This window comes from Callospermophilus lateralis, unplaced genomic scaffold (assembly GCF_048772815.1).
Source record: "Callospermophilus lateralis isolate mCalLat2 unplaced genomic scaffold, mCalLat2.hap1 Scaffold_147, whole genome shotgun sequence".
Taxonomy (NCBI): Eukaryota; Metazoa; Chordata; class Mammalia; order Rodentia; family Sciuridae; genus Callospermophilus; species Callospermophilus lateralis.
In genome coordinates, this window is record NW_027512606.1 from 2199907 (window position 1) to 2344085 (window position 144179).

A 144179-nucleotide genomic window follows, 5' to 3' on the forward strand; every position below is an offset into this window, starting at 1 on the left:
CACCTTCCATAATTCTTTTTAATCACTATTCTTCACTCAAATTTACATTTTTTAATATTCATATATGAGAGGAAACATGTGGCATTTATCTTTCTGGGTCTGCCCATTCATTTAATACAATGTCCTCTAGTTCCACCCATTTTGCTGCCAATGATAGGATTTTATTCTTTCTTTGGGTCTGAATAATATTTCATTGTTCATATATGAACACAATATATTTATCCATTCACATATGAACACAATTTATTTATCCATTCATCCACTGAGGGACATTCAGGTTGATTCCATTTCTTAGATATTGTGAATAGTACATGAATAATAAAATATAATCCAATGAAAAGCAGGGAAAATATTTGCAAAGACACTTCTCAAAAGAAATTCATAAGTCTACATCATTAACAATCAGGTAAAATGTAAACCAATACCACAATGAAATATCATCTCAGCCCAGGAAGAAGGGTTGCTTTCAAAAAACACAAATAATAACAATAATCATAAATGCTGGTTAGAATGTGAAAAAAAGTTGAATCATTGTACACTTTTTGAGAATGTAAATTAGTGAACATATTGTGAAGAAACATACATTGCCTCCAAAACTAAGGGAAAAAAATGATCTACTATATGATCCAGGTTTCTACTCCAAGGTATATGGCAAAAGGACATAGCAGCATATACAGGAGAAACCTGGACACCTACGCTTCCCAATAATCTTTGTCAGTTTTATTCTTTAATGTTTTCTCGGCTACTTAAGCTTTCTTCTATCACAATGTATTTCTAAGCCTTGTATTTATAAGCATATTTGTCCTGGAAGATGATCAGTGCCATCAGAACACATAAGAGCCTTCATATTAACATATTATTTCTTAAATCATTGTCATCTTGATCCTCCATGTATTATAACTTAACTCATTTCTATGATTCATTTTCCTCTACTTGGGATTTAATTTTGAATTATATTTTAATGCAGTAGTCTACTTTTCTTCCTAAATTGAAGTAGTATAAGGATAATCTTTTTTCATTTTTTTCCTCAAAGAAGACTTCTACTTGAAAATACAACTTCCCTATGAGATTTGTAACATGTTTTTAAGCTTGGGGGTTTCTTTTTTGATCATTTATTTTTACTGCTTTTCCCTTCATAGAAATTAGTAAAAAGAGCTTTTCTATTAAAAATGAGCAGAAATTTGATTTAATCTTAAATTCATATCCATATCCCAATTCACAAATGTGTTTTCTTGCTGCATATGAAGAAATTTATCAAACATAGTTGCCTAACATAAAGCACATATTTGTTTTTCTTCTGATATATTATTTTATTTTTAGGTTTCTGTTGCCTGGTGGCATGCATAGTTATTCTTAAATGGAAGATTAATATAGGTTTTTAGAAAATAAATGGAACATGCTTTAATCTGCTGAAAATAAAAACAAATCATACTAATTAATTAATTTGTCATGTATGTACCAAGAGGAAAGCAGTTTAGACCTATTGGTTGCAACTGAATTAAAGCAAATTTTTAAATAAAAACTTTTAGAAATTCAGATCACCTGTCCACTTAACATATATTTGCATTTAAATATCTTTTAACATGGTTTCTGAATTATTTGTTATTCAGTGAACAAAACTAATGGTTATTGCATTGAAGTTTTAATGAACAAAGGTTGGGAATATTTAATATAATTTCATGATAATAACTATGAGAGTAGATTAATAATGAAAAATTAAAAATGCAATCTTTCATTATAGCTGGAAGGTTAAGGAATTAATTTTACAGACCATAAAATGGAAATAACTTCTCAACTATTTTATTAACCAGTACTTAGATCGGTATAATCAACTCTTTTATTCAGAGCATGTCTATTCTTTTATTTCATGGCACTAGATCAGCACTTTCATCATTATATTAAGTTAATATAATTTAATAAATAACATCCAAGTGAGACCAAGATCATATTACATGATTATTTCTTGATAAGATTCTGTATTTCATTAAGCAAATATAGCAACATTTCTGAAACTAAAACAGAGTGAATCTGCTAGCTACATTTTTAACAAGTTGGGCAGTGTACTAGCATTTTGCCATAAATACAGAAAATGACATTTGCCATGAAAATTGAATACTGAGACTACTCTAAGCTTTCTAAATAGACCTTTCACATTGAATGGTGACTTATAATTCAAAAATTTTTTGTATGAAAATTAAAATGTGAATATACAAACATACACAATTAATATGTTTGAATAACTCAAGCCTTATTCAAAATATATGTTATTGTTGGATCACAGTTGTCTTGATTTAATTGAATATAATTTCAAGAAAAAAAGCAAAAACAAAAAAAAAAAGACACAACATTGTGTTCATTGGGAAAAGGAAAAGTTGGCAATGCTCATTCCTCCATTCTTTCATCTGCATTCTAATATAATATCCTCTGCTGCTTCATTGTCTTCTGTAATGAGTGTAGCTCAACACAGGTGTGATGTTCAATGTTCTTGCTTGGAATTAGCTTTAATTGATGCTAAGCTCCACCTTCATTTCATTGGCCCACAGAAAAATTCCAATGTGGTTTTTCAAAACTGCAAAGCATCACATAGAAATTCAAGATCTATATTCTTACTTCTGAATTGAGAATTTTGCATTTTAAAGTGCGTTCTCTTCTCCATGACATGAAAGAATTCAAACCAAACTTCCCAATGTTACCTATCTTCACGGTGTGAATACAAAATTAGCTATTTAATTTTATTTACATAATACTAAATTTAAATATGTCTTAGCTTTAAAAAATGTAGACTTATATCTAGGCTGACCAACTAACTCCATATGACTTATTTTCCAAGGCAAAATAATTTTATAGAAATTTTATGGGAATTTCTAAAATTATGAGTTCATTTTTCCATCTAAGGGTCATACTTGACAGAAATCCTCTATCATACAGCATTGTAGTTTTACACTTAAGTTATTTTGGGGACTTATTGACTAACATTTTGCCAAGTTTATTAAAATTATTAAAAGTAAATTGTTAAAGCACCATATTCTTTCCACATAGTATAAATGGTTTAAGTTCATTTTTTTTGCTATAATAATATACCTCACTAGATAATATAAAAAGGAAGATTTATTAGGGTCACAGTTGTGGAGTCTGAAATTTGGATATTGGTTAGCATCATAGGTTCAGCATCTGGTAAAGTCCTATTGATGGATGGAATCACAGTGACAGAAACACCTGTGAAAGAGAGGGATGAAATGGCATGACAGAAAACCAGAGAGAGGAGAGTGACCATTCTTGTTATTTAAAGTCAATGCTCTCGTGAGAACTAACTGGGATTCTATGAGAAACCTATGGTTCTATGAAAGCCTAATGGTCTTCTTACAGGTTCCACCACATCTTAACATTGCACCTTTGGGACCAAACCAACCCCAACACATGAACTCCTGGGAGGAAAACAACATCCAAACCATAGCAAGAGATTAAATATGTTGTTCTTTAGTATGCACTTTGAAAATGTTACCATTGTTCTACTCAGTGTATTTTTCACCTTCAAGCTATTCAAAGATGGTAATGAAATATTCATTCAGTTTTTTTTCAATGTAAGTTCATGACTGGTTTTTGTTTTACATAGTATATTAAGCTGATAGCTTTATAATACTGCAGAGTCATATTCTGCAGTTTTAAGTTATCTTTGGCTATTTATAATTAGGTAATAAATAACTGTAGATTCATGTTTTATCCTTATCTAGAAGTGATTATCGTTCTTTGTATATCAAACTTGTTTTTGTTTCATAAACAAAAGGAATAACCTATAATAGATTTCATCTCACTCCAGTAAGAAAGGCAGCTATTATGAAGACAACAATAAATGTTGGTGAGGATGTGGGGAAAAAGGTACACTCATACACTGCTGGTGGAACTGCAAATTGCTGCAGCCAATATGGAAAGCAGTAGGGAGATTTCTTGAAAAACTGAGAATGGAACCACCATTTGACCCAGCTATCCTACTCCTCGGTCTATACCTAAAGGACTTAAAAACAGCATACTACAGGGACACAGCCACATCAATTTTTATAGCAGCACAATTCACAATAGCTAAATTATGGAACGAACTAGATGTCTTTCAATAGATGAATGAATAAAAAATGTGTCATATATACACAATGGAATATCACTCAGCAATACAAGAGAATAAAATCATTGCATTTGCAGGTAAATGGATGGAGTTCGAGAAGATAATGCTAACTGAGGTTAGCCAATTCCCAAAACCAAATGCCAAATGTTTTCTTTGATATAAGGAGGCTGATTCATAATGGGATAGGAATAGGAGAATGGAAAGAATAGAAGAACTCTAGATAGGGCAGAGAGGTTGGAAGGGAAGGAAGGGGGCATGGGGTAATTAATGATGGTGGAATTATTATCCAAAGTACATGTCTGAAGATACAAATTGTTGTGAATATACTATATACACAACCAGAGATATGAAAAATTGAGCTCTATATATGTAATAAAAATGGTAATGCATACTGCTGTTATATATATAGTACTAGAGGTTATTTATTTTCACCAATCAAGGAATTAAATCCTTGAGATATGTAATAAATCTATGAAGGGTCACACTAATGAAATGATTAAATCAGATATTTTTTCCTCTTAATATAGTGTTTATTATGATCAAGTAGGCTTTTTCTGCAATAACAATTATACCTTTTCAGAACAATGGATATTCAAAAAATGTTGACTAGATGATTCAGTGAGCTTAGAATTAAATAAAAACTAACTCAAGCAAAATTCATATAGAATTAACATAAAATTTACATAAAGTTAATAAATTGAGTTAGTAGGATAGCATTCTCTAAACAAATTTAAGCTATTTTATCAAAAGATGAAAACCAAATTTTAATTAATTGTTCTGTTATTTCTGTCAATTAAGGTCCAATAAAATAAATATCTTATTTATGGATATTAAAAGTCAATAAAATATATATTTTTTTACTTTGAAAAAAAAGTAACTGGAGATATGTCCTGGTAGAAGAGTACTTGCCTAACATTTATAAGGGGTCCAATTCCCATTCCCTCAATGAAAAAAATGAGCAACTTAAAGGTCCAATGTTTTCCCTCATATGCAGAAGCTAGAGTAAAATTAAGGATAGAGGAAGGGAAGGATAGAATAACATAAAGAATCCATCAAATATAAATAAATAGACAGGTGAAAGGAAGTAGAGGAAGGATAAATAGAGTAGAGGAAGGAGAAATAGAGTAGAGGAAGGAGAAGTGGGGAGAAGGGGACAGAAAAAGGGGAGGAAAAATTAAATTGAACTGAAATTGATTTCCACTTTTGTATGAGTTTTTCAGAAGGAACTCAACTACTATGTATAAATGTAAAGTTCTAATCAAATTAGCAAAAGAAAGTAAAACATGAATCACAGTTTCTGTGCTAATGTATTTAGCAATTTATACATTATGACATTAGATTTTGATCAATTTTATGATTAAGAAAATCATTAAGAGACATTAACTCTTAAGTGTTATGAAGATAGGGATAAAAAACAATGAAGAATATATATTTTATGTTTTTATAAGAGTTACAGAAATATTAAAATTGCATTTAGCCTTATCATATTATCATTTTGAGAAATCAAAATTTGACTGTAATCTAAGTTTTATGATCTTCTGCTGGGTCAGTGGGTTCCTTATCCAAAGTGTGACTTGGATATGTAGACTAAGGACACTATATTCATACCCAAAGAGCATGAATAGGTTTTAAGATCTCAGGGAGAACCCAGCAGTCTTCCCAAGCTGGTCCCAGCTGGACAGAGAGAGCAAGGCAAAGGGAAGGACCTGGGCTTTTTTCCTGCCTAAAGCAGGTCTGGGGAGATTTTGTTCTTCTGGTAGGACTTGTGTGGTTTCAATTCCCTGCTTGCCCATGATGAGAGAAATTCCAGGCTTTCTTACCAACTTGCTCAGAAATAGCTTCAAAGTCTAGAGTGACAGTGTCACTTAAATATTATCAGCAATTGAATGTCAAAAAATGCAGTCAGATCCTTCAGTACATTGTGACATTGTTATAGTATTAAAATTAACAAAGAATTCAACCCAAAAAGTTTAACCAGTTTAAATTTTCTTTTTTGTTAAAGAGAGAGAGAGAGAGAGAGAGAGAGAGAATTTTATTTATTTATTTATTTATTTTAGTTTTCGGCGGACACAACATCTTTGTTTGTATGTGGTGCTAAGGATCCAACCCGGGCCTCACGCATGCCAGGTGAGCATGCTACCACTTGAGCCACATCCCCAGCCCTTAAATTTTCTTATCATATTTTTTTAATTCAAAAATGTCTCAGATTTTTACAAATATAGTAACCTACAACCAATTATATTTTAAATATATAACATAATAATGAAAGATATGTGAAGCAAAAAATACTTTTTGTTGGTTAATCTTCATATCTTTTCTAAGCCCTAATTACTATACACACATATATATGTGTGTGTGTATACACATAAAATATAACTTTAATTTTAGCTAATTGTGTTTATTTGTTTTGCTGAATTTAACTCTAATTCTCACATCATTTTTTTATAATACTAGCACTTAATAAAGATTTATAAAATTATTGAATATTGGTCTAGAGGTGTTGCTCAGTGGTAGAGCACTTGCCTAGCATGTGTGATGCACTGGGTTTGATTCTCAGCAACACCTACCAAAAAATAAATAAAACTTAAAAATTCATCAACAATTAATAAAAATATTTTTTTAAAAAATTATTAAATAAATTACTCATTCACTTGTTAAGACTCTATCAATGAAATTTCATGTTTGGGACAAAGGATTTTGAAATGTTGACTACTGAAAAGTAGTATTATATTAATATGATAAAAATAAATAGGAGAAAAACAAATCTGAATATTTACATTTCTCTCCCAAGTATATTTACATGTAAATATATTTCCTTATAATTTCTACATATGAGGGTTTTTAATAAGAATAATGTATTGTATTGAAAATAATTAAAATATTGAGATTTTTATTGGTAATAGCTTTCATTACATTTTTAAAAATTCTTGTTAATTTTATGTAATAGACGTTACAAAGTTAAATGCCTAGTACTTACCAAGAGCAAGCAAATAACAAATTATGAAATAGTGTGTGTAAATAATATCAAAGAAATTTCTAGTCATCAAAGAATTAAAATAAATTCTTTACAATTGAAACTTCAGGGTAGCCAATATAGTCAGAGCAAAAAGATCCAATAACTGTCAAGGAATTATTCAGTTAAAATGTGATGGAATTTCTACAGAAAAAAATAAGCAATAACATCATCTTAAATATGTGAAGTGTGAATTATATTACTCAAGTTGAAAATCTGAAATCTCCAACATTTTTGAGTGTTGAAAATTTCATATTCATAGCATTTTGGATTTAAAATTTTTGGATTAGGGACACTTAAACAGCAAAATTTATGTAGATATTGCAAAATTGGAAAAACTTCAAAATCTTAAAAACTTTTTGCTTCAACTATTTTCAACTATTTTAAGGAATACCCCACCTATATTAAGTCAAGAGGAGAAACAAAGAAAGGAAACAGAAACTGCTGGTATGGGAGTTGGGGCTCAGGATTCCAGCCCTGAAGAAGAGATAGATGATGGGAGTCCCCAAGCTGATGGTGGGAATTGATAGCAGGATGAAAACAGCATCAGCATGAAAAACCACTGTCCTGCTCAGATTGGAGTAGGTAGGTCAACTAAGGATATGTACTTCAAGAATGTGTATACTTCTTTGTACCTGAAATGCTAGAGAGGAGGTAAAATAAATGACATAGGATTTGGTATGGAATTAGTACTAAGAACACACAGAAAACAAAATGAACTACAACAGAGAAACCATAAATTTTAGCATAGATAATTATAGTTCACTGAAATTTATTATCATGAAGAAACAAGTTTCTTATTTATGAAAAATAATTTATTTGTTAGAAATAATGAGAAAATAACGTATCTAAAGAAAAGTTTCAGAGAAATTAACTAGAAATTTATAGTTCCTTGTGTGGGACATGCATATAGAAAAAGTATTTCCAAGTATTTCCAAGGTGCTATTTTACCACATAGATTTTAAATTTCAACAGCTGATGTTTCTACTTCATATAAGTGATTGCCCCAAAATGTTTTTTAAAAAATAAAATACGTATTTTCCTTTGGACTTATTCATTTTCCAGAACCCATATTCTATTACCCATGTACAAGACAATAGCCAGGACAGTCTAATGACAAATGACAAGCCCATTGTAACAGTAATTACATTTGCTGAAAAGAAGAAAAGAAGACTATTTATTTAATCCTTTCTTTGCATTGGCTGGTGTTTGGATTCAGCAAGTGGGATAGATTGTCTGAAACCCTGTAAAATTCCATTACTATATTATTTTAGAAGGTAAAACTATTGAAGGAAATATTAAATGAGTGAAGCTGTTTTTGAAAAAATATACGTTTCTGATTTAACAATTTAGGTTATTATGAACATTGTGTGGTCTTGTTCAGTTGTTTTATTTTATGTCTCCTATTTGCAGTATCTTATCCAATAAAAAATTGGAGTTTTGTATTAAACATTTTACAAATATTTGCTGCATTTCAATAAGATAGGAGACACTAATTTAGACATTTTTGAGGTTTTTAATGTATAAATTTTATGAAATTGTTGCCCCAGAGGACTAAGTTTTCTGATAGATATAGACAAACCAAAAATTTAAATGAAAAACATATGTTATGTTAAATCATGATATGTCCTTTTCATAATATTTACTTTTAAAAATGAGAAAGGGGTAATGGGGTATGAGTTTGCAATTTTAAATAGACTGTCTCACATAGTCCTCTTTAAAAACCTGTAACTTGAAAATGAATTTAAAATAACTAGAAAGTTAATTTCAGAGATAGCTTCAGAAAGATTGTTCCAAGGAGAATGATCAAACTGTGCAATAGCATTTGTCCTTTGGCATTTTTGAGGAGCTCAGAATATCTGAGATGAAACGAGTTAATGAAATAGAAGTAAGATCAGAGAGGTAATGCAAACCTAATCTGATAGGTCCTTAGAGATTATTGTGAAGACTTACACTGCAAATGAACAACTTACAAGTTTTTATAGAGAAATGAGATGCTCAGACTTTCCTAATTAAATAAAAAGAAAAATAAAAAAAATATATGTATGTATACATATGTGTAAACTAAAATAGATGGTAGGGGCACAGCTGGTAAGAATGAGTTCTTAATATTGCAATAAGCTAGATAATAGTATTAGCTTTCTGGTAGCAGATGTGATCAAAAGTACTGTAGGTGAGAACAGAATGCAAGAAAAAGATAACCCAATTCCTTTGCTCTGGGTAATTATCATAGAATTCTCATCAGGTGAGCTGCCATCCACTAGACATGTATAATTGTTGTGGGTCAGGGTGATGGTACAGAAAATATAGATGTGATGATTAGAAGCTAAAATCTGGACACATTAATTTTGAAATGTTTATTTGAAATGTGGAATAGCTATTTGGATATATGCTTTACTAGAAGGAGATGAAGAAGGGAACTGTAAATTTGAGAGCTCCAAACTGAATGATATCTATCTCAGTTGAAATATAGATGTAAATGATAACTGGGAGACTGCATCTGATGACTAAGGGCCAGAATTGAAACACCAAAGAAAAAGACTAGGGTCAGAAACACTTCAAGATACTGAAAAAAAGAGAAGGAACCAGCTAAGAAGACCAAGTAAAATAAAAGAATCATCAAAATAATAAAGGATCCTGAAAAGTGAGTTTTACTTAAAACAAGGGAGGAGTGGTCAACATCCACCTTAGTGCTTAGGAGTCACTGTCACTCTTTATTTTCTTATTTGTTTGCTTGCTTTTTAATTGTTATGCCATTTTATTTACTTATATAAGGGTGATAAGATAAGGAATAAATATGCTTCAATTTAACAAATACACAGTCCATGGAAATCCAGTGATAATAAACTCATATTACTGGATATATTGCGTGCATTTAGTGACATAAAATTATTTATACCATGCATAGTGAATCTTATTATGTGTATTTTCTGGAGAAATTTAATAATTTCTCTTTAGTTTATCAGCATGAAAATACTAAAACCTTGTCCTTCTGTCTCTTAAATTCATCTTTCTTGCTTAAGAAATTTTGAACATCTTTGAAAAATTCTAGGAAATGCTAGAGTTATATCTAGTAATTTATTTAATTAAATTAGATTCTGATTAGAGCATCTGCTAAGAATATTAAATATAAAATCTGTTAGGTACTTTCTTTTTATAAATGGTATATTGGTAATTTCATAATCAAGGAAAGAGAAAACTCTGATACTAACTCATAAGTTAATTGACACAAAAAATGGTAGTGAAATTAACATTGCTGAAATATCAAGTTTAAAATTTGCTCTGTCTTATTCTATCTGGTATCAGTGTGACTATTTCACAGCAATTTAAGTCTACAACTTGAAGGTACCCTGGTTTATTGTGGTGCTCGTAATAATTTAAACATTAAGTTGACTGTTTAGTGTGTAGTAGCTGTTGCTAATGAAGTTATTGAGTTAGTCTTCAGAAATTTTCCAAAAAAGTTACATAATAACACATACCTATCTGCTTGCAATTGGTGAAATATTTACTATTTTCAGTCTTGACAACAGAAGAGTCAATTGTCAATTTCTCCCTTATTAATTCCACCTGTGAATCACCATTGTCATGCATTTGCTCCTTAAAAGATGAATAATTAAAGAAAACAAATAATATTTGCCAGAGAAAATAGATAGCATGTAGTCTCCCTGTGACGATTTTGATTTAGGTTTCACATGCTGATAAAGTCAGTACATTGATCAAAAGCAGATAATACAAGGTCAAGTTTTCTGCATGGCAGTCTTTCAAAGATTTGCAAATGATCTTCATGCAGGAACCTTTTTCCTTCTTCTTGCCTATGTCTTAGTGTGCCTATATTTGGTTCTTTAGACAATCTTAACCTTTATTAAGCACCATAAGATCCTATTAGATTTTTTTCTACAAGTCCTTAGCTCTTTCAGTATTCCCTCAAATACATAACTCTTAGCCACAGTAAAATAATTAATTTGTAAACATCCTATAGTTTGTCAATATTCATTTTAAATTATTACCCCAGAGCCACCAAGTATTTCATGAATTATTCAATCAGAGCCCCCCCCCCCAAAAAAAAACAACAAAAACAAAGAAGAGAGATTAAGGTTTTTCTCTTCTACATAAGATAACTGACATTTCATTTACTATAAATACAATCCAATGGTTGATAAAGACTTGAAAAAAACAATTTATTTATTATCCACAACTATATATTTGTGTTTATATATATATATATATATATATATATATATATATATATATATAAAATTCTTTATATTTCAAAAGTATCTCATATTCTTCCATGCATAGACTTCAGTGGTTCAATAAGCATTTGTCAATATTTAAGTAATTGAAACAACAAACAACAATTCATACCAAAGTTCATTTATAATTCCACCACACTTTAGTACCAAATTCCAAGCAGTAACTTTTTAACTATTTTTTCCCTGAGTAAATCATACTTTGCACTTAAAGATGTAAAGCATTCATGTCTTAAGTGAGATCAGAACTGCCTCTATGGATTAAATAAAATGAAATTTATTTTTTATAAATACTAGTTTATTTCAAAAATACAAAAATATAAATATACATTTATAAAAATATGAATGAATTAACACAAAGACATTCTTCAACTAAATAAATATGGCAGTAGCAGTCATTCCTATTTCATCAGCGATATATAATTTCTATATTATTTTACAAAGCATTTGCACAATGTTTAATTTAATAGTAAAGGTGACTGAAAGTCAGTTAAGAAAGCATTTATAAAGTTTTCATACCTGAGAAAAGGCACAAAAAGCCTTTTAAATATTTTTATTGATTATTAATGTGATATAATTTCCTTCCAAGGTTATTAGGCAAAGAGGGTGAACTGGTTATTATTATTGCTTTATAATATATATCATTCATATTCATTCACGGAAACTTACTGGTTAAGCAAACCCTTACTAAGACAACACCTACGTATTGTTTGTAATTTCAATTTTTGAAAAAATTCCTCCAAGGAGGAGAATGCAGGCCACTCATTCTAGTAACGAAGACAGTTCCACTAATATTAAGTAATATGCTTAGTCTCGGTCACTTTCATCACCCCCATACATATCAGCCAGTTTTTTAAAACGAGGACCCCAGTCGCTGAGGTAATCATAATCCTGGTTACAATCAGCTGTGAGGGATTCTAAGGAACTGAGTGAATCCGCTATGGAATCATTCCCTTCATAGGCATACGTTGCTAGTGAATCATAAGGAGGTGCACTTGGGTCTGAGTCGTTTTCTTTCAATCTTCGATGGATAAAATCTTGTACATCAATATTTTCCCACAGGGGTACAGTCCTCCTTATCTGAAAAATAGTTTCAGGCATTACATCTCTTCTAAGTTTATTGTCTTCTCTTGCTTCTGGATTCCTTAACGTGCCAATATCTTCTTTCCCACCGCCTTCATCATTGTATGTCACAATATTGTCGCGGACATCACCCTTTGAAATTATGAGAGGTTCCTTTTTTCTTTGTCTCGTCAATGCAGCAAACAGCATGACTAAAACTATTTTAAAACATGAGAAAATAGTGAGGTTTTATGATGCGAGGTAAAACAGCATGCATACTTCAGCATGTGGAAGTTTGTGAGACTGATTGGCAGGAGGAGTATTCTGTACAAGCACAGAGTGCCTTGGGCCAATGAATGGATGCAGTAAATTGATAAAAAGCAGATAAGACAAGGTCAATTTATTTTTAAGTTCTGTGGGCCTCTGATATTGAAAAATATTGTTTAATTTGACACATCACTCCTTGAGAATGCACATATGATTCCAAATACAGACATGTTGAAGCACCAGGTCCTTTTATCTCAAGAGAATTTTTGCAACTATTGAATATTTTCTTAATGACCCAAGGCAATATATACAAATCATTTACTCATCTATAGATGAATATATGCTCATATTTGCATTATAGTCTTATATTATGTGTGTGTGTTTATAAGCACACATAAGAACATCAGTATGTATTAACTACTGATTTAATCCTATTCCAAATTTGGCCATTTTACTAAATCTTTAATTGATCTGGTTTTGAATGTCTGCTCAAAATTTGAAATAAATTCCAAATGCTACATTACAATAGTTAAGCTCAAGCATATCTTTAACTGGTACCTATCTTAAATATTATCATGACAGCTTAAATATTTTCTTGAGCAAGGACTTCCATGATTTAAAGAGTTGCATTCAAACTTTGAGACTAAATTGTTAATAGTATTCTCTCTACTTGTATGTTGTTATTATTTACATACTTTTGCTTTAAAGTTAACTGTGGACTTCACCATATAGTATACTGTATTATGTATAGCAAGAGAACTTGTACTTAAATTGTTATTTATTTGTTTGACAATGACTCTTTCTCAACAAATATATGCTATAGTCAATAAAATTCATTTTAAGAAAACAAAAAACTCCTTGTGATTTCCAAAATATATATCTTCATTGTTTTTTTTTTAAAGAAAGAGTGAGAGAGAGGAGAGAGAGAGAGAGAGAGAGAGAGAGAGAGAGAGAGAGAGAGAGAGAGAGAAAATTTTAATATTTATTCTTTAGTATTTGGCAGACACAACATCTTTGTCTGTATGTGGTGCTGAGGATCGAACCTGGGCCGCACACATGCCAGATGAGCGCGCTACCGCTTGAGCCACATCCCCAGCCCTATATCTTCTATTGTAAAGAGACCAACTTTGTAATTTTATGTATAAGTTACACAAGAACTAATGAATGAAAACTTCTCCAAAACATTTAAATATTACTTCAGATAAATAACAGCTACATTTACTTTAGTTGAGAGCAGTTAAATATATTGACAAAATTATTTGTTTCATTGTATAAGAAAATATTTTCTTAAAAATTACCATTCCTAGTTAATATAAAGACCTGTCCAATGTCATTTTTATATTGGCCAGCATGCTTTTCTTTGCTCTTCCTAATTAATAGACTTTTATAAAAATAATTAGAAGCATCTTAAGTTAACCTCATCAGAAAGAGCTTCAGGTGTTGAGTTCAGGATCATCTTGGAGACATTTTTTAAAAAATCATTATTTTGAAAAAATGAGATATATCTGTATTTGCTCCTATTAAAGGATAACATAAGATTAATTGAGTCCCACATAAATCTAACATCCATAAAATTGAGCCATAACTAGGAAAAAAACAGTTCTTTCTAATTTTAATATTTAAGGATAATTTTAAATTTCTTTAATTTTGGTAAATAGCATAATAATCATATAGTAAATTTATCTTAAAGTTTACCTATAAATGTTTACTGAAATTTGTAAGTAGATTTGAGAGACATTTTACAGTTTTCTTTTTCTCTTTTGGCAGAAAAAAAATTATTTTCTTCATTTCCTATATTAAAATTAATAATTAAGGATATGGAATTGGAATTCAGATAAGCTAGGATAAAGAAAGATGAAAAATGTTTGAACACTTTTAGTAACCTGAAACTATAATTTAGCATTTTTTCCTTTCTTGCCATAGTAAATAATATTCAAAATTATAGTAGCAGCTTTTGTGACTATTAAACCAATAGAAATCACAGATACTTTATCTTGCATTTCAAGTATGACAGCTATCCTCAAACTATATTTAAACTTTCTCTACAAAGGAATAATTCAATAAGCAAACAAATTCTGATTTTTGCTTTTTTCTTGAAATTAGTTAGACATCTTATTTTCTTCTGATTCCTTCTTATAAAGTTATATATTTATAGACTCACTTATTTGCAGTACTATGAATTGAACCCAGGGCCTCAAGCATGCCACGCAAGCACTCTACTACTGAGCTACATCCCAGAGCTCTCAACTATTTAAATTGTTCTGAAAAAATTAAAAAGATTCATCAGACTGTCAAAGTGGTACTGGGAATGAAAACTTTTATAAAGCTCTGCCCTAAAGTTTTAATCATGCCCCCACCAGCATAGAGAGAAACTAAGGACTGCATTTCTTCAAAATTATCAGCACAGATGTGAAATATTTCCCATTCTGTCTTTCAAAGTGCTAACTTTTAACTATAGAAATGCAGTAACTATGTCTGGTCATTACTATAAAGACTTGAAATAACAGCAAGAATGTTTTAGTAATTTTGATAATGAAACCTGCATTACAAGCAATTTTAACTAAATGATACAAAATCATTCCATATTTAAGTAATACATTGGGAAGGTGAAAAATAAATATGTGTCTTCTATATTGCTCCAGGAAGAATGGTGACAGATTCTTATTTTTTCAGAATAATAATAAAAACTTTCTAGGATTTCTGCATAGCAAAATTTTTTAAAAAAATGTTTTAAATGATTTTTTTTGAATATCAGAATATTTGGTGGATGTTTTGTTCTATCATATGTGCATAAATAGCTTTGTGTGTGTACTACATTAATATAGAAAATTTATAAATTGCAATATATATATATATATATTTACCTCATTTTAAATTAGGAAAACTGTCTAAGCTATAAAATCAGTAAGAACTAAAGGGTAAACCAAATTTAAATCTCCACAGGGCTTCAAAAATATATTATAGAGGACCTGAACTTTCTAGAAGCAGGTGAGGATGGGAACTGCTCATGGTTATGGTGGCAGTGCCTGTGTTCTCATCTCGGAGACTTTTTTTTTTCTAGATAGTTGGATCATCTTAACTGAGACAAATGTTTTCTCCTCACTTTCATCAATCCCCCAGTGAAGTCCTGCAAGGATATCTGGCCAAAGGAATTTCATCCAGATAGCTTGAAAGGATTTGCAATAAAATGAAGCCAGCATATATGAGCATTAGAATATAAATTTGGCTTACTCTCTTGCCCTACGCATAAAAATTTTGGATGAATATTTGATGAAAATAATTTTTTGGAGTGTTTTGCAGTGAAACAACTGTTTAATTGAATTAAATCATTGTACTGTTAGTGTATGCTCAAATAAAACATTTGCTACTGGAGGCACAAATTTATTTAGAAAATATTGCATGGTAAGTATACCACAGGGTCACAGTGATATTTAAAAACTGAAATTTAACTTTTTAATTTGGTGCATTGCATCTCTATATAGAAAGTATTATGAGGAAAATGTCCTATTTTGACAACTTTTATAAATTTGCCAATTGTGTGGGTATGTACGTATGTATATGTATATCTATATAGATAATATGTATGTATTTGTTGGCATATATAAATATAAGTAAAAATATTTGTTAGTAATATTATTTGTAAAGATAAAACAATCTTCAGTTTTGAAAATAACAGAAAAGAGTATTCTAAAATAGACTCAACTATTTTAATGCCAGTATAAAAACACTTTCTGAAGAGTGATTTTGGCATGTTACATAACCATTCGGTAGAAGTATAAACATTTTACCTGATGAAGTTGATACAACGATTAGATCAGCTTATTAAATCAAATGCCCTTTGCAAAGTATCCATAATCAGAGAAATAACAGTTAATGCTATAAAATTTTGTAAAAATATGTATGTAGCCTTTGTTTTATATTTGTGTTTTTTACTGTTTTTTTTTTTGAGTACATTGTAACTATACATGATAGTGGGGTACATTGTAACATAGATACCTGCAAATAACATAATTTATCCCATTTCCCTCCCAAGCACTTTCTCTGTTATTGACCTCTAGAAAACTTAAACTAACCACACAGATAAAAGCTAGAATTACTTTTTTTTTTCATGGAAAAGCGAATTTTGATAAATGTTAAGATACTTCACCATTAGCTCTGGAGGAGAGTGTTACTTTGTGCACAATTCCTGGACAATGGAGGAGAGAATTATGGGTTCACTGAGCATTGAGAAGGGCATAGCTTACTGAGAAGTATGAGGACACACAGCAGGATGGCGATAAGAGCTCCTGTGCTCAGGTCCGCTGAGAGGACCAAGGCCTCTGCATTGCAAGATTGCATGTTCCCTTGATTGTCACAGGCACACACGCAAATAGTGAGTGTGCCAGTGCTGCTTTGAATAGGATAATCATTGTCAAAAATTAAAATTGGCAGTACGTAGGTGCTCATTTTGTTGGGGCTATACCCATCTTTGCGAGTCATAATTCCTGCTGTATTAACTGGGGGAGAAATTGAAAATATTTCACACTTTTGTTGTTTTCCATCTTAAGATTTCAAAGTTTTTGTTTTTAAATTTTTTTCTATTACCTTTATTGTCTACAATAGTGAAGTTTGGATTGAGAGGAAATTCTGGTACTGGCTCAAAGAAGAATTTGTGACCTTGGGGAGGGTCATCTTTGTCCATAACACTGACAGGCTGAATCAGCTGAAAGCAAAACAAATGCATATGTTGAACAAAACAAAACTAAAAGTAGCCATCTTTTTTAATTAAAGAAATATTTTAAATCCTTGCATTCATGCTTTGAATTTTGAGTTTGTCACTAAACTTAAGAAACAAAAAAGTCCTTTTTAGTAAACCATTCCAAGGTGTTTTGTAAAGGTTTTGTCCAAGATAATATTTAATTAATAAATAAAAATGTCTATCATTATTACTTGTCAGTGCTTCTCAATGCTTCATCATCTGTTTCCTTGCCACTGAATCAATGAACTTAAAAAAAAATCAAACAAACAAAGATGTGATCAGTTCAATAAGTATCCTCTTTTGTCATCTTGTAAAGCACCAGCCTATTTTAGTAGTATTTGGTTCCTAACCCCTTTCGTTCACTAGAAAATGTTTTCTCAAAAAAAGAAATCATACAAGATTCCTTTTAAAAATATAACTTTTTACCACAATTCCAAATCAAGAATACTATTAATATGTTTCCAGACAAGTGAACTCTTCATCGCATAGTATAAAGAAAAAGATTTTACAGCTATGTGCATTATTGAAACATATTGCATATTTAATTCAGATTGTTTGTCTTTCTTTTAATGTTGTTTGCAAAGATAAATACATAAGAAGAAATGCTTCTCAAGTATTGTGAAATCATTGTGGAAGTTGCAAAACTAGGACCCTCTTTGCTGAGCCATAATAATTCTGAAGTGTGCCATAAAGGAAGATGGAGCAGCAAGCATTAGTTTGGGAGGAAAAATCCAATTGAGAACTTCATAACCAAAAGGCACCAAGCTACATTTCAATGTTCTGTTTTCCTCGTTCTGGTTCTGCCATCTGTGTGATATGAAATTAGAGTCATGTAATTATGCTTACTTTCAGTTTTCTCTTCTAGAAAAATAAACAGTTGTGCCATTTCCAGGTGTCTAGTCCAATATTCTGTGGTGAACTATTATTGAATTTCACAATGATTTTAAACATTTTTGTTTGTGTACCTATTATAGCCATACCATCTACAACTCCTAGCCAATACTCTTCTACTTAACTTCATATTACATATGAGTTCATTCATTTTATTGATAGATTAACATGTGACCTTGTGTTTCTTTGTATGAAGCTTCTGAAAGTGCACAATTGTTAATACAAAATTAATCATCTTTTTCCCTTAGAAAATTGAAGCACAATATTTTAAAAAATCAGAAAACATTCAGTATTATTGCTCAACCTCCTGATCCTGAATAATAATAATAAATCTTATTTGTAGAACTATTCTTAATCATTAAAAAATCTTGGTCCTTTAATTGCATGACTTATGTTCTTCAAATGATTTGATGGGCTTTATGTTTTAGGAACTATGTTTTATTTTTATCTTTGTTGATTTAATGAAACAGTAAGAATATATATTAAATAATCATAATTATTATCAATCATACTTTGTATCTAATTTTAGTATGCATTGTATTAGTAACTCGTATGAATCAATAAAAGATAGCACACTAATACATAAATAAGTAAAGAACACCTACTGATTCAGGTAGATTCATTTGTGGCTCCCAAAAGATTAATTCCAGTCCTAAATCATATTACCTATAAATATGATCACAATTGGAACAAACTTTTTTGCAGATATTATCAAGTGAAAATTAAATCTTACTGGATGAGTGAGAGCTCTAATTCAATGACAGGAGTCCTCATAAAAACAGACAATTTTGAATACACAAAGATTTACATCAATAATGCAATGTAGGGCTGGGGCTGTAGCTCATTGATAGAAAGCCCACCTTGCACGTGTGAGGCATTGGGTTCAATCCTCAACACCACATAAAAATAAATAAAGATATTGTGTCCAACTACAATTAAAAAAATTTTTTTAAAGAATGTAATGTAATGGTAGAGGTTGAGATTGGAAGTCCACACTCCAAGGAATGTCACAACATCATGGGAACCACAAGAAGCTTGGAAGTTAAGGAAGGATCCTACCTAAAACCTTCAGAGAGAGCATAGCCTGGTGACAGATCAATATTGGACATTTAATCTCTAGAATTATGAGAAAAATTATTCTGTAGTTTCTAATCATCTAGTATGTGGTAATTTTTCATGGCAACTCCAGGAACCTGATACAAGTGTGAAGATTAAAAAAAAGAATACATTTATGAAAACATTCAGCTTAAATGAGTTTGAAGAAATTTCTACTAAACTCTCATGAGATATTTAGAAGTTCACAGACATTTAAAATCTAGAGTAATCCAAGTAAACAGGCAATCATAACTGTCAGAAGAATCCCTTAAATAATATTTGAAAATATTTGGCAGCATCTATTAATATTTATAGATTAATCATTCATACTTCAAAGCTTATAACAAAGGAAAATTATGCCAGTAAATAAAAATACATAATGTACTCTAGTACTCATTATGATGCTCTCTGAAAGAATAAGATCTTATTAAATAAATGTCCATTAGTAGAAAAGTAGTTTAGTAAGTTTATTAATGTGTGGCCATGCTATAAAAAATAAACATCAAATAACAGTAATCAATATTGAACTGAGAATGTGGCCATTATCATGTACCAAAGTGGAAAAAGAAAAATGTTTTTGAACTGAAATAAGCATGTAATAAATCTATGTGAATCAAAAAAGAAAAAAAAAAAAACACTTCACCTTATTTATTTATTTTTCAGACAGCTTATTATGCTACCAAGACTAGCCTCAAATTCAGAATCCTAAGGAGGATTAGCTAGGATAATAGCTATGATTAGCTTTGATTATAGGCAGAGGCTACCATGCCTGGCTTCCATTGTAATTTTTGAGTGTATGTGAAAGGTGGAAAGTAGTTTCATCCTAGCCAGGATGCTGTAACAAAATGCTACAGACTGTGGCTTATACAAAAGAAATGTGTTTTCTCAAAGTTCTTAAAGCTGGAAGTTGGAGATCAGCTTGCCAACATGGTTGGCTTCTGGTGAGAACTGTCCTCCTGCCTTATGTTTTGCTGTCTTTTCTCTGAGTATTCACATGGCATTTCCTGGGTTCGTGAGCTCAGAGAGAAAGAGAAAACATGAGATCCCTGGTATGGCTCCTCATTAGAGCACTTGTTATATCAGATCAACATTTCTCATGACCCCAATTAACCTTAATTATTACCTTGGAGACCCTTTCTCCAAATTCACAACCTCAACGTGTGAATAAATCGGGGGGCATAAGCATTTAAAAATCTCAATTGAAATAAAAGAATGAGTGTTTTCTATTTTATTTTCTTAAATGGACATGGTGAAATTGTCGATGATTCTTACCATCTACCTATTTTTGCCTTAAAGAAGTAACTGAGGGCTGGGGATGTGGCTCAAGCGGTGGCGCGCTCGCCTTGCATCCGTGCGGCCTGGGTTCGATCCCCAGCACCACATACAAACAAAGATGTTGTGTCTGCCAAAAACTAAAAAATAAATATTAAAATTATCTCTCTCTCTTTCTCTCTCCTCACTCTCTCTTAAAAAAAAGAAGTAACTGAATAACTCTTTAAATATACATGTAGATAGATAGGTAGATATAGAGTTGGTGGTATTAAAAAATTCTGTTTGAATAAAAATTGGGCATATTTTGAATTTCTTTAAATTACTTTAGATATATTTGAAACATTGCTTTGTAATTGGAATTTACAAGTCATTAACAATTTTTTTTATTTCAATAATATGAAAATTATAAATCACAAATATCATTTAGATCAAAACAAAAACTCCTGATTGAGCTATTTAAATTAGAAAAATGTAAAAAAAAATAATTATCATTATTCTAGTTAAAAGAGAAAATTTTTATTTTATACTTCACATTTATCTAATAATGTACCTCCATACTTTAATGTATATAACTCAGCCTAAATATGAATCCAAATATGAACTTTGTATATATATATATATATATATATATATATATATATATATATATATATGATATTTATTATATGCCTGGTTATAAATTTTCACTATTATATTCTATTAGATTGACAATAAAAAGGAGTTTAAAAAATAATTTTGGTTAGATCAAACAGAAGTAAATAAGGAACTAGGAACAGAGTGGCATGAAAAAAATCTTACAAATAAATTAATGTCATCTGCCTTCATAAAGAACAAAAAATTATTTTAAATTTATAATAATTTCACTTACCTGCCCAGGTTTTGCATTTTCACAAACAAATGTTTCATAATACATGGCAAATTCCAGAGCATGATCATTAATATCCAGAATTCTGATGAAGACTGGAATATGGCTACTTTGTATTGGATTATCTGCAACAAGAACATGTGTAAGATTTCAGGCTCATTTACAGAGAAGAACTAAAACCACTTGCCCATTTGTAGCTTAGCAACAGATCAGTTCTGGGGTATTCACTTTCTTAGCTGATGCTGATGAATATATCAACATGGTCCACAGGGAAAGCACAATAATAAGATGAAAATATCACTAAGAATGTACTACTCTATTTTTATAGATTGGTTAATAATTTTTTATGAGATTCGATTATGTTTCTATCCTACTCTAAATTATAAAAAATAAAATTTTAAATAAATGTGTGATTCAATAATCCTTAAACCCCAAACTTTTGAAATAATTTCTCTAAAATATTTCTCACAATATAGCCATTCTACAGGAGAGAAAGAGTCAACTTAAGCCATTACTTGATCATTTTTGTAAAAGATAATGCATTTAGATAGATGTGTTGACAACTTACTTATTTCTGTGGCTGTAATAGTGATGTTGTGCCAAGGGGATGATTCCAGGTCAAGAGGCTTCAGAGTGAAAATAGAGCCATTTTCTGAGTGGATACTAAAAATTCGGTCCATATCACTATTCCGATCAACAGAGTATCTGGCAGAAAAGAGAGTCATAAATTCTGGCGTTATTTTAAGATTATTAGTTCTTCAAATATTTCTTAAAGTTATAGGGACTTTCCTCAATGATCTGACAAAGGCATGAAATATGAAGTGCTGATAACTTTCTGGAATCTTTTTATTCTAATTTGTTATATATGACAGCAGAATGCATTACAATTCAAATTACACATATTGAGCATATTTTTTCATATCTCCAGTTGTGTACAAAGTAGAGTCACACCATTCGTGTCTTCATATATGTACTTAGGGTAATGATCTCCATCTCATTCCACTGTCTTTCCTGTCCCCATGCCTCCTCTCTTCCCCTTTCTCCTCTTTACTCTATCTAGAGTTCATCTAATACTCCCATGCTCCGCCAACCTCTCTATGAATCAACATCCTTATATCAGAGAAAACATTTGGCATTTGGATTTTTGAGATTGGCTAACTTCACTTAGCATTATATTCTCCAACTCCATTTACCTGCAAATGTCATGATTTTACTCTCTTTTAATGCTGAATAGTATTCCATTGTTATATATATACTACATTTTCTTTATCATTCATCAACTGATGGGCACCTAGTTTGGTTTCACTGTTTAGCCATTGTGACTTTTGCTAGTATAAACATTGATGTGGCTGGAATCTTTATCTCATAAACAATTTTGAATAATTGTTTCCAGTATTACTATTGTATTAATATGCACACTAAAGGTATTATTTATGGTTATGAATTTTTGTGCAACTGTTAAGTGAGTTATTGTCACTTAAATCATTTATTTTACCTTAGTATTTAATATAAACATAATAGTATTGTTGAATCAGATAGAGTCAATATCATTGAGTAAATGAAATATACTCTAAAATTTAAAAAATATGAATATGTATTCAAAGAGTACATATTAATATAGAGAAGGCTATCATAAATGCATTGTTCTTGAATGGTTTTCTATTCAAGTAACATCTCAGCTGAATAAAAGGTCTTCCTCTAATCTATGCCTCAACTTATTACACATAAAAATCTAATCTCAAATACCACAGAGTTCTTTGATTTTCCCATTAAGGATAGATATGGCACATGTTATCCCAAGCTTTATTTTACAGTTGCCAAAATAATGTCTCCTTTTCCAAAAAGTTTCATACCCTAATCCCCATGAATATATTACTTTACATGGCAAAAATAACTTTGCAAGTGTGATTAAGGCTGAAAACATTGTTACAGAATATTTTTCTCAATTATGCAGATGGGTAAAAACTAATCGTAAGAGTTATTAAAAGGGAAACTGGAGGGAAGATAAAAAAGTGGTCTACGAAGAGGAGACAAGCAAAGAGGAGAGATTTAAGGGGTGATAAGGAAAGATTTATTGTGGATGGCTTCAAAGATGGAGGAACAAGTTGGCAATTTCAATATTGTTGGACAAAAACATGTTTATTTAAATTCTACTTTTTTGTGGGGGTGTTGTTTTAATAGAGGCTACACGAGTTGATCTATTGTTATAAAAGCTCTGCTGAACTTAAGAAATCCAAAAAGAAAATATAGATCTTGAAAAAATTTTAACAATTTAATGTAGTTCATAAAGGTTCTTTCTTTACTAGTTTATTTTAAACTATGTTATATGAATATTTTAAACTCAGAAATATTATTTCAAAGACAGTATTTGGGGCACTGAAAAAAATATATTGTGTTTTATCTCAAAGGTAGAATTTTGGAAAAGTTTATAGTCTCAGATTTCTTTGTACACCTTACTCCTAACTCATGGAACAGTTTAGTCACTTCTTTTTCCTTTGGAAGGACTGTGCAATGGGGAAACTGAGGTGAATCCTACCCTGGACAGAAATGGAAAAACCTCCTCATTTTTTCAATAATCACTGAAATTTTCCTACATAAGAATTTGGGAGATTAAAACAAACTGATTTGATTTATGATCATTTAACAGGAAGTAGTTGTAATTCTAGAGTGGGAAACACTAAGGAGACACAGGACAATTAGAAATCTATTATAGAATCAGCGCAGAGAGGGCTGGAGGGCTGCATCTTCGTTGCCGCCAGGCCAGTCTGCCATCCCGCCCGCCACGTGTGACCGCCGCAGCCCCAGATGCTTCCCTAGTCGCGCAGCAGCCGGACCGCTCGGTGCAGTCGCCCACCTGGACCACGCAGCCAGGGGCTGGGACACGTGGGATTAGCCCTCCGCCCAACTCGAGCTACGCTCACAGCCAACAGAACAATGAAGGACTGCAGTAACGGATGCTCCGCTGAATACCCTGCAGAAGGAGGATCAAAACAGGTGGTGGAGACTTTCAGGGCTAAAGACCTAATAATCACACCAGCCACCATCTTGAAGGAAAAACCAGATCCCAATACTCTGGTTTTTGGAACTATGTTTACGGATCACATGTTGACAGTGGAGTGGTCCTCTGAGTTTGGATGGGAGAAACCTCACATCAAGCCTTTTCAAAACCTGTCCCTGCATCCTGGGTTATCAACTTTGCATTATGCAGTAGAATTATTTGAAGGTTTAAAGGCATTTCGAGGAGTAGATAATAAAATTCCACTGTTTTGGCCAGAACTCAACATGGAGAGAATGTGTAAGTCTGCTGTGAGAGCCACTTTGCCGTTGTTTGACAAGGAAGAGCTTCTGGGATGTATTCAGCAGCTTGTGCAGTTGGATCAAGAATGGGTGCCCTACTCCACCTCTGCCAGTCTCTACATTCGTCCCACGTTTATTGGAACTGAGCCTTCTCTTGGAGTCAAGAAGCCTACCAAAGCCCTTCTCTTTGTAATCTTAAGCCCAGTGGGACCTTATTTTTCAAGTGGAACCTTTAATCCAGTGTCCCTGTGGGCCAACCCGAAGTATGTCAGAGCTTGGAAAGGTGGGACTGGACACTGCAAGATGGGAGGGAATGATGGCTCCTCTCTTTTTGCCCAATGTGAAACAGCAGAGAAAGGTTGTCAGCAGGTTCTCTGGCTCTATGGAGAGGATAATCAGATAATGGAAGTCGGAACTGTGAATCTTTTTCTTTACTGGATAAATGAAGATGGAGAGGAAGAACTGGGAACTCCTCCGCTAGATGGCATCATTCTTCCAGGAGTGACAGTGGACCTGGTGCAAAAGTGGGGTGAATTTAAAGTGTCAGAGAGGTACCTCACCATGGACGACTTGATAACTGCCCTGGAGGGGAACAGAGTGAGGGAGATGTTTGGCTCTGGCACAGCCTGCGTTGTCTGCCCAGTTTCTGATATACTATACAAGGGTGAGACGATACACATTCCAACTATGGAGAATGGTCCTAAGCTTGCAACCCATATCTTGGACAAATTGACTGATATCCAGTATGGAAGAGAAGAGAGCGACTGGACAATCGTATTATCCTGAATGAAAAATGCAGAAAATCTACTGTATGCTTTTGGACTAGACTTCTGCATTTGAATTGTGATAGATCTTTTTGCCTACCTGTTAGTAGTTGTGCATAATGTAGTTTGCATTATTAGTGTGTTACAAGAATGACTTTTTTTCCCTTGTGCCAGAGAACATGAATCATAATTGTCAAATGGTGTTTTGTAGGCTTGGTAGTAGTAGCTTACCTTCCTACCTTTTCCCAGAAAGATAATAATGTAAGCCATATAACAGAATTTTCCTTAGTAATTTGAGTGCTTCCCTTAGTAGTTCACTCAGATCCAAAAATGTTTATTCTTTAGTGTGAGGTATGGCTCCTCAACCAAATGAGATATGTTTTTGTGTCTGAAAGCTAATTTGAATACTTCATAGGTAATGTTTCTGGTGACACATCATTATCCTCAGAAACACTCAGAAAGTGCTTTATTTTAAAATGAAGATTCTAAAGAAAAACTGAATTTCCTTCCATCATTGTATTTTTCAGGCCCTTAAGATCACCTTAAGGTAAATACCTCCCTTCTTCAGGTATCTCAGTCGGCTGTGAGCTCACCTGTGCATCCGTAAAACCTGGGCACGTTGCTGCCACTGCCTTTCCACATGGCTTTGTAACTAGCTGTCCATTTGCTCCTACCAGACTGAGGGCCTAATGCCTTATAGATCTTTGTATCCCCAATGCCTGGCACATGGAAGGTACTCAGTAAATGTTTGATGTGAATGAACAAACAAACGAATGAACATATAGCTTCTATAGAAGTACCTTCTCTGTTTCTGTATTTTGAAACCTGTATTAGAACTTGTGAACAATTTTGATGGTGTGTAATGTTTACCTCATGTTGTCTTTATTTTCCATGGACTCCAAAGTCATTAGAGATACCTAGAGGCATAGTTGCAGGCATCGCTTCATGTTTGCAGGCTATCTTGGAGTGGAAGCAATAACTCTAGAGAATTCATGATATCATAGCAATCAAATAAAAATGACAGATGTCACATGTTAAGTGTTAAATGCAAAAGAAATCAGAGGTGAAGGGGAGGGAAGGAAAGAAGAGGAATCCTCAAGTTTTTTCACTCTTTGTGCAGGTACTCTTTTCTGTTGACTGGGGATTGAGGGAGCATGTGCTTAGGATACAGTAAGAGCAATTACTGATGATATTTTCCTCATTTGGGAGCTGTGAATTTAAAATTACATCCTTTCCTGCTTTATCTATGTGAAAGTCAAATATTGACAGAAAACATTTACCCTTGGTAGGTCAACTCTCAGATATTGTAGTTTGCTTCCCCTCAGTCCTAATAACTTTCATCTTGCTGATCATGTTTCATTCTCTTTTCAGAGCAAAGGAAAAACATTCTAAAAGTTTGATGCATTGGAAACATTTCCTCGAGACATTTAACAACACATAGCAAATGGGCTTTGATTCTTTTCCAAAACTTTTAGCTGTAGGGTCTCTTTTAGAGAGGACTGGTAAAATGAAAATTAGAGAAAGCTAAGATGAAAAGGAATAGTAAGAATATCTTTTAGGGGCTTTTAATTGGTGATCTGCAGTCTGGGGCCAGTCCGTTCTCTGCAGCCTAAGGTACTCTTGACTCCCCTGCACATGCTCAGTGAGGGTATGCCTTTGCCTTTGCTGAGTCCCTTGACCTCTTTCTTAATATAGCAGTCCAGAAAAGAGTTTCAGGTAATTTTAACTGTCAAGTAGCACATAATAACTAGACTCTGGCTCCCTTGAAAAAGGGAAATTACTTGTTTGCCATAAGTACATTTTATTCTTTGCCTTTCTAAATTTAGTTAGCCCATTGTGAAAGCTAGAGAACACTATGTTTATATGATTTCTCTCATAAAAACATAAGAGCACATTAAGCCCTTCCCACCAGACTCAGAGAAGACTAAGGATATGTATTTTTAAAAACTAGAGACCTCCATTTTCTTAAGTAAAAAAGACAGGAAATTGACCTTGACACTCACTTGTTAAATAGATTTAAAAGGAACATCTGCACTTCTTTTTTTCTTGTGCACTATTTGTTTAATTGCAGTGGAGTAATACACCAAGTGTCACAGTATAACTAGGCAATTATCCATTCTTCAAGACTTAGTTATCTTAACACTAATTGATCATTTAAGGCATAAGATAGTTTAGCATTAGGAACATGTGAGGCTAATCTGCTAAAAAAAATCAACAAATTAATATTGTTGCTTATATTTGCATAATTGGCTGCAATTATTTAATGTTTAATTGGGTTGAACAAATGAGATTCAGCAATTCACATGTGAATGAATATAAACAGAACTAGTGGCACTTAAAATGATAATGATTAACTTATTTTGCATGTTCTCTTCCTCCCACTTTTTCCAGTTTTTACAATATCAGACCGAGTTTGTCAGCTTTGCCCAAAACACATCAGTAAAAATCAAGATCTTAAAATACAGTATTCTGACATAGACAAGACCTGAGCATTTTCCAAAGAGATTTGCTATTAGAAAATTTTGGTTGTTATTGTTATAGTCAATTCATGACACACCAAAAGAAGGGTCTGGGTTATGTACCACACCCTCCATTATAGCTGGCAGGTGAATGCATTGATATAATACCTGTTTTAGCCTTTGCTCTCAAAAGCAAAAAGGAAAAGGGATAAGAAGGAAATGATTTAACCCTTGTTAGGGAATCATGTTCTTTCTACTGATAAACACTTCCAATTCTTCCCCTTCCCCAAAAAGACTGCTATAAAAAAACCAACACACAAACTATATGGTGGAATGTGATGTCAGCTTTCCTGAAAATGAGGGGAGCATTCATTAGGCATCTGGCTTAAGTTTCTCTCACCAAATAAGTTTTATTGCTTGACCAAATTGTACCTAAACAGGTCGTCTTACTTGCCCCAAGTCTGAACACTCTTGGCTCTTTGGAGGCAACGAAAGTATTACTTTGTCAAAAACACTATAGGAACTTTTTATTAAGTCTGTGTTTGGGGGATGGTGTTGTTTAAAGCATCCCCCATGATTAGCATATTTCTTTCCCTGTCCTACTTAATGCTCGATCATGGCATTCTGTTTCCCCTTTTCAAACCTGTTAGTTTTACCTTTCCAAAACTGTTAGTTTGCCTTACCCTCATAATTGGGAAAACAGAAGACAAGCAGACGAGCAAAAGACTTACTGTTCACTTTGCATGAGTTGTATTTGTTGAAATATTTAGAGCAATATCAGTTGTACCAAGGCAAAGGACTTAGGGGTTTGAGAAACTCCTTATTTCATGTCCTGATTCTAAATACAACCAAAAAATCCTTCCTTTCAATGTGGATTTCTTCCTACATGGATATGGAAAACCTTAGCAAGGGGTAACACTTTTCAATAAACATTACTTGACAGACAAGATCGTGGGAATTATAGATCAGGTGATAAGTGTTGATGGAGCACCCACAAATGTGCATCTCACACAGCAGCAATTGATAGAAAGTTTTAGAAAATAAATAGCATTACCTCTTGGAGTTTATAGTCTATTACTTGAACTAATTTAAGATATAAAAGCAGAATTTAGTAGCTAGATAATAAAGAGAGGAAGACCAGAGCATATCTCTCTTCTCAAGAAATTGCAATAAGCATTTCATCTCACTTTTTGAGGAAAATGTTCTGTTTTCATTCCTTTCCTTTAGTGGAGTACTGCTTGGAAAGGTTAGTACTTAGGGTTATTTGCCCCCTGGGTGTGTGGGGTAGTGACTTTCTGGCTTGCTAGTTACCATCAACCTGGTACACTGTGTCTGCATTCCTTTGGAGCAGTGTTGAGTTGTCAAGCTACATCTAACAGCACAGCCTACTTCAGTCAGCATCTTAAAGTCAAAGCCAGATTACATTGAAATAAAGAAAATGATCCTGGGAGTCAATCTTTCAAGCTGTTGAAACCATTAGCTAAAAGGTGATAGATCCAGCTACTCAGAAAATAACTTTGACATAACCATGTTTTTTCACAGTTTGAGATTTTGAATAAGAAAGGCCACTTAAGGTACTGAAAGAGATTAATTTTTTATCATTGCTGGAAAGCCCCTTTAAAATGTGAAACCAGAAAAGGTAATTTATTTTTTCGATCTTCAACATACATACCATAATAAAAGATCTCTCAGATATTTAAAATCTACTAGACGCAAGTCTTAAAGTTTTAAGTCATCTGTCTGTGATGGACCCAATGAACATGACCTAAAACCCAAGTTGCATTGTAATCAGTGTATGTAACCCACTGTCAGAATGGTGAGAATTCATGGAAGCTATGCTACAGGAGTGGATTAAAATACAGCTTCATTGGTTTTCTCTGCACACCCCCCCCAAAAAAAAGAAATCTATTATATAGCAATAAACATATAAAAGGAAATAAAGGAAACAAAACTACATCAGATTTCTAAAAATAGTTCTCTGTTACATACTTATCTGCAGTAGATCTGATTTTTAAAATCGTTACCAGTACACCTAAGTTGAAGATGGCAGGTATTTCGAATTGTGTCTTTTTAAAATTTATTGATTAATTGTGCTAACAAAATTTTGAGGTTTTTTAATCCGTAAGTTTCAGCATTTCTAAAATTTAGTTCCCAATGTGGGCTGTTTTTACCTTTGGGATCACATCTCTATTATAAGGTATTTAGGCAAAAGACAAAGAAAGTTACTGCAATATTAAGTATGCTTTATTTTCTCTTACATACACCAAATTCTATTTAGGAGTAAAAGTAAACATAAAATGCACGCAAGGAAAGCAAAAAAAAAAAAAATGACCACATCTTGTGTGGAATGAAGCAATTACAGTATCTTCTGTAGGTGCATCTCATCATTGTTGGAAAGGTCAACAGTCAGCCATTATCTATTTTTGTCTGAATAGATCTTGAACTTTTTTTCTACTGTTTCCATTAAGATCAAAAAGGAAAATAAAATTTTCTTTAATCCCCATGGTTACTTTCCCTAGAGATTATCATGTACATTCTTTGAGGAAGGAATAAACAATAATTCTATCAGTATGAAAGTCAAGGTTTGACAGTCTTGTAGCTTAGTAGGATCAAAATGGATGTGTTTCTGTCTGCCCCTACTCCAAGGTTTAACCTTGAAAGACATTGCTTTTTAAGTTAATAATCAGAGAGGAAAATCACTTTAACAATTTAGAAATAGCTTACTTTGTTAATGATACAGGTTTATATTTAGCAAATTTCGTCAGTGCAAATGATGCCTCACTATTTGTCAAAAGCCCAAATGATGGGCTTATTTAACAGTCAAGTTCTATTTTCAACACAGAATAGGAACATTCTGGTTTACCTATTAATAATACATACATTGGATTACAACAAACCAGCAGAAAGAGCTTGATAAACACTTAACACAGAAGAAAACCTCTCTCTCTGTCCCAGCAGATGGTCTATAATAGCAGTAATACATTATTGATTTCCCTACACTGAATGTTGAACAGTAAGTTACAAAAGAACACCGGCATAATTTTTTTGGTGTATGAATGCCTGTTCTAGGAAGATGATCCAACCATTGGGTGTCAAATAACAAGTGAAATAAAGCAAAGAAGCCAATCTCTAGATTCCATTTTTTGTTTTCTTTCCATTTTCATATTCTACCATTAAAAATAAAACCCATATCATATACCTGAAATTTTTTACTAAAAAAATTACAAGTAAAAAGGAAACTGAGTTAATACAGGAGGTCAAATCAGTAATATGCTATAATAGCTTATCATTACATTATTTTTCTTTTTTTGGATTCAAGTTACTTCTTTCAATAAGTCAATAGAGTCCTGATATGGATCTACTCTTTCCATTCTAGCTTCTACTTATGAATTTTCCATAGCTGAGAACCATGAAATGATTAAAAACATGAATGTTTGTTATGAAATTACTTATAATTCTTTTTCTCTATTTTCATATGTTCCTTTTAATTATAGAGTCTATTTTGACTTATTTATATAAAAACATGGAATACATCTTATTCTAATTAAGATCACAGTCTTATGGATATACATAATGTTGACATTCACTGTTATGTATTCATAGATGTACATAGGAAAGTTATGTCAGATTCACTCCACTGTCTTTCTTATTCTTATCACCACCTCTATTCCCTTAATTTCCCTTGGGTTAGTATTTATGTATCAGAGAACACACTCAACTGTTAGTTTTGGGGAATTGGCTTATTTAACTTAGTATGATAGTCACTACATCCATCTACTTATTGGCAAATATCATAAAGTCATTCTTCTTTATGGCTAAGTAACAGTCTATTGTGTATAGAAACCACATTTTATTTATCCATTCATCTGTTGATGAACAACAAGGTTGGTTCCATAGCATGGCTTTTGTGAAGAGCTGCTATAAACATTAATTTGGCTATATCATTGTAGTATACTGATTTTATGTCCTTTGGATGTACACCAAGGAGTGTGATAACTAACTCAAATGGTTGTTCATTCCTAGTTCCATTCCAATACTGCTTTCCAGAGTGGTTGCACCAATTTGCAATCCAACCAGCAATGTATGAGTGTACCCTTTTCCCCACATCCTCACCAATATTTATTGTTGTTTGTCAGAATTTCCATTCTGACTCAAGTGTGATGAAATCTCAGTGTAGCTTTAATTTGAGTTTCTGTAATTGCTGGAGATGTTTAACCTTTTTTTCATGTTTGTTAATTATATTAATTCAGAATATTCTTTTCTAAGTTTACTATTGTTGTTACACCATTACTATGTTACCCTCTGAAATAAAAGCACCACTATATATAAATGCACTTATGCACATATTTTTGTTTATGTTGGCATCATACATATTTTGTTGAAGCATAACAAAATTTTTGCCATAAGTACCTTATTTTAGTTTTAACAGCAGTATAAAGGATTTCTTCAAAAAAATCATTGAATTTTAAATACATTAAGCATAAAATAGGTGTGAAATGAAGCATGATGTTCTTTCAGACCTTGTCAAGCTATAATTGACTCTACAACTTGGGATAAGTAACTCCATGATAACTAATGTGGTAAAGCAGAGGTGACAACAGCTGCTAACTGTAACAAAAATTTCATGTTGCAAGTAGCAGATGTATTTCAGAAAATATGTTTGATGACAGATTTACAGGGGTGGGTGTAGGAAGAAGTAGTTCCCAATATTTTCTGAAAAAATATGAATCCCCATGATGCTAATTGCAGCCTGTTTTTGCATTTAGGAAACAGTCATTTAGTCATCTTTCTAAATTGCATTAGACAAAGCAAAGACTTCTACATGGGCTTTTGATGTAACACTTGCTTAGCTCATGGGGGGCCCTAGGTTCAATCCCCAGCCCCCTGCCCCAAATTACATTGTTGACTCACTGTTGAATTAATACTTATTTTTCTTCATACTATATTTGGAGTTCTAAAGTATTTTTCCCCATACATTTACATGTTAATAGCATTCAGTCTATAATGTTTTTTTGGGGGAGAGCAGAATTGGCAATATAATTTAAGAAATATAATTTGAGATTAATTTGTTCTTTTAATATTTTTCTTTGAAAGGCACTTTTTAAATTTACTGGTAAAATTCTTTCTCATTGTTTTTTCTCCAGGATGTGAGTTCTCTATCCAAGGCCAATATTTCTGGGATGACTAGAAACTTAAAAATGTGACAACCAATTTTTAACACTGTGAAACAAGAATACAAATTTGACTATAGATCTTTTTGACACAGAACTTTATTTTTGAAATTATACCTTCAGTAAATTATTATATTTAGGTGAAGATTGTATATATTATATATATATATATATATATATATATATATATATATATATATATATATGCCTAAAATATATAAAAAATATATGTATCCTCTATATGTAATCTATATGTGTAATCATATATTGATAGAGAACATGTATATGTAATCTATACATATTATATATGTGTGATCTCATATATATATGTATTATATGTAATCTATAATATATATATTTATATAAGCGCCAAGCAATCTAATTTTTTATCAATGATGTATTATTGACATAATAGTGCATTATTTATAAAAAAATTACTGAGTTTGGAACATAAGTGAACACACAGAATTTAAAACATACAAAGACTAAAGGACTCAATGATATAAAAATGAGATAGATTGACAAATTATTTGAATGATGGAATATTTAATAGAAGGACAGTAAAGTAATACAGGAGTAACAGAGAATTTCATGTTTTATTTGCTACAAAATTTCCTGTGTTTTTGAAAATGAATTGTACACTTAAACAATTTGGGGACAATTTTTAAAATAATTTTTTCATTTTTCTTTTGACAAAAATAGAATAATAGGGGATGGATTTCCCATACACACTAAACACCAAAAAAAAAAAAAAATGCAAATTGCAAGCAAACAATGATGTTTAAAGAACTGGACATTTAGAGGCTGGGGGTTGTGGCTCAATGGTACAGTGCTTGCCTAGCATGTGTGAGATACTGGGTTCAATCCCCAGCACCACATAAAAATAAAAACAAGTAAAATAAAGGAATTGTGTCCATGTACTACAACAACATCAAAGAACAATCCACTCCATTGTATTACAAAAGAAGGAGGAGGAGGAGGAGGAGGAGGAGGAGGAGGAGGAGGAAGGGGAGGAGGAGGAGGAGGAGAAGAAGAAGAAGAACAACAACAACAGAAATCAGCAATTCTTAGAGAAGGGAAGAAAAGGGGGTGACCTCCTGACATTCACGAGTATCCTCTAGGTTCCTATAGTATTGTGAGTAGAAACCCAAAGAGGTAGAGGTAGACAACAGTGGCTAAAGTTGGCAGGGAGCACTGGAGAGAAGGCGAAGACTGAAATCTGAAGAGGATCCAACTTGGCTACAACACTATGAAGGTAAATTATCTTATGAATTAAAGGGTACACAATATCAACTAGGGATATTAGTGGAATATTATGAACCTTGGGATAGTTTTTGCTGGTTATCATACAGGATGGAAAACTATATAATTTCAAACAAACAGATATTGTGAACAATGGAGCAAAACTAGGCTTACACTAAGGGCTGCTGAGAAAGCACAAGAAAAAGTTCCAAAAGGGCTGAGTTCTTTCAACCAACTTAACTACATCAGATAAAGCTCAGGAATTTTCATTAAAATGCAAACTTAGACAACAGTAACCATGGTAAAAATCACAATGTCTATAATCAAATAAAATTACATGCATGCAAAAAACAGGAAAGCATGAGTGAAAAGAAAAATCTATTAATTCCAACCAACACAGAGATGACAGTCAATAGAATTAGCTCAAAATTACATTCAAAAGATGTTTATCTGTGTTCCGTATATATATGTTCATATATGTGTGTAGTATACATATATATGTGATCTTAATAGAACATCTACAGAATAAATGACAATGCATGTACGTTAAAAAAATATTCTGGGGGCTGTGGTTTTGACTCAGCAGTAGAGTGCTCATCTAGAACGTGCAAGGCTCTGGGTTCAATCCTCAGCACCACATAAAAATAAATAAAATAAAGGTATTGTGTCCAACTACAACTAAAAATAAATATTAAAAAAGATAGATATTCTGCATGGATTTAAAATTGATTAAACATTATAGAAATAATTAATGAATTTGAAGATGCTGTGGAATGTGGTATATACAAAATGACAGACACATTCATGAGACCTAATAACATTTATATTCCCTGAAGGAGAAGAAGATGGGTTAAGAAACTGAAGAGTCAATGCCTAAAAATTTTCCCAGCTTCACAAAAGATATAAATTCACACATCCAAGAAATTCAATAAAGTTTAAGCAAAAAGGAAATGAAGTCCATTATTGTAAGTCATATTCCAATCAATTGAATTAAAATTACTGAAAAATTAAAAGCAGCATGAGGAACAAAAGATTCCATAAAGGAAGAAACATTATTACAGAGCAAAATATTTACCATACTGTTAGAAAACCAGCAATCTGTAATATTGTACTAATCCAAAATGGCACAAAATAAGAGGAAACAAGGAAAAGATGAAATAAACAGAAAAAAAGTGGCAAGATGACAAACTTAACAGTATGAAAAATCACAGTATAAACATTTCATTTAAAAGAATTAATATTAAACTGGGTTATAAAGCAAGACCATCTATCTACAATACAAGTTATGTTTTAATTAAAAACAATAATTCAAAAAGAGGAAGACCACATATTAATATTAGATTGTTGTAAACACACCTAAAGCTATGCTAACAGAGAAAGTTATATCACTATGATGTATATTTAAGAAAAATGTAAAATTAATATCTCAAATAAATAACCTCATATTGTAAGTCAAAGAAACAGGGAGGGGGAAGAAAGCAAAGTATCCACAATATAAACAGAAAAAAGAATGTAATAGTAAGACAAATGCATTGAAACAGAAATAACTGAATGGAGAAAATAGACAAAGTGTGGTAGTTAACTGTTATAAATTTTATAATATGATTTGACTAATAAAACATACACATTGTTGCCTGGTGCAGAATTTAGTGATGAGATGAAAATATTTCTGCAAAAAGGAGTGTTAAGAATTGATAAAGGTTGATGAGACACCTCACCTGAGTAAATGAACAAGTAACCTTGGTGTCATGGAATAATTTACATGCCTCTTGCAACATTTATTGACTTCTTAATATGCAGATATAGGATACAAATTAGGAAAGATCCAGAGACTACTGTTAAGATGTGATCTCCTTATGATTCAGAAATACTTAATGGTCAAACAATAAGATGGTTCATTATCTAAATATGTTGAGACACTGTCATTGACAACAAATTTTAAAAAGTTGATTACTTTCATTTTTAAAAGGTACAATTAATTATTTTTAAAATGAACATGTAGGATTTCTATCAAAAAAAATGTTCATATCAAATGCTAAGGAGAAATGAAGGTATGACCAAACCTAGACCACATGTTTAGAAACTGGCCCAAACCATCAAAGGCAGACACTCATTAAGCATTTGTAGTTAGTAATGTGGCAAACCTCTTATTTTCTTTAAAAATAGGAAGGTGCTATCAAGTTGAGACTTTAGAGGGAAAAAATGTTAACACCAATCACTGAAAAGCCAATCCATCATTCTAGTAGAACAGCCAAACTATCTCTATTTTTACTATAAGAACATTTTATTACAATGTGTTATTAGTACTATCATATACATTGTAAATTTTTGGATAATTGCCAAATTTGTGAAGCCCTTTATCAAGTTCCAAATATATGTGATATAAAAGTAAAAAAGAAATAAGCATTTGTTTCTCTTTGATCATTGCAAAGAAGCTGGATGCATTTTAAACACTGAGTTTGAACATACATATGAGGACAAAAAGGCAATAAGCATGTCCCATTTCAATAACATAAAAATTCACATTGTATTAGAAATGAACATTCTAGTACAGATAAATTAATCATAGAAAACTGTTAATTTTTCATTTTATTTAAAGGCTTTGTTTTACATAATATGGGAATTTATTTTTTTAATATTTATTTTTTATTTGTAGTTGGACACAATACCTTTTAAATTTATTTTTATGTGGTGCTGAGGATCAAACCCAGAGCTTCACACTTGCCAGATGAACACTCTACTGCTGAGTCACAACCCCAGTCCCTAATATGAACATTTATAATGATAAAATATATGTATATTGATAAAAAATATGAGTATACTGATATGCATACTTTTATGTATATTGATAATCATATTTTCAGAGTAAATATTTTCTTATATAAATTTATAATTTTATAAAAATATTTTATTATATTTATTTATTTATTATTTTTTAGTTGTATATGGACTCAATGCCTTTATTTGTTTTTATGTGGTGCTAGGATTGAATTCAGTGCCTCACATTTGTGAGGCACGTGCTCTACCACTGAGCTACAACTTCAGCCCTTATAAAAATATTTTTAAGAGTAAAATATTTCTTGTATAAACTAGAATGAATCTCATAAAAATAATGTTTAATAGTATACAAAATATAAAATTTGAAAACAATCATTTACGTTTTAAATAGGGAGATTCAGTAAATGATTTTTCTACTCAACCTAAAACTAACCAAATTTTAAGCTCTAGTTATGATCTACAGAAAAAAATATTCTAGAATAATTCTTGGTTACAAAGTTTAATATGTTCAATTGTATGTTAATGCCAATGACTAATAGAATTTTTACCAGAATATATTTTGTGCAGCAATATTACTTTGCAAATTGACACATTTGGAAAGTCCTAAAATAAAAACTAGGTAATACATATATTCATTAATATTCTATGTGTAAAGGATGGCATAAAAATGTCTAACCAATTATTTTTCTTAAGAGTAAAATTTAAAGAAAAATAAAATTATAGGTATTTTACTAGCCACATATTTAAATGGAAAAGGTATTATTTATCTACATCTTAAGTCACTTCTAACTTCCTCTACATATCTACACATCAGCACCCTTCTGTCCTATTCATAGTTATTTAGGTATCAATTACATTCCCATTCTCCTTAAAATTTTTTTTTCTAAGAATCATTGAAGTTTTTCTTATGTAAATTTATAATTATATAAATATATTTTATTATATTTATTTATTTTATTGGCATTAAAGTTATACTTTTTTAAAGCTTGAAACAATGAATATAATATTGAAATATTGGAAAAGTATTATAGTCTGCTGGTTGTTAGTACTTTAACCTTTCCATTGACTTATATATCATTATTTCTTTAGTAATTCTGTAGTGTATGAACATATAAGTGTTCATATTTGAATTATGATGAACTAGTGCAATGTTTCACCAAAATTTTAATTAAGGTAGGTTTAGTGGCTCTTTTTGAAAGTGCAGAGTTTATATTTTTAGGAGAGAAATGTATATTTCCAATTTCTTTCTTAAATCATTTTTACATGCATTTTGATTTAATAAAGAAGAACAATGGGGAATCATTTGAATCAAAAGTGAGATTCAAATCCCTGACTAACCCTGAAGCTAGATAGACTGCCTGATTTATTAAGAACCAAATATGTCACTATTGGGCTATTTAAATACTTAGTGTCTTGATCTTATCATCCCCAGAAAAATATCATAGTAATATCTAGAATTGTAAGACTCTAATAAAATAATAGACCTAATTGGCTTAAAAAACATTTCAACTAAGGGTTTGTAATCTGTGTTTATTTCTGTGTTTGACTGACATTGTGCAACACATTTGTCTCCAGATGGCTTGAAAATAGATTATATATCTGCAAACATAACTCTTCTGAAAGTACTTACTTAATTAAATTGTTCATGGCATCTGGGTCATATGCTGTGACTTGTCCAATAATGCTACCCTCCTTTACATCCTCATGGACTTCTATCAAGTAGGAGTGTCTACTAAACACAGGAGGCTCATCTGTGTCTTCCACAAATATTTTGATTACAGCTGTGTCTTTGAAAGTTCCCAGGTGTAAGAATCGGGGATTAGGATGAGTGTTACTTGCATCCACTCTTAAAGTATACAGCATTTTTTTTTCAAAGTCTAAATTCTGAAATTAGATAACACAAGAAAATATTAGCACAATTTACAAGCCATAACCATAGGTGAAAATTTCTAGATATAAAATCCTGATTTCTTAATGATACAGGCAATTAAGACTAAGTAACTTACACACACATATGTATATACTTAATTATATAATATTGTTAATTGTATATAAATATTGTATACATAAACAAATTTATTGTATATAATATATAAAATAAATTTGCAGTTTTTTTTCTTTTGCCTCATACTTACTTATACAGGTTTAACTAAATATAATGGAATATGCAAATAAGATTGATTTACATTCAGTATTGTACTTCAATATTTTTAGGCACAGATAAATGAGACATTCTTTAATGAATATAATGATTATATATTATTGGCATTAAAGTTATACATAATTAAAACCAGAAGAAAAGTTGACTGATGTAAAATCTTAGAGAAAAATTGTTTATATTTCATTTATTTGACTGTAACATTTGAGTAAAATGTAAAATAATATTGACCTACATTATTCCATGTAAAGTTTCAAAATATTTCCCTAAAATGCATTAAAATTAATATAATCAACATAAAAAAACACATATCATTTTTATCTTTTATTTATTTATATAAACCATTACAGCTAAAATTAGAACATTTTAAAAACTGTGTGAAATAACAGTGATAGCTACATGCTTATTTTTTCTCCCATAAAGAGAGATTAAACAGGTACTTTTAGTATTAACTTAGTTTGATGGCTGTCTACTACAAATGCAAGCAATTGAGCTTTCAAACCACTGTATAAGTGTGAATGATAAAGATGCTTTACTTATTTGAAGTGAAATCACAACTATTCCCACTTACGTGAAAGGTAGAAAGCATATAAAAGATACAGAAAAAATAAATCTAAGACTTTTCTTCTTTTACTGAGAAGCAAGAATAAACTAAAGAGCACTCAAGGGAAAAATGAAGACAGCAAAAAGACACCTGTTTGACAGTTATAATCCCTTCCTGTGTATCCTTGTCAGTGATGACATCGAACATGTCCGCTCCCTCTCCTTCTGCAATGCTGTACTCCACCTCAGCGTTTTCCCCGAAGTCAGGGTCATTGGCTTTTATCCTTCCGAGATGGGTTCCAAGAGGTGCAGACTCTGGAGAACTAAACTGATATGTACCTGTAAATTAAATCAGCACTTCTTTGGCATTTCCTTTTTAGATGATGAAACTGTGTCACTTCTCCTCATTTTTACTTAAATAAATAATTTTAAATTGGAAGAGATTTCCATATTATTGAATTTTAAGCTGTCAGAATTTATAGACTTATTAAGTTAGGAGAAGAATATATAAAGGCAAACAATTCGTAAGTAAGAAATATAAATTTTGTGAAGCTACTTACAGATGGGAAATGTGATATTAGAATCTAAAATTATTTATTTAAAAGAACATAAAAACCAACTATTTATTGCTTATATGGAGATTCAAAATTATTATCATATATTTTTACATCAATGCAATTGTTTTAAAAATACGTGTTTCTTCTTTTTTTTTTTTTAAATCAGGGATAGAAAAACAACTCTACAGAGATCAATGTCAAAGCTCCCCTCACTTTTATTTTTTGTTTATTTGTTTCAAATTTAATGTATTTTTAGTAGATTTTGTTTTGTTTGTTTGTTTATGTTTTCTGTAGACCCACCCATTCAATACCTCACATTCTGTCATTCCTGAAAGTGTTTTAGTTTATAAGTATTCAAGAATCAATAGGAAAGACGTCCAAAAAAATTAATTAAAGTAAAAAAAATACTTATTAAAATATTTTTATGTGTTGAACAGTATAGTCAAATGCTCTCTACAGTAGTTTATTTTTTCTCTAAATAACAATGTAGGTATTATCTTCAGGATCAGGTTCAAGAAAATCATCCTCCAAATTTAGGTAAAGGAAAATGCCAGTTGTCTCTGACTTCATAGTCTATTCTTTTTCCAGTGTTTGATAGTTAAAAATATAAGCTTATAAGTCCACTGTTTGAGTTTAAGTTGTCCTCCTGTGCAAGGTAATTAAATTTTCTAAACTTTGAAAACCATGTTTTCATCTATAAAATGAAAAAGAAAATGCTAGCATTTGAATTACAAGATTGGTGTATTATATAAAATCCTGTCTGTAATTCCTTCAGCTCAAGATCTAGTCCTCAGCATTTTATTAGTACTATCATAGTTTCAAATATTTGTTAAGATTCTAACAGATCTTAGAATTGCCAAGTGGCAAGACATTAAATAATTTGGCAATTTACAATTTTAGTTTACATTAAAATTATTAGTAAACACTACTAACATTTAATGCAATGTTTAAGTTTCTGTTACCTGGTCTTATTATTCATGTTCTTAGCAAAATTCACTTTTAAAAATTAATCATATGAATATGTTCACCAAAACTGTCACATCACATATTTCACATTTTGTCAACCTGAAAAATATTTTATTGTTTGAAATAATTATGAATTTAAATCGGACCTCAACTGAGAATTTTAAGGAAGAATTCTTTATCATTTTACACACTGCAGAGTCAAAAATTTTAATCAGATAATTGAAATGTGTTTTTTGTAGGACCTCAAGAGATGCAAAATATCCATGTTTTAAAGTGTATCCTAAAATTGTTTCAACCAAAAGGAAATTAAATAATTTAATCTTCATGACTCAACAGCATTGACATTATTGAATTTTAGTATGCCATCACATGTTTAACAATGTCAGTATCAATGCGTGCCATCACACACAACCTTGGTAAGTCATGACTCTATAATTCACTATAAAAATATAGAATGTGGCCAATTTAACCCATTTTCATAAATCATTTGATTTCAGAGATGTTTAAATTTTTGCTTAGGATCAATTATCAAAGGCTTATAATGCTTATGCACACACATGACAACAGAGACCAGTGTGAGGCATAGAATTTGAATTTAGTCAGGGGCTGGGCACGTGGGCACCTGCCTGTAATTCCAGTGGCTGGGGAGGCTGAGCCATAAGGATCACAAGTTAAAAGCCTGTATCAGCAATGGTGAAGCACTAAGCAACTCAGTGAGAGCCTGTCTCTAAAGATAATACAAAATAGGGCTGGGATTGTGGCTCAGAGTGCCTCTGAGTTCAATTCCCACTAAATAAATGAATGAATGAATGAATGAATGAATGAATGAATAAATAAATAAATAAATAAATAAATAGGATCCAATCAGACCAACTGCAGAGACCACATTCCAATCAGAAAGATCATATAGAATTTAGCATGGGAAGTTTTCCAACACTCCAAAAAGTAGAAAAGGATAGTAAAAAGCCCAAACTACAAAAGAACCTCATGTCCTTGTTTTGACCCTTTGCCTACCCAATGAAGAAAATGATACCCATCACTCTCAGTTTTTAAGAAATTGTGCTTCTGTGTGTGTGAGAGTAGAGGGATGGGTTTTGGATTTGATAGTTTGCATAAATTAATAGTGAACTGATAGTGCAAACATTAGATTTAAATAATTGTACGTTTGACAAGTTTTTCAACAAGAGATCACTAAACCTTCCTTATTCTGTGGAAATCGAGGAGGATTGTTGTTTACATCTGTCAGAGTGATGTTCACTGTTGTGGTTCCAGAAAGGCCTCCCATCTGGCCACCCATATCTTTGGCCTGTATAACCACCTGGTACTGCTCTCGATTTTCTCTGCTCATGTCTGGTAATGCAGTTTTTATTATGCCTTTGGGAAAAAAAAAGACAATTAAACCACTGGCTTTTAAAATTAAGTTATTTAAGATTCACTTTATATAAGTTAATCATAGCAAATAGATAAAACAGCAGTGTGATTAAGCATATCCTTCAATGCACAATTAATTCAACATAATTCATAAAACTGAAAGATTTTTCCCATGGGTTATTCTCCATGAAATCAGTACATCCAGATGTATATAATGAGAAATATACCATGTCATAAATGTTTTACCTGACTCTGGGTCCACTGAAAAATATGGCTGTCCTTGCAGTATACTGTAGACCACTTTGGCACTATTTCCATAGTTGGCATTGTCTGCTTCTGTTGCAGTCACTTGTATAACAGATGTACCTACAAAAAGCCCCCAAATATAAACACGTAAATACTTCCAAATTGGAAAAATGTACTTGTGTACTTGTACTATGCAAAAATTTTTAATAATGCAGTAAGTAGTATTTACTGATAAAGACTAAAATAAAAATTTTAGTAAAATTCTCTAAAAAATGTATACTGATATCTATTTAATTTTATATTACAAACAATTCTTTATTTTTGGTTAGTAAGAAATACCAATCCTTTAAAAACTAGAAGTGCTTTAAAAATTAGTTTTAGGAGATAAACAAAGGAAATATATTAATTGTTTCACATACACACACACGTGTGTGTGTGTGTGTGTATATATATATATATATACATTTTAATGTGTATATACATAAAAATATGTACATATTTTTAACTCAATTGCTATAAAGATTAAAGAATAATTTTAAAATCTTAACTGAAACCTACTATGGATTCCCCTAAGTGAAATGATTTTGTAGAACATTTTAAATACATTATACACAACTTTTCAAGTTTAATTACATTGCTCAGATATTAATATGTTTGAGGACTGAGTGAATTTCTCATTGGTTCTGACATCTATCCTAATACATCCTATATATTATTCACTCATAAACTTCTCTAAGTAAATTGCAGTGAATATCTCTCAATATTGAATGCATATACATATGCAAATTTTATTAAATAAATATGATGTCCATTGAGATTAACACTAACAATTCATTTCCCATCAAATCATTTCAATAGTACCCCATTAATTCAGCAACAGTTGTTTATGTTTTCTTAAATTAATTCACATACAATTATAACTTGAATTCACCCACTAAAAACCTCTCCTCGTCTGTAATGGAATTGATATATCCTGTGACAGGAAACACTACATAATCACTAGATCCATGTCAATTATAAGATTTATCATTGAAAAGTTATCCAACCTCACCCAAATGTTTAAACTAGTTTTCTCCTCAGTAATTTTTGAAAGTTCATCTAAGTTGTTTTCTAATTTATATTTAAATTTTTGTTTAATCATATGTGAGTACAAGTGAGTTAAAATAAGAATTGTTTTCACATTTGGATATCATTGAAATATAAATTACTAAGATTTGCTTATATGTTGAAAATTCCATTAGTTACTTCATCAAGTTTTGGACATTTCCTGTGCTACTTGTCCCTTTTGTTTTTTGTAAGTAAACATTTTTATGTTTCACTATGGGTACAGGTAAAAACAATCTTCTGTACATTTTCACTATTATATATATATATGTATGTATATATATATATATATATATATACATATATATATATATATATAATTGGAGACAATAACTTTATTTTACTTATTTAGTTTTTAATGTGGTTCTGAGGATCAACCCAGTGCCTCACACATGCTAGGCAAGCACTCTACAACTGAGTCACAACCCCAGCCCCACATTTTCACACTTTTTAAATAATATTTTTATTGTGAAAAAGTTTTGCTTGTTCTATTTTATGGGTGTGTGATCTTTAAACTTGTGAAAAAATGCTTGGCCTTAAGAAAAAAGAAAGTTTAGAGAATATAAATCACCCCCATCATGTGACTGAAAAACTAGAACACCCATATAATATTCACATTCCATCCCTCAGATTCTTGGTAATAGTTAAGTATGCTTTTGAAACTGGTAAACGCTAATGACATGCCTTAACGTTTTATTTATACCAACAAGTTAAGAAAAAAGAAAACACCAATTGTTTTGGTGTACAAGGGATGGATAGTTTTTTCTTTTTCCACAAAAATGTAATGATTCTTAACAGTGAACATTATTTAGTAATAAAGTAAAATGATGCATAGTTAAACTAATTTTGCATGTATTTATGAAGACAGGTTAATGTAAAATACACTTTGGCTATTATATCTCTTACTTTTTCAAAATTTCATTTTTAAAAATTTTCTTCATTTTTTTGCATTAAGAATATAAAACATGGGAAAATATAACAAGGACTAGGTGACAATTAAACATCACATTTCTTATCTCAAAAAATTGAGCATGATTTTGATGTTGCTATTTTTGGATAACTCTTAGAAGAATTTTGTATACAATATCTTTCTTTAAACAGAAAATATGTTATGGAATCAAAAATGCTTATTGCATCCCTTAGCTAATTCCTCTCTTTAATATAAAGCTAATGTTTAATTTTTAAGAAAATTCAAGACACAAAAGCTAAACTCATAATAGAAAATCACATAAAAATATTAAAAATTAATCAAATAATAATTTTTATATTAAGTGTTTGGAAAAGCAAAATCATTAATTTTGCGGTGAAAGAAATATTCATAAGCATTACCTTTATGGATGAAATATAAAAGTAAAAAGGTTTATATCACACAATGTAACCCCAAAATGCTAGTTGTTCTCCTCTATGCTTATGAACTAAATTAGGGGAAGTTAAACAAATTCAGGCTATCTCACTTTATAGAAAACATTCTGTCCATAGAACAAAAGGGAACTTTCTGTTTCTATGCCTTATAGGCAGAAATAAAATTACATTTGCAATATACAGTTTTGAACATGATTCGAATTTCAAAATACAATTCCAACTAACTCAGCTAGTTCACTCAATAGAAAATGAAACTCTTAACTTTTCAAATGTAAATGAACAAAAGAGTATAAATTTCATATCTAAATATCTATCAATGTATTATGCAGTATGTATGTACCTATCTATGTATCTAGCCAGCTACCTATCAATCCAAGTACAGCTATGAATAAACTAAAATATAGAAAAATAGTAGTGCACAAGCTTACTTAGCTATTATCAAAATTACTCGTTTAAAATAATTTTCAACTGCTAAACACAAACAGTATAGGGAAAGAAATATACTGCTCTACTGCTTCTAGTCTTCTTTAATAAACACGGTAATATTGAAAAAATATATATGGCCTTTTATATTGTATAAAACTTTTAAGAAATTATTTTCCCTTTATGTATATTGTACTTATATAGCACATAATGCATATTATGCATTTTTTATATACAAGTTTGTATGTATGTGTGTATACACTCACAAATGTGCATGTACACAAACTCACCTACAATTTATATATATATATATATATATATATATAAGAGATATTAAGAAATTTGTGAGATCAAATAAAGGGAAAAAGAACAGAACTGATCCATGAACTGGAGGAACCAAAGGAAAATAAGACAAGTAGCATGGTTTTTGTCCTGTTCTGTCCCAATATTCTGTTCCTCTTAACTCCTGTATAAAACATATTGAATTTATCTCAGCCCTATGAGACAATAAGGTGATGAAGACTAGAGAAAAAAAGAAGAAAATAACTATTCACTCTTCCATGGATGTTCTTATAGTACTGGCCAAGTTAACTCTCTGGCTATGCCTTCAGCTAAGACAGTCATTGACTTGGGGACCTACGGGGATAGCCCCTTGCATAAATATTTATGGCATGGGGGCACCAGCAAAAATAGGGATGATATTTCTAGAGAGTACAATGGCACCTGTTTAAAACAACCCATGAATTCAATACATAAACATTAAAACCGTTTTTTGTTTGATATAAATTTCGAACCCGGGAATTACAAGACTGGAATTATCCGTAACTAGTCTATTCTAAATATTTCAAAATATTTTATCAAATGTTCTGTGTAGTGTTATGGATATTATTGGATATGTTATTGAATCCAGAGCAAGTAAACCTCAAAAAAAGGACTGAAATAGGACCTGAATAAGTTGTTGATTGTGTTATTTCTATCAAAAACTATAGAGGAATTACTGGTTGGAAAATTACCCAGTGTGAGGAGGAGGACTTGCTAAATCTTTTAGAGTGCATTTAGGGAAATATCCAGGCTTTGAGAAAATATGCATGCCAAACTACCAAATTTATGCAAGAGCAACCTGACCACAAGAAATGGAAAAAGGAAAATGTTGGGGCTTACACTAACATTTTAATAGGAGTACATCCCATTTTCTGTAATTGCATGTATTTGTGTATTATCAAGTTTAAAGGCTTAATCAGAAGACGATAATGCAGAGGCTGGGGTTGTGGCTCAGTGGTAGAGCGCTCACCTCGCACATATGCATCCCTGGGTTAGATCCTCAGCACCACATAAAAATAAATAAATAAAATGAAGGTATTGTGCCCAACTACAACTAAAAAATATATATATTTTTTAAAAAAGATGTTAATGCATTTCAAATTTTATGAGCTCATTAGAATCATGCACATTTAAGTAAATGGGGTATGTTAATTATACAGCTAAAATGGAATATGATATATGGTTTTGAAAGAAAGAGAGGAAAAATTTAAGGACAATGATTGGTGAGGGAGAAAGGAAGTGACAAATATTTTCAGAAGAAAAGCAAATGTAAAGGAGATGCAGACTGAAGGAAATCCTTGGAGGGTGAGAGATTTTATTTCATTCTATTAAACTTCATTTCCTCCTCAGCTATTTGTAGTTTGTCAACCCACTGATTAAATAAAAATCACTAATATAATATGTATATATTATATATATATATATATATATATAATATATATATATATATATATATATATAAAATTTAATTACACATGTGCTTAAACTCTTAATATGGGTAATACATAGTCTGAGAAGTTCCTAGATATCACCCCTTAATTTTCTTTCATAAAAGTATTTACTTGTACAAATAAAAACAAAGAATATGTTCACTTGCAATAATTATGATGAGTTCATCTTTTATTTTATTTTATTTTCATAAAAACGTATGTGGAACACAATGGAATATTACTCAGGCATAAAAAAGAATGAAATTTGGCAATTGTTGGTAAATGGATGGAACAGGAGAATATCATGCTAAGCAAAATTAGCCAGTCCCAAAAAAACAAAGGCCTAATATTCTCTCTGATAGGCAGATGCTGACTCACAAGAGGCAGGATGGAGGGAGTAGTGGAGCTTCGCTGAACTGCACAAGGAGGAATGGAAAAAGGGAGGGGAATGGGAATGGGAAAGACAGTATAATGAATCAGACATAATTTTCCAATGTTCATATACATATGCATGACCAGTGTAACTCCACATTATGAACATCCACAAGAATGGGAAGTTACACTCCATGTAGGTATGAGATGTCAAAATACATTTTACTGAGATGTATAACTACAAAGATCAAATAAAAAAAGGTATGAGAGTTGCAACAAAGAACAACACAAATTCAGGTCATAAATACATCTACATTTTATTTAGACATTATGTGTATGAGTGTGTATAGTAGTACCTAAAATTATATTGAAAAACACAGTGTTTCCCCCCTTTTACACTTATTTGGATTTGAGAGGGGCATTTGATTTAATATAGTATATTTAAAAATGCTATTTAGGGGTGCTTACTCAGGTTCTAATAAAATAGAAGATTTTCAAATTACATTTTAGACAAGTATAACTAACAGTGCAAGAAAATAGACAGTGAGATTGTTCAGCTACTTCTGAATCTATTAAACTATGTTTTCATTATCAGTCTAGGCTAGCAATGAGCTGACTCTGTACTTTGGGCAAGGCACCTTAATTCTTTTGTACTCATGTGTACATATTTATTAAAGAAAGTATGTAGGGCTGGGGATGTGGCTCACGTGGTAGCGTGCTTGCCTGGCATGCATGTGGCCCGGGTTCGATCCTCAGCACCACATACAAACGAAGATGTTGTGCCTGCCTAAAAACTAAAAAATAAATGTTAAAAATTCGCTCTCTCTCTCTCTCTCTCTCTCTCTCTCTCTCTCTCTCTCTCTCTCTCCACTCTTTCTTAAAAAATAAAGTATGTAAACCAAAATTATAGTGCCTTTGACATACTATATTTTATATAATAAGATAATTAAAAAATAGAAACACAAAGTCAATTAGTGGACCATAGAAGCAATACATTCACCAATGTCAGTAATAAAGAATAATAACTATACCCTACAAAAAGAATCAGGATTTATCTGTATAATTTTTTTCATGTACATTTTTAAATTTTTATTAATTAGCTTCAATTAGAGTCATATAACTTCTTGTTGTGTAACGTTTTTGTGGATTCCTATCATGGAGTGCAATTGGCAATGGTAAAAAATATTCTCATTTTTAAAGCCTGATCAGAGGTTGCCCTGCTGACAACTTAATCTTCTGTAAATGAAATACAGGAATTGTTTTAGAATGAGACAATCTACAAGCCTCCATTCACACATAAAGTTTACATTTTGTTTTATGATGAACTGAGTCATTGAAGACTATATATATATATATATATATATATATATATATATATATATATATATATATATAGACACACACACACACACACACACATACATACAAAATGCTTAGTTCAATCTTGATGCCTTTATGTACTTAATATAATCTAGATTAGAATACTTGTATAAGGAAGAATCTGATTAGGCAGAGAGATGGTAGGAATGTATAGAGTGAGAGATTAAATATCACTATAAAATTCAGGAGAAAATACAGGCTTTTTAAAATTTAAATATCAATAGTCTCTTATGATATTCTGTTTTAAAATGTGAAGTAATGCTTTGGAAATTTTTAAAGTATATTTATATTTTAATCAACTATAGTCAAATTTTCTCATATTACAATATTTATGTTATCTTTTGTGTGCTTTTGAATTTCCTATACATGTCAAATATTTCTGAAGAAAGAAAAGTATAAGTTTTGGTATTGTAAAATGTAAAAATATCTGTTAAAATATCACGCATATAAAATGTTTTACAAATTTTAAAGAGTTTTATCAAAAACTACATCACTTGAAAACAATTCAATAGTAAATTGGATACTAAAGAGGAATATAATTTAAAATGTACTCTCATATAAAATATAAAAAGACCATGATGTGTACCTAAATTACCCTTGTGATGGAATACTGTAGACCAATCCAAGGAACTGTACCAGGCTAACAGATATAAGAATAATATTAAAGAAAACATATCCACTCATGTTTTATTCCAGGCTTTATGATTTCACAGGACTCCTTTTTATATTATTGGAGAAAATACCCCCCAAAACAATAGAACATCACTTTTTTCAAATAAATGAGATCTTATTTGCCATTAGAGGAAATTACTTTTTATAAACTCTTGGCTCTTCTTGCCAGATACTCATATTTAACAAGTATTTTACATAAAATCCTCAGTAAAAATGTGTACAAGTATTTTTTTTACCTACATAGAAGTTATTTTAGATTGAAAGTTATGTTAGCTATAATAAAATCAAATATGTACTTAAGACTATAAAGCCTCATATGCAGCTTGTATATTTTGTATACTATAAGTTTTATCATTTTTAAGAAATATTTTATACTTAAGCGTCTACTCTTATTAACAAATATAAACCTTCTACAAGAATAGTGTTAAATGTAGTTACTCAGATACAATATTTGGATATTAATGAGTTAAATTTTAAATATTAGGCAGATGTAATAGGAGAAAAAGTTATTTTCATTTTCATTTATAAACCTTTGTTCAGTAGTGGAACATGAACAAAAATAAACTAAAAAACAAGAAAAAAAAAGCCTGGAATCCTGCCCATGAAGCTACCAGGTTATTAGATACTAATCCAGTTGCTAAATCTTTGTGAATTCTGAATTGCTAATTAACAGAATGGGGATTTAAAGTTTTATTTCCCATGCTTCTTAAAAAAAAGCTTTTTGAAAGATCAAATGAGATAATGCTTCAGAAAAAAATCTGTCAAATGCATTTTGTAATTCAAAAAAATGCAAGCAAAATTGTCCAATACTGCCTGCACTATTATTCCTTTCCCTTCTCATAGAAATGTCTTCTACTTGCTCTCATTTGAGTGACAATTGAATAGAGCTGAAGGTATCCATGACAATGCAATGAAATAATTGTTCTCAGTAACTTGTTATGTAATAAGAGACTCTAAGGTACATGTAATTGAAACTAAATAGGAAGTTTACACTAAATAGCAGTTTTATGTTACAGCTCTTATCATGAAAGAGGTCACAAATAATAACCACATCCTCATATAATTTAGCAAACAAACATACTGATTAGTTGACTAGGAAATACCTACCCACTCCAGACATTTCAGGAACACTGGCAGTATATAAGTCTTTTGTAAATATTGGCTAATTGTCATTGATATAATGAATTTTATTGATAAATTCTGATTCTGGTTCCACCTGCCGACCAGTCTTTTGGTCTATAGCCTTGGCTCAAAGAATGTAGAGGGATTTTTCTTCTCTTTCTAATTTCTTTGCAGTGTGAATGTCTCCTGTATTTTCATCTATGACGAACAGACTGCCAGCCCCATCTCCTGTTAAAATGTATTTTAAATTTCCATCTCCTTTATCTTGGTCAGTATAAAGCTTCAAAGAGGTAAAAAAGAAGAGTTCTGTAAACACATGCATTATTACAGTAAAAATAATTTTGGCATATCAACTAGACAATATCACTACAAATATGCTATCTTATTTTCATTGAGTGGAAACTAAACATTTCAGGTTTTGTTTTGCTAAATATTTTTAACAATTTCATTTATACATCATACGAAACTAGATTGAAATAAAAAGGAAAATAAATGTATCTCTTTCAATGCATAGTATTTGAAAGATATTTAAGTAGAACACTACAAAGAAATCCTTGTTACCTCTAGAGATAAAAAAATCCATTAACTCAGATCTTGAGTTTTAAATATCAAGTAATCATTGTAATATTTAAAATAATGAAACTCACAGTTATGGTATAAGGAATTTCTGAACTTGATATAATGCTAAGTTTAAGATGAATAACTTAATTTTAAATTGATTTTATCACAATCCAATATAACATTGTCAAACCACAGACTCTGTATACAGGGAGGCCAGTCAGAGAGAATTTCAAACTCATATTTTCTGTATCACTTTTGAAGAGTACCTTTTCAATCACAATGTTCTCACTTGGAGGAAATTATTTTGTAGATATTTTAAATTTAAAGTGAAACAAAACATGACTTTCCTCTTTGTCCATATATTTTAGGTCTTAATAGAAATAAATATTTATTCACAAATTATTTTCTTTCAAAAACTACCCTTCTATAAAATAACTTCTTAATGTAGAAAGCTCACCAATGAAAATTTAAAACAGTTTTATAATCAAAGAAACTTTGATTTGTAAAAGTTTTAAAAGTTTTGGCAATTCTTTAAAAATCAAATTGAGAAATAATAATTGTGTATGTTAAAAAATTGTGGGTTATGATATGATGTTTTGATGTATGTTTACATTGCAGAATGAGTAAATAATTGTAGATTAATTAAATCAGGCTAATTAACCAATCCATCATCTCAGGCTTATCATTTTTCTTGTGTGGTAAAGTCATTTACAAAAAAATCGATGGAGAAAGTGTGGTGTTATTTAAATGGTACAACACTTCACCTATTCAGGAATAATAATAATAATAATAATAATAATAATAATAATAATAATAACAACTTAAAATGCTCTTTATTTCAAAATTGCTAAAACTGTAGATTTTAGTAAGACTGGAATCCTAACTAGTCTCCCCTTCTGGGGCAGTCTTACACCACATTCATCACAATTCTTATTGTTCTGAACTTACATATTCATCATGTCCAAATCCATCTTTGAATTGTTTGTTAATATAAATGCTACTTTTTATGTTAGCCGAAGTTTGAAACTTGTTTCCTTTTTTATCCTTCTTTGTTTTAAACCTATTAAAATAATCATCATATGTAATCTGTCATTCTTTGAAATACTTTCTTCATCTGTCTTCCCTCCTTGGCTAATACTCTGGCTTTTCCTCCAACATACTTCACCAGATCACTGCAGTAGTCTCCTGATCATGCTACCTCTATTCTTGCTCTATTTAAAAAAAAATTCACTTTTCTACATCACAAATATAGACATTTTACTAGAAATTAAAAATCTTCAACAAGGCATAGTGTTTATGACCATGAACTTAAAGTCCTACAAACTAGGATTAGTTTCATGCAAATTTAAGTATTATATTGGGAACATCCTTTTGCTTTCTTATTTATTTAATAATTTAAGCCTTCTCCATTGAAAAGGGTTAATGTCAATATTTTAAAATAGTGTTTACATTATTGTCATTATAATTTGCTGATGTCTAGTACCTCATTCAAACATCCATAATGTGGCCCTTCATCCTGGGGGCTCTGCCATTTTGCCCCTTTATGCCTCCCATACATACCAATTGTTTTGTTTTCCATTGTTTGTTTAATTTCATTTCTCAGGAAGCCTTTACCTCTTTTCACAGCTGGTGTTTACATATGTATCTTTCACCTTTAGACACCTTCCACTCTTTTTTGATTTCCCCTAAATAAATAATTGGCATATCTCATTTTGACATTTCCTTTTCAGGGCAACTTCTAATGTAACACTTTACTCCCCACCCTGACGTTCATCAAGTTAAGTATAATTTTGAACCATGCTACTAAAAGGTAAAATAAATTAGGAAAACATAGATATCCATTTTAAATAACTCAATATATATTTCTTCTCTCTCACACACACACACAAACACACACACATATATTTATACATGTATATTCATAAGAAAACCAAATGATAATTCTCTTTTTATTTTTTTATTTTTATTTTTTTTAATATTTATTTATTTATTTTAGTTCTCAGCGGACACAACATCTTTGTTTGTATGTGGTGCTGAGGATCGAACCCGGGCCCCACGCATGCCAGGCAAGCGGGCTACCGCTTGAGCCACATCCACAGCCCCGATAATTCTCTTTTTAAATAGCAAAATTTATTTATCTTCTCAAATAAATAGAAGGATTTGTCTATCATTGATTAATTGAAAAAATCAGAACAGAAATAAATTAAATTACATATTAGAAACCTCTAAAGTCCATAATATTTTATTGAAGAGTGATTATTATTCCTCAAAATATTTATAAAAGTATTTTGTATATTTATCTTTGTATCACCTGTTCTTTTACTTTAAGAGTAGAAAAAAATGAAGAAAATTATTTTAAAAAGATGACGGAGATGGATGGGTAAATAGAGAATAATGTAATTATGAAAGTCTGTCAATTTGGCAAAACTTGTATAATTAACTGAAAAGTTCACTTTATTGAGTTGGCTAGGCTAATTAATGTACAAGAAAATCACCTGGAGCCATCAAAATTCTGGTCTACATAAATGTTGAATGTAAATCTTTGATTAAGCAACATATTTTTAGGTAGGATATTAATGGTGCAATACAGTTTATCTTTTCATGGATATATGTCATTATTTTTCATAAAAATAAACAACTACACATAATATTTATTAAATTTTTAATTTATCTTTAATTTTTAAGCTATACATACTTTATGCATATTAGGAATAAATTTGTATTGATTTCTTGAAACAGGAAAACAAAAAAAAAAGAGTCAGAAACCACATATAAATGAATTATAAAGTACCTCTTCACAGTTATATTCTACTGTTCTCTGCTTCATGCTTATTATACCTACAGGAAAAGAAATGTAGTCCTGTATAATTTTAGAGTGTAAGTATGGAAGTGTCACTGTGATGCTGCAATTTGCTTAAGGTCATCGTATACTAAGTACTGTGGACAAAGAATAGATAATTTTTTCAGTGAAATCTATTTAATTCTTAAAGAAATTATTGATAAGCAACTTAGCTACATAGCAGAAAGTCTAAATGATTGTAATAAACTCTATAAAAATTTTGAATACATATGAATATAAAATAAAAAATAATTTTATTTTTTTTCTATGTCATTTCCTGTTATTTTCCAATGTGTTTAACATAATAGTATTATTTTAAGGAAGTATTGTCTTGCCTTTTATGATTTAAGTAATGTTCAACACTTTATTGTGTTGTATTGATCTCTTCATGAAATTGAACTTGTAATTCTCAAAATTAGATATGATTCTATATCCTGTTTAGATTAATGTTTAAATACTCATGGAAATACCTTCACTTTCAGTTATTTTATCCTCATTCAAAATACATAACAGTCTGGAAAATGTTTACATAAACACAATAGCTTTCATAATCACTCCTATTTGAATGGTTTTATAATCAGCGTTACAATGTGAAAGAAATGGAGCATTACACATATTCTTTACACAGAAGATGTTGACCAAGACAAATTGAAACATTCATGAAATTATAGGATATTATAAAGAAGTATATTGTTTGAATGTAATTTAATTTATAAATAAAAGATTTGCAAAAAATGGTAAAATCATTTTATTCATTTTACTATTGAGATTGTAATAATGGTGATTTTATTTTTTTATATCTACCTGATCTAATTTCTTCCAAAATATTATATATATATACATACATACTTTTTACCTTTTTATTAAAATATGATTTCAGGAATTTTTATATAATACCATACATACATATTAAAAGGTCATTTTTTGCTATTATTTTTAGTATATTTTTAAATTTTATTTTTAACTGATACATAAAAATCATACATATAAACACAATATTAATTAATAGTTAATACACATCTGCATTGTGTTTGTTTAAATCAATTTAAACATACTTATATCCTTGATTATTTATTATTTCTTTATGGTGAATACTTCAAAAATTTGTTTTTATAGCTATTTGTAAACTTACTTTATTTATAATCAACCCAGAGTGCAATACCATACCAGAGCTTTTTTTAATGTTTTACTATAACTTAGTACCTATTGATCAATCTTTCTCCATTGTTTCCCACATGTCTACTCTAAAAGGTTGAGGTATTTTGTAAATGAAAAGAAAATACTGAATGGTAGTGAAAAATGATTGTAAAGGTCAGGATGACCATGCGACCACTTGGAGAAACAAGGACATACTTTTTGTGACTCTTTTTCCTTATTTTGTTGAATGTATTTGTGAGTATGTGTCAAATATTTCAAATAAACTTGTTTAATTCACTCAATTATCATGTAATATTAAAGATGGTGACCTGAAATCTTACAATTTAATTATTGCTAATTATATATCATGGCATTTATGTTATAGCATATTATTGAGAAAATAAACAGAACTCAAGGGTGGAGGTAACCTCTGGGGAAGGAGTTGGTATTTTATTGTAAGCAGGGTTGCTGTGTCATGGTAGGTGGGATTATGACCTTGTTTCTGTTTTATTTGAAGACAATGTGTTGTGTAAAGAGATGTCGCCTGTGAATGTCAATTTGGCAAGGATTGGAATTTTGATGGTAATTTCATGTGTCAACTTGACTGGCTTGTCCAGATATCTGGTAACAAATTATTTTGGATGTCTGGGTGAGGATGTTTTGGGATGAGATTAACCTTAAATCCATAGACTAAGCAAAGGGTATTGCCCACCACCTCCACATGGGATGGTCTTCCTTCAACGCCTTGAAGTCTTGTGTACTAAAAAAATCTTGAGAAAGGAGGAATTTACCCTGTCTGACTATGAGTTGACACAGCAGGCTGGTCATCCTTTGGACTCAGATCCAGGATAGGACTTATTCCATTCATTGTATTCTTTTAGTCTCAGTTGAAAATAATATTATGGGTTCTCACCAGCTGCAGCCTCCCATATCTATACTTCTCAAACTCTACAATAATGTAAGTTAATTTCTTGCAATAAATTGATATATATTTGCTGTTTCTCTGGAAATCTCATATAATCTAAATTCAATTTTTTTAAAAATATAAATTGTGAAATCAAAACAAATTCAATAACAAATCATTTTCAAAATAAGGAGTGAGGATTTTTGGTTGTTTGTTTAACCTTTTAAAAATGACTTTAAGACATAAATTGTATTCAATAAAAAGTGTACATTTAATTTATAAAACATTATAATTTTGACATGTATATATCTGTCATTGATATGTTTTTTAGTTGATTACCCTGTCTGACTATGAGTTGATACAGTATAAAGCATCATAATTGCTTTAGACTTTGCTTAAAATGCTGGAAGTCCAAAATATAACAAACTCCATATATATAATATCAATAGTCCTTGTATGTTCTTAAATATATCTTCTTATTTTATATTATCTTATTTTGTTTGTAATGAGGAAAGGCATAGATAATAGCTAAAATAACTAGTACAGTACAGTATTTTTGATGATTTCATGTCCAAATACATTTCCAAAACATTTTCAAAAATGAAATATTTCATTTCAGTACAAAATTTACATTTTTTCTAGCTCCCACTTGTAATCTCAGAGTTTTGAGAGGTCAAGGCAATAGGGTCACAAGTACAAAGCCAGCCTCAGCAAAAGCTAGGTGCTAAGCAACTCAATGAGACCTTTCTAAATAAAATATACAAAATAAAGCTGGGAATGTGGTTCAGTGGCTGAGTGCTCCTGAGTTCAATCCCCAGTACCTTAAATAAATAAATAAATAAGCAAGCAAACAAATAAATAAATTAATTAAATTTTTCTCATTTATTTCAGGTAAGTCAATTTATATATTTAAATCAACTCATATGAAATATTGCTTCATGACTACTATATTAGAGCTTGAATGTGTAATAAATGCAAACTCAATATAATATTATTACTATGTGATATCTTTACACCATAAGGATTTTGTGCTTGTGACTGGGCATGGTGGTATACACCTGTAATCATAAAGAGGCAGGAGGCTGAAGCAAGAGGATTGCAAATTTGAGGCTAGCCTCAGCAATTTAACAAAACACTGTCTCAAAATTAAAATTAAATAAAATAAAGGGTGAGGGATGTAGCTTGTGGTAGAGAACCCATGGATTGAATTTCTAGTACCTGGAGGGCAGCAGGGGGTATTCCTGCTTGGTTTAAGATACAATTGACTGAACTTGAGTTTTCTGGGAAAAATTTTATGGCACAGAAGTGGCACACGCACAGAATTGCAATCCTGCCAGATACAGAATTCAGGGATGTAATTGTGACATCAATATCCTAGACAGTATACAAAGGTAAAAAAGTCACAGGAAAGAGAACAACCTTTGGGAGCCCTGTGTTAACTGGGCAATGTTTGGGCCATTAAGGCAAGGACGTCCCGCTCTGTAGTTCTGAGAACTTCTGGGAGAAATTCCCTGGTTACAAAAAGTCCCGATAATGCTGGACCCCTGACCTAGCGCACAACTCCAAGTTCAAACGTAGCCTCTGGACATGGGCATAACCTACCAAGCCCAAAACACTTATTTATTTCCCCTCTCATCCTATCCACCATAAAGGAAATCAGGCTGTACTGATATATATGTAAATATAAAATGCAGGATTTTTCTTTATTTGAGGTCAGACCCAAGTGGTCTGCTCAATCCACCATTTACAATATATATATATATATATATATATATATATATATATATATATATATATATATAAATTTTAATAAAGTAAAAATAAAATAAACATATTCAAACTCAGCTTTAAATCAAGGCTTGACAGCACATTGTATTACCTACAATGTCCAGAATATGATAATATGAAAAAGCTACAAAAATACGAGATACTATTATACTATTATATTATCTACACATAATTCACATATTTTGAAATAGGTGTACACAGTGAATTATTATCATATCCACACATAATTAAGGCAGGTAATTGCAATAAATATAATGTTAACAGATGTGTACATATATTACTGCACACATGTAATATCATTGTGTTTTATACTTTTGATTTATGGAGAAATTTCTAAAAGAGTAGATTAGTTCAAGTATATCTCATATCTAGTTTCTCCTTTATTAACATATTACATTAATATACTATGTTTTTTATAATTAATGAGCCAATACAGACTCATCATCGTTAACCAAAGTCTATATTGTATTCCCACTCCCTTAGTTTCTTCTTAATGTCTTTTAAATGACACTTATTTCATTCACTATTCTTGTCCCTTTAGTATTTTGTGTACAGTGAAAATTACTCATTTTTTTTTTCATTTTTCAATCACCTTGACAATTTCAACTATATGTCATGTATTTCATAGAATGTCCTTCTCTCAGAGTTTTTCTGTGTTTGTCTCTCATAATTACTTTCAGATTATGTGTTCTGAGGAGATACATAAAAGTAGTAAATGTTCATTTCCACCTCATCCTATCAAGGGTACTATAAATATGTCATGTAATTATTTAAATTAATCTTGATTTATCACCTAGTTCAGACTAGTTTTCAGTTAGTATTTCTTACATGAAATTACTCTATTTATCCTCTTTTTTCTTATCATATTCTTTGGTAAAAGAAAACTCATTATTTGTTGCCAACACATAGATTAAAGATTTGTATTACACCTGTTTATTTGGGTTAAGTATTAAATGTGGGGGAATTGCTCAGCATGGAAGATTTGTTTTTTCCCAATTTATTTAGTCAATCTTTTATTTATATTACATTGGATTCATGGATTCATATTTCATGTTTTGAGTTATATCTTTTTTGTTGTTGTTGTTCTGCAGTTTCTCCATCTTAGTTCAATGAGAGCTCTTTCAATGGGTTCTATTTTCCCTTTGGCATACACCATTATCATGGTTTCTTTTTCTCTGTATGTTCACCTCATACTTTATGGTACTACAAGATGCTTCCTTGTATATTTGTATATATTTTGTCTATATCTTGTATATTTCTTGCTCTAATCAGAAAATCATCCATTTCTTTGATAAGCCCCGGTTCCTGAGAAAATGGCAGTAGAAAAAAAGATATGGTTGCTAGGTGTATTTTTGCTGCTGGGGTGTTATTATGTACCTTCATAGCTTCCTAGCAAAATCATATATATATATAAACATACACACACACACACACACACACACACACACACACACACACACACTGTATAAAATTCAAAAATAAACCTACAGGCATGCCATGACTTACATTTAGAAAAAAATGCACCAATACAATATAATTGCAGAAGAAATCACAGTAATTTTACCTTAGCAACAGTATATCAGTAACTTTAAAAATGAAGACACTTCACCCATAACTCACATTGTTTACAAATATAAATTATATATGTATCATAAATTAAACAATAAATTTCCAATGAAAATATTTATAAAACAGGAACATGAACTCGTGACATATAGGTGGGAAAATATTTCATGAAACACCCATTGTCACTAAAAAAAATATAAACACAATGTTTGCTATTTTACTAAAATAAAAATCAGTTCATCAGAAAACATGTGTTTTGTCTTCTGTTATTGTATATATGCATATTTAGGAATTTCTCTTCTAAGAGATCTGATCTTTTTGTGATTATATATTATTTCTTATCTCTCATAATTTAATTTGATGTTGGCTGTATATTAATGAAGCTACTTCAACTTTCTTTTGATTGTCATTAACTGAGTAACTTTTTCATTAGTATATTATAGTTATACATAATATTGGTGCTAATTCTAACATAATTATATAAGCATAGAATATAATTTGCTCCAGTTTAGTTCCTAGTATTTTCCTTTCTCTCCTCTCTTATCTCCTTTCCTCGACTCTACTATTCTTCCTTCTATTTATTCATAGTTTTTTTTTAATTGGTGCTTTATAGATATACATTAAGTTGAGATTTACTGGGTTATATCCATTTAACTAAATAGGATAGCTTGTTCAATTTCATTCCAAACTTCCTCCCATTTCCCACCCTTGCTCGCTTCCCCTCTTTCTTTCCTCTATTCCACTGATCTTCTATTTTCATGATGCTACCCCTGGCACAAACACACCTCCCCTTCCCCCTTATTTTAGTCTATCTTCTGGGTACAAGAAAAAACATTTGGCTCTTGATTTTAAGAGTCAGGCTTATTTCATTTACCATGATGTTCTCTAGTTCCATTTATTTTCCAGCAAAGGTCAAAATTTCATTCTTCTTTATGGTTAAATAGAATTTCATTGTTTATGTATACCACATTTTCTTTACCAGTCTATTAATAAACCCCTAGCTGGTTCTATAACTTGATGATTTTTAATTACCCTGCTATAAACACTGATGTGTCTGTACCAATATAAAACAACAATTTTGGTTCTTTTGGATAAATATCAAAGAATGAGATAGATGCATATTGATTCCATTGCTAGTTTTTTGGGCGAATCTTCATGATGCTTTCCAGATTGGTTGTACTAATTCATGGTTCCATCAACAATACATGAGTGTACATCCCCCTCCCCATTTTCACCATTATATTGTTATTTTAATTCTTTTTTAAAATATATTTTTAGTTGTCAAAGGACCTATAGTTTATTTACTTATATGAGGTATTGAAAATCGGACCCAGTGCCTTACACATTCTATCACAGAATTACGACTCCAGCCCTTGATTTGAATTCTCAATAATTCAAATTTTAACTGCAGTGAGATAAGATCTCAGTGTAATTTTTATTTGTATTTCCTTAATTACTAAAGATGTTGAACTTTTTTTATATATTTGTGATTTCTATTTCTTCTTTTGAGAAGTGTCTGTTCAGTTCTTTTGCTCATTTTTTAATTGGGTTCTTTGTTGGTTCTTGGTATTTTTTTAGTTCTTTAGATAGTCTACTTATTAATCCCCTGTCTGAGGAACAATGCCAAAGACCTTCTCCCATTATGTAGCCTCTATATTTATGATCTTAGATTTTTTTTTTCTTTCCAGTGAGGGAACTTTTTAATTTGATGACATCCCACCTATTGATTCTTGATTGTAATTCTTGTTAAAGAAGTTGGTGCTTGTGTCATTATTTTGGATTTCTGAACCCACATTTTCTTTTAGACATTAAAAAGTTTCTGATCTAATTCCAATGTTTTTGATTCACTTTAAGGTGACTTTTTATTCATCATAAAGATAGGAATCTAGTTTCATTCAGTTTTCAACACCACTTGAAACACAGAGAAAACATAGAGTAGACTAACATCAAACAATGAAACTGAAGGAGCAATTAAAAATGTCCCAACTAAGAAAGCCAAAGATCTGGTGGATTCTTATCCTAGTTATACAACATCTTTAAAGAAGAACTAGAGGCAATCCTCCTCAAATTATTCCATGAAATAGAAAAAGAGGGAATAGAGCCAAATTCATTCTATAAAACCACAATCAAAACTAGTCAAAGACACATCAAAGAATAAAACTACTTCAGACCTATATCCTTCATGAACAAAGATGCAAAAATCCTTAAAAATATATTGGCAAACCACATTCAAAAGCACATTAAGAAAAGAGTATACCATGATCATGTGGGATTCATCCCAGGTATGCAAGGACAGTTCAAGATATGCAAATTAAAATAAATGCAACTCACCACATAAATAGAGTTAAGGACAAGAATCACATAATTATCTTAATAGTTGAAGAGAAAGCATCTGACAAACTTAAGAATACTTTTTATGTCTCTTTTTAATCTTCATTTTAAAGTGAATTTACTGTACACAACATATACTTGCCCTGTATTTTTTATCCACTCTCTCATTAGTGTGTTTAGAAATTCAGTTTTTAAAGTGTAATTTATAAAATTGCATAAGTAATTATTATATCTGTAACATGGCTTGTCCATTGCCAAACCTTCTCTCTCGTGCATGAGCGCACACGTGCTTTATCACCATATGTCTAAATAAGTGCAGAGAGAGTGAGAGAAGGCTTCATGTATATAATAGAAAGGAATAAAGTTCTAAAATAAATCATAAGTTCTCCCTTAGAAAACAGAAAATTAAATTTCACAATCTGAAATCAATTCCTTAAAAGTCACCATCTACCAAAAATACAAATAGATTAAAATTTTAAAACAAAACAAAACAATAACAACAACAACAACACAAGAAGAAATATTTTAAACAGGACTCTAACAATTAGGGGAAAAATCAACAAGTAATACCATTACAAAACAGAAAGAACTGGGCTAAAATGGTTTTACTGTTGAATTCTATCAAACATTTAAAAAAGTTTGTTACAAAATTTTAAAAACTTGTTCCTGAAAATAAAAGCAAAATAATAAATACTAACTCATTCTGTCAGACCAAAATTACCCTTAAACCAATTGCAATAAGCAATTGAAATTTGCAATTAATAACATAACTAACTTTTTAGATTAATAAAAATGTTTACATATATTTAATAAATATGTATAAGATGTACACAGCTCTCATAAAAGAAAAAAAAATGAAGAGTTATTACATTGTCATTAGTAGAAAAATTCGATATTCTATAGATGTCAGTTCTTCCCCACTTGATCTAATCATTACCAAATTTAAATGAAGTTATATGTAGATATAGACATACTAACTGTAAAATTTATGTGGGGAGGCCAAAGACTCAGAATTATCATCAAAACATTGGGGGAAAAAAGCTAGAAAACTGACAATAACAAATTTGAAGTTTTTCTACAAAATGTAATAATCAGGACAATGTGATGTTGTTGAAAGAACAAACAAATTAATAGAAGAAAATTAAAAAGCTCAGAAATGGATCCAAGTTAATATATTCAATTGTTCTTTTGTAAAAAGAGAAAGAATAGCTTTTTTTATTAGTAATGCTGCAAACATGAATATCAGCATTGAAAAATAAATCTAGATACAGTTTACACATTACACACACAAACACACCTCAAAATAGTCATACCCTTGTTTTCCCCAGTTTGTTCATTTCTATGACCCAATGCTCTTGTGAGAACAACAAAAAGGAGAAAAAATATATTTAGGGCTCACAGTTTCATAGGTCTGAGTCCACTGATGACAAACTCCATTGCTCTGTGTCCAAAGTGTGGCAGAACATCACAAGGGAAGGTCTTGGTGGAAGAAAGCAGCTCATGTCACAGAAACAGGAACCAGAAAGAATTCTGCTCATCGAGGATATATAAATATAAACCCAAAAGCCATGTATGTCCCCAGTGACCCACCTCCTCCAGGAACTCCCTACCTGCCTATAGTTACCCAGTTAAACCATATCTGTGGATTAACGCACTGATTAGGTTAAGGCTCTTATGAGTCTGTCATTTCACCCTTAAACTTTCTTGCATTGTCTTACATATGAATTTTTTGGGGAAACACCTCGTATCTAAACCATAACAGCCTTAAATGCTAAGGCAAACCTATAGATGTATAGAAGACAATGAGAAAAATCTAAATCATCTTATAATTGGCGATGTACTTTAGGTACAAATGTATGATCCATAAAAAAAATCACAAACTGAATTTCATGAAAATTACAAATATGTTCTCTGTGAAAATTATTATTATCAGAATGAAAGAAAAAGACACAGTCCAGGTTGCAGAAAGCTCAATATATATATATATATATATATATATATATATATATATATATATATATATATATATATATATATAAATTGTCAGAGAACAAACAACCCAACTAAAGAAAAGAAAAAAAAAAAAACTTAAGATCTGAGGAGTCACCTTACCAAATAAGACAAACAAATAAAATGAGCATATGAAAATGTACAACATTGAATTTCCTTAGGGAACTAAAAACTAAATGAGATACCACTTCATTCATATTAATATGACCTAAATATCAAAGTCCTGGGAGCACTAAATGTTGATAAGGATGTCGACCATAGGAATTCTTGTTCATTGCTGGTATGAATACAAAATATTGAATCCACTTTGTAATGCAGTTAGGAAATGTCTCACAAAGCTCAATAGTCTTACCGTATTAGCTAACCAGGTAATTATCTGAATATGTCAAAATACCCGTACACAAATGTTTATACAACTTCAGACATAATTCCCAATTACTGGAAGCAGCCAAGATATCCCTTGGTAGCTGAATTGATAACTGATTATACATCCCTAAAAAATATTATTCAATAGTAAAAAGAAATTAGCTACCAAACTAAATAATACATAAAGGAACATTAAATTCAGATTACTACATGATAGGCACTAGTCTGCAAAATATTTTATAGATTACATGATTCTAATTTCATTACATTATCAGGAAGGCAAGAGTATAGAGAATAGAAAGATAGCCATTCTAAGACTAAATGAATGTTAGGAATGAATAGATCTAGCAAAGGGAACCTTTATGCATTGAGACTACTCTATAAGATGCTGTAATGGGGGATAAAAGGAACATGCATTTGTTGAATCTCAGATCTGTACAGGACAGAAACTGAATTCTAATGTGAACTATATGGACCATAGTAACAGTAATGTAACAATAATGATTCCAAACTAAAACAAGATGCTTATAAGAGACAACTGTGTGTGTGTGTGTGTGTGTGTAGGCATATGAAAACTCATTACTTTATGCTATCTTCTGTAAAACTAAAATTACTCTAAGAAATAAAGTTTATTGATAACTGAAGTTAAAAGTTAAATTGAAAAGACAGATAGGTGTGTGAAACACTGAAAAACTTCTGTTCAGACATTAAAATGGAGCGGAGCCATTTTCTACATGGATTTTAACTCATGAGTGATCTGAAATAAGGCAAATTACATGGTACAGTGGAGTTAATTTTGAAATTCAAGTACAAGTAAACTGGTGAGAATAATTAATCAAGAAATATTATTGGAGAAAATGAATTTGTATTAATATACTGGGGACACCTCACTTGATTTGTAAAGTTAATTCAGGAATTAGTAAGAAAAGTCCTGTTTTCTATCTTCCATAGTATACTTTTGAAAATAAGCTTGAGTTTATCCAGGTTGAGCCTGGTGTAATAAGCATTGTTTTAGAAAACTGAAATTGTGCTTAGAATATTCCGTTAGCAAATAATCACTGAATTAAAAAAAATGCATGAACATCTTCTGTTCAACCAACATACATAAACAAAGTTTCTTATACTCCTCACTTCCTCATGTTAAATGGCTCAAGATAATGCAGTTTTAAACAAGGATCAATGCCATATTAATGCATTTCAAGAAGCACTCCTACTGGATACAAACAATGATGAAAGGATCAGCCCACTTGGTTCTGAGAAAACTTTTCTGTTTCCATAAGGTAAACACAAATTGACTTTGACATTTTTCATTTTGTTAAACTTTGTTACATTATAAAGAGCCCTTGCTCAGCTGTAGGTAACTTTCCATAGAGAAAATGTTCATACTCATTCAATCCACACAGAGACTTCTTCCATTTTTCTATGCATTTTCAGAATGGCAATATCTTGCTGTCCACAGCTCAGGAACTCTCTATCCTTAGAATGCCATGTAGACTTCTCCACTTAACTGCTCCCTGTCATTGTGGCATAGAGAATAAGAACCAACCTACTGCCTATCAGAGTTAAGGAAGGAATCTAGGAGGGTACCCTTCCCTCCCCACATCCAATGTTTTCTAATGGTTTAGTATACACAATCAAAGTTGACTGAAGAACCCTATAACACGAACTGTTACTTGTCCTCAGATTTTTCACAGAGCAAGTAATCTTATGTTTTTGTGTAATAGCCCATGGATATGGGAAAAGAAAACTAGTTTTAAATGATTACACACACTAGGAAAAATTTCACTGCTATACACTGTGTAAGGGAGTTACTTTAGACCTGCACTGTGACAATTCTATTCTTTTTTCAGGATGCATCAAAGTCTGCTATTTATTTTTCATTGGAACAGAATATGCAGGGTAAACTGGTAGTTTAAAATACCTGTTTACAGTTCCACACTACATCTGGGTATGATGAGGCAATCCTGTAATCCCAGCCACATGGGAGACTGAGTCAGGAGGATCACAAGATTAGTGCCAGTCTCAACAAATTAAGGAAGCACACAGCAGCTTAGTGAGACACTGTCTTGAATTATAAATAAATAAATAGATAGATAGATAGATAGATAGATAGATAGATAGATAGATAGATAGAAAGAACTGGGGATGTAGTTCATTGGTAAACTCCTCTGTTTTCAATCCCCTGTACCAAAACAACCCCAAAACAAATGAACAAAAAAAAATCTATGGTAATATCCTGGGTCAATGTGTTTATAATATTTAGGATCCTATAGATTGACAGCTTGGTTTAATCACTTGCATGTCTAAATTGCGTACAAACCTAGGGGGGATATAAATATTCTCTCTGATATCTTCTGCCAAAGCTACTCTGATACCAAAAATTTTTATTCTCACTTGGTGTTTCACAACTTGACCAAGATTTTAACTTGCTTTTTCCCCCCATTTTGATTTCAGCAATCTTAAAGAAAAGGACAATTTTCTCATATCTAGTATGGATTGTGATGAAAAAAAATACAAATTTGGAGTCCAAATTAATTAGTCACTCTATTATTAAAGATCAAACAAGTGGATGAATTTAACTTTCTGCCAATAGTAACACCATATTTTTCTGAGAGACCCTCATAATACAAATAGGCAAAAACAAAACCTCAAGCAAACAAACATACAAAAAATCTTAATCCTTCAACTCTCCTTAAATACACTGCTGATTAATTTCTTCTTAATTATCTAGCCATACTCAGCTATCAACTATCACTAGGGGATACAGCTGACTAGTAGGCATTTTAAAAGGGTAAAGAGGGCAAAATGACCTACTGTAGATAGACTCAGTTTTAGAAGTGAATTATACTGCACAAAAGTTCCAAGGGGCTGAGACAGCTGCATGATGAAGACTACAATGGAGTTTGTCAGCTTAGTGGTTGTGGCAGCAACTGTTTTTAAAGCTGGGTGAACTATGAGTGTCTGCAGAAAAATGAGTCAGAAGATGACAGATTGCTGCATAGCACACAAACTGTGCTCTCAAAATATTTACTCCCAAGAGAGAATTAAGTTCTGTTCAAGTAACAATTATGTTATATTCATTACTTTGCTCTGTTATTTAGGGTTTAAGGAGATAATGTTGGTAAAAACTTATCTTAGTTTCTAACATATAACATGCCCTCAATAAATTAGAATTTGTTTAAGACTGCTCTTTTGTTACTATTGTTCTGTAGTTTAGTTTAAGGTCTGGTTAGTGATGCCAGCTGCTTCACTCTTACTGCTAAGGATTGCTTTAGCTATTCTGGGTCTCTTATTTTTCCAGATGAATTTCATGATTGCTTTTCCTATTTCTGTGAGGAACGCCATTGGGATTTTGATTTGAAATGTATTAAATCTGTACAGTGATTTTGGAAGTACGGTCATTTTGATAATATTAATTCTGCCTATCTAAGAGCAAGGTAGATCTTTCCATCTTCTAAGGTCTTCTTTGATTTCTTTCTTTAGGGTTCTGTAGTTTTCATTGTATATATCTTTCATCTCTTTTGTTGATTCCCAAGTATTTTATTATTTTTTTTGAGGTTATTATAAATGGGCTTGTTTTCCTCATTTCCTTCTCAGAGGATTTGTCACTGATATACAGAAATGCCTTTGATTTATGGGTATTGATTTTATAACCTGCTACTTTTCTGAATTCCTTTACTAGTTCTAAGAGTTTTCTGGTGGAGCTTTTTGGGTCTTCTAGGAATAGAATCATATTGTCAGCAAATACTTAGCAAATAGTGCTAATTTAAGTTCTTCATTTCCTATACATATCCCTTTAATTTCTTTCATCTGTCTAATTGCTCTGACCACTGTTTCAAGGACTATGTTAAATGGAAGTGGTGAAAGAGGCATCCCTGTCTTGTTCCAGTTTTTAGAGGGAATGCCTTCAATTTTTCTCCATTTAGAATGATGTTGGCCTGGGGCTTAGCCTTTATGATGTTGAGATATGTTCCTGTTTTCCCTAGTTTGTCTAGAGTTTCAAACATGAAGGGGTGCTGTATTTTGTCAAATTCTTTTTCTGCGTCTATTGAGATGATTATATGATTCTTAACTTTGAGTCTATGGATGTGACGAATTACATTATTGCTTTCCTAATGTTGAACCAACCTTGCATACCTGAGATGAATCCCACTTGATCATGGTGCACAGTCTTTTAGATATGTTTTTGTATTCGATTTGCCAGAATTATATACAGAATCTTTGCACCTATGTTCATTAGAAATATTGGTCTAAAGTTTTTTTTCATTGATGTGTCTTTGCCTGGTTTTGGAATCAGGGTGATATTGGCCTCATAGAATGAGTTTGGAAGTGCTGCCTCTTTTTCTATTTCCTGAAATAAATTAAAGAGTATTGGTACTAGCTCTTCTTTAAAGATCTTGTAGAACATGGCTATATAACCATCCAGTCCTGGGCTTTTCTTTGTTGGTAGGCTTCTGATGGCGTCTTCTATCTCATCACTTGATATTGGTCTGTTTCAATTGTGTATATCTTACTGATTCAGTCTGGGCAAGTCATATGACTTAACAGACTGGTTGACCAATGCTACAGAATAAAGGACACATAGACTAACCCACAAAATTACAACTATCATATACTAGACAAAGGTGCCAAAAACATGCATTAGAGAAAAGATATCCTCCTCAACAAATGGTGCTGGAAAAACTGGAAGTCCATATGCAACAAAATGAAATTAAACCCCTATCTCTCACCATGCACATAACTCAACACAAAATGGATCAAGGACTTAGGAATACAACCAGAGACCCTGTGTCTAATAGAAGAAAAAGTAGGCCCTAATCTCCATCATGTGGGATTAGGCCTCAACTTTCTTAATAAGACTCCTATAGCACAAGAATTAAAACCAAGAATCAGTAAATGGGATGGACTCAAACTAAAAAGTTTCTTCTCAGCAAAAGAAACAATCAATGACGTGAATAGAGAGCCTACATCTTGGGAGCAAATTTTTACCTCTCACACATCAGATTGAGCACTAATCTCTACAGTATAAAAAGAACTCAAAAAGATAAACACCAAAAAAACAAATAACCCATCAATAAATGGGCCAAGGATCTGAACAGACACTTCTCAGAAGACAATATTCAATCAATCAACAAATATAAGAAAAAATGTTCATCATCTCTAGCAATTAGAGAAATGCAAATCAAAACTACTCTAAGACACCATCTCACTCCAGTCAAAATGGCAGCTATTATGAAGGCAAACAATAATAATTGTTGGCGAGGATATGGGGGGAAAGGCACACTCATACACTGCTGGTAGGATTGCAAATTGGTGCAGCCAATATGGAAAGCAGTATGGAGATCCCTTAGAAATCTGGGAATGGAACCAACATTTGACCCACCTATCCCTGTCCTCAGACTGTATCCAAAGGACTTAAAAACAGCATATTAGAGGGACACAGCCACATCAATGTTTATAGCAGCACAGTTCACAATAGCTAAACTCTGGAGCCAACCTAGCTGCCTTTCAGTGGATTAATGGATTAAAAAATGTGGCATGTATACACAGTGGAATTTTACTCAGCAATAAAAGATAATAAAATCATGGCATTTGCAATGGATGGTGTTGGAGAATATAATGCTAAGGGAAGTTAGCCAATCCCGAGAAAAAAAATGCTGAATGTTTTCTCTGATACAAGTGGCTGACTCATAGTGGGGTAGTGAGGGGGAGCATGAATAGATGAACTCTAAATAGGGAAGAGGGGTGAGAGAGAAAGGGAGGGGGCAGGGGATTAGTAAGGGTGGTGGAATATGATAGACATCATTATCCAATTTACATGTATGAAGAAATAAATTGGTATTAACATACTTTATATACAAACAGAAATATATTGTTTTATATGTGTAATAAGAATTGTGATGCATTCCACTCTCATGTATTTAAAAAATAAAACCAAAAAAGATGGCTCTTTTGTTATTTTTGAATTAAATCTACCAAATTTGATTATTATTTTATTTCTAATTGTTCTAAGTCATAAAAATTCAATTCTCCTTAAATCATACCTACCAGCATTCCTCTTATTTTTACTTTGCTTATTATTATTTTTATTCCATATTAGGATGTATTTTGCTCCTCACTAATTAATTTTTTAATATTTATTTTTTAGTTGTAGCTGGACACAATACCTTTATTTTATTCATTTATTTTTATGTGGTTCAGAGGATTGAACCCAGTGCTTCGTGCATGCTATGTGAGCGCTCTACTGCTGAGCCACTACCCCAGCCCCATAATTAATGTTTGTTTCTGTTTCTTTTTTTCCCTCTGTGAATGCTAATCTTCACTTCCTTCAATGTAATTGCATTGTAAATTTCCTAGGGTTTCTGCTTTCAGTCATTGATATTTCCATTTTCTGCCTTTTTTTTACTTATTTCTATATTTTTATATCATAGATGCTAATTTCTATAAAATTTTTTCCTGAAGAAAAATTAAATGGCTTTCCAAACTTTCTTTTCTCTGTGAAATGTAACTTGTTATTTTCTTTCTTTAAAATCATTTTATGCTTTTTATTTATGTTTCAGTATTTTGAATCCAATTTTTTTCTTTTTTTAGTTTTCTTTGCTTACATTGAACAGAATATGCATTTCAGAATACGCTCCATTTCCAATACTGACCAGAAGCTTATACAATTCTACTCTACTTTCTTAAACACACAACTCAAATAAGAGCAAAATGATAATACAAAATAACATATCAAATCTACAAACTTTGGAATAAACTCTCAGTGTGACTCTGAGTTAGACTCTATTCCCCATGAGGATCAGATACACTGTTCCTATTTATATCCCTTGGGTATTGAGTTTGTACCTCACATTTTATACAGAAACATAATAGATAAAACTTTGATTTCTTTTAAATATTTCTTTTAAATAAAGAACTGTCTTTCTTTGTCAGCAAATACAATTTCTATTCATGGAACAAAATTTCAAAATTGTCTTTTATCTAATAAAGTGCAAAATTGTGTGATTATTCTCTAATTCCTTTCTTAAATTAAATAATCATTCTGTTACTTGTGTGTGTGTGTGTGTGTGTGTGTGTGTGTGTGTGTGTTTGTGTTTTCTTCCTAAATTTTTTCTCTCTCATCTGAAGCCATTACAAGGCTAATATTAAATGGCTATTGATGGATAGAAAGCCAAATGTGGTTTTAAATCAACTTTTTCAAGTTTTAACACAATAATCATCTTATTTTTTTTTCAAAAATGAATAATGTATTAACCCTTTTGGGAAAAACATTTTTTCTTGCCATATATTTATTTTTTATTTTAAAAATTTTCCTGTGACTATCTCATCTTATTTCTTCATATAAATTGTGGTACATTTAGGTATCTAATTCTAGCTTTTTATTCTTAGGAATGAAAGAATGTAGGTGACTCCTTGTAAATTGATTATTTGACAAATGAATTAAGGGCAAATTAAGGAGAAAAATCTTGACTCAGGGATAGCTTTAACAATAAATCTGTAGCTTAGGATTGCTGGGCTTATATTTTCTAGCTGTGATGACTAAAGCAACCTAAATTGCTGTATATTGTCATTTGAACTATGTAACAATCTGAGTTTATAAACTCAACATACCTGCTCTTGTAATCCAGAAAACCAACATCTCCATGACCTCCCTTGGAGTGAATCATCAGAGCTTAAAAGAAGATTTTAATAACTTACACTGAATATCCCAAACTCCTCCCTGATTTATCTGTACTTCTTGAATTTTTGCATACTTGAAACTGATCATAAAGATTTTATTCAGTAAAATCTGGTTAGTTTAAGTCTGATTTGTAAGTGCTTTCTGTTAGCTCAGATTGGTGATAATGGGCAAGATTGCATTGAAACCATAAGCTCTCTCAGGTCTCTTTTGGAAGGTAGATAAGAGAAGACAAGTAGGATGAATATTTTATAGCAGGAACTCAGGACACTTATATTTATCATTAAGATGCAAAGGTTTTCAAGCAGATGATGATCTAAATCTCACCAATTAAATTTAATGGCAGAAGACTTTAAAGCCAGATGCATAGGCTAAGTGAATGAATTAAAAGAAGAAAGTAAAAAAGAAGGTAACAAAAAAACTTTTATTTTCTAGCAATTTTTAGCACCCCTAGTACAAGCCTGATTATTCAGTGAAGGAATTGGTAACAGGCCTCTTCATAATTCTGTAGCTACATTAAAAATTATCCTATTTACTCGTGAGGTAACAAAAAATTGCTGACTACCTGAAAAAGTCTATAGGCAACTATGGGTCAAGAACACATGACTACTGAATCCTGAAGGTATTTTTTAATAGGTTAAAATATTCAGAAAAATATCAGGAGAAATACATTCTTAAATTTAATGAAATTGGTGAAATGTTGGAGTGCATTCTAAAATTGCAAAGTGTGATTAATGAGATTTTTCAGCAGTTGTTTGACATTTATCTGATGCATAATTTTGATGAATATCATTATGTATAAAGGAGAATGTTCTCTACTCTTTACCTAGGGTCATTTCACTATATTATCCATTCAATCACATTTAAAGGGAAACTTTGGATTGCCTTAGTATTCATTGATAGAAAATACTAACCAATATACAATTCTGGGAGTTAATCAATGTATCATTTCTAAGCTTCAAGAAATGGTTGCCATGACAAATTTCTTTTCACTATCAACTTTGGAATCTGTCTTTCTTCGTCAGCAAATACAATTTCTATTCATAGAACAAAATATGAATTTGAGTGAATGCCTGAGCAAGAATAACCGTTAAAATACTTACAAAGCATGGTGACACAAACAATTCCAGAAAGCTCTTATAAGCCACTGTTCAATGATGTTAGACACAGCTGTGACCAAAGCATACATAGACCAAAGATCTAACAGAAACCAATCATGGATCCTTAGCAGAGACCTCAAATTTTCCACCCCAGAAATTGCCTAAAGATATATATATATCTATATCTATCTATCTATCTATTTATATATATATATATATATATATATATATATATATATATATATACACACACACACACACACACACACACACTCACACACACTCACACACACTCACACATTGAAAGGCAACTGCTAACTAATGTAAAAAGTTCCTTCACCAAGAAAAGGTGTCAGATAAGACTGAAGGCAGAAAATACATCCTGTCCTGGTTAATAACAGAGAGATATAAGGAGAAGGAAAAAGACACACAATGATGTATTGTTAAGAAGTATATCATGAGATGGCTTTTCCATCTTTTGGCTGAGTAAGAAAGTTCAAGGGAAGAAGTATTTCATGAGGATGCATTTCAGGAGGAGTCTACCACATAAGCACATTTACTTTTTTAAATTTATTTTTATGTGGTGCTAAGGACTGAGCCCAGGGCCTTGCACATGCTAGGGAGCACTTTACCATGGAGCCACAACCCCAGCCCCATAAGCACACTTACTAGCATGTTTTTTCATTGAAAAAAAGGCTGGAAATAGAGACACCCATTAACACCGTATTGCATCATTCTTCTTCAAAAATATTTTAGTCAGGTTTTTCTTTTTTTCTTCCTGCAATCAAAAGACCTGACAAGAAGTATTTTAGAGGAGAAAAACTTTACATAGGAGCTCACAATTTTCAGAGGTCTCAGTACATAGACTCCACTGCTTACAGATTGATGTGAGGCAAAATACCATAAGGAAGTGTGTGGTGGAGTCAGAGAGTCAAGACATCACACTGGGAAATAGAGAAAAAACAGCTCCCCTAACCAAGACAAAATATAAACACCAAAGCAGTCTCCCAGTGACCTACCTACTTCAGCCACACCCTACCTACCTACAGTCATCACCCAGTTAATCCCTATGAAGGGATTAATACAGCAATATTTTGAGGCTCTTAGAACCTAATCATTTCACCTCTAAAATTTCTTGCATGGTCATAAACATGAGATTTTGGGGACAAGTAATATAAACTAATAACACACAGGCACTTTATTTTTTTCATGGCCAACACACTCAAGGGAGTGTTCACTCACTTGGTAAATAGCAAACATACTTGCAGATTATAAAACTGATTGAAAAAGAAAAGTAAATTTTGAACATTAGTTATTTATTAAAACTCATTCAGCATTGAAGAAAAATTACGCCCCCACTATCAGAATATTTTTATGATATTCATAGAATCTTATGCTATAGCCTTTTTCTGTGGTCAGGCAAGTTAATGCAGATTTATCATATTCTGTGGAGTTGCCAAGCAAACAAACAAGCCAGCATCAATATAACAGTTCATAAAGGAACCAATGCAAAGGCAGTGCCTCAGACAAGAGAGCTATTTGGGTTTCTTAAATGAAAAGCTATATTGGAACTCGAGTAATCACTGATGGAGAGATGGCAACATTCTTTTTAGCCATCAAATGATCTAATGTGTCTAGAGTTTCACCTAATTGCAACAAGGAAGAAATTGCTTGAAAATATCTGTGGTTTAAAATCTGTAAGGACCATAAGAGCATAGAGCACACGTGACATGACATCTGCTGCATACCAGAGGGCTTTTGAATACACTTCATTTTGTGCTCTAATTTTAAAATCAGTTTCATTAATCATGTAACACACACAACAACAGAAAAAAAAACATTAAAAGTTTGGGGATAGCAAATTCCCTTCTTACAATATCCATGAGTATATCTCTTCCATTCAAGCACATGTTTGTTATCAATGTACAGAAAGAGTCAATAAATCATATATGTTATGAACATGTTACACTCAGAACAGTGCTCTTTTCAAACTTTTGCTATTGAAAATGGGTAACTGGAAAGGCTTTAGGTTGGCTTAATATTTAAATAAAGACATCCTAAGTTTGAATATGAGAGAACATAAAAGAGGTTATATTTCAGAGCACTATAGTTATACATAGTAGCCGGGGGTTTATCCTGAAAAAATCATACATGCATGGAATCTGACCCACTCCAGTTCAGTCCTTGGTACTCACCCCACCCTTCCATTAAACCTCCCTGCCTTCCCCAACCACCACCTGTCTCCACCTGTTTTTCCCCTGCTCATTCAATTTGCCCACCTTTGATTGGTGCTTTACATACACATGCATCAAGTTAAAATCCCCTATGATATATTTATAAATATATGTAATATATGCACACAACATGGTTTTGTTAAATTTATTCTGCATTTCTTCCCTTTTCCCATCCTTCCTCACTCATTCTTGATCTCTTTCTTCTACTCCACTGATCTTCTTTATGTCTTTATGATATCCAGCCTCCCACTTCTTTTCCCTCTAGCTTATTTTGCTCTAGCTTCCATAACAAGACCCCCAAATCTCAATAAATAAAACCAAGGATCAATAAGTGGGATGTTATCAACTTAAGAAGCTTCTGCACAGCAAAGAAAACAATTAAGAGCTTGAAGAGAGAGCCTATGGAATGGGAGAAAAATTTTCTCCTCCTGCTCCTTAGACAGGGGATCAATATTCAGAATATATAAACAAGTCAAAAAACTTAACACCAAAAACAAACCCTCAAATAACCCACCCCAAAAATGGGCAAAAGAACTAAACAGATATTTCTCAAAATAAGAAACATAAATGGTCAATGAATATGTGAAAAAAATGATCAATATCCCTAGCAATCAAGGAATTGCAAATCAAAACTAAAATGAGACTTAATCCTACTCCAGTAACAATGGTAATTATTGAGAGTACACAAATAATAATAGATACTGACAAGAATGTGAAGGAAAGTGTACACTAATACATCTTTGGTGGGACTATGCATTAGTACAACTGCTCTGACGAGGGTATGGGAATTTCTTTTTCTTTAAAAAAAGCTAGAAATAGAACCTTCATATGATCTAGATATTGCAGACCCTGTTATTTTCTAAAATAGTGAAATTCAGTGCAATATAGGTGAGATGTACCTACATTAATGTTTATAGCTGAGCAACTCACAATAGCCAGGTAATGGAACCAGCCCATATGCCTGTCAACAGATTAGTAGATAAAGAAAATGTGGTATATGCCCAGTGAAGCATTATTCAACTACAAAGAAAAATAAAATTATGTTATTTCCTGTAACAAGGTAGAACTGGAGCATATCATGCTAAGTAAATAATCCAGACTCAACATCAAGAGTTGGATATTTTTCTCTCATATGTCTAATCAAGCACAACATAGAATTTTTAATGAAATGTCATCTTACAATCCAAAATTAAGAATGAGAGAGCAGAGCAATTACAATTAAACATTTCTCCATTTTCACCTACTGTTTTCATCTATTCTTTCTTATTCAGGATTGCTAGCTATATTTTGACATTTTCTAGACCCAAGGAATGCCTACCATCTAATTTTGTTGATATTGAATTGAGCAGTGCAAATTTCTAAAAATATTTTGGAAAGACTCAGGACTATAACATTTGTGATTAAATTAGGATGAGCAGTAAATGCAGCTCCATTACCAAGAAACAGGACCTGTCCTATATTCTTGAACTATTAAATCTCTAATTGGTCTGAAAAAAAAGGGGAAAGGTGAAAAATATTATTGTCAAGTGTCTGGGTAAATAAAATAGCTTCTGACCTTAAAAGAAATTCAATATCATTTTTTATTAGTTCATTTTAGTTCTACATAATATTGGGTCTCATTTTAACATAATCATACAGGCATGGAAGAAAATGTGTTCCAATTCAGTCCCCTGTACTTTCTCCTTTCCTCCCTTCCCCTATTCCCTTTACTCTATTCAGCAGATCTTTCTTCTATATATTTAGTTTTTTTAAATTAGTGCATTGTATATATATATATATATATATATATATATATATATATATATATATATATAAAAATTTCAATGTGGCATATTCACATATGTACATAGGAAAGTTTGTTCAAATTCATCCCACTGCCTTTCCCTTTTCCTGAGTCTCTTCTCTCCTCCTCAATTTTCTCCTTCTCCTTTTCTCCACTGGTCTCACTTTTATTTTCGTAGGATTTCCCCCATCTTTTCCTCCCCCCTGTTTTTCCTTTGGTTTAGCCTCCACATATGAGAAAACCATTTGACCTTGTCTTTAAACTGTTGTGAAAGTAAAAGTAATAGGTAAAAATAAGTAATTAATGAAAAAGGCACTCATAAAAGGATTAATTCCCAGGGAAGGCTGCAACTATGTGATTTCCAAGTGAATTTTTCAGAACAAGACAGTAATACTCCTAGTCTTTCTTGTCATCTCATAACATCCACTGGCGGGTGGTGGGAGAAACCTCAGGACTTTGTATTGTCACAGAACAATACTAAACTCTCTCACTCTTCACAGCATAACATATGTGGTGATTTGATTAGGACTTTCCCCACTCTTTCAAATGTTCTATAATTATGTAGGAACTTGTGTTAGTCTGTTTTGTGAATACAATACCTGACAAGAACAAATTATTTGGAGAGTATGGTTTCAGTCCATGGCAGGCTGGACTCCATTGTTCTGATTCTCAGCTGATACAGAACATAATGGTTAAAGGGTGAGGTGGAGAAAAGTTACTCAAATCGTGGGGACAGGAAGCACAGAGATAGAGGCAGGATCCAGGGAAATAAGATATAATTCCCAAAGGCACACCCCTCAGTGACCCAACTTCTCCAGCCATGCCCCCTTCTACAATCACCACTCAGTAGAGTAGCTCTGGCAATCTGGGCACAGTATGCATACCTGTAATCCTAACAGCTCAGGAGACTGAGACAGGAGAATCACAAGTCTAAGACCAACCTCAGCAACTTAGTGAGGCCCTACACAACTTAGACCCTTCTTAAAACAAATAAAAAGGGTTGATAATATAGCTCAGCAATAAAGTGCCCCTCGATTCAGTCCTCAGTAACCCCTGCCCCCCAAAAGGGTGTTTCTTCAAATTATTGATAAATCTAATGAATTAATGCTTGGATTAAGTTGCCATTCTCATAATTTAATCATTTCACCTCATGCATTAACACATGACCTTTTTTGGGGGGACACTTTATATGATCCTCAGATTCTGAGTGGGAATAACATTCTAGGAATAACATTCCTAGGAGGTTGCCACCATGTTGACAAAGTCTTACTAATTAAAATATGAACACAAGGAAATGTCTCTTTTATAGTCAGTTGTCCATAGCTGGAAATTTGTCTTGAAGGAAAAAAAAATGAGTTCTAAATATACAAATGAACTCAGTAATTACCTTGGCAGAGCTATTAACAATGGCAGACAAGCCTTATCTATTAAAAAGAAAAGGCATCATTTACCATTGCACTGTAGTTTTTAAAGGTTGTCGAATATGTGGCTTAGACAACAGACGTTTAATAGTTTGAATTGTTATATTAAACTTAAGTTAGAGTGGGCTTTGGTCATTGTTTTCTAGTGTCCTGGATATCACAGAGAAAAAAATTATTCTGGGTTTAAAGAGATAGATGGACAAACTGAATTACACCTACTAAGTATGGATCGACTAACTAGTATGCTAACTCTAAAAGCCAGTGTTGTGAAGCTGTTGCTGTGATGACTGGGATATTATGTTGTCTACACACAAAATGCATTTTAGAAATGGCAAGATTATGTCCTTTGGTTACCACCCCAGTCAGTGGGAACATATGAGCTTGGGAAAAATATTCTCTGACAAAGTCACATGATGAGCAAAGCCTTTGAAAAATCATTTACAGAATTAAATTCAGACTTATAAAAACAATAGATTTCAAAAAATGAGAAAATATATTAAAATATAAACTGAAGTCATTACTTGATTTAAAAAAAATGCCTGTGTAAATATCTAAAAAGAAAGCAAAGTTGGCCATATGAAACTTACACAGCAAATAAATGCTTACATCAACATACATAGAAAAGTTCAGGTGACTATAATTGATTGAGAAATAAGAGAATATAAAAAGAAAAGTTTTTTATTGCTTCTTAATCAAATATCATCATAATACCACTTTCAACTGTATCTTTTTCCTTGATTCAAATGTGCCCAATAAACTTGTATGTTCAAAGGTGTAGACCCAATTTAAAAGACAAGGGGAAATTCACAAATTCTTGAAAATTTTGCAATTTTTAAATAATTCTTGTTGCATTGAACCAAATGTGGCATTACCCAAAGATACATGATTTTAATAGAAAATAAAGTTGTAATTTATATGGTAAGACAATTCATAAAACTAAAAGAAATTAGACAAATATGTAATTAGGAGACATATTACATACTTGATAGTCTACGCTGTATCAGCATTAAACATGCTGCCTTCTCTGGATGCTTCACATTAAATTCAGAAAATCCTAGGATTTATAGAAGCCTTTATTTTTCTGCAATGTTTTTCCTTCATTTTTATTGTAAAACATTAAAGTTCATTGTCTGTTGTATATCAACCACTCCACTTCAGAAAGCATAATGAGGCAATAATTTGGCTTTTACAGAGACACTATATAATTTTGATTCTATTATTGCTCAGTGAATTTGAAAATGTGACTGTTATTCTATTAAATATTTCCTGTTGTGCTTCAAAATATTTTTTTAAAAAAAGTAAAACTTATGCATGTGAATTCTACAATTATATTCACAATGCATTTTTCTCTTGTATATTACCATGGATATTGCCTTAAGGAATTTGTTATTACACAAACATAACGGTCCTTATCTTTGTCTTCTATTTATAGTTTATCCATAAAGAGCTTACCAAATAGATTTAAGTATCAGTTATATCAAATAAGTCTCACAACCACATCCACATCCTAAATTTTTTAATCTTTTTGAATCTGAAATTTTATCTTTGCTTGTTATATCCAAAATGTGTCAAATAAATTATTTAAAATTTTATGTGACTGTATTAGTCCACTTTCCATTTCCATAGAAAATATCTGGGGTTGAGTTGTATATAATGTGAAGAGATTTATCTGCCTCACAGTGCTGATCGATAAAGGTCCAAGCTGCATGGTGATGGCTTGTCCAAGAGTACCCCTGACAGAATGGCATCATGTTGTTTGACATCCTGCTGGAAAAAAAGGCCAAAACAAGAAATTATGTGGTAAGAAAGGAATCCTTAGAGCAGGCAGAGATAAGCATTGGTCTTTTACAGTAGCTTTCTTTCACAGAGAATAACAAGTCACAGATATGTTGTCAATACCTTCTGAGTGCCGCAACCCCAATGACCTAATTCCATTGCACTAAGCACTACCTCTTAAAAGTTCAATTTTATTTTAACACTGCCATAAGCAGCACCATGCTTCCAATATATGAACTTTTGTTGGACATAATCAAAGAATATCCAAAGCATAGTAATGCCTAAATTAGAATCTTCTGTTTTCTCTGAGCCACCCATTCTTTGACCCTGCATATTTCCTTTTCCAACACATGCCATGTTTACAAGTTGCAGTTCACTTTCAAGACTGATCATGTTAAAATTGTTTGTTCTCTTCCTCTCCCATCCTTCATTTAATCCATTAGCAAATCCTATAACTTCATCTCTTCTGCAAACAATTTAGTGCAAACCACTTATGACCATGTTGATCATTTATGACCTCTTGAATTACTTCTAGGGTCTCTTAACTGCTCTTCTTTTCTTTTTCTTCTTTAGAATCCATGTCATTCATAACAACCAAAGTTTTTTCTCAAAATATGAGCAAGTTCTTAGACTCCCTTGCTTAAAATACACCAATGACTTTTAACTACCAGTAGTATGCATGCACCCGCGCACACACAGACACATATACCCCCCCCCACACACACACACAAATACATGCACACACATTAGCAAAATTTTAACATGGCCTCCATGAACTCATGTTAGTTTGTTTCTCCTTACCTCAAAGATTTATCTAGTCATAATTTTCCTCCTCATTTATTAAATAACCATATAATAACTTTCTTTATGTTGAATAATGGATCTCAACATAATTTTGCAATAACATTTAAGTTAGAGTGACACATTTATTACTTTGTTCATGATTGTGTAAAAATTTTTTTGTAGAAAGGTATTTTCTGGAAGATTTCTTACTATTCATAATTTTTCTTCATTCCTTTCCATAGATAAGAAAGTTCCAATTAATAATAATACTTTCCATGGCTCCCTTATCTTCTGATTATTTATCAGTTTTTAAGATTAATTATCTCCAACTGGAATTCTAGAAACTTTAAAGATTTGTGTTTTGGCAACTGCCCAATTTTTTCCTTTCTTAAAAATTTATGTTACCACTCTTTGGATTTTAAGAAGTCCCCTAACAGAGTGAAAATAATGGTTAAGATTACAGTACAAGAAAAAAAAAACTTTTACAATTACAATAATTATTATACAGTTTCCTACAATAAATACTGTGTCATGTGTATCTTTATAAAATTCAATTTAAATAGCTTATAGTGGACTATTGTCATAATGAGCTAGTCCTCAATGTAAGTTAAAACCAAACTCACTGTTCTTTATTATTCAATTATTTCAATTCCATTTTTAACTGTTGCCTCAAATTTATTCTGAGACATTACTTCACTATCTGAAATGTCTTCTTCTTACTTCTTTGAAGTATTGTTCTCTTGTATTTCTTTAAAACTCAAGTGAAATATTATAATTGTGGAAAGACCTTATTTATACCAGTATTAATTTTTTTAGTTTCTCATTGTTGTTGTAACAAATGATAATGTTAGTGTCCTCAAGCAACATAAATATAGTATAGTACCAACAGATCCTTAGGTTTGACAATTCTACTTAAGCTAAAATGAAAGTGTTATCAGGGCTGCCTTCCTTTCTGGAGTCTGTAGAAATAATGAAACTTTTTTTTAAATTCATTTTTTATAAGCTAACTGGACTCCTTGTCTTATAGTCCCCTTCTCCTCTTCTCCTCTCTTCAAAACTAGCAAACAATAGTTTCTGTAATCTTCACCATATTCTCCTCTTCTCCTCTCTTCAAAACTAGCAAACAATAGTTTCTGTAATCTTCACATGTTTCTCTGAATCTTCTTAGTGATAGTCTCTCTCTCTCTCTCTCTCTCTCTCTCTCTCTCTCTCATTCCTTTTGTTTTTTTTTTCTCTATGGCTCTTGAATCACAAGGTCACCTGATTAGCAAGTTCAATTTTCTTTCACCATAAAATGTACCAGAAATAGATTTTTGAGATTTTGGATACAAGAATGTTTAGGGACCATAATTTTTAAAAATTTTTTTTTAGTTGGACACAATATCTTTATTTATTTATTTTTATGTGGTGCTCAGGATTGAACCCAGAGCCTCACATTTGCTAGGCAAGCGCTCTACCGCAGAACCACAACCCCAGTCCTAGGGACCATCATATTGCCTATCACACATCTTCACATGAGTTTCTTACACTAGTCTTTCAACAATTAGCAGATATAGTGCTGATATACTATACACTGAGCTATCTTGATTTCAATATAGTGTAGTTGATAAATGAATGTGTTTTAGAGACAGACACACTAGATTCTAATCCAAGATCTTAGATTTAATGATGATCATTTGAGTCAATGATGTAATATTTTAATATCTCAATTTCTTCAATGAAGATAAAATAATAATATCAAACACTGTTAACATTAGCAATGAACTTTGTTAAATATACACAATGTTTGAAATATTGCTTAGGCTAAGGCTGGCACTCAGTGAGTAATAGCTACAACCATGGGTGTATTGTACTGCAGTTATCTTTCAACATGTTTATTTGCTTTAATTTTTAAATTTCACTGTGTGGTCATTCAACTACCTTCCTATCTTTCTACATAGTTTTAGTTTTTTTTTTCTTTAAAATACTGTGTCAGAATTCATGGGATTAAATCTATACCTCTAATTTCTTACTGAACTTACAAGTTTCATCAAAAATGTCCCTTTATTTAGCTGATTTTAATATTACACACTTGATTTTCTTTTTAAACACCAAGGAAATAAAATCCTCTGAAAAACATTTAATTATGTTTGATAAATGTTATAAGAGCACTGTGGGGGCATTATATAATATTAATAAGAAGTATTTACTATAATTCTCTTAAGAAATGTTTTTGGAAATTTTATTCAGAAAACAACCATATGATCAAACAAATCCATTCCTTGGTATATACACAAAGGAAATGTAATCAGTGTGTTGAAGAGACATTTATACTCCTATGTTAATTGAAGCACTATTCACAATAGTCAAGAAATGCAAAAAAATTAAGTGTCCATCATATGATAAAAGGATAAAGAAAACGTGTGTACATTCAATTCACACAATGAAGTATTATTCAGTCAAAAAAAAAAAACAATGTAATCCTGCCATTTGTAATTAAACAGCTATAAATGGAATCAATTATGTTAAGTGAATAAACCAGTCACAGAAAGACAAGTACTATGTGATCTTACTTATGAAAATTGAGAGTAGAGTGGGAATTATTAGAAGCTGGAAAAAATAGGAAAGGGAAACATTTGCTACATGAATATTAAATACTAGATGGAAGTGGGGTGTCCTGGTGTGCTATTGTATGCTAGAGTAACAATGGATAATAATAGCATATTGAATATTTTAGAATTCTATAAGAAAAGATTTTTAAATGTTTTCAGCATAAGGAAATTGAAAATATTTAGGATATATATATATATCTCCTATATATAAATATGCAGTGCGTACACATTGCAACATTATATAGTATTCCACATATATGTGCAGTTTTTATGTTTTATGTCTGTGTTAAAACATAAAAATAAAATGAGCTGTATTTAAGTAAAAAGTGAATAAATAAAATATAAATTAGAAATAATAAAACCTCTTCTTAAACATTTTCTTTACCTTGTTGAATTGATATTCAAATGAATTTTTGGAATTACATAAAACTTTTCTTTTTCCTTCAGTGACAAGTTTGATGGACAGCTATAGGCATTATGCAGACTGCATTTTAAAAACATCTGTATCTCCAAAAGGGAATATTTTCTGGCACCTCTTGTACCTTAAAGAAATTCTCATTATTTTATATATGGATTTTACTTAAAGGCTACTTTAACTGATAATAGATATGAGCACAAATTTTAGCCAAGTTCTGGATCAGAGCAAATGGTGGGATAGATCTTTTCATTAAGACAAAAAAGCCACAAAGTTCAGAGAATAAGAGTAACAAAGAATACTTTGGGGAGGGATGAAGCATACTTAACGTGTAAAAATAACAGAAAAGGGAAAAGATGAGAAGAATGATGAACAATGATAGAGTTAATCAAAGAAAAGTTTCCAAAGCGGCATCTTTGATTGGTTAGCTTTTGTGCCTCTTCCAATGTAACCATTATGGGGAAAAAAAAAGATTGTTTACATCCAGATTGAAAGAAGAGGTGCACTTGCTATGAAACTCATGTTTCCTTTGTTTGTTTGGCTAAAGCCTGTGCTCCAGATGCACCTTCTGATCCCCTGTGATAAAGTATGCCATTCTGTGGGCATCATGCAGATGCAGAAAGCTGAAATTCACCTATAAATGAAGGATAGTGATAGTAACAGCAGTTAGAAATATAAGCAAATAAAAATCATCATAATATATTTGAAATAACCAGTGATTTTAATATAACTAAGTTAATGTCAGCACAGTGAACCCTGAAAAGACTGCATCAATACAATGAAAGTTAAATGATTTTTAAACAAATTGTAAATTTGTTTAAAAACAAATTTACTTAGTCTATTATGTATACTTTCCATTTACTAGTATAAAATAATGATTATAAAAAAGAGGACAAATAGAACCACAGGAACAGTCTAAGCACTAAAGAAACAAACAGTGATTTTGTTAAGAAAATCTGGAGAAAAGTAAAGAGGAAAATAGAATGGTACCAAGAATTAACCCAAAATAAAAAAAAATGATCAGTATTTTAATATCAAAATTTCAAAAAAAAAAAATCTAAGACGAAAACAAAGATAAACCTTTAAGTCTTTGGCTTGGTCAATAGAATTTTAGATATGGCATCAAAATCAGAAATAAAATAAACCCTATATAAATTTAAATAAATTTAAAGTAATGCACAGACTTTAGTTCATCAAAATAGTTTACCTAGAAGATAAGGTATAACCTACATTATGAAGGGAAATATTTGAAAATATATATTGGATACAGGCCTAATATCCATTTTATAAAGAACTCCACAATGTAAATATTACAATACAATTTAAAAAATTAATTAAAAATTGAATAGACATTCGCCAAAAGAAGACAGATAAGAGATGACCAAATACATAAAAAATTTTAACATTCTCACTCATTTAAAATATGTTCATTAAAACCTGAATGAGATACCACTTCATGCAGAATAGACATAAAAAACAAATAATAAGTCCTAGAAAAATTGTGAGGAAATGGAAATACCTGTACAACGATGGTATGAATGTAAGCTACTTTGAAAAACAGGTTAATACTACCCCAAAATATTAAACAGAGTTATAATTTGATGTGGTAAAACTATTCTTTCTAATATACCCTCAAAAATTTGAAAGCATGAATGTTCATCAGCATTATTCACCAAAAAAGAGGAACCAAAGACCCATTAATGAAGGGTTTCACAAAATGTTATATATTCATACAACAGAACACTATACAATCATAAAAACAAATGAAATACTGATATGTATTTCAGTGTGAATGAACCTCAAAAGAATGTTGCTAACTCAATGAAGCCAGGAGCAAAAGGTCTTGTAATTTATCATTCATTTTAAGTGAACTGCCCAGAACAAGTAAGTATATGTTGACAGAGAATAAGTTAATGATTGCTAATGGTTGAGGAAGGGGTAACTAAGGCTGGAAGATTTTTTGACGGGTGATGAAAATGTCTTGAAATTACTGGTAATGACTACAAAACACTAAAAATGTGCTAAATTCCACAGAATTGTGCACTTGAAAATGGTTGATATTCTGTTAGTAATATTTCAAAAGACAAAGTGTTCAACCATGACACTTTGATCCTTTCTCATTTGAATCTCTTTCTTTTACAATCATGAAATTTCATGATACTGCATAAAAAAGGAGATATCTAAAAATGTTTATATGAAGGGTAAATAAAAATCACCTGCTCCAGAGTTTACATTATCTAAATCATAGAGTTCTTGTCAGTGGCACTGGACATTAAAGATAAAGAAGTGAACAATGCTGTGTTTTATGGATGAATTATATTAAAATTGTATTCTGTATACTGCAAGTTATGAATTCAACTTGAGAATAAGATGAAGACAATTTGCATATATACATAAAGAGTTTATCCCTCATGTCATTTCTCAATCCACACCTGAAATGTATAAACAACATTTTAGAATTTTGAATTATTAATATACTTATGATATTGAGCCTTTCTGTGGAGTCTGTCATTGGTCATTTTTATTGATAGAAGGACAACTCACTTTTTAAAATATGGACAGTATTAGTAGTTCAATTAGGAAGTAAAATGAGAGTACCATTCTTTTAACAACTGGTAGATATAAACACAACTTATTTAGGATCTTGCAGCTTTGTATATTTTCACTTGTCATTTAAGAAATCATTTTATTGAACATGCTTGCTAATAAATGTAATATATTTCATGAATCTGTACTAGTATATTCCAAATAAGTTTTAAATAATCATAATCAAAATATAATTTAATGTATGTTTTACATATCTCCACCGACATGAAAAATTAGTTCTAAAAAAAATCTGAAAATTTTTAGCGCAAATATAATGCTCTACAAATTTGAAAAGCTGGGTATTCATGAGTTTTTACCTCCATGTGGTGTTTCTTTACTGCTATTGATAGTAATATAAAATACCTGAATCAAATCATGAAGCTACTTAACTTTATGTAAAAGAAAAATTCAAAAATACCCAATCAAAAGTACACAAAAATTCACTGATGATTTATGCTCTAATATCTTGATTTTGTTTTTTTGCTCAGTCGATTGCTTCTCTTACTCTTCTCTTCCTCCTCCATTTCTAAAGTTGATCACCAACCCCTCTGGCCAATAATGATTAATGACTGATATTCATTAATTTTATCAACTTATGTAGTTTTTAAATTAGCATGTATAATTGTATATATTTGCAGTGTACAACTTACTGTTTTGGTAAATGCACAGGTTGTGGAATAACTAAATCAAACTGGTTAATATATCTCTTCTCACATATTCTATTTTGGGAATGAGGACATTTCACATCAAATCTCTTAGCAAATTTCAAATGCAGAACATTGTTATTAACTATAGTCACTATATTGTACAACAGATCTTTTGACCTTAGTCCTTCTGTTTAATAAAAATGTCTTTGACCATCAAATTTCAATGGTTAATATATTTTAAAATATATAGCATCATTCTGGTTGTAAACTGAGTAATATTTGGCATCTTCTATCCACTTACAATTCTACATGAAACTGTATAGATCTTTTATTTATCTCTCATTGAATTACAAACCCTTCTATATTCTCTGAATAATTAGTAAACCTTTGACCTGTTGCATTTACTCCTCTTTTCTTCCCTGTTTTCCTGGGCATTCCAGGAAACATCATATTGGTGCAAACAATATGGAAAGCAGTATGGAGATTCTTTGGAAAACTTGGAATGGAACCACCATTTGACCCAGCCATCCACTTCTGGGTTTATACCCAAAGGACTTAAAAACAGCATACTAAAGGGACGCAGCCACATCAATGTTTATAGCAGTACAATTCACTATAGCCAAATTGTGGAACCAACTTACATGTCCTCCAATGGATAAATGGATAAAGAAAATGTGATATATAAACACAATGGAATATTACTCAGCATTAAAAGAGAATACAATAATGGCATTTGCAGGTATATGGATGGAGTAGGAGAATATTTTGCTAAGTGAAGTTAACCAATCCCCCAAAAACAAATGATGAATGTTTTCTGTGATATGTGCATGCTGATTCATAATAGAGATTGGGGGGGATATGGGAATAATACAGGAACTTTAGATAGGGAAAAGGAAGGGAGGGGCGGAAAGGGGTTATGGGGACAGGAAACATGGTGAATGAGATGAACATAATTATCCTAGGTGCTTATATAAAGACATGAATGGTGTGACTCTATGTACAACCAGAGACATGAAAAACAATTTTATATATATGTACTATGAATTGAAATGCATTAAATAAATAAATTTTCTATAAAGTAAAATTTTAAAAAGATATCAATCTTCTAAAACGTCTACTTCAAACAATCAACATACCCATTAAAAAATTCTCACAGAACTTCTAGTGCTGAAGAATACTTTCCTTATTATTTAGAAACACTAGCCTGGAGTCACTTTGACCACTCCTCAGATATAGCACTGTTTGTTTATTATGTGAAGTCCATTTCACAACCAAATGTCAGAGTTTTCTTGCTGACTCATGCTGACCCTCCCTCACATAAGGCATGGTCTTCTGTCACTGGGGGCCTCCTCAACTTCTGTATTCTGTTCTGTTTCTCTCCAATAAAATGAAAATGACCTTTCTCTTCTCTACTGTCTTTTGTTAGTTTCAATCCTGCTCATATCAATGTTTATCAAACTTCTTTTCTAAGAACATAATACTTTTGTTTTTCAATTTTTTTTTAGTTCTAGATGGACACATACCTTTATCTTCTTTATTTATTTTTATGAGGTGCTGAGGATTAAACCCAGAACCTCACATGTGCTAGGCAAGTTCTCTACTTCTGAGCTACAACCCCATCCCCCAAAACATTATATTCTTTATAAAAAGCAGCTTCCTGTCAGCTAAGTCAGTATATTATCTTACAGAAAATTTTATTCTTTTTGAACTAATTAATCTGACTTCATGATAATATAAAAGAAGGTACAAATTATTCTCTAATATTATTTGTAAAAATTACTGTGGTACAGATAGATAATTACCAAGCTATACTTGGTAATTACATATTAAATCACATTAGAATTGATCATTTAGTACCGGTGATAATGCATTTTTTATCTTATATTCTTTGTCTTTTTAGAGAAATAATGTTTGTTTAGCGCAGAGGAAAATGTAAAGAACTAGAGAAGGACACTATAATAAAATAATTTACATTTTTCTGAGTTATTAGGGAATAAATCTTCTAGCCCAAGTCCCATTTGACTCTATTGTGCTGGAGTAATTTTAAGTTGATTTTGGATAAAATAATTGTTTTAGAATCTCTCAAACATGCCACATGAAGATATCAAATACCAATTTTATCTTTTCTGGTTTATTATTATGGTAACTATTCATTGCTGATATTTTAGCACAACTAGAAAATAAATTTGGAGACTGCTAAAACATTGTAACATAAACACCAAATAAAAAAAAATAAATGAAGAGCTGACATTGGCCATATTCCAAAAGATTCTGAAATAGAGAAATTGGAGAGCTTTTCTTTCATTGTTTTGCTAGATTAATGGGTACAAATTTAAACAGGTCTTTATCATTAATTCCAAGAACATTAGTGCAAAGAGTAAATTATGGCTTTGATTTAAAAAAAAAAAATGATGAGTCATCTCAATATAGACAGTGTGATTTGATCCCCAGAGATTAGGTAACTCAGTGAACATTAATTGAATCACAAAATAAGGAGGTGAAAAATTGATCTTATCAGAACTTAAAGATTAATAAAAAGAAATAACACAGATTCAAATTTTGAAAACATTTAAGAATAAATTCTAAAATAATTTTAGAAAAGACAAAGTTTATCTCACTATCATGAACAACTTTTACCAATTACATGAAAGTTCCATGCAGATAAACACTATAATTTTCCATAAAATAAAAAAAACAATTATGAGTGCTCATGTGAAATACAATCTAGTATATTTGTGACTAATATTTTTACAGGCTTTGTAATAGAATTGTCATGTTACTTTATGGTTTAGTTTTTGTTCAGGAAAGAGCTCTCTTGTCTTTATAAAACTTATGTTCAATTTAATGCAAGCTTGTGTGATGACTAATACCTCCCCCCTCCCCCCGTACAACACACCAACACATGTTATAGAAGTTAGGAAACAGAAAATATTCTTCAATTCTGTATTTGAAACCAGATTTCTGAGAGCACCCTAAGAAAAGAGTTTTCCTACTCTCTAGGAATTTGGTACACTGAATCGTTGTATCTTCTTCAATAAATTTATAGGTATGTACATCAAAAAATATGTAAGGCTACAAAGTATGTGTTATTTTCCATGGGTTCATCTCTCTATTCTCATAAAAATAAGCAGTATGTTGATTGATTAATGGAAGTATTTTACTTTCATGAATCAGTTTTTCTACAGTGGTTAAATTTAAGAAACTGTATTTTTTTTAAATTGTTTTAGGGTTTGTGGTTTTTGTTCTGTTTTGTATTTTAGTAAAAGATAAGAAGCTTCTGATTCATCAAAATTCCAGACTCTTTCTATATTGCTAAAACCTTCAGTTATGAAATTTTATTCTCATTAGTTTATTGATTTTACAGTGACAGGCAATGAGGAGATTCATTAGTGAGAATGATGAATTCCAGCATTTTTACCTGTGATATTTCCTTTAAATTATTAAGTCTCAGCAGCTCAAATGTTGGACACATATAAAAACTTAAATCCAGCAATAGACACAACACTTATGATATTTTTTTGTAGGAAACATTACGATTTTAGAATTTATTCTTTTGAGAAAAGTAATAGGTAAATGAGATTTTAGGATAATATATGCCCATATGTATGCAAATATGTAAAGAATACATAAGCTCTATATTATGGTTTTAATGCCCCCATGTCAATTTCATTAAAATGTTCACAAAATTCAAAACTTGGAACTTAATGGGTTCAATGAAACAGCTTTAAATTTCTTTATCACAAAATGAAATATGTTTTAAGTAAAACACTCAGGTACTGTTGACACTGACTTTTAACTGCACTAAACTAGTGAAACAGTCTTTCCATTTTATCATTGAAATTAAAAACAAAATCCCTTTAACACTTGGTGATTCATTTCTGAGCTCTATAAAAAGGAAATGATAATTGGGCAACTCAAAACTACATGAATCACATTAGCCTAATTATTTGAACACTTCTGGAATTGTTTCAGACAATGAAGAATAGTCAGACAAACAGCTCCAGCACAAAATTAACTTTGTTTATCTTTTTCCAAGTTCTTCATAAAACTGATATATAAGCAATGAAACCCCAGCAACAACAACAACAAAATCAAGACTGAAGATAGATTCTATGACAATATAGAAAATAGGAAAAATGCTTCATATTTCAATTAGCTTTGAACATGTTAAATAACTGCATAAATATTTTTGACATTCTTAAATCAATATCATATGAAATAATACTACTTTTTGAAATTAAATTTGGTGCTTTAAACCTTCACTTTTTAGTCAATCTGAGCACCTATTCCTATCAAGCCACTCTTTTCCCTGCTCACTGATGAGGTTTGGTTCTCTTCCATCTTTACTGTCAGTTTACCTAGGTTTACAACCTTAATTCTGGGAGTCCCAACATGCAGTAAAGTTATCTGCTTGCCTCGCTTGAAGAATAATTCCACCTCAAAGTTCACTAGTGGAATGACTTCTGTTATCATATAGCAGTTCAAATGTTCCTTCATCCAACTTGAATAAGTCCTTCATTGTCTAGATGGTTTGCTCAAAGACCAATAGATAAGCTTTCCCCATGGAAAGGCTGTCTCAAGATTCCTTTCCTCAGAAACAGCGAATGATGCAATCCATACTCAAATTGCTCCTCTAAACACATATCCTACAATTTCCTCTAATTACCTATCCAAATAATACACTTTCATTTCTGCATGTTTTAGCTATAACTGTTACATCTTTGTACTTTTTATCCCCCTAGAGTAAATGAGAGGTCTCTACTAGTTTTCTTCAGTTTTTCTCTTAATGCTCTTGAGAGATTTCCTCACATTTTGGCTGCATAATTGCTCACTGCAAATGGTCTTTGCTTAATTTTTGTGATGTTGCATTTTTTTTTTTTGGTTCTCCCATTAGCCACTGCTTATTCATGCACTCAGGACTCTCCCAGGAATTATTAGGCCATATTTTACTTCTCAAATATGTGCCTTTCTCAGGTATCAGTCCCTTCATTCTCTTTCATTGTCTTTGTTTTTTTTCTCTTGTGTTCTCTCTTCTCTTTCTACATTTGGTTACCTTGCCACTTAGTTCCTCCCTCTGTTATCACCTCCACATTTATCTGAGTAGGTCCCTCTTAAGCACAAGCCTTGATCATGAGTATAAAGACCAGGTATCTGGTGACTTCTGCTTATACTCCTCCACTAGAATTTAAAATTCTATCACTTTAATGTAATTTTTAAGTTCATGTCATGAGAAAAGTTATTTAATTGCTTTAATTGTCTGCTTCCTTAGAAAGAGCACTTATGAATGCATTCATTTATCAGATATTAAAATGTATTATAGGAACTTTGTTAGGAACTAAAAATATAGCAATAACCACACAAATTATAATGCTTTCCTAATGGGGTACATGTTCTGGTGGTGAGAAACAAAGGTTCTCATACTATCTTATTTTAAATTACACTAATTTCTTTAAAACTTTGCTTTTGTTTTTGTTTGTCTTTGGTTCTTATAACCTTGTTATGGTTTGGACATGAGGTGTCGCCCTAAAGCTCATGTGTGAGACAATTCATGAAGGTTCAGAGAAGAAATGACTGGATTGTAAAAGTCTTAATTCAATCAGTAAAATAATCTCCAATGGGATTAACTGAGTGGTGAATGGAAGCAAGTGAGGTGTGGCTAGATGAAGTGGGTAATTGGGGGCATGGCTATGGGGTATATATTTGTATCTGGAGAGTGGAGTCTCTCTGCTTCATGGTCACCATGAAGTGAGGTGCTTCCCTCTGCCACACACTCCTCCATGATCTTCAGCCTCATCTCAAGCCCTGAGAAATGGAGCCAGTGTTCTATGGACTAAGACCTCTGAAACCCTGAGTCCTCAAATAAACCTTTCCTCCTGTATAGTTGTTCTGGTCAGATCCTTTAGTCACAGCAGCAACAATGCTGACTAAAGCAAACCTTTTGTATATACATTTCACAAAATTATAGACCCTTGCACATGCCACGGAGCATACAATTTATTTTCTGAGATATAAAATTAATAAAATTCACAATGTCATGGGATGATAAACATCTAAAACAAGAAAAATACAAGATTATGAGATGATATATTCTTACATATTTTTTATATCTTTTACCATAATAAACCCAGGAAAAACTTCTGAAATTGATGATATATGAGGTAAACTTTGAAAAATGACATTATGGTTTATATATTTAATATTCCCCCAGAAAGCTCATGGGTTAAAGCACCAAGGTTCAGAGGTGGAGCTTTTAGGCAATTTTTTATTTCATCAATGAATTATTCCATTCAATGAGTTAGTAATTAGAATGGATTACTGGATGGTAATTGTGGGTAGGTAGGGAATGCCTGGGGGAAGTAGGTCCCTGCGGTCATATCCATGGATACTGTATCATATCCTTTTCCCACAACTTTCTGTAGTTCTGTTTCCAAGTTTGCATGAACAACCCCTTTTTGCCAAGATGCTCTTCCTCAAACTGGATGCAGAGCAATGAAGCTGGCCAACTATGTACTGAGATCACTGAAAGGGTGAGCCTTCTAAGGTGTTCTTGTCAGATAGTTTGGTTACTGTGATGAAAAGCTAACTAATAAAAAATGAATAGGAATTATTTTAAGTAGATGGAAAACTAATACATGGAAAATGATTCAAGACACTAAACATAGAACACATCACTTATAACATACCTGGTGGTATAAGAAGCATGATATGACATTAATAAGCCAATCAGTAAAGTTGGGGAACTCATCTTTGGCAGGAAAAGTGTCTTGAATTTAATGAGGTGATGTCTGAGGGGCCATGTTTGAGGAGGCTTTTTGTTTGTTTGTTTGTTTGTTTGTTTGTTTGTTTGTTTTTAATATGTTTTAGTTTTAGATGGGCACGATACCTTCATTTCATTTATTTAATTTTATGTGGTACTAAGGATTGAACCCAGTGCCTTACATATGCTAAGTGAGCAATGTACCACTGAGCCACAACACCAGCACCTGAATAGGTTTTACGTCATACAAAATAGGATAGAAATATTAAATTGTCCTTAGCATAAAGGCTGTATGTAAACATATTAAGAAAATAACTTTTTTATACTATATAATGTAAATATGTATTGAGATATCACATGGTACCCAACAATATATATATATATATATATATATATATATATATATATATATATATATATATATATGTTTATGCATCAGTAAAAATAAAAATACAAATGAAAAAATAGAATCTATCTAAGAAGTCTATTAAGCTACCATGTGACTTATTTTCACAGAATTGAAATACACAGTATTATATATCTCAGGTCAAAAGTATGCAACTGTTAATTGATGTTATTTTCTATCCTATTTTTTTTAAAGTGTTCTGAACTTTTCTATTTAAACAAAGCTTCATAGTTTATCATATCATTTGAAAAATTCCATATATTCATGCTTTACAGTGAAGGAATTATTCATTTTCCTGTTTAGTAATCTTTCATAATTGGAAATTTAGTTCCTTCCTATGCTGTTCTCATTAGTTACTGTTTTGACTACTGTCATGAACATTTTTTGCACATGTATTCACAGGTATACTTAAGAATAGATTTTGTGGATAAATTTCTGTTGTTTCAATCCTTGGATACTCATAGTTAAAATGCACCAAAATTCACTAAGTATCAAACTTGTTCATTTGATGAGTTGAAGAAGAGCTAAATTTTACTATTGATGATGATGATGATGATCATGATCATGATCATGATTATGGTGATGATTAGTGAAGACAAAAATCTGGTCCATGTTAATTGGCCAGAACTTGGTGGTGATTATTTCAAATATTTAAAAACTAAGTTAGATAAATTAAATCCTGCAAGAAAAGATGCTTGTGCTCACTTAAATGTTTTCAAAATTTGTCTGTCTATATATATTTTTGTTATTCATGATTGGGCACATCTTATAAACTTTCAGTATAAATCTGGAATTTCCTAATATAGGGCTTGAGACTAATAGACGCTCAACTTATAGTTTCAGAGTTTAATTGGATTGGAATTGAGATTTCAAAAATTCACATTCCCTGATATGTATATTCATTATTTTATTTAATATTTTATTAAATAAAATATTTATTTATTGCTATTAAAATCAAGAATTTTAGAATTATTTTTTTCTGTTTTCTGGTGATTTCTTTGTTGGTTAAATACTGAAATTGTGTTGGCTAGAATATAAAATTTTTAATGTAAGTTATACTATTTTCAAAAGTTCTTCATAACAAAACTAATTTTAAGGATTTATAAATTTCAAATGACATTTTTCTAAAGCTTTAATTACAATAAATTAAAAATACACTAAAAAATCCTGAATTCTAATAATGTGTGATGTGTAAAATTTCTTTTAATTTTATAAAAATGTCAAGACTCTACTAAACATTATTCTTTTTTTCTTTATATATATAGTTTAAGTTATAGTAATTGGCCTTACAGTACTTTCTGATCAATTAATTTTTTCATTGACTATATAAAGAAATGATAGAATGTATATTGTTTCACAGCAACCAATAATCCTAATAGGTTTATTTACAATTTTTCTAATAACTTACCTGATCTGAGATATAAGTAAAAACAGTCTTATTGTTTCTAAATAGATCCACACACATGATACATCTTATTCTATGTACTGTATTATTTTTTTTCAAGAATAGTTTTGCTTAAATATTCATGATTAAGCTGCTTTGTTCCTGTCATATTATACTTTTCAGGCTTATTAGACTAAAGCTAGCACAGAAAATAATCATTGGAATATTTTCCAAAGAAACAGAGCAGAATAATTCAGTACCTTCTGAAATTTATGCATTAATAATCAGAACCTTCAGATAAACTGCCTTCACTGAATTTTCTTTACATATATTTACAAAAAACTAGGCCTTATTTATTAAAAAATAAGAACTCATTTGCAAGGTTGATCTTGCCCTGAACACCTGTATAAATATAAATAGAACAATTTTTTCTCTTGAGCCTTGCAAGTCCTAAAGTGAGTCAAGTGCCCAGTGTAAATACAATAAGGATGGACCTGGGATGCTCACATACAAATCAAATTGAATACCAACATAAAATTTCATTTCCTCTAAATTTTCTGATCCACAGAAGGGGAAAGAATGTTAGCAGTAAAGCTGCTAGGAATGTTCCTGCCACACGTTTCAGCTACCTTTTATCTTATAAAGTTCCTTTTGACATAAATGCAAACTCTGCTTCTTTTCAGCTTTATGGGAAGCTAAAATGAGAGACTCTATTTCTTGCCTTGACCAGAAAGTCGAAAGAGAATGCGTACTCTATTATTCCAGCATTATTCACCATGAAAATAGTCAAGATGAAGCACACATTAGCAGGAGTGAAATGACATGACAGAAAATTAGGATTCACTCATTGGTCATATTATATCTCCTAGAATACAAATGAAGGTTATAGCCTTGAACACATCATTTTCAAGAAGCAATTTTTACACTCTGGAGAGTGCTAACTCTAGTGATCTATTTTCATTCTATTTCATTCCAACTTTAGAGAAATGCATGTTCAGTAGGACCAATGTTAAATAATAATCTATATTTTGCTCTCAATGTATATTCATTAAATATAAAACCTAGAGTCAAAAAGAAGAGAATCTAGTGTCAATCATTATCTTGTAACAAGTTATTTGTATATGTTGCTAAAATCAACTACATGGATAGCAAGTACTTTGGCAATAGGATTTACTTTAGAATATTTTCTTGTGAAGTTTAATCTCCTTACAATAAATCTGTACTTATTGCTCTAACAAATGTGTGTGTGTGTGTGTGTGTGTGTGTGTGTGTGTGTGTGTAAAATTCCTGCACTTTGCTAAGGCTTTGGAACTATTAAGGGACTAAATTTTTATTTTGACAGTCTGCACACAAGTGCATCCATGGTCAAACACATTCAAAGAGAACTGAGATAAGAAAATGTTAAAAACAATATAAATATAGCTCAGTGGTAGAGCTTTTGCCTGGCATGTGTGAGGCAGAGTGTTTGATTCTCAGCACTGCATATAAGTAAATAAAGATCCATTGACAACTAAAAAAAAAAATTTAAAAAATTAATATAAATATATAGTAACAGAACACAGAGGAAGTAGCAACTACAGACTTACAGGTGAAAAATTTCTCATGAAAAGTGACATCATATATAGATCTCATGAATAAGAATATATTTCATAATCATAAGGTGAAATAAATTTTATGAACAAACTGGAGGTGTGGAAATTAATAAGGATGCTATGAATTGTGAGTGGCTTATTATTAATAGTATTTAAAGAATGGTGACATCAACATAATTGGGCATTTTCCCATTAAGCGTTTAATGAGGATAACATTGTTACAGAAGAAAGTAATCTGTAAAGAGTACAGAAAACTAATTTGAAAGGGGGAGTGGCAAACCAGGAATATTAGGTCAAGTTGGGGTTTTGAGACAAGACTTGAAAGACATTGAGAGACTGATTGCTTGGGACAAGAACCAGATCAATCAATAAAAAGAAATAAAAAGAAGAAACATCACTAAGCTAAAGGGAATTTTCTTTCTGCACACTTTTCTCTATTGGATTTTTTCAGTGTCTGTTTGAGAAAAAAAAATTGAAAGAATACTCAAAATATATGTGCAATCATTGCAAAAAGGCTGCAGGTCCTGCACTTTAGATGCAGGTTGAAGATAAATGGAAGAAACTAGGGATTAAAACATACAATCAATCAACAAGTACATGAAAAAATTCTCACCATATCTAGCAGCCAGAGAAATGCAAATCAAAACCACCCTAAGATACCATCTCACTCCAGTAAGATTGGCAGCCATTATGAAGTCAAACAACAGCAAGTGCTGGAGAGGATGTGGGGAAAAGGGTACGCTGGTACATTGCTGGTGGGACTGCAAACTGGTATGGCCAATCTGAAAAGCGGTATGGAGATTACTGGGAAAGCTGGGAATGGAACCACCATTTCACCCAGCTATTGCCCTTCTGGGACTATTCCCTGAAGACCTTAAAAGAGCGTACTACAGGGATACTGCTACATCGATGTTCATAGCAGCACAATTCACAATTGCTAGACTGTGGAACCAACCTAGTTGCCCTTCAATAGATGAGTGGATAAAAAAAAATGTGGCATTTATACACCATGAAGTATTACACAGCACTAAAAAATGACAAAACGATGGAATTTGCAGGGAAATGGATGGCACTAGAACAGAATATGCTTAGTGAAGCTAGCCAATCCCTAAAAAACAAATACCAAATGTCTTCTTTGATATAATGAGAACAACTAAGAACAGAGCAGGGAGGAAGAGCAGGAAGAAAAGATTAACACTAAACAGATACATGAGGTAGGAGGGAAAGGGAGAAAAAAGGAATTTGCATGGTAATGGAGGGAGACCCTCATTGTTATACAAAATTACATATAAGAGGATGTGAGGGAAATGGGAAAATTAACAAGGAGAGAAATGAATTAAAGTAGATGGGGCAGAGAGAGAAGATGGGAGGGGAGGGGAGGGGAGCGGGGATAGTAGAGGATAGGAAAGGTAGCAGAATACAACAGTCACTAGTAGGGCATTATGTAAAAATGTGGATGTGTAACCTATGTGATTCTGTAATCTGTATTTGGGGTAAAATTGGGAGTTCATAACCATCTTGAATCTAATGTATGAAATATGATATGTCAAGAGCTTTATAATGTTTTGAACAACCATTAAAAAAATAATTAAAAAATTAAAATAAAAACGTTGAGTCTCAAATTAGGATTGCTAAATAGAGCCAGGAACTTTTAACCTCAGATTTTTTGTCCAAATTGGAAGAAATGCCTGATCACTGGGTCTTTAAGACTGATTATTTCATGTGCCGTATATACAAGATCTATTCTATGACTTCAGATAACAGCTTAAAAAAATTACAAAACCTAACCTAAGCTACAATGGTCCATTTAGCCTTGAAAAGTTTCTGCTCAGTATCTGATTTCATAATTGTAATATTTTATTTTGCACCTGATCTTACAATAACATTTTTATGTGTTTTATTTTGCAATTATTTATGAAACATATTCCTTGAAGTTTAGCAGTAAAGCTGTATAAACTATGGCTATACAATTGAGATGACTGAAATTCATCACAAGCATATAATTATAGAATATTTTCCATGTATTTAAATCTCTTCCATAACCGATGTTTTTTGAAGTGATTCTAATGAGAACAAATTTCACTGATTTGAATTTGTCTCTCTTCCCTAATAAGTTTTAAGGAGTATGTGTTAATAAACATTTCTTTAAATGAATTTTCTTTCTTTTTTATATTGTTATTCCATGTTGTATTTTTTTATATGAAGAAATTTAAAGGTTCAAATAGTAAAGCATTTTTGCATTTTAAAATGCATTAAAACTTCAACAAAAGAACATGTAATCTTTATATTGTTTGATATTGCTCAGTTTTAATTAAATATCTTGTATTCACACTAGGAAGACTACACCTAGAAAGTAAAAGAATGGTTTTCTAGTTATTAACATAAATAAATATATGCACATGACATGTGTCCCAGTTCACATTTGAAAAGCTCCAGCAAAGCAGTTCAATCAGTTTGGAAGATTTTTCACCCATTTATTTTTAGCTGTGATATCTCTGCTTAATCAGTGCAGTGATTAAAATAGGAATAAACAACATTGAAGTCTTGCTTTTAAAAGTCAGGATTAAAAATCAACATTGAATTAAGTGCTAAGTTACAGGCTCGAGCTGGGTGTGTGGAGTGTCTGCATTTCAGGAATCAACCAGTCTGAATAGATACGATAGGAGCATTTGAAGAGGATTAAATGAGAGGGGAAACTGGTGACATGTTATTTTATTTTTTCCAACTTTATTCAGCTATAAATAATAATTAAAAATTGCAAGTATTAATGTATACAACATGATGTTTGGATACATATGTATTGGAAAATGATTGTATATTTTTTCACATATTTACAATTGTGCATGTATGTGTGCTGAGAATGCTTAAGATCTACCTTCAAAGCAATTTTCAAGTACAAAATATGTTATTATTAACTATACTTATCTTGCAGGGCATTTGATCTCTTAAACTGAAAGTTTGTGTCCTTTGGACAACATATCTTCATTTCTTTTATCCACCTGGGCCCATGTCTGTTATATGAAGAAGAGTGGAAGAGTAGAAAGTTCAAAAGAAAAAAAGGCTGATGAGTAGCCCTTGATGAGTGCTTTCACTTTTCAAAGACTCCTGGGTGGAATGAGTAGCCTTGGAAGGAAGAGAAGCCCATCACTGATGTCACAAGCACCTGAGATGTCAACAGGAAGAGCAATGTTCAGATTCCAAAATAGACTTTCCAGGTACATACAAAAGGGACAAAGAAAATGTTTTGTAAGGGTTTTCATATTTCTTAACATAATAGAATGTCTCAAAATATCAAAGCTCATAGTCTTATTTAAGAGGGACAAGAATAGATTAATTCCATAATATATGATAAAAAATCTGAATTTTTTCCTAATTTAATAGATCATAAATCAGAACTAAATAAAGAAAGATATGGGTGGGGAAGAGACTATTAGGGCTGAGTATATATGAGATAATTTTGTGTATTACAATATCAGAAGCCTTAGTGTAGGATAAATACTGCAGAATACACAGAGATTTTATGAGAAGGAAGAAGAAATTAATTCAATCCTTGTCAAATTACTGTGCATTTTCTAGTAGAAGAAAGGAGGTGATAGATTCTGTAGAACTCAGGAGGTGATTAGTCCGAGAAGTAATGAACTACTTGAAAAATGGCTACCATTAGCTATAATCTACTTGGAGAGAGTGATAAAACATCATAAAAATATTGATAACTGGTGAATCTAGCTGAAGGATGAATAGAAGTTCTTTGCATAATCTGAGTGACACTGCAGCTGAAAGTTTGTAATTATTTCAAAATACATTTCCCCAAAATATTCAGGGATATCAATTGAGTTGACATTTAATGGTTAGGTAATATTTTAGTCTTCTAATTTCTAGACATATCTCATTTCTCCTTTTATGATTCTCCTTTAATGTTTGCAGCATGTGCAGTTCCACCTGAATCTATGAGAATTTGAATTTGTTCATATCATGACCTCCCCTGGGGATTTTCTTTCTTCTTATTCTAAGTCATTCTAGTGTTTGAGTGGGTTAAATCTCTATTATTTAAATAAATTGAACTGCTTAACAAATGCTTACTGACATTATCTTTGTGAAGTATATATTACACTTTGCTCATTTTATTGTTTCCCCTTCATCTTTTAAAATTGATTTATAAACTTCTACCTGCATATTTTGTCATATTTATTATGACATATATTATGTGAATTAGAATTATTTTCCTCTTAAAGACCTAGTCATGTTGATACCCCTAAAATGAACATTTCAGCATCAGTTCTCTAAGAAAATCCTCTAATATAATAATAGTGCTATTAACTTAGATATTTAATAATATAATTACATTTAACATTCAATTAAATAGTCTAAAATATGCCAATTGTTCCTATAATGTCATATAGTTTTTCCTCATGCATATCCAGAATTGCATTTTCTCAAATAGGTAGGCCATTTTACTTTCTTTAGTGTTAAACAGTTTCTAAAAATCGTAGAAACTGACAAGTTAATTCTAAAAGTTTTATGAAAGTATAAAGAATCTTGAAAACCAGTTATTTTGAAAAAGAGAACCCTGGTTGGAGGTTGGAGGTGGAGTTTATATAATCAGATTGTGAAGGAAAAAAACATAATACTTCAATAAATAAAGTAGATTAGAAACGTCTTTTTTTCCCCTCCTTTGTTCTTCACCAAATGAAGAAAAAAAAAAAGAAATTCTAAAATTCAATGAACAAAAGACCCACAAAAGCCAAAGCCATCCTGAGCAGAAGCAGCAAAGCTTAGGCATCACAAAACCTGATTTTAAATTATATCATAGAGCCATAATAAATAAAGTACCATGCAGCTGGCATAAACAAAATATCTAGATGAACCAGACTTCATAGAAACTACAGAGACAAATTTATACATCTACAGTCATGTGATTCTTGACAAAGGTACCAAAAGCATAAATTGGAGAAAAGACAGCCTTTTTAACAAGCAGTGCTGAGAAGACTGGATAAACATATGTTGAAAAAAGAAACTAGATCCTTATCTCTCCCTTTGAAAGTAAAATCAAAAGGGACCAAAGACTTAACACTAAATCCTGAGACTTAGCAACTTTTAAAGCAAAAATAGGTCAATTAATTCAACACACAGGCACAGACAAAGACTTCCTGAATAAGATACATATGTCTCAGGAAATAAGGAATCAATAAATGGGATGGTATCAAATTGAAAAGCTTCTGCACAGCCAATGAAACAACAGCGTTTAGAGACAACTAATGCATTGGGAGAAAATATTTGCTAGCTACTACTTCAAAAGAAGGATGATCCAATAACAAGTTCCACATAAAACTAAATCTTCCATCAGAAAATTAACTGAATGCACACTTTGGAAAAGAAGAAGTATAAATGATAGACAGTTATATGAAATAAAGTTCAATAATTTTAACCATCAGGAAAATGTAAATTAAAACTACACTGAGGTTCCATCTCAACCCAATTAGAATGGGTGACATCAGGAAAAAATTAATAAATGCTGGTGAGAATGTGGGGAAAAAATCCTTAACCACCATTGGTGGGAATGTAAATTGGTATAGCCACTATGGAAAACAGTATGCAGATTCCTCAGAAGCCTAAAAATAGAACTACCATATACTTCACTATTCCACTCATAGTATTTCTCCAAAAGAGTTAAATTTACCTTATTTTTGATATACTATCCTACTCATGTTCATAGTAGCAAAGATTCTAAGAACCAAATTATGAAATTAGCCTGTTTGTTCATAAAGAGATGACTGGATGAAGAAATGTGGAATATATGTACAACAAAGTTTTATTCAGTCATAAAGAAGAACCAAATTATGTTATTTTCAGGAACATGGATGAAACCAGAGATCATAGTATCAAGCAAAATGAGAGAGACTCAAAGAAAAAAATTATGGTACATTTTCTCCTCTATGTAGAAGATAGAAGGAAAAATAAGTAACAACAAAAAAGGTAAACTTTATAAAATTAGAAGACAGACTAGTATGATAGGTGAAGGGAAAGGTGGGGTAAAGATTGGAGAGTGAAATTGATCCAGTTATATTTTATGCATAAAAAATAGTACATAGCTATAAAAATATAAAATGTTGTTGATCTATATAATTAACTTTTTATATGTTAATTTATATAAGTTTACCTTTAAAGAGTCAAAGTTGACAACACACCCAAACACACATGTTTATTAAAACTGATAACCATTGATCCAGATTTATTTATATTCACAGTGATTGTTCATTATTTAATAAAATTATTCATGATTGTATTTTCTATTTGATGTAATATTGCATAATAATTAAAAACTATTTCCTAGAAAATCACCTTGAAAATTACCACAATCTTAGGTACAAAAGGAAGTATACAGTTTTTATCTGCCTTATGATTAATTGATTCAAATTTTATGGCAACAAAGAAGAGCAGAATCAATTTATCACCTCATAGTCATAGTTATCAATGAGTTGTCAATGTATGTATTTCATACTTTTTAAAATATTATTGTTCACTTCCCTATCTCTCCACTACTCAAATACATTTAACATCTCCTTGTATGCCAGAAGAGAAAGCATTTATATTTTTAACAAAGGACATCATTTTATCATAGTTAATCTATGGTTTAAAACTACTCAAAATCTTCTAGTTGTCTTTTTATTCTCTAATCACAAGTCTTCACATTTTCTATCACTGCATTTGATTTAAACTTCAAGAAAACAGCAAAGGATGTAGTGATAATGGCTGACCAATCAATCAGGACATAGAAATAAATCTAGTGAGAAAAAAAATTTACAGGGAATATGTGACACCATTTTCCTGTCCTTTCTAAAAGTTCTGTTAGAATTAATTGAGTGTGTGCCTTGTCTGGATTTCTTTCAATTTCCCTAAACCCCCTAATGAATTGTCAGTGAATAACCTCTATAAAGTTAATTCAAAGATGGTTGTGCACCCTCATAATCTGTTGTCTTTAATTTAAGGGCACTCTTAACACAGTGTCTTTAGATTGATAATAGACCTTGCTATGTGATTTTTGCCTATGGTGCATAATCAGACAATTATTTATTATTTAATAAAAGTATTTGAGATATAGTGTATTTATGAGAAATATTTAAAATTGCTTTTTATTTTAGTGGCCTTTCATTTTATTGTTTTTAAGTGTTTCCCTGACTCTATAGTGTAAAAAAAAAACTTCAATATTATTTTGCTTAAATTAATTTTGAGGTATAATGGGTTTATTCAGTTATGAGAAAAAAGAGTTTTTGTTAATTCTGAATCATTTTTTAAATTTATTTTTTAAGATTAGAATATTTTATGACAAACCTTAGACTAAATGAAATATGATTTAGATTATATTTGTCATACATGACAAAAAAATTCATAATATATATACAATCAATTTTAAAGTTCTATCATTAGATTAAGCCATTTTGATTATTTTATTACATACACAAAAACCCCTTCACTTACTTAGGAATCCAACTTTTCATGATCATTTGTTGTGTTTACTGGGTTGAGCATAAAAATGGAAGTGAAATTTCTTTCAGAAATTTGTAAATTAAAATCATTTTCAGTAAATAATATTTCACTACATTAAAGGTGTCTAATTTTGCATTTCTTATTAATAGATATGAAAAATATAAAGAAAAAAGTGGAGTGGAGTTAATTTAGTAAGTAGGAACATTTAAAATTTTTATTTCCACAAAAGATATCCACATAATTACTTTTGAATATTGGTCATTACTCAAATACCAACGAGATATACTGGTGTAACAAATACATATATATATATATATATATATATATATATATATATATATATATATATATATATTTCTCTCCCCCCACAAAAAAAAGGCCTTTTACTCACTAAAACTAGTCACTGTGGCATGTAGATATGCTTCAATGTTTGAACTGCCAAAAGGTAAAGATTAATAAGGAAAAACTGCATATTTGTTTTGATTCCAGCCATGTAGCATGGGTTTGGTAACACTAACTCTTGATATTGGTAATAATAGTTCTTCACAGACTTTCTGTCTCTCTCTCTCTCTCTCTCTCTCTCTCTCTCTCTCTCTCTCACACACACACACACACACACACACACACAGCCACACACACACACATGATTTATCAAGAGGAATGGTGTAGAAACCAAGAAAGTGAGAAAGGGGGACTTTACTGGGATTTAATTCTGGACATTCAAAGAAGATCAGGGACCCAGCAGGCTGCATATAGCAAAATAAAAAAGAAAACCCCAGTGCCATTGCTGGTCTGACTGTGTGATCCACACCTGACTCCCTCTTACATCTGCTCCAAGCAAAAATATTGGAGGAATAAGCCAATTAAAGAAAGTTGCATTTAAAGGAGGCTTGAGGCATGTCTGCATACAGTGAGAAGGGAGATCAAAGACACTTCCTGACTAACCTCAAATGCGTGCTTCAAATTACCAGAAGGAAAACAATAACAGACCAAAAAAAAAAAAAAAAAACAGGAAAGAATATAAGCAAATAAGGGAAAGAAGTAAGTTTTACATTAACACTATTTTGCTGGGAGCCATCAGCCAAGTAGGTATGACAATTTTCTTGCCAGCGTACCCCCATGTTTCTTTAGTGGAAGGACTCATGGAAATAGGACATTTTGCAGGACATTGCATGTAAGGTGACCTTGCTCAAGGACCAGGGCAGGATCCGTGTTTAGGGTGTTCCCCCTTTAGAATAGGGCGGTTTAGCATAATAGGAGATTAGGGTGTTCCCCCTTTAGAATAGGGCATATCCTGCTGCTGAGTTCCTCTTGAGTTCTTAGGGTCAGACAGTATATTTTGGGAGACAGAAGCCCATGTGAGTGGATTTGGGCAGAGAGTGGATTTGGGCAGAGAACGTGGATTTCCCCAGAACGTGTTTGTAGACGGCCAGTGTGAGTTCGGGAATAAAGAATTGCTGTTTGAATCTACAAGCTGTGTGGAGACTCGTGATTTGTGCCCAGCCAGAGACTGCGGCACTATTTCTCATGTTATGCAGAAGACATATGTCTTAGGTGAGGAATCACAGTCAGAATTAAGAACCCCCATAGAGGCAAAAATTGAAAAGAGAAAATCCAGGAATGGAAGAAGTCACAGAAGAGGTGGTACTTATACGTACAGTGCAACATGCAGCTAATGCCTAAACTAAACATGCAGAGAACAGGGAATGTTGTGGGGTAAGAAAAAAGAATTAGAGATATAGAAAAGCCTGAAGACTGATACCTGAGCAGAGATTTTAGCCACTCCAGGTCCTAGGAGAGAAGACTAAAGTTCTACTTAGATGAGGATGGTAAACATTTTGGAATTTGCAGTGAAAAACTAGGAGTGTGATAATTTGTGAGTAAGAATGATAAACTTGGCATAAAGGTTAGATATATATCACAAGACTAAACACATAAACAAAATAATAAGCTGCCTTTAAGTCTTTAATACAAAACTTACATAACATCAAAGAAGCCTACAGTAATTATACTGCCTACTGAATCAAAACTCTACATTCTTCATAGGAAGATAACAGAATAAAATCCCCACAATATATAATTTATAAAGGTCAGTATGTAAAGAGAAAATATTCAACATAAATAGAAACAAAGAGGACCCTGATGTTGGATTTAAACAAAAAAATTTTTTATAATAACTCACATAAATATATAAAGAATATAATAAGGCATAATAAAAGAAACGATAAATATATGAGGAATGTCATAAAATATGTGAAAAATCAAAGAGATGAAATACTAAAACTAGAAGCAAAAAATTTAAGAAATCTGAAATAAAAATACAAAACAGTAGATTGGATATAAAACATATAAAAACATAAATCTGAAGACAATGTAATTAAATTATCCCAATTTGAGCCCAGAGACAAACTGATATTTTGATAAATCTACCCAGTCTTGAACTATGGAGTAATATCTCTTGTCTCAAATCACATGTATTTGAAATTTCCAAAATGAAGAACAGTCGCAAAAATAATAATTTTTAAATGTTTATGTAATTTTAAAATTTGATGAAAAACAATTTACAGAACTAAGAAGGCCAACAAATTCCTAGAAGAATAAACATGACTGTATCTGGGTATTATAGAAAAACAGCTGAAAACCACAATTATGAGCAGAAACATAAAAGCACCTAGAGAAGCATGTACATTATATATAGGGCAACAAACATAAGAATAATGATTGAGTCTTAAGACACTGTGGCACAACTGTAGAGGCTAAAGCAGGATCCAGAGTTCAAAGCCAGCTTCAGCTACTAAGTGAGTCCCTAACAAACTCAGTGAAACCCTGTCTCTAAATAATATATAAAAATGGGCTGTGGTTTTAGCTCAGTGGGTAAGCACCAGTGGGTTTAATTCCTGGTACCAGCCCCCCACCCCAAGAAAAATATAATGATGGACTTATTATTTAAAAATAATAGAATCCACAACACAAGGCAGCAACAATATAAAATGCTATAAGGAAACTAAAATGGTCAGGTTAACATGTTTCTATAGTCATTAAAATATCTTTCAAAAAATAAAAGTTAAATAGAATATTTTCAGATATACAAAAGCTAAGAAAATTTGTGCATATATGAATAAACTGCCAGTTATATATCAAAGATTGCCAAACTTCACAAAAATGTATAAACCAACCATAAACTTTTGCATTTCAATAAATCATGGTAGCTGTTTTTCAAAGACAATTATACAGAATAATGTTGAGAGATAAAGGATGACAAAAAATAAAGGATACAAACACATGCCTCAGGTGAAATGAAATCAATTTAGTAGTGTTATTACAGGTAAAGGGCAGAATTTCATAATGATGAAAGACCATTTAATCACAAACTCAAGAAAGATAATTGGATATACACCTAATAGTTGCATAAAAATAATTTTAAAAATAGACAAAAGTAGAAAGAAATTTAACAATGTAGGTTTTAAATTTCTACTCCCAGTAAGAATTGAACAAGGAGATAAAAAATTACAAGGATAGATAATTTAATATTAGCATCACATTTTCCTAAGACTAAGAATATTAATAATAAACTATGACCAATAGAATAAACCCTGTAAAATGATTATAATTTTTCATTATAAAACATTTGTTTATAGAAAAAATTAAGAGTATCATTTTTTCAAAAATTGCTTAAACAGAAATACTGTATATCTTTTTTTGCATGGGGGTACCAGGGACTGAATTCAGTGGCACTCAATCACTGAGCCACATTCCCAGCTCTATTTCTTATTTTATTTAGAGACAAAATCTCACTGAGTTGCTTAGCTCCTCACCTTTACTGAGGCTGGCATTGAACATGAGATCTTCCTGCCTTAGCCTCCTGAGCCTCAAACCTGTGATCACAGGTGTGTACCACAACACCCGGCTACAATGTATATCTTTTTATCATACATTTGCAGAGTCACTATTTGCCTACTAATCTTGAACTCATCTTTGTCCCTTTGTTTTTAATGTTTATTTCTGAATATGATAATTTATTATAATCACATTCCTAGAAAACTCTGAATTTGAAATAAGAGTATTTACTGTATGAATTAAGCGAGGTATATATTCAATTGCATTTTATAAAAAATATTTATTTTTTAGTTTTTTTTAGGTGGACACAATATCTTTATTTTATTTTATACGGTGCTGAGGATTGCACCCAGTGCCTCACGCATGCCAGGCGGGTGTGCTACCACTTCAGCCAAATTCCCAAGCTTCAATTGCATATTGAGAGTGACTTCAAATACCTCATATACTTAGTGTAAAACTTTGACAGTTTCAGAGTACCTTCTTCACACCATTTCTTTAAATACCAACAGTTCAGTTCTGTGGTCCTTAATTGTTTAAGATTTGCTCAGGACAAACTTCAAAAGGTTTGTGTGAGTATAGTTGAAACATTTTTATCTGGAACAAAAGTCTTTGTTCAAAGATTTATACAATGAAAACTACAGAACCCTAAAGAGAGAAATAGAAGAAGATCTCAGAAGATGGAAAAATATACCCTGTTCATGGATAGGCAGAACTAACATCATCAAAATGGCAATATTACCAAAAGTTCTCTATAGGTTCAATGCAATGCCAATCAAAATCCCAATGGCATTTCTTGTAGAAATAGATAAAGCAATCATGAAATTCATATGGAAAAATAAAAGACCCAGAATAGCAAAAGCAATTCTAAGCAGGAAGTGTGAATCAGGAGGTGTAGCGATACCAAATTTCAAACTGTACTACAAAGCAATAGTAACAAAAACAGCATGGTACTGGTACCAAAACAGGTGGGTGGACCAATGGTATAGAATAGAGGACACAGAAACCAATCCACAAAATTACAACTATCTTATATTCAATAAAGGGGCTAAAAGCATGCAATGGAGGAAGGATAGCATCTTCAACAAATGGTGCTGGGAAAACTGGAAATCCATATGCAATAAAATAAAACTGAATCCCCTCCTCTCGCCATTCACAAAAGTTAACTCAAAATGGATCAAGGACCTTGATATCAAATCAGAGACTATGCGTCTGATAGATGAAAAGGTTGGCTCCGATCTACATATTGTGGGGTCGGGCTCCAAATTCCTTAATAGGACACCCATAGCACAAGAGTTAAAAACAAGAATCAACAAATGGGACTTACTTAATCTAAAAAGTTTTTTCTCAGCAAGAGAAACAATAAGAGAGGTAAATAGGGAGCCTACATCATGGGAACAAATTTTTACTCCTCACACTTCAGATAGAGCCCTAATATCCAGAGTATACAAAGAACTCAAAAAATTAAACAATAAGAAAACAAATAACCCAATCAACAAATGGGCCAAAGTCCTGAACAGACACTTCTCAGAGGAGGACATACAATCAATCAACAAGTACATGAAAAAATGCTCACCATCTCTAGCAGTCAGAGAAATGCAAATCAAAACCACCCTAAGATACCATCTCACTCCAGTAAGATTGGCAGCCATTATGAAGTCAAACAATAACAAGTGCTGGCGAGGATGTGGGGAAAAGGGTACTTTTATACATTGGTGGTGGGACTGCAAAATGGTGAGGCCAATATGGAAAGCAGTATGGAGATTCCTGGGAAAGCTGGGAATGGAACCACCATTTGACCCAGCTATTGCCCTTCTCGAACTATTCCCTGAAGACCTCAAAAGAGCGTACTACAGGGATACTGCCACATCGATGTTCATAGCAGCACAATTCACAATAGCTAGACTGTGGAACCAACCCCGATACCCCTCAATAGATGAATGGATAAAAAAAATGTGGCATTTATACACAATGGAGTACTACGCAGCACTAAGAAATGACAAAATCATGGAATTTGCAGGGAAATGGATGGCACTAGAGCAGATTATGCTAAGTGAAGCTAGCCAATCCCTAAAAAACAAATGCCAAATGTCTTCTTTGATATAATGAGAGCAACCAAGAACAGAGCAGGGAGGAAGAGCAGGAGGAAAAGATTAACATTAAGCAGAGTCATGAAGTGGGAGGGAAAGGGAGAGAAAAGGGAAATTGCTTGGAAATGGAAGGAGACCCTCATTGTTATACAAAATTACATATAAGAGTTTGTGAGGGGAATGGGAAAAAAATAAGGAGAGAAATGAATTACAGTAGATGGGGTAGAGAGAGAAGATGGGAGGGGAGGGGAGGGGGGATAGTAGAGGATAGGAAAGGTAGCAGAATACAACAGTTACTATTATGGTATTATGTAAAAATGTGGATGTGTAACCGATGTGATTCTGCAATCTTTGTAATGTTTTGAATAACCAATAAAAAAAAAAGTCTTTGTTCTTTGGGAACAGGAAACATAATAATTCCTAAACAAAAGCAGCAAGCTTGCATACATTATTAATTGAGAATAATTCTAGTGTCAAATTAGGCACCATAGAATTTATTAGTGATTTAATCTTAGTCAGGAGCAGTGGTGTACACCTGTAATCCCCACTACTTGGAAGGCTGAGGCAGTAGGATTACAAGATTATGGACAGCCTTGGCAACTTAGCAGACCCTTCTCAAAATGATAATTGTTTAAAAACAGGAACTGGGGATCTTGCTCATAGGCAGAATCTCCTGGTTTGAATTTCAAGTAATTAACACACACACACACACACACACACACACACACACACACGCATGCACACACACACTCTAAAACAAAACAAAAGAATTCAGTGCATTAGATAATAAATTAAAATATGTCTATTTTACTCTGAACAGAAGTTTCATGTTTGGTAGGCCTTTTCCATATTAGGCCAGAATAATAGTATTTTGTTTATTTTACACAGGAAAAAGTTGTTTAAGAAGTGGTGAGGTTTTCTTATTACTCCTTCTACGGTTTCACATTTCAGGTTTTCCATTTTCACACTCATTAATAATACTACACAGGAATACAATGAACATTAAAATGAAGTCGGAAACTTATAATTAATATGCAAAACATTAATGTGCTATGTTAGTGCATTGATTAAATGCTAGTGGTATCAAAGAGTTATAAATTTTCTGAGGTACAAATAGCTAATATATTCAAAGTCTTGAAATTCTTATTTTAACTTTAAGAATTTCCATTTCATTAATTTAGATTTATATACAGTAATTTATAATATAAAAATATTTTTAGTACAAAACCTTCACAGATATGTTTGTGCACACATGTATGTGTGTATGTGTATAAAATTGGAAAGAAACAAAACAAAAATTTTAACATACATCATAGCTTATTGCAACATTTTAACAATATGCAAAAATATAGCATTATCTGAGAAAGGCAGGAAAAAAGTATAAGAAACAGAAAACTCACAATATTAAAGAATATATTCAGTAAATAGAATTAATATTTAAATATTTTAATCTTTTGTGGTATGATTGTAGTTATCTTAATATTTCATCCTTTTAAAAAATTCACTGCACATCGTATTTCATAGGTAATAAATATTGTTTTATAGTGATATATTTTATAGTTATAAAATAATTATGACAATAATGATATCTGATGTTCTTGTGTGTAAATGTTTTCCCCATTATTCCCTCTAAAGACTTCTAGAGGCAGTACTACTTCTGCTATTTCAATTCCCTTTCTTCCTTTCTTCTCTCCTTCCTTCCTTCTTCCTTCCTAATGAGTAATAGTGGATCTGACCCTTTCCAATTTGAAGGAGAAGAGAATATTGTAACATTAGAAATAGTTCAATACTACTGAAACCAGTAACGCTGTGATGAAAATTTACACATATAATTTGGTAGTCATACTAATAATATTCTGCCACTTAATATTTTTAAAATAGTTTCACAGTTATTTATATTCTAACAATAAATAAAAAAAAAGTTCATTTAATTTTTAGAATCAGGTGTATGTAGGAGTACTGCAAATCCTAATTCAGACCAAATTGGCTTTGTCTTATTTTTAAATTCTACATACTGCTTTAAAATAATTTCTATTAGGAATAGTGATTATTTTTAGTAGAAATCATTTTAAAGTATGTGATATTTGAGACAATATGGGAAAATGACAGGGTGTGAATGCATTTAGGGACCTAGAAAGTAATGAGAATACGGAGGGAAAATTACAAGAACAGCAAAAACAAACATCATTTGCTGAGAATGTCTGAATTTGCTGTTGCATATAATGGGGAAAGTGAATGTATTTATGGTTAATGTTATCTAATTTTTTTGTTTTGTTTTCCATAGTATAATCTCTCAGAATACTGTCTAATAAATACCCACCGCCCCAAAAAAGTTTTGAAATACCAACTAAATATTATTTTTGAGAAAACAAATGATGTTAAACATTTGAGGAAAGGAAAAAAAAAACATTTGGGTCTAAAGCAGATTCAAGTACACAAATTCTAGAAGAAAATAATGAAAGATAGAACACAGTAATGGGAATATTCCATGACTATGATTTTTATAATCTTACCATTCTGTGGGAAAATACTAGCTAGGAAGAATGAGGATGGGTTTTCTTTAGTGATACCCCAAGGAAGAGATTCTGGAAAAGGGATCAGTTATTCAAGATTTGGTGCTATATCAGTTATGTCTGGAAAGCTAGCATCTTTTCATACAATAAATATGATCTGTGGACATGATGAAGAAATAGATAGGTGCATGGAAGAAGAAATATTTCATGCTAAATAGAACCAAGGATTAGGGATACATAGAACATAGGTGGGAACATGTGAGACCATTGAACACTTAATTCTTTTTAAGTAACTTTAGATTGATTTTCTATAAAATTACAAGAGATAGGTATTATTAAAAAACTGTTTTAGAATAATAAACTGTGTATTTAAAGTAGTTAGACAAGAGGTGTTTTAGTGCTTCACTGTGAAGAAATAATATCTGAGAGGAAAATATGCAAATCACAATGATTTTTACCCATAATACAACATAAATAAATGGCAAAACATTACACTATACGCCATAAATTAGGACACTTATTATGTCATTAAAAAAAGAAAGAAAGAAAAAATGGGTAATATGTTTTTGAGAATTTAAAATTAAAATATTAGTTTAGTGTGCTGAAATGCAGTGGTTGGTCTGGTAAAATGGTAATGCAGTACTGTAAATAAGAGTAATGGTAGTAAATATTAGAAGACTGGTTCAACTTTAATTGCGGATTTTTAAAAAAATGAATGCATATTATTTATTCAATTAATATGTCAGAAGTAATGGTAAATTATTTACTTATGCTGGTCTTTTTTATTTTTGCATTACAATTCCTACACCATTGTACTATAATTTATCATATCTCTGATTACAGTTTCTCTTCAGATCGTATAAATCTTTCGCCTTTTACACGCAGATTTTTTTAAATAGAACTCAGTGTGAAACAAATCTTTGTAGACTATCCTTTTTTTTTTTTTTTGGTTCTGAGGAATTGGGAATTGAACTCAGGGGCACATGACCACTGAGCCACATCCCAAGGCCTATTATGTATTTATTTAGGAAGAAGGTCTCACTGAGTTGCTTAGCACCTTGCTTTTGCTGAGGCTGACATTGAACTCATAATCCTCCTGCCTAAACGTCTGGAGCTGCTAGGATTACAGGCTGCACCACAGGACCCAGCCTTTATAGACTATCTTGGGAGTCTGGATATAAAGGGTTATAATGTTTATTATTTTCGTCATGTGTTTTGAGTTTTAACCAATTAACATATAAAGAAAATTTTGAAATATGATGCATTCACAAATAAAAAGTTGCTGCTACATGTACTGCACCATAAATAATCACATTCTAAAACCTTCATAAAAATATTTTATTTAGATTCTAAAAAGTAATATAATATACCATTAAAATCATCAGTTTTCCCTTAGTAAATTTGAGGCTTTATTTCAGTCTTTGATTTCTCCTCTGCCTGATACTTATACACATCAAAGTGCCATATCTTAAAAGCCTAAGACAAAATTCCCAGTCATTCCAATACATTATATATGCTTTAGGGATATATTAGTATTTACTGCATGTATCATCATGAGAGAGCATGAAAGAATCATGTGAATTTTGATACCCAATCAAATACAAACAAGACTGTACCCTTTCTCCCATTTCATATCTGTTACCTGTGTTTCACATTGTTTTCAGTGACAACAAAATCTATTATAACCAAATATACAGCACTTGATCAATGAAAAACACCCCTTTTATATTTTCTGACTATAGTCATAATTATTTCAGTTATGGAATAATGGAGGTTTCTGAAGTAAATCTATGAGGACTTCAGAACTCACTCTGTAACAGAGATCTATTATATTCTTATGGTGGATACTGTATGCAGGTCATTGACCACCACACTCTCTGTCCTGAACAAAACTAGTTCTAAATACATATGTTCAAATTAAAATGTAACAGTCAATTAAATTGATATAAAAATTTAATGAATATTAACATTTTCTTTCAAGATTTAGCGCTATATCAGTTATGTCTGGAAAGCTAGCATCTCTTCATACAATAAATGCGATTTAGCAAGCATATATTTAAATCAGAGTGAAATTCTGCCCAATTCTTAATACTGGACATATAACTTGATTGTTGATCCATAATAAGGAAAAGTTCTTTAGGATCTTTTTCTAATGTAACAAATAATCTCATGCAGACTGGGTATGTAGGTCAGATGTAGAGCACTTACTTAGCTTATGCTAGGCCCTACATTTTAACGCAAGAATGCATGCACACATGTATGCATGTGCACACACACATACGCACAAAAAGTACATGTAAAGATTCTTCAACAAAAGAGTAAAATCACTTGCCAAACTTCTTGCTAAATTTTATTCATTTCTGTCTTGTTCAATATTATTATTCTGCATAAAAATTTCAATGAAATGTCTTTGTTCAAATAGAAGAGGAACTAGATGGCAGTTGTGACTTTGAAATTGTTTTGAGTAAGAAATAAAGGATTCTCTTGTTACATAAAAGATTATTAGTAAATCTATGATACATTAGATTAGGCATTTTTCCTCTGCTTTTAATCCCACCTTCTTAAATTTGTTTACATGAACATTTTTACTGAATCCTCCTGCCCACATCAGCAGATTCTTACAAAAGCCTAGAAAATAGCAGAACCTTAGAATAAAAGAAATTTTAATGGCAATTGATTTAATATAACAAAAATATGAGGGTTAGAAAACTAAATGACATAAATTCTATACCATTTAAAATGCCACAATCAGGATAAAATCTTGTAAGTTGCATATTTGTGGGTGTTCATATATGTAAAGGTTAAGTTTGCTGTTGTCATTTTGTTTATTCTTTAATTGCTTCTTTTATATTTATGATGAAACCTTAGTTTCTATTCAGACTATTTGTTATTCCAACTTTACATAATTTTATATCACCTGTGAATAAATGTTTTGTTTTTAATTTTCTGTGTTACCTAGTATGTACAAAAACAGAAACCAAACTATAAAATTATACAAAATATAATATAAGAAATATAATTTTTTTCATTAGAAACTTCCTGTCTTTTTCCAGTCCTGGTGCGTGGTGAATTTGGCAGGTGTAACTTCACAAGGCATAATGCCGCCAGTGCAGTAGATTCTGAAGGATAAATGCTTAGTTTACCAGGACAACCAGCAGCAATATGGTCACAGACACTGTCTTTGTGATGTTCGAGAGGTTCAGTTTTTACTAGAATTCTTGTGTTTCTCTACGTTCTGGGTCAAGGGCTCTGTTAGCTTCTGTATAGGCATATAACTAATGAAGCTAAAAGTAATGAGAACAGGGTAGGCTAGGGTGAATAAGCTCCTAATAACAAAGGCTCCGAAGTGGTTAGTATCCCACTTCTACAGTGAACTACATATGTAGTAAGGGCAGATGTACCTGTTTCTACACCAAAACTGAGAAAGAATTGGGTGTCTTATTTTGTTGAAGACTTTTCTCATATATGTAGATTTTACATGGAAAAAATAAAAAGTGAACATATATGTTTGGCTTAATTATTCTCATTAAATGAAAATTCTCATAATCATAATGAGTTTTCTATTTTTGGCTTATTTTCTGTTTGTTGAGGTTAAATAGACAAACAAATTACACATCTTAAATTTGTTCATGGGTTTAAAAAATGTCACTTGGCTAAAACAAATGATAAAACATGTTATGAAAAGTAACAAAACAGATTTGTCACCTACTTTTAGTAATCATTTGTAAGAGATTATACAATTTATTAAAAATAAGGAAAGTAGTACCTAAAGATTTAAAAAATATTGTGTATTTTAAGTTGTTCATGTAGCAATGTGGTCAACATACAAATTAATCAACTCATTGTTCAGAAGGAAGCATTTTTGTTTTCAACTAAAATCAAATGCTTGTAGCAGTGCCTTAACAGTCTTGAGATTATGAGTATTTCTTTTTATCAGTGGCTATTTTTCTGTATCTGTGAGTCTCCAAGGATGAAACTATTTCTGTAGTAAGGCCCTGTGATCTGAATGTGTCCTTTATACACTGCCTTAGAAAAAGAATCTTAAGGCAATTTCAAGTCCTTAGACACAAATGTCTGCTTGTTGAACTGGAAACATCTTCACGTTAGTTAATAACTATGGTGTGAAGAGTGATGTTAAATGAGGGATGCTGGAGGATGCCATATGACTAACCTGAGGAGAAATAACAGAGAAAAAAGCAGCCAGTGAACTGAAGGGTCAAGTGAGATGACCTATGGGACCAGAGGAGATATATCAAAAGAAGTGGAAAAATGGGCTTCTGGAAAGGGAGGCTGCATTTGAAAAGCATATTGTTCACACAAATAAAGAAGTAGACCATCATTTAAGCAATTTCACAGAATAAATGCATCTCTGGTTTAATATATAAAGCTATAACTTTGTGCTATCAGGTACTCTTTTATTTTTTTTTTTATTTTGGGATTATTCTAATGTATTCACCTGGTATCAGTGAGTCTATAGTCCAATTATTAGAATTCCATCTAGGATTTTTGTTCAAGAATCAAGAAAAATAAATATATGGTCTGTGTATAATGTTAGTATTTATGCTTACTTACATGCTTATTCTCAGAATTGGGTAAAGCCTCAGCACTGGGAATAAATCAAATATAATCAGGTGAAATAATGAATTATCCTGAGTATAGAATAGAATTAATATAATTGATAAGATATGAAAGATAGGTTGTGCCACTAAAGAAAAAATAAATAAAAATGAATTGAAAAAATAGGTAATACCTGAAAGAAAGAGAAAGATCTTTTTAAACACAAAAGGAAGACATGAGGAAGTGAGTTATACATTTTCAATTACCATTTGTTATTGGTTGCTGATGAGAAACCATTCATGTTGCTGCTATTAACATAAAGGTATACTTCCCTAAAGATAGTGTCTTCTTTTGCCTTCTTTTGTCTTTTCTTCTTCATTCTGCCTTTAAACTTTTAGTCTGGGTTATAGTCAGGAAGTAGTTTAGTCTGATATTAAGATATGAAAGCATCTAGAAATAATTTATTTCTCACACAGAACATGCTATTCTTACGATGAACTAGTCCTCTATAGATACCACTATATTTTAATAATGTTATGATATACTAAAATTGTGATTTGTTTTTCTTATATAGCAGACAGTTATCATAATTTTAAATAACATTTCAAGGAAAGTGTTCTTTAAAATGAATAGAATCAATTCATATGTCATGATTAACACTGAACCAAGGCCACACATGAGCTATATTATTTTGATTCTTTTTTCAGATAGTGATATAAAATAGGCGTGTGAATACATCACATTCCACATACTACCTTTCTGAAATAATCTGCAAGAGCATGCTTTTCAAACGTCATATTTAAGAAATTTTTTTCTGAATAATTATTAGTTGTGTGGAAAATAAATAAACAGCTATCACTTTCAAGTTTTGGAATTCTCATATCAAAGTCCTTACCTTGCCTACATATTGTGTGTCTGTACCTGTGTACTCTTCCAACAAGAAGAACTGATTTGACATCCAGCCACACTTGGTGCGATGAAGCATTTTACCATCATCTTTTGTCAAGCTCACTATCCTCTGGCTGGGTAAGTAACTGCTACTGTTTTCTTGTAATGGGATGGTGTCAACTGTGTGCAAGATGTAGGTCCAGATGAATAATGGTAGATAATGGTAACTCCTCATTATCTGCTACTTCAGAAGGATGTCAAATTCAATGTATTGTCTGTATCTCCTGAAGAGGATGGGAGAAAATGGTTTTACTAAGCTGTGTTACACTTTCACACAACCTGTAGACTAAAAATCTATTCTGATTGCTATTTAAGTTTATATATAATTTTTCTATTATAAAGCAGTGAGCCACCATTAAAAACTCATATAATACATAGATAATTAGGGAGATATGGATATCTTCTGATATATACATATGGATAACTAAAGTAAACTAAATACAATCTAAATGAATTCAGAGATATGGGCCTAGCACAGCAGAAAAGAGAATGGAGACTGGCAAGTATTGTTATAGATGTTTGCTACAGTGCAAAACTATCAGCTCTGTCCATCATACCTATGTCACTTAATTTCCAAATCTATTACTTTTAAAAAGGTATGATTTATAAGAAAACATATACATGATTGTAAAAACACTCCCCAGTAAAAGAAATCCTAAACCTCATCATTTTCTGAATCTGAAATATCAGTGGATAATAACTGTCATTCATCAGGGCTATTATAGCTAGTAATAATCTTGAGAGCTATGGGGTAACTGGCAAATTTACCCACAATCAAGTTAAAATTCTTTAATAAATATCCAAATTAACAACTAGTACTTAGAAAATATCTTGTGGGAGGAAAAAATATCTAATCACCACTACTGCAGAACATACCCAGTAGTGGGTAGTTTGGCCATGGTGAAATGAAAAATTAGCAGCAAGAGAATTTCAAGGAAGCTGATGCTTCACTTATATAAAACACAACAAATTCCTTAGTTGATTACACTGGTTACCCTGATTTCTTCCCATAGGAAGAAATGATTTTGTCCATTGACCTTGATAACCACATTTGCAGGAGACATTGAATATCACTCCAAATGATCTGTGGTATATTTTAACTTAGATGCACCCTTCATGCAGACTGTAGGCCTTTGAACAAAAAGTCTATCTGTATTAACTGGATCCAGACATTCAGGCAGGGGTCAAGTTCCCATAGACCTTGCCAAGCTAGAGTAAGAAATTCACATTCATTTCCAGTGAAATGAAAAGCTGTTGAAAGAGTTTTACATAATATATTTAGAAAAGATCAATTTGGTGGTTAAATAGGAAATAGCTTAAAAAGTAGGAAAGGGATTTGGTTAAGGGAGAGATCAATTGGAGTCTGTTATTCTAGTTCAGAAAGAAATGAGCACAGCATACAAAGAAGTGTTTTGATGTGAAAGCTGATTCTCTACTATAAATCCCTTTGATCCTTTAATATGGCCACACACATACTACAATTTTGGGATTCTTTAGTTTCTCATCGCCTTTACCTGCAACTGTCTTTGAACCATGTCCTCTGGTGACTGGAGTCACTTTACCCTCATGCAAAAGGAGACTGAAATTCTACAACTTTGTAAGCATCTCCCATGGATTTCCTTAGCCAGTACTTATTAGATGCAAAAGTGGGAATACCCACACATTATTTATTTGCAAGAATCCCCTGCAAAATCATGCTGAATCTGGAAATCTGACACCTGTCTTTGGCTTCTTTTTCTTGGTTGTTCTGCTTTCTATCAATTCCTGCTTCCCTATTTCTTCCTTTTGGACTGAGATGGTCTATCTTGTGCTTTCTCCATCACTGTAGTGAGAAAGAATATAACTTGCTTGATTTTTTATGTTCACAGTTACAGAAATTTTACTTTTGAATATATCATACTGTAATCTCATTCATTTCTGATTTATATGATAATTTATGAGTTTTGTGACTTGACTACAGAGTTACTAATGAAATGTCTTAAGATACTTGGGACTTTGGGGATAAAATGTACATACTATACATGTGGAAGTCATGGAGGAGGGGCTGTAGTGGAAATATAAACTGAATGTTTGCATCACATCAAAATTCATATGTTGAAATCCTATCACCCCAGATAATATTATTAGAAGGTAGGAATTTCAGGAAGTGATTAGATTTATATCAGGCCTTAAAGATGCAACCCTCATAATGAGTTTAGTGCCTCTACAAAGACATCAAAGAGCCCAAATTCTTTTGTGACTGTCAGCTGGGTAAGGGCACTATAAGAAAACTGCAAAATGCAAACCAAGAGAGTCCTCATAATACCCCAGATCTGCTGGCACCTCGACCTTGACTCCTCATTCTCTGAAGCTGTCACAAATAAATGTTTGCTATTTAAACTATTCATTCTATGACAAGTTGTAATAGCAGCCAGAATCAACTATGACACAGTGATATTACTCTATATGCACTAACCTGAAGTTTCCTTTATGTGCATTAAAACTTGCCTTTATGCCAGGTATGGATGCCAACAACTGTAATTCCAGTGGTTCTGGAGGCTGAGTGAGAAGGACTGAAAGTTCAAAGCCAGCCTCAGCAAAAACAGCACTTGTCTTTAGACACTCATCTAAGTATCTCCTTCTCATTTCCCTGTTCCTTCATAATGTTCTCCTTTTTTTGAAAAGTCTCTAAAAAAATCTTTCAAAAGATAGTTTACCACATTATAGTTTCTTTTACTTTTCTTCTACCCTGTATGTTCTTCACATTGTTTGTGACAACTTTTAATATCATTTTTATTTAGTGTATATATGCTTATTTCTCTTAGCTGCAATGTAACTTATGTGATATGAGATATTTTGTATACATCTGTGTCTTGCATAAAAGAGTTGACAGATATGTTTTAAATTAATTAGTTAATAGATTAATGCTAATATAGATACCCCCATTTTGAGTCCAGTATTCCATTTGAGATTGACTTTGTATTCTGTTGCATGAACAAGGTAATAAATAAATGGGAAGAATTTACCTAGGAGAAAATATCTTTTCTGAAAGAATGGGGCATGTTTTTGCTTCCTATAAAAATGAAAAAAAATCTTCAGTGATATGATTAATATTCACAAGAATTTGGATCAAATGTGATTAAGTATGAACTTCACTCGTGATTGGTATAAATTATAGAGGGTTTATATGAACTTTACATCCTCTTCATTAAATACCTTTATTTTTCTCATAACTCTTCACATATTTGTTTCACATTTAGGGAACATTAGTACAGCTCTCTTGTGGCTAATTTAATACCTGTACATTCCTTGGCTCTTAGATAAAAGTGCACATTTTAAAAGGTTTCCTGCTGCTTTTGATTTTAAAGTTAGCAAGCTCTTATCCCATGAGGTTTATTAAAAATTCCTCATAGTCTTTATTCACTCAATAGCAACAAGCTGACTACCAAAATTTCTATGCTTAATTTTCTCTATCAGCCTTAAATACTTTGCATTTTAATCATGTTTCTCTTGATAAATAAATACTATCAGATGCATGATGAAGTACAATATTTTAAATTTGGATTAACTTTGATTTTATAATCAGGGAATTCACTGCAATCTTGTTAATTTTAAAAACTGAAAATTGTTTTTTTATTATTCCCTTGTTCCCTTAATTTTATTAAATTGCATTTAAAAGAAATGTTTTTTTGTTTTTTTATAAATCAAGAAAAAAATATTCATTTTTGTAATTAAGTAGATTGTTTAGCATATAAACAGCACATCTAAAATTAAATTGCATTCTTTCATATTCTTTTCCTTGTAAATGCACATTTGTATGCTTTTTATTCAGATAAGGTATTTTATTCCTATTTTTAGGCAAATTTTCTAAGATGAAAGGTACACATAAAGCAAGTGTGTGTGATTAATTTTGCTGTCTTATCATTTTTGCTGTTTGTAATCAACAATGAATTTTCACATATATTAAAGTCACTACTTTTCTTCAAGAAAAGTTTTGATAAAGAATCATAAGACATATTACATCCCTGAGGTTTTTTTTATATTTTAATATGACATATCTCAGTTTTGCAGAGTTGAAGCAAAACCATTTATTTACCTGTAATTTTGTGTCTTGGAAAAGTTTTGCATATATTTTCAGATTATTTGATTCCTGTAATCTTCCCAACTCTCTTTTCTTTATCTCTTGGATCATTTGTAGAAAAACATCTCACAACTTAAATAAATGATAAATATATAAAGAACATATTCAGCCAATATGTGTGACACCGAAATTATGGATCTTTTAAAATCAATAATCTTTTTATAGGAAATATGTTTTTAGAAAAATCTTTTTTATGGTAATTGATAATTCTGATATTTATTATGTAAATATATATATGTTTGTGTAAATATATATATACTTATATATATATATATATATATATATATATATATATATATATATATATTTCACTATTAGTTTATGTTTATTTAATATATACATATTTAAGTTTCCTACAATCAGTTATAGTTTTTTTTCAAGAATGTTATGCCTAACACTATTGTTCTATAATTTATTATCTCATTTTTATCTAAATAAAGAGCACAAAGTTAGTTCAAGGAAAACAATATTATATTGCAGAAACATAAGCTTCCAGCATCATGTGAACAGTCTTTATTTGGTACAACAATGAACTTCTTGATTTAAAAATTTAGTTTTTTAACCTTCCCTAGAAAATTGACAGCATAAACTAGTATGATAAGAACAGTTGGGAAATAAGGTTTTAGTAATAACTTATCAAAATAACAATAATGGCATATATGTCATAGAATATAAAGAGATAAATGGAAGGATAGACTCTAAAAAATGTACCAACAACCATTGCCAAATTCTGAGGAAAAAAAAATCATTATCTATGATAGTGGAACTAGATTAAAAAATTAATGATCTATGACTTTCTATAGCACATGGAAACACACATCCACTTTCAATTCAAAGGACATAGGCCAACAATTTTTCTTTAATACTAACCCCACTGCCTGAATAAGTATCAAGGAATCAAAATTTACCATTGTTCCTACCACAAAAATGTGCTTTTTGAAGATCACAAAGTTTCTATTACATCAGTTAAACTAATGCAACACAAGACTGTAACAATCCAGGTGAAAAAGAAGAAAGCTGAAAGGGGTATTATATCATATACATTTTAATTTGGATGTATACTGTGTTAATGGCTTTAGCTAGTGTCAGAGATGGAAAGACAACTGTTAGGACAGCAACAAGTATAGATTCATGGCCTGCTTAAGAAATTTGGTTAACAAAACAGAATTAGCTTTGGGGAAAGTAGAATTTGGTATCATCTCAAGTAAATCTGATATTTTTTGTAAATATGTTCTTAAACAATGGAAACTAGAAGAAATATTTTTTCAAGTTGGTGACCCCAAAAATATAACATGCATTAAGAAATCAGGCTAAATAAAGCCAAGTGTAATACACATCCAACTGGGCAAAGGTAATTCAATGAGGAAAGGATAGTCTTCTCAACAGAAGGTGTGAGAACAATCAGGCAACCATGGGCAAGAAATAGACAATTAAAAGCTTATCCAGAAAATAAAAAGAAAAAAAATTCTTTAAAAGTTAATCTCCATAAAACCCTTAAGCCTTTCACATCAGTTAAGTCAAAATAGATCCCAGATAACAAATTTAATATTATGAAGTACAAAATTTCTAAAATAAAATACAGGACAATCAATACCTCAGTGACCTTGTGTTTGGTAGAGTTTTAGATATAGCATCAATAATATACTTTGGTGAACACTACAATTGATAAGATAGACTTCATTAAATTTAAAAAAATCTTCTATTTTAAGAGAATAAAATTATAGGCACAGTTTTAAATAAAATATACATGATACAGGTCAATTATGTAAATATATTTTAAAAAATCCCTGAAATTCAACAGAAAGACCCAAAAGAATTAAAATGTGAACCAAAGGTCTAAAAATTATCTGAAAAGATACATCAGAAAAATGGAAATACAATTGGAAAATAAGCATGCAAACATTCTCAAAATCATTGGCAGTTAGATAATTGTATTAAAAATGGTATAATATACATATAGGAGTGTCTAAAATACAAAATGTCAAATGCTGGCAAGGATGTAGGAATTATCCTTTATTGCTGGAGAGAATGCAAAATGGACCAGGCAATTTAGAAAACTATTTGAAGCTCTTTTTGTTGTTGTTGTTGTTGTTGTTGTTGTTTTGTTTTGTTTTGTTTTGTTTTTACAAAACTAAACTTTGTTTTACCATGTAACACAAAAAACACAGTTCTAGGTATGTACACAATGATGGAAAAAGAACTCACACCCAGAAACCTGTATATTAATGTTTATCTAACCTTTACTCATAATCTCTGAAAACCAAAAAGAAAGAGGTGGCTAGGTGGCTTGTTAGGTGGCTTGCTAGGTGGCTTACTAGGTGAAGAAGTATAAACATTGTGACATTTACTAAAATAGAATGTTATTTAATGATAGAAATGAGCTTTTGAGTCAAACACACACACAAAAGTGAGAAAACTTAAATGCAAAATACTAAGTGATAGTCTCTAGTCTGACAAGGCTACACACTTAATTATTCTAATTCTGTGCCTTTCTGAAAGAGTCCAAACTAGGAAACCCTAAAATCACCACAGTTTCCAAAGGTTGTGGAGCAGGATAGGAGGGCTTAGTAAGTGAAATACAGGAAAAGTGTTGGGTGATGAAACTTTTCTGTATAGTGGTGAGATCCAAATTGTGCATTTATCAAAACTCATAAAACTTTACATAAAAGTTTGTGAAGAGAAAAAATAATGTAAACAAGTTAAAAGATTTTAAAAAAAAAGAAAAAGAAAAAGGTGTTTTGGAGATAAAGACTTGAAGAACAGCCCCGGATAAAATGCAGACTGTGACGTGAGCATTTAGTTTCATTACAAATGGGTGAAACAGACCCATTGAAGGCAGTGAGAGGGCAAAATTCTCATGCCGGTATGTTTGGAAATTAGGGGCATTTCAGAGTAAGTAGAAAATGAATCATACCTATGCACTGAGGTGTAGTTAGTAGAGTTGTTTTCCACACAACGTGGGCTGACAATTTTCTTGCTGGACCTGATCAATTAAGTATATAGATCTTAGATCTTAGAGTCAGGCTTCTTAATCTTGTTTTAATCTTCTAGAAATTCACAGATAAGAAAAAGAAGCCAGAATAATCTCTTTGTATAAAAGTAGGAGTTATCAATGTAAACTCATAATCATAATATAGATGGCTACATAGTGTGATATTTAGAGATGAGTGTGTATGTGTGAGGTTTATACAAACGTGCATATTCTTTGCTCTGTCAGCTGTGATGGCCTAGAAAGAACAACACACAGTACCAATATATCATCTATAGTTCAGACCTTCGTTTCTAATATTTTCCAATAAAAGAAACTAGGATTCAAAGAGAAATGGCTGATTCTAGTACTAGATCAAGGAATATACCAGAAATTACACATTTTCTCTCCCTCCCTCTCACCCTCCCTAGCTTTTCTTTCTCATACAAAATAAAAATATATATTAATGGGGGTATGTTAAAAGAAAATAATGAGTGGATCCTTATGGATGAAACTAAAATTATCTGAGTAATAGAATAAAAAAAAAGTATCATAACCTAATAGGTAAAATAAATACTCATAATTTATTTATAAATTCATTTTGATATAAATGAGTAATTAAGTCTGTAAGAAATAATTAAAGACTCAAAAGAAGAGAAGAAGCTCTCTAAAGATGGATTCCAGTGATTTCTGTAGATGTTCTGCTTTCATGGAGGAAGAACATAAATGCCCACTTTCTAAGCATGGCATAGCTTCCTTATCAAAAGGACACAGTATAAATTGGAAGAAACAAGTACCTCTACTTTAGAGAAACTTGACAAACAGCAGGTCAACTGGATCATTAAGGCCAATATCAACAAAGCTAAATAAAGGGTACAAGGACCGTTGATATGAATAGATGAAGAAGCCACTTGACTTATCTGAACCTCCTCCACAAGCACTGATCCCAATCTAATTAGAGAAAAATATCTGAAAAATTTCAATGGAGTAGCATCTTACATAGTATATGAACAGTACTCCTAAAAACGTCCAGGCTATCAAAGGCAGAAAAAACAAATTATCTTGTCCCTGAGGAGCCTTAAGTGACATGACTCCTAAATTAAATGTAGTATCCTAGATAGAATCCTGGATGCGACCTATGAACTAGGAAAATTTGAACAACCTGTGTACTTTGATAATTAATATATCAACATTCTTTCATCAACTATAAAAGCATACCACGTGAATGTAAAATTTGAAAGTAGACACAAATGGATGCAGGGTTTTGAAGTACCATAAACTATCTTCTTTATTTTTTGATAAATCTAAAATTATGATAAAAATATGTCTACACAAGAAAAACAAAGCAATTTGAATAGTGAGAAGTATGGGGGTAGATACTTGTTTTAGTCAGCTTTTCTTGCAGTCACAAAAAGACCTAACAAGAACAATTTTAGATGAGAAAAAGATTATTTGAGAACTCACAGTTCCAGAGGTCTCAATCTATGAAAGGCCAGCTCCATTTCTCGGAGCTTTAGGTGATACAGAACATCATGGTGGAAGAGTTCCATCGAGGGAAGGGACTCAAATCATCATATCAGAAAGCAGAGAGAGACTAAGCTCAGCTCACCAAATATATACTCCAAAGACACACTCTCAATGACCCCTGTCTTCCAGCCCTACTCTATCAGCCTAAAGCTACCACCTCATTAATCCCATCTGGGGATTAATTCACTGTTTAGGGTAAGGCTTTCTGAACCAAGTCTTTTCACCTGTAAACCTTCTAGAATAGTCTCACACATAAGCTTTTGGAGGACACCTCATATATAAACCATAACAGTACTGTTATTTTTAGTACTGTGGTCAAAGAAGGCCTGTTTAGTATGGTGACACTAAAGTAGAAAGCTCAAAAAAGATAGGGAACAAGCTGTTAGGATTTAAATATGAACAGCTCTGCAGAGCAAAGACCCAGTACAAGGCACATGCTTGACTGTGAGGTGGGTGAAATGATATTTATGGAAGAAGACCTCATTGAAAGGACAAAAGAACACCTATAGGAAAGTGAACAAGAGAAATATAACAATGAGGTCAAACTGGCAGTAGGCTTCAGAGTCCATAAAATCATACACTGTTTTCACCTTCAAGAGGGTTTGTGAAAGAGTAGGATCATGATGCAAGTGAAATGTTGAATTAGTAATTCTGGCTGCTATATGAAAATAGGACTTTACAGCATAAGGAAAAAGGTAGAAAAATGATAAAAATGGATTTAAAATAAAATAATCTGTTCAAAATAAATCATTAATTCAATTTAAAAAACAGAAGTGGAGAAAATAGTGATAAATTTATGACTTTGTCTTGAACAGCAAATTAAGTTGTAATTTACTAAGAAGAGCCACTAGATGTATTAATATGGTTTTATGTGGGAATGGAAAGTCAAGTTTTGTATTTACTTATGTATTTATTTTTAAATTTGGTATCAGTGTTTAATCACTGAGCTACATTCCCACCCCCTTTTATGTTGTAATTGCAAAAGGGTCTCACTAAGTTACTTAGGTCTCCCTAAATTGCTAAGGCTGGCTTTCAATTCAGTATCCTCCTGCTTCAGCCTCCAAAGTTGCTGGAATTTCAGGTCACTGTGCCTGGCCAAAATTTTGATTTTTAACAGTGAAGAGCCATGTTTTCCATTTAACACCTACATCAAGGTAATCAAGTATTTATTTGACATGCAAGTACATATCATCACTCAAATATGTTTTTGAAAAGTCAAGCCTGGAAATTATAGTTGTTGGGAGTAGAATAATACTAGTGTAGTCCATCAGTATATTCCACAGTTGTTGAAATTGCAAAATGGTTGGAAGTATACAATAAAAACAGTAATAAAATTTTATTTGCAATGAAGTTGAGAAATACACATGGTAAAATGAAAGTTTGATTTTATGAGATTCGATATTAGCAAGATACTCCAGATAAAATATCCGGCAAAATATTTTATCTAAATGCCTCAACAAAAAACAAATAAGTATAGCATTCAAATAAATAATAATAATAACTATATTAAATATAGTTATTAAAGATGAAATAGGACAGGCATAGCTAGATGAAATAGGAAAGGCATAGCTCTTATAGGATAGGCATAGCTCTTTGTATAAAGAGGGAAACTAAAATAATAATTTGAATATTATAAGTGGAAAGGAAAAATAACTTGAGGGTTTTTTTTAATGTAATTTAACAATATACACCAAAAAAAGATCCTTAAATTCTTTACAATGTTTGACCAAGTAACTTAAGTTTTAGAAAGTCTACTAAGAAATTAGTCATTTGAGAGATATATTTATGTAGAAGCCTGTTTATTATATCACATTTTATTATTAGATTTGTTAGAAGATTTTCCCCTTCAGATTAACTCCAAGCTCTTCTTTACTTTCCTCAGTGTTACAGGAAATAAAGCTCCAAGAATTGAATTTGTTGGCCCAGTACTCCTAAGTTGGTTTTCCAGAGCCAGAAGTGCAGGCAGGATATCTAGGGAGATGATAGGGGGTATCTTTTCCTTCATGTTGCATATCTATGATTTGATTGCTTTTCTATGATGTGAGCCACAGCTTTTTACAGATGACACTGTGCTAAAATAACAAGGTACCTTTTCTGGGATAATGTCAGCACCAATCCTGTGATTTTTATGCCCAAGATGGGTAAGAAGGTTTTTTGCCATTAAGAATTCTTGTTGGCAGCATCCCAAGTGTTCCTTCCCTCAAGGATGCCTGCATATTCCACTAAACCCTTCCCCTGTATTTCATTTGAGTACATCACCAGTTTTCTTAAAGCTCTCTGTTGAAAATGTCAGGGGAAGGATGAAAATGAAGTAAATGTCTAAGAACAGAAAGGTAAACAAATCATGCCAATTTTATGAAATATATAAAATCATTCAGAAATTTAAATAGTTATTCCTTCACCAAATATATCTGAAATGCCTACTTGTTTTCAAGGCATTTTTCTAGGTGAACACAATGGCTGACTTTTAGAAGAGTTTATATTGTAGGAAAATAATCCATATATATAACAAGGGAGTGTTTATAACATATCTCTGAATAAAGCACGGCCATTAGAATCATTTACTGAATAATATTTAATCTCCTGAGAAAATGAAAGAAAACCTTGAATTTATATGCCAAACTTTTAATCAGTGGAGAAAGCTATAAATGAATTTTCAGCCTGTGGTTTCATGTCAACTTTTAGCTCAAAAATGAACATCAGAGGCTGGCAGATGCAAGTTAATGAGTATCTTATATGAGTCAGCCTACACTAAGTACTTCACACATAAGAAAAGACTCAGTGTTAAAAAAATGTTCATATTTAAAACTGTATTGGATTTGACAGTGCTTCTTTTATCAGTCAGTTTTGGAAATCCATAGTTTAGGGAGGGGAAAATTGGAATGGTGGAGAGGTAGGTGGCCAAGTTTTGTGGCAATATTAAGTAGAGCAAGGGGAACTGAATAACTATAGAAAGATACATTGTAAAATAAACATGCAATAACTTATGATATTTTTCTCAATAGACATGTAAATTATAAGCACTATATTAATTCAATATTCAATATAGATTTTTCCTGTTGTTTTAATGGTGCTTTGTCAGTCTGATGACAGAGTAATATATTCAAAGCACAAAACAAGAAATAAGTCTTATGCTATTATATATAAAAAATTTTAACATAGAACTACAAAAGTATTTTTATAAAATAGTTGTGATAAAAAAAATATATGTGCTTCCTAATTAATGTAGTAAATAATAAGTTCCAGTAGAAGAACTAATCATTGCCATCATTTCAGAGAAGGACTGTATACACAAGGCACTTAGCAGGATATGTAAATTCTACTGATGAGAAAGTCTTATTAGACACTTCTAATACAGATGTGGATACTCATAATTATAACTGAGGTATACGCTAAATGTCACTTTAAAAGATTGGTAGAAATGTTGGTGGAATTTTTGGTTTTTTAGTTTAAATTTTGAGCCCTAAAAATCCTTATATTAACTCTATAATACAGAAAAAAGCTTACATTTTGAAAACTATGGAATTTTATATAGTCATAGACATGCAGAATGAAGAGGGGAATAAAGAGTAAACCTGTAGTAAGTAGATACAAATCAACATTTGGAGCTTGCTACTACACTCTTCATGGGTTTGTGTGAATTTATTAACTGGCTTTTTCCCCATTTTATCTAAACTGGGAATCATAACTTTACCTTATAAAATGATTAAATAAAATATTTGAATAGAATGAATTTTAAATACAGTTAATTTAAATACAGTTACCCAGGGAACTACAAATGAAATTGAAGCTGGTCATTATAAATTATTACATTAATCATTTTAAAGGCATAAGCACATTTATAGTAGATTGTAAAATGTAGTAGATGATGTTTTGTTCCATTCAGATCCTACTTATGAAGTCAATCCAAAAACCTAAAGACCAAGATCACCAAAGCTCATCATGTGTAATACAATTATAAGTATCATGTTTTTCAACTTTGCTAAGGTAGGAAACAAATGTCTTGCAATTTGGACTAAGTTTTATAATAACTCCACCCAGAATAGGTACACATCAAATTAAAAAAAATGATAAGATCATTTTTCTTGGTCTAACTTCCAAGATGTGTGAAGTATCTTTCCATCATGCCCTCAGATATAGAAATAGTTGGTAAATAGCACAGATGATCCTGGCACTGAATTCCTGGCTAGCAAATATGAGGCTGACTCTTCATCTTAGAGAAAATATTTTAAAATGTCATCTGAGCCACATTCAGGTTTGTTCTGAAGTGCAAGTTGAAGGGTTTGATAGTTTGTATATTGATTCAATGTGTTTGGAGTGGGAGGACGAGTTGCAGGGATATGTAAGAGGCAATAATTTTTGCATCAGGTTCAGAGAAAGATCCTGACCAAGAGATTTATGAACCAAATGACAGTGTACCTGCTTTCCCCCACAAGCAATAAACAGTGGTGACAGAAGGGCACTGTAAGCACCATAAATACCTTTCTTCTGAAAGGAGAAGAGAAACACAGGGTAATTCATAGCAATTTGTACACTGAATTTATTTAAGTGACATTGTAAAAACATATAAATAAATGTATTGACCAGATACTATGTGATATTCAGCATATGTATTTACTGTGCAATGTTAAAATCAGTTTAAACATAATTTATCCTCTCAAACTGCAGCATTACTTTGTGGTAAAAACCTTAAAAATTTTTTCTTTAGATTTTAAAAAGAAAATATAATATACATTATCATGATCTATCATTATGCACACCATTCATCTACAACAGTACACCAGAACTTCTCACTCCTCTCTAACTATAGCTTTGTCCCCGCTGATCAACCTCCCTCCTCCTCAACTCCTCTCATTGCCACAGCCATTTTGAACACCTGTTACATGCCCTTGTAACCCAGGAGTGAAGAATGAAGCTTTGAGCTGAGTTCAGTCTTCAGTTCTGCTAACTGAGAAGGGCTCCCCTGTCTAGGGCTCTCTGTCTTCCTTCACCTTTTGGAATTGTTTCAGTAGCCTTATTGGCCACACCTATGGAAGGCCACAGACATTATGCACACAGTAGCTGTGAAAGTTGATGGACCTCAGAGCATTTTAAGCTCAATGAGATCAGACATTTTTTGTTTGTTTGATGGTTTATTCAGCAAGACAACTCTCTAAAACCATGGGCTTCTTCTCCATTTGATTCTAATTTCATAATATCAAGAGACACACCACAGAGACAGTGTCTTTTTAAGCATATGTCTTAGGTTTTCTATATTTATTTATTTATTTTTTACTACCACTCCTCAGCTTTATTGGCCCAGTCACAACCTTAACATGAGAAATTTTCTACAATGAAAACTTTTTACTAGGGATTGAACCATTAGCAGTGCCCTTCATTTTGCTTATGTAATACATTTAGAAGTTTAAAATTAGATGCAATCGCTGTTCTCTTGAATTGCTCTGTGCTACAAGATTTCAAATAACCCATTTTAACACAAAGGTATTCATTGTACTTTATTGTGATATTTAAAAAAAACACCCACACATAACATGAGATCTATCTCAACATTTTTTTTGTTAATTGTACAGTACATTCTTATTAACTATAGGCATGATGTCGTCCAGAAGATCTTCAGAGTATCTTCATCTTGCATAACGAAAAAAGTAACTTCACTGAAGAGCATTTATACTTATTGTTCAATGCCCTTGCCCCCTGGAAACTTCTACTCTCCTTTGTGCTTTTATGAGTTTGACTACTTGTAATACTACATAGAAGCAGAATCATTCAATATTTGCCCTTATGCTAAATGATATAGCCAGTTATGCACAAAATGTATCCTTATGTGTTTTAGAAAAAGTATCAGAAAGAGTAGCCCTATTTCCTTTTCCTGATAGTTTCCCATGTGTTCTTCATCTTCATCCCCTTACCTTCTGGCCAGCAATCTAGCAAAAGCATTTCTGAATACATCCCTTTATTATATAATACTTCAAAGATATTGCTATAGTTACAAGTGCAAACTAATAATATTCTCCTTTCAATATTCTCCTAGTGCAAGTTTACAGAATCCAGAATCTTCCTCCAAAGTTATCGCAAGTTATAATTTTACAAAATATTATCTTTATTCCTGAAGTGGATTTCCATCTTTTGAGACCCTGAAAAAATTGTCTTTGTCTTAAGCTAATGCTATATTTTTTTAAAGAAAGCCTATGACTTTTGGTAGATAGTTATGTACTGGTTGCAGTGAGATTGTTTATGCTGTAATTACAGATAGCTCTCAAAATTACAGTGGCTTTCAAAGCAAATATTTATTCTTGCTCAGTCTGTATGCACACTGTGGTTTTGCTAAGAAACCCTGACAAAATTCACTATCATGAATTTTGAATAGGAAGTTCCATCACATTCTCCTGTGATCTCCAAGAGAAAAGAGGGAACATGTCTGTCCCACAGCTCTTAAGCTTTACTCAGAGAAGAGACAACTTCATTTGTGCTCATCTTTCAATAGGCTAGAAGAATCCAAGGGTAAGGATTAAATTTCAGAGATCTCAGTCCATAAACAACCTTCTACATTTCTCCGGCTTCCATGTGAGGCAGAAAGTCATGGGAGAAGAATGTGGCAGAGGAAGCAAGACATCATGGCATCAGGAAGCAGAGAGAAAGCTCTCTTTACCATGATGAAATTAAATCCCAAAGGCATCTCTTAGTTAGTGAGCCACCTCCTTCAGCCACACCATACCTGCTCTCAGTTATCACTCAGTTAATCCCTATGAGGGGATTAAGTCACTGATTGAACTAAAATGGCTTAGCCCAATCATTTCACCTCCAAACCTTCTTAAACTGTCTCACAAATGAGTTTATAGGGGATAACACAAATCGAAACCACAACAGGTTGCTTCTTTGTTTGTTTTTTCAGTGCTAGGGATCAAACCTCTGTCCTCATACATACTACATATGCATTTCTCTCTTACCTACACCACAACTTTTTACGACACATTTAATTCCAGAAATATGGTCAAAAGCTCTGAAGATTACTTCGAAAGCATGTGAAAACCCTTGTTTTGGGTTGAATCATGAACCCCCAAGGGATATGTTAAAATACCATCTCTTGGAACCTGCAAATTTGATCTTATTCAGAAATAGTATCTTCAAAGATATAACTCTGTTATGGTGAGGTCATCCTGAATTAAAGTGGACCCCAATTTAATTTACTGATGTTCTTAAAAGAAGAGAAAAATACACAGGCATAGAGGGAAAATAGACTTGTGAAGGAGGAAGAAATTATGCCACAAGCCAAATTAGTAAACACTAGAAGAGACAAAGAAAGATGCTTCACTGAAAACTTTAGAGAAAGTGTGGACAACACCCTTAATTCGCTTCTAGTGTGTGATACTGCAAGAGAATGCATATCTGTTCCTTGAAACTACACAGTTTGGCCTACTTTGTTATGTTAGCCTCAGGATACCAATACAGTGCTAATCAATCATTAATAATTACTATCCATTTGTAATACTTCCTTCACTTTACCAAGAGAGGTCAAGAGATGTTGTCTATGCTGCAGCATCCCTGAGTTCTGAATACTACAAAGAATTCACATGAAAAGTTTTTTATGATTTAATACTTGGAACTGTCCCAGATAGCTCTTCAATTTACTGGTTGTGCATTAATCTGTTTCACTGCTCAGTTTCTTAATTTTTTTTTTATGTGTAAAATGTGATTTAACTGAAGGGGACTTCAGGATATTAGAAAAAAGAACAGTAGGACAGAAGGCATTGAGGGACACAGAAAAGAGGGTAGGGAATATAAAAGAGAGTGAAACTAAGCAAATTATGTTTTTAAATACATGAACAAATTTGCCACAACAAAAATCACCATTCTGTATTATTAATACGTCTCAATAAAAAATTTATGGTTTCACTGCTAATTCTCTTTGAAGGTTTATAAATGTACTCAGTTTAGGTTAGCTTTTTAAAATACTTAATTCTCTCTCTTTGTAACACAATGGTTTAAAAGTAGAAAAGGATTTTTTCAAATTCATATTAATATATCTCACAGAACAAAATCTCAAAATTATATATTAAAGGGCACATAAAGATCAAAAAGACTCAATGCTTAACATATACTTGGTGCTTAATAACTGCTTTTAAGATTAACCCTGAAAATATAATATATAAAAGAACTATATGAGGTAAGTCTGATGTTTAAAAATAGCACACTATCCTAATTATGAATATCTAGTTTTTAAGATTGATCTAAATAGTACTTGTAGATGTATATATAAATTACACTTTTTCTCACTTTACATAAATGAAAACTCTAGCAAAATTCCATTTGTATTTTTTAACTGTACAGTGAAATAACCTGTATGAGATCAATAGTAAAGAATTTTTGGTACTGATGCCAATTTAAATGTTACTATATGATCACCATGGTAATGCTTTCAATAGTGTGACACAGTTTCTGGTATAATGTGAGTCTAGTGTACCATTTGGCAACTTTATAATGGATCTATAGATAATTTAATTGTACCAGAAAATAAAGACTAAATGGACAAAACAAAAATCATACTAGAGAAAAACCATGAAATTTTCCCTAGAAAATTTGTAATAAACTTTGAGGATATTTTAATATAAAAATACATTAGTATGCTTCCCTTTGCAAATCCCCCATCAGAACACAATATACTTACAGAGAGTATATTCTTAATATCTCGATGGCAAACACTGATATTTAAATTTCAGGTTTTATTTCAACCGGAAAGACTATCTAAGGATGAACAAACACAATTACATATGATGTATGAATCATTATTATTAAAAGCTGCAGGAGGGCAAGAGAAAAAGGGAAATAATAATAATAATATAATACTCATTTATTATTGCTATAATTAGCATTTATGAAAAACATGCCAGGCACTATCCTAAGTGTTGCACAGTTTGTGGTAGCTATTTGTTTGCTAAACTAAATAATTTTGGAGCCATTATATTTAGGTGGCTCATGCACCCTGGATCCCCATGTGAGCAAAATGAAACTCAGCTCAATGTGTGTGGCCATATCCTAGGAAAATGAAGTAGGTTAAACCAGTCAGAGACTGCCAACAAGTCTTTAACTCAGAAATTTAAGGCTCACATTTTCCTTTAATCAATGAAATTATTTTCTCTTACTTTCACAAAAACTTTAGATGTTCCCACATATCCTTCTGGTGGAGTCAAACTGCTCATGGTCTGGTGGTACCTCATCCATGAATCATTGCCTGCTTCACTCAACTCTATAAATTTAGTATAACTAAGTTCATCTTTTTGTAAATTATTTTAGAATTTTTCAGTTAAAATTAACTTAAAATATTCACTTAAAATTAATTTTAACTGAAACTGAAAAAAATTATTGTACACTGATGTACATTTCCATGTAATATTTTGATGCATGTAAAAATTGTGTGATGTCCTAATCTGTTTAAATATATATGTCTCCTCACACATTTATCATCTCTTTATATTCATTATATGTATCCACTCTTGCCAGTATATAGGATTGGGATTCAATAGCATCTTGATATTGTATATGCTATCATAGTTATTTTTCTTGTTTTAGTAAACTACTTGAGTTTCAGTCTTTTCAAACAAACATGATTTATTTAGCTCACAGTTTTGGAAGCTTAAATTCCAAAATAAGATGGCCTCATATATTTGGCTTATATCAAATCCTCATGGCAATAGCATCAAAATTACAGGATCAAGTATTGAAGAAATAACAGGGCAATAAGGGAAAACAGATTCAGGGACCAGCATAATTCTTTTTATAGCAATCCATTTTTATGGGAACTAAGATGGGTCCTATGAGAATTTTACTCATCTTCTTTGAGGATGATACTTCCAATGACCAAATTAACTACCCATAGTTCCATCTCTCAAAGATTCTGCCACTTTCCATTACTGCAATGCTGACATAAAGCTTCCCATACATGAATCCATGGGGGACACACTCAAACCATGATACTTCACTTAGAAATTAGCCATTCATCAATGGCACATCTTAAATTATATGATATTCTCAAAATCCACTTGATCCAAATGGTGTTATCTCCCATTCACACACACAAAGTAAAAGTTCAGAGCAATTAAACACATTGCCCAAGGTAACACATTTACTAGGTAGTGATATATATATATATATGATTGAGAATCAATATCTGGTACTGACTGACCCTGGTGATTAAGTTTAAGACTATGATTTCCCTTAGTGAACATAATGTTTTTAACAGAATATCCTAATTGATGAACTCTCTCAATAGCTGTGATTGAACCAGACATTTAAGGGCACTGAGAACCTCAAAATAGGACCAGATTTCTTCTTCTAATTATTGCTACTTTTCCAATAATATATTCAAACTTTGTTTATCCAGAAATTAATATACATCTTGGGAATTTTCATTCATTTCCTGACAATCAGGTATTTACCCCCTTTTTAAGAAGAACACCTTAGAGTCTCTTGCATTTTCCTAAACTCTACATTAATTTTATCCACCCCTGAACCAAACTCTCATATTTCCCTTTCATGGGTAAGAATTAAATATTCCCTTGCTATAAGATATAATATATACATAACATATTCATTTCCTGACACAATGGGTGTATTAAGTCTTTTGTCAGTGGTAGCTGTGATTTATCATCAGAGAGTATATTTCTGGTGCCCACAAAGTAACTGATAAGCTGCAATTTAAATATGAATGTTGAGAGTTAATAAGATGGTTAGAACAGGTTATTTCCAACTTTTTCTATAATAAATTGATTTGGCTGAATCAAACAAGGAATCTGATTAAAATATCATGTAACAGATAGTGTGGTAAAATTTGCATTGATATGATTTATTGGGGACTGCATGTGATACCCAATATATAGGCCTCATATAAATATAAAATATCAATACAGATGTAGATAAAGTCTTGTATAGACATAGAGACATCTATGTTGATATAGATTAATAAGAACCCGTGAATCTAAAATGTTTTACAATAAAAATTGACTATCCTTTTCACATCCCAAGAGGTTAATGTAGAATTATGATCTAGTTTGTAGGAGGAATACTGCACCAAGACTTGAAGAGATTCCATGTGTCACCTGTGCTCTATATATTGGGGACACAATGGGACATACAATTTTGGTGGATTATTTCCCCACTTCAGATATGTTTTCTTTATCTTTGCACTTATTTCATATAATTGGAATTCATTTCTAAAACACTTTAAAGTTTAAAATATCTAAGTTTAAGAGAGCATTACTACAAAACTAAGGAGATTAATAGAGGACTGCAATATTTCTTTTAGGACAGAGACACTTCTAAAGGTATGTAATTTATTATTTTTCTCTCAAATGATCATGTTCTCACTATTAATCTTGACCAGAACACATCTTTTCTTTCATAAGAAAAATCTAATTAGACAAAAAATCATCAGTGCTCATCTTCTAAAATCAGACCTTATTTAAATTCCTTATATCTCTTGCTATGTATAAAGTCTTCTGTGTGGGAGACTCATTTAACTGCCACATAATAAAATCAGTTTACTAGATTTTTTATGTATTTACCAAAGCAACATTTATCTGTTACTTAAGTAGCACATTGGGCATTAGTAATATGAAATACTAAAATGAAATATTTTTACAAAAGCTAAAATAACTTCAAATGCTTGCCTCTTAGACAGTTGTCCATTACTAAAAATAAAATCTAAAATATAAGTTTTCATTATTTAAACATCAATATAGATTCCCAGCATTATTTAATTCATGTTTCTGCTGCATAATATCCTAACCATGTACTCTGTCAAACAGTTGACAAAAAGGCTTTCACAAATGAAAGTCACTACTTTTACAGTTGTCTTTCTAATAAGATTATGCTTATTAAGCATTTGAGGGTCATCTGTGTCAACAGCAGCACTCAGAAAACTCACCATGCCATTATCTCCTGATAATAATACAGTGCAACACTATTTTTAGTTAATGATTTTGTCATTCTGATCTAATAGACATCATCATCAAGAGAACTGATGTAGGTAAATAGGAAGAGGGACTGTGCAGATTGAGGCATATTCAAATGTGTGATGGTATCTTATATAATTATTAGCAAAATAACCTATTCTTTAATATTTGGTGCATGTTCTAATATGAATAACCACTATTTTTGAAAAGCCTATTCACTTCTTAATTAAAAACCACTCTTAGAGATGAAAACTATAATTTCTTAATAAATCTCTGATAGTACTGGAATTCTAGTGCTTTCTATTAATAAACTTTATCCATGAGTGTTTTCCAGAAACTTGTCAGAAGTATGGATTTTGGACATATTCACAATTCAGTTTTATAGCATAATAAGATAATCAATATACTCTATTATGGGTAGGGTAAAAAATGAACATGAGAGATTATCATTCAATAAAAAGATGTTACCATTACAGAATTTCATAATATGAACACAATTGAGATTTCTGTAAAATGTTTCCTTACCTTATACATTATATTCTGCCCTCAATTCAGAAGGTAAGCCCATTTTGCCATTGTACTTAAAAATCTCTTATTTTATTCATGACATAAGAAGATACAGTTAATGTTTGGGTGCTGAAGTCCTGCATTAAAAAATCTGAGGATTTGGTTCTATTCATTTATGGAGAAATTTCAGCATGAATGGTACATAATTTTCTCCTACAATAGTAGTTTTAAATAAAAAAATATGAAAATATTGTAGATATTATTAAATAAAATTACCTTCAACAAGTAGAAATGCTATTAAGAGTCAAAAACATTTAATATGTTTTTTTGAGACTGATAAAAATTAAAGAAGCAGACAAAAAGTTTCAAAGAATATTGTTTTTTGTTTGAAAGCAAGGAAAGGTATTTTTTCTCTTCATTTAGTATTAATCTTTGGCAGTTTTCTAAATGATTGCATTAATATCAAGGGAAATTATGGAAGCCAGTGTTATCAAATTCTGTTTTTGTGGATTTTTTTTTAACATCCTTTGTAAGATAGGTTTTCATCATTGTGACCAAAATACCTGGCAAAAACAACTTAGAGAAGGAAAAGTTATTTTGACTTATCAAAATTCCATTTACTTCATTGTTTCAGGGGTTCACTTCAGGGTGGGCTGACTACAATGCTCTGGGTCCAAGGGGTGACAGACCATGAGAGCAGAAGGATATGGAGGAGGAAAGGTGCTCTCTTCATGAATTGCAGGAAGCAGAAGAGTCTGAAAGGAAGATATACCCTTCCAGAGCATATCTCCCAGGCCCCACTTCTAGCCACATCCCATCTGCTTACAGTTACTACTAAATCATTCATATTATTAATCCAATAAATGAATTAATTAAATGATTAGGTTATGTCTCTTTGAACATTCCTGCATTAGTGTAGGAGCTTTCAGGGAACACCTCATATCCAAAATAATACTACTTTTCTAATACAGTATGAACATTAACTTTAGTAACAATAGGAACTCCTCTCCTCAAAACTCTTCATGTCATCTTTCTAGTTTTACTCAGTCTCACTTTTGTCAGTTTCTGTCATGCAAATGTCAAAGTATTTTTTCAAAAATACTATTTCTGTCCTGTATTTCCATTTTCATAGGAAATACATGCTTCTCATGTACATTTAATTAAGGATGGCAGATGAACATCATCTATAAGGAAAACTATTATGAGTCCTTTGTACAGGGAAGAAAGAATTGAGACTCAGAAAGATCAACTTGGTCTTCCAAATTCTGGCCCACTAAATCCTAGTACATATCTTCTTTCCAGTGAGAGAGAGAATAAATGAGAGGAGAGAGAGAGAGAGAGAGAGAGAGAGAGAGAGAGAGAGAGAGAGAGAGAATGTGTATATGTGTATATGAAAGACACAGATGCAGAGAGAATTTAGATAATTGAGACTCGTTGTCATTATTTCTGGCATTATTGTTTTCCTAACACCAAAATTACTCTTGTGTTTTCCATTCATATTTACATCAGAAAGTCCCCCAGGTTGTCTTTGAGAAATTTGCTCAAAGTGAATCTTTCTCTATTTTGGTTTACAAAATTTTGAGGGCAGGGATCAGGAATGCCAAGTACTCTGCGTGGTTCAGGGAAACTCCAAACATTGAAGCATTTTCTTGTGTCCCATATTCATGCAGGTGAAATGTCTGTAGATATCTTTTACTTTTTGATTCTAGGACCTAACTCGGTATTCATTATTTCACTTAAATTTTTCACACGCTATTAGATCTATTTTGTAACAATTTTAGTATAGAATACGTAAATTTCCAACTACATTGTAAGTCAAAGAAAGATTGACATTCATTTTGCTTAGAAATTCATTAATAGCAAAGCATTTTAGAAAGACACATTTAAAAGGCAAAACCAGTGAGGGGTTATTAAACCCCAATCCAGCACTCCTGATAATATCTGCACTGATGTCTGTCTGATTCATATACAGGAGCTTTAATGTATGTTCTATTGTACTTGTGCATGTGTTTTGTATTCTTTCTCTTTTCATTGATATTACATTTTGGGAAGCACATTGGTAATTTTTATGAAATTTTATGTATGTGAAGGTAATCTTACCTTTCAGAATAGTAAAAATAGGCATTGTTACTGATAAGACTGAAAGATACAAATAGTATTATTTATTATTTTCTATAAGCAACTTGTTTCTCACATATTATGTATAGAATATTCCACGGATATATACACATATGTGTGTGTATATATACATACATACATATGTGTGTGTGTATATATATATATATATATATATATATATATATACTCACATATATGTTTAGTCCTGATTTAACAACAAAATATTTAATTAATTAAACATACTTATAATTAATAATAAATATTAACAATAATAGTATTTGTTTTAATAGCTAAACTGCTCGTGTTACATTTTATAATAGAGAAATCCAAATGTTCATGTATCATACCAAGATTTAAAGAATTCTGTTTAACAGTGTATTTTTTTTTAATGCTGGCATCTCTGGACTAATAGAATTACAGTGTATTATTTTATGTTTAAAAATCATTTTCTACAATCTGAGGATTAAGGCTTCTGGACTTTCAAATTAAAATTCCTGCCACATAATACTTGTTCGGAGAGATATAGCCCAGCTACTTGCATCCAAGTCCGGAATCCATGCCAGAAATTATAATTGAGATTTAGCAATGATGTTTTGGATTTTAGTATTCTCTTTCCTGGGAACCTGTGTCCTGTACATAATCTTTATCTGTCACCCCACCTTTAAATTGTAATACTTCAGTATGTATATACATATACACTTAAATATGTTCATGTATATGTATATAAATTTACTAGTAGATCTTAGTAATACTGAGGGAAAGAATAAGGGCTAATTGGGTTTGAGTATCAAAATTAACTTTGAAGGTTTGTCAGTAATCCTAACTGGAAATAGGTGAAATATAGAGTTTTAGAAGCACTCTTATTTTAAGGTCATAAATTCTGGGATTGACTCACTTTTCTAGGTGGAATTAGGATTAGGTATTTGGTTAAGAAAGAAAAAGACAATTATAGGAGACTGGAAAGCTTAGGTATATACCTTCTGTTACATGTGGCAAAAAAGACTGGAAGATGCAGATATTGGTAATAATGGAGCATCAGACATCTATGATACAAATTCTTTTAGTCTGACCCTAATTAATTAAATGTTTGATTTTTAAAATTTTGGGTTTTTCCAAAATATTGGACTCATCTTCTAATTTTTATATGACATAGAAATATATGATTTTTTTTTGTGGTCCTGGAGATTGAATCTAGGACTTCACATATTAAGCCTTATTACTAGATACCCAAATAATATTCAAACACATTTTTATAACCTAAAATTAATCCCAGTATTCTATTATTTCCTATTATCTAATTATTTCCTGTATGAAAATATTACTAGTATTAATCTACTGCTTATAGAATGGAAATTTATTTTATATTTTCAAATTCTTAAAACATGATTAAAATCTAAATTATTGTAAAATTTAAAACTCAAGGAGAGGTATTATAATATTGGAAGGCTGGGTTTATGATGTGAACATCTGGGGAATGTATAAAATAAAATTGTATTTCATTTGGTTATTGGGTGATTGATATTTTCATTATAATTATTTTATATACTTGATAATAACATGTGCACTTCAAAATATAAGTGTAAAATATTTTGAGAAATGGA

General features: G+C 31.6%; 1 protein-coding gene and 1 pseudogene across 4 annotated transcripts; one reads left to right on the top strand and one right to left on the bottom strand.

Annotated features, from left to right (window-relative positions):
• Positions 1 to 12187: 12187 nt before the first annotated feature.
• Positions 12188 to 119565, bottom strand: LOC143390104 (cadherin-9-like; annotated as a pseudogene).
• On the top strand, positions 24505 to 25653 carry LOC143390107 (branched-chain-amino-acid aminotransferase, cytosolic-like). 4 transcript variants are annotated; one of them, XM_076842706.1, is made up of 3 exons: positions 24505 to 24793; positions 24884 to 25407; positions 25537 to 25653. In XM_076842706.1, the coding sequence occupies exons 1-3, from the start codon at positions 24505 to 24507 to the stop codon at positions 25651 to 25653; spliced, it is 930 nt and encodes a 309-aa protein (XP_076698821.1). The 4 variants fall into 4 exon arrangements, with proteins under 4 accessions (XP_076698821.1, XP_076698820.1, XP_076698822.1 ...); XM_076842705.1 differs by having other exon boundaries at positions 24884 to 25653; XM_076842707.1 differs by having other exon boundaries at positions 24505 to 24779; positions 25011 to 25653.
• Positions 119566 to 144179: the final 24614 nt, after the last annotated feature.

Coding starts and splice junctions, on each gene's coding strand:
- LOC143390107 (XM_076842704.1), top strand. CDS start 24,505: ATGAAGGACTGCAGTAACGGATGCTCCGCTGAATACCCTGCAGAAGGA.